This window comes from Pempheris klunzingeri, chromosome 9 (genome assembly GCF_042242105.1).
Source record: "Pempheris klunzingeri isolate RE-2024b chromosome 9, fPemKlu1.hap1, whole genome shotgun sequence".
In the NCBI taxonomy this organism is placed as follows: domain Eukaryota; kingdom Metazoa; phylum Chordata; class Actinopteri; order Acropomatiformes; family Pempheridae; genus Pempheris; species Pempheris klunzingeri.
The window spans coordinates 1,613,783-1,743,991 of record NC_092020.1 but is presented as its reverse complement, the minus strand read 5'-3'; the positions used below and the strand labels follow the sequence as shown (position 1 = coordinate 1,743,991).

The following is a 130,209-nucleotide window of genomic DNA, read 5'->3' as shown; positions in this document are numbered from 1 at the left end:
TAATTTATTTCACCACCACGGGAAACATTATGGGAAGCACATAAATAGTTTGTTACAGGAAAAAAAACATTGATTTTCTATTCCAACATCCATTTAACAAGACTAATTTAACAAGACATTTGTCTGGTTTTAAAGCCAAGGCTTCAGCTCTCCTTCGATATATCTGTCTGCCTTAACGCCCACTTTTTACTTTATTGTCCTCCTTCCTTTTGCCAGAGAGATGGATGGCCACAGATCAAGATGGAGACGGCTGCATGGGACAGCCTGATGGGGAGCGTGAGTGAGCCATCACTCTTGTAATGAGGTGGACAGAAACCAGGGTGAGTGGGAAGTGAGAAAGGGGGGTGGGCAGGATCAGCCCATGAGAGGTCAGCCTGGAGGTCAGAACGGAGAGGTGTGTGGGGACGAGGAAGAGCATAAAGGCTGTGGTATTAGTGGGGGACAGAAATAGATGCTACAGGGGGCTCGGTAACAGGTGGAGGTCAGGTTATGTGAGTGTGTGTCTGTGTGTGTTTAACACAAGGGGGAGCAACAGTTGAGGAAGGGACCCTTCCCAGGCGAGCAGTTAAGGGTGAAATCAGTTGGTGTTATTGTGTGGATATTTCAGAGTCTTTGGGGCCTGCTGCGATGGTAAGGGTAATGAGAGCAGTTCCACTGTGGAGATGTTTGTTTAGGGGGCACCAGGAAGTATCTAATTAATGCCATCCCAGAGGCCCTGGTGAGGCCTGACCTTCTGTTCAAAGCCCGAAGCTGCCTCCACCGCCTCGCCCTGCCTGGGCTGCCATCAGTGAGGCTTGAATTATTGATAAGACTGCTAGAGAAAACTGAGGGGACGGATCAGGATTTCTCCATTGTAAGTGCATATGTGTGTGTAGGTTTTCATGAGTGAGCTCACAGGAAGTTGAACAATCTATAAAGGGAGGGTTAGATGAGACAAACCCCAAGGGCAGGCGTCTCTTGGGCCTACTGGGAGAGGAGCATCCTAAATAACATGCAAGCCTGTGAGACTGGGTTAGAGGTGATAGAGGAGAGGAGGATTGGGGTGAAGGAGGGCAGCAGGAGCATGAAGAGGGAGGCCAGGGGATGAAACATACATCCGATGATAGGGAGAGACAAACAGAGAGGAAAAGATGAGTGAAAGAAAGAAAAAGAGGTGGAATTTGTCCATGTGTTTAGGAATGTGCCTACGTGAAATGCAGCACAGCGAGCATCAGCACGACAGAGGGTGGAAAGGGGGAAGGTGAAGGCTGTGCTGTGACTCTTAAATCAGGCTGATGCTTTTCCCAAATGCTCCGCAGTTATTTTGCCGCAGCTGGGGCTCGCTCACAGGAAACAGATGGAGGTAATAATGCCGGGAGCTGGGTGGACTCTGCGATCCCACTGGGCTGTCTGCGAGCAGGCACACTCCATCCCAGCCCTGACACACATAAAGCCTGCTGAGGATTGAGTAGGGCACGAATGGCTGGCAGGCTAGGTGACCGGCGGGCCAAGGATTCAATCTGGGGGAAACAGGCCGTGTTTAAGGCTTAAAGTTGAAGAATGATTCGCAAATGGACTCTAGAAATAACACAAGGCCTGGGACTTGAATATCAACTGAGAGCTGGGGCAGGAAACAGGGCTCAGAGCGGGTTTTGAGTTGCAATTATGTTGACAAATCAATACACACCACACAATAAGTCTTGATATGTAAAGGAATGTTTCAACATTTTTGGAAATGCATACATTGGCTCTCTTGTTAGGTTTTAGATGAATAATCGATACCACTCATGCACTGGAAAATATGTAGCTGAGGCCAGCAGGTGTTTAGCTTAGCTTAGAATGACGACTGAAGATTTTGTTGCTTTTGAATGGAGCAAGACTAGTTTTGTCTTTCTTTCTCTTTCTGGTCTTAAGCCCAATTTAACAAAATATTCCTCCCAACTTGACCTTGACTTCCAAAGGTCAAGTAATTAACATATCTTTTTTGTTTATTCTGTACAATAACAGAGGCCAGAAGTATTTGTCATGTTTATGCTTTAATCAAACCAGAAATATTATACTGATCAATTAACTTTAAAGGTTCTGGTAGATGGATTTTGTTGCTTTTGGAGAGAGCGACTCCACCTGTTTCCCTCTGTGTCCACTCTTTATGCTAAGCTAGGCTGACCTGCTGCTGGCCTTCAGCTTCATTCAGTATCTAAGGGACAGACATGAGAGTGGTATCGATATTCTCACATAACTCGATAAGAAAGCAAATGAGTTTATTCCCCCAAATTCCCCTAATTAATAAAAGCAGTGCTCAAAGCACTATTTTAAGCATAAAATTCATCATCTGGCCTCTAGATTTCAGGTGCAGCAATAATTTGACAGTTATAAACAACATTGTCGTTGCTTGATTTACCTTGAAATCGCACAGATTGCGTGAAATCTCTCCAGACTAAAAACCTAAAGACTTTTGCATAAATTTGAAAGACTAATTAGCCTTTGGTGATTAGCTCCTGCTCTTGCTTTTATTCCCCTCTCTTAATCCCAGCCCACCCTTACACCTACACTCTTTCTCAGCTAAGTCATTAACGGCAAACCTCCCGTGGGAACTGCAGCTACCTGCGTCGAACAAAAACAAATACTGGCTTGTCTCATGCATCAGCCGTCGGAGCCCCTGGGACCGGCAGAGTATGAAGTCAGGAGACGGCTGCGCCACTAATGTATTTTTAATCACTTGTGTACACTTTTTATTCTCCCGTCCAGACAGGAGACAGATGCAGTCAGTCCTCATGTCACCTTCCTATTATCTAACAATATTAAAAAGTATTTTTGGAAATGTTTTTGTCAGGAAATAAGCTGTGCTGACCCTTTTTCCTGGCATTGCTACGTTCTGTGTAAACATTTTATGCACAAACAGAGGAATATGTTTCCGTGGCTCTAAAAAAAATGGCACCCTTGGAGTAATTGAGCGTGGTGCCAGGAAACAAAAAGAGAAGGACAGTTGTCAGCTGTTCATCCACAGGCACTATCTACTCAATAGAGAGACATTAACTTGGCACGAAGGGAGAAACTCTGCCACCTCAGTGAGATCAGGAGCAATCAGATCCCATTAGTATTACACGCCTCTCACTCCTTGCACACACACACACACACACACACACAGATCACAGTGCAGCCAGACGTTGCCTTTCCTTTAATTCAATAAACAGAGCACTTGTGTTTACATATAGAAGCTTTTACTCCATCCAAAGCAATTCTTTTCTATCTCAAGCAACCTCTAGCCTTATTTTATTTAGCAAGGCGAAGGCAATTTCAGTATATATATATTCACATCCCTGAGTATGTAAACACTCAAAAACACGAGGCCCTGACATCCTGTTTTCAGCTCACCTTCTGTGTCCCTGCGGGGCGTACAAGCACTAATGTTCTCTGATCTCTGATTCAAGGTTCAACCTGTAGCTCCCAGTAAAAGAATGAAAGAGACGGGGAGCGAAGAGCAGCACAGAAGGGAAGCACATAAAGGAAATAATGTGATAACAGAGATAACAAAGATGTCAGAGCAGGTTTGAGCTTCTGCAGAAGCAACAGCAGCAGCAGCCAGCGAGCCAGATGTGACACTCTGCATTTTGTCTTCCCTGACAGAACTAGAGTGATGGCTGCTTTGATCCAGCACAGGATCTGACATATTCTCAGTTCCTTTCAGAGCACTCAACACATCCCCACTGGCACGCAAAAGCCCCCCCACCCCCCAAACATGTTCATAAGCAAAGATAGAACTGCACAGTGCTTGTAACAAAAGTCCCACAAAGCCACCTGTCATGTGCTGAAAGTGATGTGACGTGATTACAAATTGTTCCATTAATTCTCGTCTTCTCAGGGGATCTCTCGACTCAAGACAGAGCTGCACGAAGAAAAATTGTTTCCGTCCTTCTCTGTGGGAAATTTATTGCAGTGTGTTCACATCAAGTAACGTTATGCTAACACCCCACCTGCAGCAAAGTAAATGTTATCATTGGAGAAAATGGGCTGGCATATATGTTTGTATGGAGGAGATCTCCTGAGCGGAAATCCACAGTTAAACAGTGAAAAGGCCCTCTGAGTCTCTGTAAACAGTGGATAGGTGCTTCAGCCTCTGGTTAGATTTGGGAGCAGCTTTCACCTTCTGTTTGTCTCCTGGTCGACAGGCAGTGTAAACCCTTCCCGCCTGTAAGTAAAACAAGAATTAGCCTACTTTTTACAGCTAGGTTTGCCCAAAGAGTGACTCTGTGACTTCATGACAGACTCTCTAATCCTCAATCTATGATACAGAGTTAAGAAGGGTTGAACATGAGCTCTGAGGGGTTTACCCTCGGAGACTCTACTCTGTATCCCCATATAATGATATGCATGTCTATGCATACATAATAGCATTGCTGTGGGTGTTCTCAGCGGCCCACAGTTGCATGATCTTCATCGGCAGATCCAGTTTGTCCGATTGTCAACATGAAGGAGAGAAATATCATGTGATATGATTGAGAGATCCAGGACAGTGAGTAAATTGGTGAGCAGTACATTTAGTTAAGTACATGTCCGAATGCAGGATACTGTGCTATTGCCACTTTTGCTTAAATCAAAAATCTTAAAACTTCCTCCATCGCTGGTATGTTGTCATGCAATTCGTCTGTGGGTTGATGCTGCTGCACCATTAATCTGATTAATCTGATACTGAGTCTCTTTTTCTAGGAACTGAATGTTCTGCTCATGTAGGTGCACTTAATCATAACGACATCATTTTCACTTTAACAGTAGCCAAGAGACTCGTTTTTTATCACAAGAGTTAAATGTGTTTTGACACTAAAAGTCCCTCAGTTATAACAAACCAGCTCGTCTATTCAATTCTCTGTGTACTGGACTGTGACCCCGAGACATACAACATGTGGGCATCTTAAGTGCCTCTTATCAGCAGCATCTGCCTCATAAAGAATCAAATTGGGCTGCTGATGCACGCACAGCTGATCCCTTACCCCTGGGGCCTGAACCAAAGAAAATGTTGCAATTGTGAGCCATGGATTTAGTCTGGGTAGTGTTTATCCACCAATCTGTTTGGATTACTGAATAGCACAGAGGATATTGTTCAGATACGGTTCCCTGTTGAGTAGAGCAGTGCTCAGAATGAGATGTGTCTGTCAGTATGCTCAACCCATGTCTGGCATGGAGAGGGGGACAGGAATACAGATGTAATCCACCCACACAAGAAGGATTGGGGAGACAGTTTCATCATGGAGTCATCTCAGTCTTATCAACAATGGTGTTAGGCTTTTCAGAATCCATCCATCCATCCATCCATCCATCCATCCATCCATCCATCCATTTTGTTCCGCTTATCCGGGGTCAGGTTGTGGTGACAACAAGTTAAGTAGGGCACTTCAGATGTCCTACTCCCGAGCAATGCTTTTCACTCCTCCTGGGAGATCCTGAGGCGTTCCCAGGCCAGATGTGATACATGATCCCTCCAGAGGGTTCTGGGTCTGCCCTGGGGTCTTCTCCCAGTTGGACGTGCTTGGACGACCTCCAGAGGGAGGCGCCCATGAGGCATCCTGATAGATGCCTGAACCACCTCAGCTGGCTCCTTTTGATGTGAAGGAGCAGCGGCTATACTCCGAGCTTCCACTGGATGTCCAAACACCTCACCCTTTCTCTAAGGCTGAGGCCTGACACCTGCCTTTGCCGGTCTAAATGAGAGTCAGCACCTCTAAGTCTAAGGCCATGGTTCTCTTGCCCCCTCCAGGTTGGGAGCGAGTTGGTGCCCCAAGCGAGAGAGTTCAAGTAACTCAGGGCCTTTGTTCGTGAGTGAAGGTAAAATGGAAAGTGTTATTAGATCAAAGTTAGAATATTTTATAACTTTATTTAAGAAGCTGCTGATTGATATAACAAGACTAAAGCTCTGAATTACTTAAGAGTGAATATTTGCAGACTGAATTTCAAGCAATACAAACTTTTTGAATTGTGTTTTACTCACCAAATAGAAACAAAACATAACTGTTCAATCTCTCCAATGCAGTGGTTAAAGAGAGCCTCTTTTAATTTAGTAACGCGATTTGAAAACTGGACCGCAAGAACAAGATCTTACAAGATAACTTAAAAGACATCTATCGATCATATCATACCGTATGTATGATATGATCGATAGATGTCTTTTAAGTTATCTTGTAAGAAAAAATGACGCCCTTTTCATTTTTTTCTTGCTTTATTTTTAGAGGAATTAACAGCACGCACAGGAGAAGATACAGCATGTGTATTATCAGTGTTCCAGTTAGAAAATTCAAACATGGTTAGTGGATCATAAAGGTCTGGGGCTCATTCAGTATGCAGGAAATTTTAATCCTAAACCTCCACACTCTCTAAGATAATGTTTTCTGCAGAGCAGGGCAGACTCGCCACCGTTCTGGAACACAGTCACCATGACCAAAACTGGTTTTAAATCCACCTTGATATCTTGTGAACTACACTGAACAAAAATATAAACGCAACACTTGTTTTTGCTCCCATTTTTCATGAGCCAAAACATTTTCTATATACAAAAAAAAAAACATTTCTCTCAAATATTGTTCACAAATCAGTCTAAATCTGTGTTAGTGAGCACTTCTCCTTTGCCCAGATAATCCATTCCACCTCACAGGTGTGGCACATCAAGGTGCTGATTAGACAGCATGATTACTGCACAGGTGTGCCTCAGGCTGGCCACAATAAAAGGCCACTCTGAAATGTGCAGTTCAAACAGAAGTGTTGCGTTTATATTTTTGTTCAGTGTATTTACAAATGCAATCCTCACATACACTATGGTGTCAAAGTCAATAATAACATGGAATGTATCATCCTCATCTGAACATATAACTGCTTTTTATTTTGGTCTCAACATTATCAGGATTCATGAGTAACCCAGTTGAGATAATGTTGTGACGCCAGTAGAGGAAGCATCCTGTTCCCAGCTGTCTGTGCTGGTCCCAGCGTGCACAGCACAGCTCTCTGCACCTCCCCTCTTATTTTCCCCAGAATATATCCAGCCTGTCAGATAGGGAAACATACAGATCTTTTCCTGTTTTGACTTTTCCTGTCTCCGCTCTTTCCTGTTGAGTACTGCTCAACTGCTGTGCGTTTGTCTAAAATGTCTGGATGTGAGATGTTACGTTTTGCGGGAGTTTGCAGGTGTCGCCCTGAGATAGAAACAAGTGGGACTGCTATTGATTTTCTCCATGAGCTGGTACACATGTATAAAAGATTAAGAGAGAAAGTGAAAAAAGGAGAATGGCCAGATGTGTTCATTGCAGTTCATTGGAGCAGAAGCTCTCATCATGGAGTTAATCAGTTTCTCTGAGGCTGCTTCTCTAACCTCCAACCCCATCTAACTGCACAGAGGCCTTTTTTAAAAAAAAAAATTCTATCCATCTCACAAAGACTTTTGTCTTCTTGAATTTCAGACCAGTGCTGCTCTGCAGTATTTGTAGTATTTCATCCAGTGTTTTCAGCTAGTTTTCTTGTCTTTTTGAACACATTATTATGATTACAGAGTAATTTAGGTGGCATATATTTGCAGTCATAGAGATTCTGAATGTAGTGTGCAAAAAGAGAATAGTAGTTATCTCATGGATTGTAGATTTGATTCTTAGAAAGTTGGACAGCTGCTTCGCCAAGATGTTTTACTTCTGTTGGCAGGCTGCGTTTGCAGATCTGTAGATTTGCTGGTGTGAGATAGAAAACTTGTGAATACCTCCGTTCTTGCTGCTAATTTGTGAACTCCTGGCTAAAATCCTGAAATGTTTCCTTTTATAAGACAAAGCGTGAAGATATGTCAGAAACCTCCAGGATTCAGAGAGCTAGTTAGCAGCCGCCGTATTAGCAACAGCAACAGCAAGAGTGTGTGAGTGTGTACAGTCTGTGTGAATTGATTCAGCATTAGTAGGAATGCAGTGTGGTTCTGTGATGAATCACTGTAATTTGCACAGCCTGCAGAGGAGGCGATGCTACAGACTATTAAAGACAGCAGCCCTGCATTGATTACCATAGCAGGTAATTGCTTGATGAAGATAAAATCAGTGCTAATCCTGGGGTGTTGTCAGGTTTTGAAACAAGAAAAACTTTTGATCTTCCCAGCGGGTATGTAAAAGCCTGGCCATGCCAAAAGAGATAAGCTGAAGTGGACCAAATCAATTCCTGCAGTGGGTTAATTGCTTTTCTGTGCATGTCTAGCACATTTTAAGAGTGTGGGGGAGTGGTGGTGGAGGAATGTTTTTATATTGATTCACTGCACAAGGAAGATTTTAATTTCCCCAAACCTCTATGGCAGAGTAGACAGTCTGAGGTTAGAAAATCCAATTATCTGAGCTTGTCCCTAAACTAAACTAAAACCACAGGGGGACCATGATGATATTGAAATGACTGACATGATTCAATGGGCCTTCGGAAAATTTTGAATGAGTCGAGGTAAGGATCAATAGATCAAGGTTGCATTCACTGAGATAATAAACAGGTTCAGGAAGGCTGTACCCTTTGTAGAAGACTGTGTCGTGGGAAATATGTGGTGTGAAAATCCTGAGACATGCTGCAACTCACCGCACAGACGCTGAGGCATTCAGTGTTGCATGGCCCAAACCAGAATCTAATTCCAATGTATGTATGTTGATATATTACTCATAAATAATATTTTCTCTGTTTAAGAGAAACTATTTTCCTACAATGTAAAATAGATACTATACATAGGAGCCACTCAAGCTGGAGAACTAATATTGTACACAGCTGTGATGGCTCAGGCAACAGCTCAATATTTTGTCTCTGAAGCATCCTTACAATGATTAGCAAGTATTTTCCCATCGATTAACAGCCCCAAAAAGCAAAAAACAAACCAGGTCCTTTAAGAGCGCTTTATATTTGAAATTGTAATATTCCAGCATCACAGTCTGACTGAGGTCTGTTGGGGCATGCCTGTCAACACTAAGTATTTGTGGTATTATGGTGTGTATCTGGGACAACAGAGTGATGAATGAAGTAAAAAAAAAAGATATGATAAATGAAACTAGCATATTTACATACAGCAGAAATGACTTGTAATCACTGCAGTCAGGCCTCTGATTTTGGGGCCTCTCGGGGTTGCCCGCGTTCAGGCCTGTCTCCTTGAAATTACATTTATATACAACTAATTTGCAACAGCAAATATGTTTTGAGGGAAACATAATTCTAACTGAATGACGTTTTTTGTTACATGCATAATGAGAGACATTTCCTCATTATGTAAAAAGTAAACCTAACTAAGTGAATCAATGAACCTGTCAAATCACAAAAAATATTGATACAGAAAGTATCAGTAAAATGTTCACTGACCGCATTATTGTTCCACCAAAATAAGCAATCTTGCAATAAGCTATCCACTCATAGTGGCGATAGCATTATTCAGCTATGGTTATGTTTTGGCACTGACAGCTCTCAGTGCTGGTTAGGGAAAGGTCTTGGTCTCTATGAATACAGAAAAAGTCAACAGTGACTGGGGGCGTAAGATTTTTTTTTTATCATCATTCAGCCAAAAGTAATTATAAATTAACTACTTCCTCAACCAAAGTGCTTTTGTTGCCTAAACCTAACCAAAGGCAGGAGTTGAGACGTTGGATTCTGAAAATGTAGGGCAAGTGTTTCATTCACCCAAAAGAAACCTTGTCTCTGAACATAATCCAGGCAGAGATTACGTTTGTAACCACAATGTAATTATGAATTATGAATGAGTAATATACAAATGTAATTTCTAGGAGACAGGGCTTACTACTGCAGCGATAACTTGAAAGCCAGGTTTTGTACAACAACAACCAGGTAGTTTGCTTGTAACCATAATCTGGTATGAACCCACAAATGTGGATTGTCCTTGTGTTCATTATCTCAAGTAAACTCAGGATTTGTGTGTACTTAAATGTTGGCTAAAAGGCTAAATCTAAAATGCATTCCCATTTAGAAGTTTACAACAATACAAAAGCTCTAAATGCAGTTCAGAGAACATGTGGGGGGTAACAGACAGGAATTAGCATTTTGCTCTTTCAGCCCTCCATTAATCCATTAATTCTGCCTCCCATTAATTGGTTGCATTCAGCCAGAGTGTTTCAGTGCAACAGACTGATTATATCTCAGTAACTCCAACATGTTCTGTTATTGGTGTTTTTTAATTGAATTATGTCTGTACATTGTAATAGCCATGGCTGCAGGGCAGAGCGCTCTCTCTGCTCACCTTGATGTGTTGGAGACAGAGACACTGCCACAGGCCATAATAGAGACTTCACAAAACTCTGGGAGAAGAATACCTCAGTGTGATGATCACTTCAAAGCCGTCAGAGGGCCGATATATAATGGAAGACACAAGAGTAGTCGCTCTGAAGTGCATTGTTCATCTCTCCCAATTAATTTAGAGGTTATCATTCCTAAGGCACGTTAATAAGATGGGAGACCACAGACAGGCTGCTGCTGCTACTGCTGGAAGTAGAAAATACATTCACAAGCAAAACTGGGATCACATGCCAGTCACTCTGGCGTCGTCTGCAAGACTGTCAATCTAATTTTGTTATTGTAAATTGAGGGACCTTAAAGAAACAGATTAAAAATGGCCAGTGGCCAAAAGTGGCCAAAGCAGCAGAGGTTGAGATATCCTGACTTTTAGTCTCAATGGATCAAGCTCCATTCACACAGGATCCTACATTTCCCAGAATGCTACTAAATAGCAATTTTATTAGTCCCTGTCTGCCTGGTAAATACCACAAGTTCATATAACATCCTTTCCGCTAAAACCAGATAATCCAGATGACATCACAGTGACATCATCATACGCACTCCTTGTTGCTTTGGTTTTGGTCTCCACCAGTAACTGAGGGAAATATCTGGTTTGTTAGTTCCTAAATGCTGCGTTACATTCACCAAGTTGTTGGGAGATTTTTTTTTTTGCTCAAAACAACTGCTGCTGTGAATGGAAACCAAAACAATTAAGTAGCACCAGAAAGCTAAAACAATGAGCTAAAAAGCAAGAACTGCAGAGCTGGGTCATAATTCTCTGGGAATTTTCACATGCAATAAGTAATTTGACCCTGTGTTGATCTAAAACCATTTATTATACGAACTATAACATTTCAACAGAGCAATCCGTCTGTTTTTCTATGTTTCCATGACATGTTTTGGGGGGTGAAATTGTGGTGGAGTGTATGTGACTGGCAGTTTGCCAGCAAGCGAGCAGCATCACAAATGCGCATTTGGATGCAGAGAGAAAGGAAGCCGACGTGCTAGTGTTCCTGGTTTATTTGGGAACAGCAGGGGAATCGAGCGGGCTCTGTTGTTGCTGCAGTGTGTTTGTTGCTCAGGAGTTTGTGGGGCCTCATGAGAGATTCACACACACACACACAGTGCATAGGGACTGATGATGATGTACAGCCTCGGTGTGTTGAGGAGCCTCCTCAGCAGTACACGATGCCAGGAGAGTGCAGTGACTCAGGCTGACACAGCGGGAGTGTATGGCCAAGAAACTACTAGCTGCTCCCAGTGCACCATAACTGCTCCTCTGCCAGAAACTATGCCGCTTTGCAGATTTTGGAGCCCAGTTTCCAAAGACTCCGTGGCCCTGTTGTTAATGATAATGTTGTTTATTGTTTAATGTTGTCTATCTGCTGTTCCTGAATATTGAACATTTCCAATTCAGAGCCTTTATTTGATGTCCCTCTTGTTCCCCTATGAGGGTGATCGTCTTTATTTTTCCATGCTGTGCTAAATAAGTCAAAAAGCATATTTCGTCCTGCAGACCCTTCAAGCAACATAATTATTTTTTAAAAAAAGCATTATTAACAATGATAACAAAGGAGACAAAAACTGTGGAATTATCACCTCGGGCTGTAGTGGTGAAAAAAACGAAACGCGAACTTGAAGAAATTACAGCAGCGACAGTCCCTGTGGTGCGAGTCACAGAGCTTCAAAGTCTGACATTTTGATGTGAGATCCTTTAATATAGTTTTAATAATGTCAGTGTTGCACTCTGGAGATTTTCTTTAGACAATAAGCTCAGTATCCACTCCCACTACTGCAGCTACAAGCAATGTTTTCTGTCTCTCGCTTTTACAGTTGTTTGTCTCCAAAATATTTGGGACAAACTGTCCAAGGCCACATGAAAAATGCATGAATTCTGTTCTTGGTTTGACTTGATGTTCACTTTTAAACAATAACAAATGAACCATACAATATTTCCATATTTTAATGTTTCTCTCTCTGATCATGATTGTTTCACAGCTTAGGAACGAGTGGTTAATGAAGAAGAGAGTGATTGCAGTACATAAAGGTGATAGCACAGTGTTTGAGTTTTGTTACAGATGGATGTTTTTGGTGAAGATCAGAGGGAAACACTTCAAGAGACGTCGGTTTGATGCTGCAAATGAAAGCCTCTGATTAGAATGTAGCTTTGAAAATTAAAAACTTTTTCAAAACTTCCTTTTTCATCAATTTAGTGTTAAGAATTCTGCGAGAAGAGTCTTTTTTTTGCAGGCAAGTGAAACGGGAGGAGGAAAGTCTACTCGTCAAACAGGATTGTTTGTGTTGTACCTGAATGACAGTTAAGACTGCAGCTAACGAGGGACTTGCAGGTGAGGTTTAACGGTCTTAAAAATGTCATTAAAGGCGAAGTCATGTCAAATAGGATTAAGGCTTAATTGGCGTTTAAAAGGGAGCTCTCTCTCTGGATGTCAAGAGCCTTTTCCCCTGCTGGTAGCCTACTGTGTCTGTGTGAGGTGTTTTGAACACAATTAACAACTTTAAAGAGGTCAAGACTGAATGTTACATCACACCTTTGGACATTTAAGTGGGTTAGCAGTCGACATTTGGATTTTATTGCAAAGCACACTTTGGCTAGGACCGAAACATACTTTTTAGGGGTATTTTCTATAAATGTCTTGGTGCATCATGAACATCGGCAGAATTCCTGCTGTTTACAACAACATCAGTGACGCATGCTTCTGTCTCCTGCCGACAGATACACTTGTATATTTTTATTACTGCTTCATATGCACCTCAGAAAGACATCAAGAAGAGCTCCGGTAGCAGGATGCCTTGCCTCATTTGTGCACACACAGTGCAGTCGTATCTCTACAGCTCATGTTTTCCACGGTGAGTCCACTGAATTACCATCCCGTCGTTCTTAAAACACGGAGAAACAGGACCAGTCAGAGGACAGCGCAAACCAGACGGCTCTGATGCTGAAGATTAAACTCGTGTCATTCTGCATTCTCTGCCACACTCTTCTCCATGTTGACAGCAGATGGCCTGCAGGGTGTCATGTCAGCAAGGCTCCATTGCTATGCATAAAAATGCAAAAGGCAGAAAATAAAATGGGACACAGTAGAAGGATTTGAGGCAAGGAAAGTATTAATGAGCAACAAAGCATCTTTGGGGACGATTGTGGAAATGACATGGCGGAATTCTAATCAATTCAAATGATGTGCTGTGAGGGCTATTACATCTCGACTGCGTGGTTATACTATTATTTCAAGTTCTTATTAATGTATGACTCTCCTGCAGGAGGCTTAGCCTGTTTGATATTTGTTTCTATATTTGGTTCGTTATAATTCCCATGCAGAGAGAGAGGATGTTCCAATCACACAGCAGTCTATGCAAAACAGCAACTAGGCAATGTGCCTTGCATTCAGACAGGCCATGTCATATTTTCCACAGAGAAAAGGAGCGGGCCAGGCACTTGGCTCACGGATCGGACTATCAGGCCATCTGCCACACCATCCCACAAACTCACTCTTTTATGTGATGCTTGGTAATCAAGTCATCTAATGTTTCCATTTACTTCATGCCACTGCTCATCTCCACATGCCTGCCTCCCTACCATTATAGAGCACTTCCCATGATGCTGCTATGTATCCTCTTACATACCATTAATCATGCTCAGGGGTTGACAAGGATCACGGAGATGGCAGACATGAGCATGGGAAGCTCTCCATACACACTTATCACATGGAAGCATATTCATGCAAAGGATTTAAAAGCAAGTAAAGTGACCCTACTGAAACACTGAAAGTGTGTCTGTCTGTCTGTCTGTGTGTGTGTGTGTGTGTGTGTGTGGTGGACGTGCTCTGAAAGCTTTCTCTTTGAATCTATGGAAATGCATGATTTTAAATCAGCAAGGGTGGGAGAGAGTGAGAGAATGGAATAGGAGTGTGCTGTATGCAGAGAGAAAGGGGTGCAGAATTAGGAGATTAAAGTGGCTACAGGATTAGGCCCCAGGTTTTAATGATGGAAATGGAAAAGCTGTGAACAGAGTCTGACACATTCTCTCTGGCCCTCCTCTCCTCTTCACTGCCTCTCTCCAGAGCATGTGTCTCCTGCTGATTGCGTGCCCGGCCTCGGGGAAGCCCAGCTCGGCTCTCCATTAAGTAGCATATATTTGTTTAAGGAACATTTATGTGCACACATGTTTCCTAAAGCAACACAATCGCTCTGGTTAACAGATAATAGGTGAACTGGATTCCACATTTTGCATTTTGCACACATTTGGGGCCATACACACAAACTCAGACATTTCACTGTTGCATTCACAGGCATACCTCAGTGTAAATAACAGGATTAAGGTAACAGTTTGGTTGAAACGCTTTACGATTTACAGTAATCTAACGCCCACAATAACCTGAGTTTGCATAATCAGGCAAACTTATGGAGGGATGTGTGGTTGCTCAGTGGAAACATCTTTTTAATGCCACAGAATAACCAACAGAAAATGGAAGGCCTTTGGCGATGCTTTGATTTTCTTTTGATGAATTTACAGAGCACCTTAACAAATGTCAAGCTGTAAATTGAAAGCTGTCAAAGCATTGTTCTATATGCTATATCCTATGTGCTAAACACTTTATGCTATATCCTATATGCTAAATGCTATATGCTAAATGCCTTATGCTATACTATGCATTAATCGCATGTACTAAAATGATTAAAGTGTATGTAAATGTGCTTTTTTTTTTTAATTTAGGATATTTACTCCCAATAATCTACTCATAACAATTCAGTTGTGAATAATTGGAACAAATGACTGATCAGGGCCACGCCAAACCGCTTAATTCATTATGAGGAAATTGCAGTCTGCTAATTTTGGTACACCAGTATGAACCTGCGAGTGTGTTAGACAGCTTGACTGCCAGCTTTGCCTTCCCATTTCAGGCGTAATAATTAGACCTCAGTTCTCTTATCTCCCCTAAAGCCACATTTCATTAGCGCATACGTACTGCTTGCGCACAAAGTTTATCTTTAAGTGTGAAACTCCTCCTGACTGCTGAAACACTAAAATATCCCAAGACCCACGCTGGAGCACTGTATTTTACAAGGATCACTTTCAGCAGAGCGTTAATTGTCAGGAGGGCCCACTGTACTGGAGATAACTCATGCCCCGAAGAAATGAGATGCTAATGTATTGCTGGCCACTCGAAATAAATCTGCAAGGTGCTCTTTCATGCAAATGCAAGACACCCTGCATGTCAGCAAAAGCGGATACATTTGAGGAGAGAAGATGGAAGACTGTGCCCGGGATGTTCATGGCAAGTTTCCTCTGGCATATTCTTCTTGCTGAAGGCTACAGCTGTGGTCAACAGGGCATGACCAGAAAACAAGGGAGGAATTGCAGTCAATTGTCAGTCCTCCATTTTTTCTCAAAAACCCTGAAGTATCTCGCTACCTTATCCAGAATACCATTTATATAATGGATTTAATTAGATGCAGATTTAATGGGCGAAACTTGTGGACACCAAAACAATCCAGTAGTCTTGGCTTTGAACGCTGTCGTCGCAAATTCACAGGGGAAGGGCTTCATTTAGTTTTCATCCTCTGCGCCCAGGGTGCCAATCCAGCGAAAACTTTAGGAAGTGACTATAAAGACAGACTCTGTGGTTAGTTCTACCTCTGTCCAGTGATAATCACCACAGATACGATTCGCAGATCTGATCTCTCGTGCTTAGATATTCTGTCAAAGAGTGTTTTCTCTGTCAGTCCTGTTCCCACTAGACTGCTTTACCTCTTCATTTCAAAGGATAAGTATTCCCTTTGTTGGAGGGCTGAGCCTATCAACTTCAGAGATCAAATCCTCATGGTGCATCCATAATAAGTCAAAGGGCCAGCTTCAGAGGGTTATACCGAAAAAGACAAAGGGTGAAAGAGAATTGAGAAGTGAACAGATTCCTATGGAGAGGCTCAAATGCAAATCAAGGACTTTGGTTTTGGACAGGGATGTCTGTTTTGTCTAACAGGACTCCAACACAGCAGACTGTATAGCTTCTGCCACAGTAAACAGGAATTTTAAATCGGGAGGACTTGTTGTTTCAATCCTCTGCATGCATCCTGACTCAGGCGCGCTCTGGTGACACTCCTCCGAGCCCGGGAGCCACGCCAGCACGCTGTCGCTGTCCAAGCCAATGCTGAAAGATGAGAAATATGAGAAAAGGAGCTGATGAGGCAATACTCTCTAATGAGCTGCAAAGTACAATCTTTTCTATGGATTTCTCAGCAATCAGCAGCCAGTTGGAGATGGCCTGAGTGTTGATGTCGGTGCGAAATGTTTCAGGAAAGACTGAGTAGATGGTAAAATGTCACCATCGTGTAGCTTGGGAGAGGAAGAGCCTGCTGTGACAAACCCTAATCTGTTGTTAATCCTCTACTCAGAGCAAGAGGATATCTTTATAGCGGTTACCAGTATGCCTGATAAAACTATTCTATTTGTTGGATGCTTAACAAGATAAAAACTTCCCTCACAGCTAACACTTGAGGATTAATGTCTTAACCTCAATATTAACCCAGGGCAGCACAGAGCTGAACCACAATAGACTGGCATGCTGCTCATAGAAAGCTCTGGGATAAGACAACATTGTTGACGGCCACTGGGTTCACTATGATCAAAGGCAGAGCAGGACTTCTGCTCAGGAAAATAAAATGAGGCAATAAAACATCTTAAAGGCTCTGTTTATCTATTAATGTGGTTGAGTTTGCAATATTTGTTGCTCCTTGGATTCTTAATATGAAGCCAAAATGACACATGCATGCTGGTGGAAACACAAGCATGTCAATTCGTCACAAAAGAGGTCAGGAAAGAGTCACTGAAGCAAGTAACTTTTGAAGATAAGGTGAGGCAGCGTTTTCAGGGCTGAACATCCAAAAAGGCACAGTTGCTTCTTTAAACTGAGAGGTTAAATTTCAGATCTTTTTTCACCGGTTGGAAGCCTGTGCAGACTTACTGGTAAGCCGTGAGGAAGCCCTGAGAGTTGGATGGGAAAACTGATGGATCACATTTAAATCTCAGCTAGAAAAGGAGTATTTCCCAAAATGTCAAGCCCTTGCTTTCAGTGGGTCAATGCGAGTTTGTTCACATGGTGATTCAAGAGATAAATGACTTGTAATTTTTCATTTTATTCAGACTTATCCGATAATAAGGACTAGAACCAGGTACACACACACCTGGCAATTCATTAGTGAAGCTGGATGAACATTTTATGCAGAGCAGATAGGGGAACAAATGGCACTGTGCATTGGTTCATGTAGTCATTATTGTCATTATTATTCCACATTCTGGCCGCCTGTAATTACCCACCTCGCTTCCCGGTGCGTCACATTTTCTTTCTGAATTCTTTCCATTCCCAGCTTGAAGATAATGTAATCACAAAACGAACCAAACTGCAAAGCTTTCGAATCACAGGCAGAGAGGAGAAGAATGGCTTTGAAGTCAGACGGTTAATATTGATGAGGTGAGATATTTTAGATGATTAGCATCAGAGATTTCACTTCTTTCTTTTATTTTGCGTCAGCAAGATCAAATGCTTAAAATTTCACACTTAGCTTACATTTTCCAGTTGCTTGATCAGTGGACACAGTACAGAGAGCAGGGCAGAGATCTCTAATTAACAACATTACATATATTATGCTTTGACTGGGTGAAAAGAAAATGATTCAACATATTCTTTAATGCCTCCAAACAGCTGTGTGGAACAGTGAAGTGTCACTAACAATCTCTACAGGAGAGTTGTTTTCTATGATGGGAAATAATTTAATCGTGTATGTGTGAAGCTAGATGAGCTCAGCCTAAGCACTACAGCTAATCAAACTATTCAGTTCTGTTGACATGCAAAAGCCACAACTTCAGAGAAGTAAACTTGCTGGCAATCTTCACACAGTTTGAATCAGAGCAGTGTGTTTGAATACAGCCACTGCTCACGACAGGCTCTCACCATCGTTATAAAGTCTTTGTAATGTTCGTTCACTATGGTGTCACAGCAAAGCGCTCTATGCATTGTATTTCTTGAGCAAGTCATTTTGCCAGTGCCTCTTGCGATCTGGAAACACTGTGGGCAAGCGGATCTTTTTGAAGTCATCAATGCACTTCTTCAGATCCTCCTCCAGCAGCTTCCTTTCCTCCTCATCCTCATCCACCCCTGGTGGGGGGCCGCCATTCTCCTTGGCAGTGGGCCGTGGCAGCGTCTTTAGGTTGAGGGTGCACGGCCGCTGGGGACTCTCAGCGGGTGGCGGTGCTGGGGGAAGGGGAGGACTGGAGGTAGACAGAGGTAAAGATAATGGCAGAGGCGGAGGCAGGAGTGGAGGTGACAGAGGCGGCAGGTCAGGGCTGTCTGCAGCAGGAGGAGGTGGAGGAGGAAGAGGAGGTGTTAGAGGAGGAGGAGAGTCCTGGGTCACCAGGTTTCGTATGTCCAGCGCTTTGCTGCCGCCAGTCTCTGGAAGACTTTGGGTTCGGCCAGTGCTGCAGAGTTCCACTATGGTTGGGTGGGCAGCAGCAGGTTTAAAGATCTCCAATTCAGTGAGAGCGGGGAGGTCACTGCTCATTTCCTCTGGTGAATCACCTGTAGCAGAAGGAAATAATTACATATTTAGATGTGTGAAATTCAAAATATTTTATGCTAAGTTACAGTTACTTACAGGAGCTGTAAATATGCTTGTTCTTTCTGCTGCTGAGATTTAAATTAGAAGCTCAACACCCCCCCTCATGTCTGTACTTTAAAACTACAAGCCTCGCTCTGTCTAAAGTTCTTAAAACCGCTAGTCATTTTTACACTCATATTTATTTCTGATTGTGTGAATTTTTTGTGTACAGTAAAGATATAACATATTAATTAGATAATTAGAGGTGTTGGTGGGTATTTTAATTCAGATTAACAGTTTCCCCCTGTTTCCAGTCTTTGTGCTAAGCTAATATAATTTAAGTTGTGCAGTTATGATGAGTGGGTGGATTTATCATACAATTCATACTCAGGTGTGTGGTCTGTTTGAATAAAGGTCTTAGCTAACAGTGCAGCTTCATAGAGAGCAGAAATTCTATAACATTTAGCTTTTTTTTTTTGGTTTGCCTTATCAAAATGTGTCAGTAGTGTGTGGCTGGCACAGAAACACACACCTCAGCTTTGAGCTTTACAGCTTTTGTCTCCAAGAGTACAATAGCACACACATGCTGGCACAAGAGCGTGTAGGAGCATTACAGAAGCAGAAATTAGCAGAGAAAGGAGCTCAGAGGGAGAAGAAAGGAAATGAGAGATAAGGAGAATGGAGGACAGTTTCATTTAATTTCAGAATTTTACCCTTTTACCTTTGCTCATAAGTACATTATCCTGGTAGGAACACTGTGACTAACTGGGTGATGTGAGACCTCCTGACTGAAGCTTGACCAGCCATTTTTCACGGTATGTTGATTCTTCATCTCATCTCTGTGTGAGGACAGAGGAGGTTGCGAGGGTGCGACTTCTCAGAACAGTCGAACGGTGGCACCTGCACATTCTGCAGCTACCTCTTGGTATTTGAAAGCCCATCAACCATTTTGAATTGCTCCCTCTCTCTTTCCAAACAGCCTATTTTTCTAGAAACCAGTGTGCGGGCAATGAGCCTCTCTCTTTCTGTCTACATGATATTACGCAGCCTCAGACTGGCTAAGCAAGTCACAGAAAACTTGTGCCCATGTCCACACTAAAGCGGATAAATTTCCGAATGCATCTTTTTTTCTTGTTTTGGCCTTCCATTTCACACTAATCCAGGGTTTTTGACCACAGAGAACACATCGCGTCGGGTAAATTCAAAATTGACTCGTATGGAGGATTTTGTCATGCCCAGTTCTTCATGCCTGCTCTGTAGACAATAAACAGCATTTCAAAAAGTCTCTGGAGGAAATAGTAAAGCTGCAGCGTATGGCTGCAAAGGCCCAACAGAAAAGATTTGAGCCCTTTATTGTTGTTGTTGTGGTATTTCAATAAGAAAACGCTGTGGGAAAAACTTACACACAAAAAAAAGATCATAAATATTTTCAAATTTAGCCACGTGAGTTTGGACATGGCCTTAGACCAAGTGAAATGGTCATGACAGTCCTGCATGTACTGTTTATGCACTGCATCATCCAATAGAGTCACGCTCACACAGTTTTAAATCACACACACGCTCACTCTCGCGGTGAAGCAGTAGGCTACATGCTGCTACAGTGTTTGAAAATATATATGAACAGCTAATCTCTCTCACAGCCCATCATATGTGCTCATGCAGGTACAATATGTTACCCAGCAGCAGTCACACACCACCCAAACACACACGTGTGTGCAGACATACAGAGACACACAAGGCCCCGCTCTCTTTCCTTCAACTGGGCTCATCGTCACGGTAACCCATCTTATATAACAGGAAAAGCTGCTTGTGTTAAACGGAGGCGGCGCAGAATATTCTCCCACTGCCTTGGCTTTCTGAATACCTGAATACGAGCGTGTGTGTGTGTGTGTGTGTGTGTGTGTGTGTGTGTGTGTGTGTGTGTGTGTGTGTGAACATGTGAAAGAAAGTGCACGCACGTATGTGAGAGCAAGTGTGGTGTTTGCATGTGTGTGTCGTTATATTCTGGGAATGTACTGGCATTTGAAAGAAGGACAGATAAAGACAGGAAGAAGATGACAGGGAGGGAGGGGTTGGCAGAAATATGTTCACCACTGCTTGTGTTTGTGTGTTCGGTGCATTCAATGTCTTTCATAATGAATACATGTGTTTGAGAACTGCCTGGACGTGGGAGTATGGGGGTTTAGCAGTGTCAGAAGAATAATCCACTGGGGGATGGGCTCCATGCTTTCCTCCACCACTAAGCCTTGTGGAGGAGAACAGCGTAAGAGAGCACTCAACCCTTTCCCCCAGGCCACTTCTCCAGGGATATATGCAAAAGCCAAAGCACTTTCTCACACATCCTCTCTTCTCTCCCTGCCTCTCTCTCTCTCAGTCTTCCCATCTGTTCAGTGTGACACATCCCTCCATTGCCATCATTACTGCTATTAGCAACTCTAATGTGTCACCGTTGCCAGGGTTTAGCACCTCTCTGTCACAAAATGTCTCCTCTGCTGTGCGTAATGTTGTTTTTTCACCCCACCTGAATCCTCATATTTAACTCGAATGATAGCACCTCATGCATTCTTATTGTTACACTGACAAAACAAAAGCCTAACAAGGTACTGGAATGGATACTCTATTATTTGTGGAGAATTTTGATAGTGTTATGATACAAAGCTGGTGAAAAAAGCTAGCTGGACCCAAAACTGGGAGCCAACACAACAGTGAGCGTGCAGGAGCAGTCAGATAGCCTGGCTTGCTAGTTTCCGCTTTCAAATTAGAATACAAACTTAAAGGAATAGTTGGCCATTTTGGGAAATATGTTTATTGGCTTTTTTGCCAAAAGTTAAATGAGAAGACTGATACCACTCTCATGTCTGTGCCATAAATGTAAAGCTACTGCCAACAGCCAGCCATTTTGGCTCTGCATAAAGACAGCTAGCTTGGTTCTGGCCAAAGGTAAATAATATGACTACTCTAAAACTCACTAAGTAATGCATTGTATTGTTGTTTGTTAAACACTGTAATTTAGTTAAGTACCAGACTACTTCTTGGCCAATAGAAAGCCAGTAACTTCTCATAGTCACCACTGACTTCCTGGAGACTGTTACCATAGTGACAGATCCAGATTAGGTGTTTTCCTGTTTCCCATTATCTTGCTGAGTTAAGAGTGACAAACAGACATGACTGTGGCGTCAACCATCTCATCTAACTCTTGGAAGAGGGTAAATAATTGTATTTTGTAAGTGTTGTAAACATTCTTTTACACAAAGATTGATCCTCTCAGATGTTCAGTGTTTTAACACAACACATGTGTTAAATTGTTTGAGGTGATTACCAAAGCTATGTGGACTGTCAATGTCTGTAGGCTATACAGAACATTCAATGCTCCTCAAATATATCCCAAATTTGGTTGAATCGTCTTTTGAAAAATAGCTGCAGTATCATTACAAACAGTGTAAAGAAGACGGAGTAATTTCAGTTTGACTTTAATGCCTCACAATGAGTGAAAGTGGGATGGAGCTGTTTGAAAATGAATGTAATGGCTCCCTTTGAAATACCTTGAATATGACCAGGTCAGTCATCCCCTGGGTACTTTTTAAAATTCACCGAGCCCGCTGACAGGTGTTGTGACCCGAGAATGGGGAGACTGGCAAACAAGAGACAGCATCATCTCCATGGTAACACCATAATGATGTGCAGGGGCCAGAGCCACACAAATGCATAGTAATGTGTCTCAGGCTGAGTAAAGCTTTTTATCCAGAGTGTGAAGTTGTACATATGGCTCTACACTGCTGTTCTAGAGATAGCTCACGCTACATAGTTTTGGCAATTACAGCGTGTTATATATCTAATTACCTCACATTCAGCACAGATATCCAACATCTGCTTTGTAAAATGATCAGTGTGGTGCGTAATGACAGAGTGGGCCTCACCGCCCCTACAGTCTTCTCTTTCATTGTATTTCCTCTCTGATTGCTGTCGGAGCAAATACATACAGAGGCGTGATCAGACATGATAATACTGTGTTCTTCAGACTAACTTTGCATAAGCATAAACACGGTCGCCCATATGAGAAGCACTGGAGTGCGCTCACAAGTCTCTGAGCAATTACAAATCTGTCAATCTACATAATGTAGAGGAAAGGCGTGACGTGAGCAGCTGGAGACTGGGAGCTGCTGCCGAGTAAGAAAAGCAAACAGGAGGGTAGAGGTTAGAGGGAATAAAGGGGGAGAGAAGGGGATGTGTTTGAAATAAACCTGTTTTTCAATTCATTTGATTGTGAAAAGACTTCTATGATTCTTTTTTGTGTTTTTGCACATATCTCCGTCCAGTCCAAGTGTCCTGCTGATTCACCCGCTCCATGTGGCTGCGCTTTATCTTCCTGTGCTTTAAACACCCCAAGCTGCTGCTTGGCTACCGCAGCCCACAACCAGCCTGCCTAAGCAACCTAAAGCCCATCCTGGCACCCCCCCCCCCCAGAGCCTGCAGTCCCCCTGCCACCTGCTTCTCCTCTCCTGCCTGGTTTTAGCCAGGGTCCAACCCTCTCCAGGACAGCAGCACCAAGGACGAGCCTGAGTCCTCAGATTACTGATAATTAGGAGGGCAGATTAGAGCCCAAGTCTCCAGATGGCCAAGGTGAATCCCATCCTAACAACAACGCCGACACCTCACCGCTAAAAGCAAGACATATTAGGTCAGCAGAGACATGGTGACTCCTTTCACACTGTTTTCACAAAGATGGTGTACTGTGCACTTGTTACAACATTATTAGAAGTAAATACATAATAAAATACATTAAATGTACTACTAGACTTGTAATTATATTATATAATTATATTTATAAACTCTTTTTTTCCCACCCTACAATGATTGATAGCATGCAATTTGCCATCTTTAGAGGTTCATTTGCAAAGAAAGAAGCCTGTCACACAACAACATAAAAACAAAACCGGATTAGAAGTAAACAATCCTCCTTACAGTCACAATAATTTTGGGACTTTTTAATGGAGAAATGTTATGTTTGCTTGCAGTTCTATATGAAAATATAATATATATGAAAATAAATATTGCATCAGACTCCTCGACCTGTTGGGGTGATGGGCTCCAGGGTCTAGAGGTCCTTTAATCCATCCATGGCAACAGCATATAACTATAGTATAGTAACAAAATTAATATGTTGTATTTGTAATAGAACAATTTACAACTTTCTAATGCCAGTTGCAACTGAGTCAAATAGAGGAAGTTCAACAGTCTTCTAACTGTTTCCTTAGTCAGTTATTGCAACAACTTCCACCTCACTTTGCCCAATATGGCATTACTCTTTATTTCTCTTTATTTTCTTTTTTTTGCCCTCATTTCCTGTCAAAGTGCTTCCGCCCCGCTCGTCTGCTTCTTCACACGTACGATCTGGCAGTACGGCATTGTATATGCGAAACTTTGCCACTTGAATTATCCTTTTTGTTGCTCTCCTTATTAATCCTGCAACTTGCTTCAGAAGCACTTTGTGTCCCCACACATCCCTCATGCTTTCCTCTATCAGTTATTCTGTCTGTGTCTTGGAGCTCAAAAGAGAAACAAAAATATTGAAAGAGAATAATGAGGAGACCGCATGAGAGAGAGAGAGAGAGAGAGATGAGAAGATACAGTACCATACATCATTAGTTAACTAAATCTGCTCTTTCTCAGCTGCTCAACCTTGTCCCATATTCCCCTCTGTCACTGCTCTTGGGTATAAGTGCCCCCTGACCTTGCATGACGGAGTCCCCGCAGTGTTGTGGGAGCAATATGTTTTGCAATAGCTGCTCTCTGTAGGCCATGTGTGTGAGGAAGAGGAGGAGGAGGAGGAGGAGGGGCAGGGGAGCATGTGTGCCCATGCTGGAGGATTGTGAAGTGCAGTGGCGGCACACATCTGACTCAATGCCTGGCTCACTATAAATAACCCAACACACAATGAGATAAAGAGGCCTCGAGCCAGACCTACTGTACTCTGTGCATATGGGCTTACATGGCAGCGTGGGCGAAGCGCGTTGTCGTCAAGCGCAAACACAAACACAACGGGGCACGTATGCATGTGCAAATGAACAAAAGCATGCAAAGCTCTTAGGCTGACGTTCACACACAACGTGCAGGCTCTCGCACAGATATGTCACATATTGATGGAGAAAGCAGCAGTAGGCCTCAGGAGGCTGCATGCGCTCTCCAGTTTTCCACTCCGTCCTCCTATTGGCTGACACGTACCCACTCCCAGGTAATGAGCAGCAATGATGCTTTTCTATGTTACCATGAAATTCTCCTGTTATTGCTGCCACGGGGGGGACGAGGGAGGCACGTGGCTTGTTTGCCTGCTAATGCAGTTTAACTGATGACAGAGAAGAGTGAAAAGAAGGCAGCCAGTTAGATCTAAAACTTCACAGCTCTGAGTCGTTAGACCACACAGGAGGGGCTGTTGCGCAACCTCTCCTAGTAACTTCCGTCCCTCTGTGCATGTGTGTGTCTGCGTTTGTGTCGGTTTGCGCGTTTAGAGATGCCAAATGCCTGCTCAGCGTATTTGTGGGACAGGGAGTGCACCTAGATCATTGCCCCCATGTGGCCTCGCAGCCCTACCCAGCGCTGACCCACCCAAGGCAGACGCCCAAATATTCATCCATCCTGCCCTCCAAACTTCCACGTAAGCACAAGCAAAACAAAAGCAACACAGAGCCAAACTATGCTGGCATGCGGCCCCAAAGTGGGCAGGTTATTGAGGCCGATAAGGCAGAAGCAACCACCGAGCTGCAGATGGCTGCAGCTGAATGTTCAGAATGAACAGAAACAGCTTGTAGACAACATCTGATAGTTCACACAGTCTATGATGTTGAGAAAGTGACTCATTGTAGTGCTCTGTGTTGTCACTCTAAGGCAAGCCGTATAGCTATTCATAAAAGAGGATTCAGTCTAGGAAACTGGACTGGTTGTAGTCAATTCAAAGGCACAGGTCAAGATTCAGATAAAGATGAGACAGAATTTTTCACTCTGTTAGAAAATATACATTTTTCTCCCTTTCTTTTGATGCCATCATGCAGTGAATCAATATTAATCCCAGCCATACTGAGTAATCCTGTGGATCTATATCTGTCTGGTGTAACTGAATCTAACTGTGAGTGTTGACGGAGCAGACAGGCCACAGAGGAACACATTACAGCACGGCCCAGTGAAGGGCTTTGTTTGTCAGGACGATCCAGCACCTCTTCGAACAACAGGACACTTCATGCTGGAGTTGCTCAGGAAGAGAGATAAGATGGGAACGCCAAATCCTTCCCGCCTAAACACTCTCCCAGTCTTGTCTCGCTTCTGCTCGGTTATCTGTCTCCCCGTCTCTCTGCTTCCTTGCCCCATTTTTCAATCCCCTTTTCCCTTTGACATACATCCGTTCCTGTTCTTCTCTGCTCGCTTCCTTTCTTTTTCCAAATAGGGGAAGCGATGACCCAGCTGGCTACAAGACAAGGGGATCATTCTGAGAGAGGAAAGCAGACAGAGCCGTGGCACGTCGCCATGTTGAGCCGCCTACAGTTACAATAGCACACCAGGAATGCGACATGGGTCAAATCACCGCCTCAAGGTAGAGAGAACAGTCTTGTACTGTGCGGGCACAGTCATTTTTGCCTTGTACTTCCATGGCAAGAGATTAATAATGAATTGCACAAGCTCACAGAGAAATTGTATTAACCTCAAACCTCGTGGTAGGAACATAAGAATATAAATAAAATGCAAATTCACATTTACATTTAATGTGTGTTGTGTGATGAGCCAATAGTGCAAACTGCTGCTTGTTTGAAAAGACAGAGAAGCAAAATCTCATGGTAAAATATCTTTATTGTAACGCTCTGGGTAGAACAGGCATAGCACTAAACTAGAACCTGCTTCTTGTATGACACACGGTCAGCTGGGCTTCACTTTTCAGCCTTAAATTTCACAACAGAGCATTAAAAAAGAAAAAAAACCTCAACAGCATTCCACCAGATCGCTGCTGCTGCTGCTGCTGCTGCTGCTGCTGCTCAATGTCAAAGTGTCAATACTTCTAACAAATTCACTGTTGAATGTTGAGTCTCAAGGCAACTCATGGAGGTAAAGATCGAGAGCGGCTTGGGACACTGATGCCCGAAATTTCACACATGGGGCGTGTCTCTCCACGCTCGTGCTAATGACTGACCTTGGCGTTCCTGTGTTGCAGCAGTGTGCTGATGGACAGTGACAGAGGAATGCTGCCTGTGACTGTGTGTTTGTTTGGGCTGAAGAGACTGCAGGCGCGGTACTGTCCCGGTCTCTGAGGATTCGTCATGCGACAGAAATCATCTGTTTTTCAGGAGGGGAGCCACATAAATTTTTTAACAGTTTATGCGAAGCTCATCGACCATGCTTTTATCTAGGCCAGACGGAGATCAGGTTTAGAGGTATTAAACTAAGGTAATTAGCGTGTGATAATCTTTCAGTTAAAAAACTCATGAGTCAGAGTTTATATAGAGCAACACCTGAATGCCTCACCTGCGTAAACATAACCCTTGCTTGTTGTTCAAGTGTAAATTATGCACACTTTTCTATGTGGGTGTGTTCAGTAGAAATGTTTTGTGTTGGCCACAGACAAAAAGCATCTCTGATGGCGTGACGCGTATGCAAGTACATTATTCCACAGTGATGAATCTTAGGCCCAATCTGTATCAAGATTTTGTACTGCAATTAGTAATTAGGTCAAATATTGCCAACAAAATAACAGTCTGCTTTAACAGGCGAGTCTTTTATCTATGCATGTCCTCATTTCTATCTTGGCTGTGATTCCTGGTCAACAGCTCAATAAGGAAAAAAGAAGAAAAAATGTGGGGAAAAAGTAGAAAAGCAGATGGAGGAGTGCGATGGAGCCTGAGGGTAGAGTGTTGAACATTCAATATGTGGTAGAGTTTACGCTCAAGCACATCTCCTTTAATGGGAATTGGTGAGAGTAAAATTTGAATTGGTTTACTTCAGATTGAGTTGTATTGTCAGTGAAAATTAAAAAATTTCAGTTCCAGTAATATGAAGGCGTGTAACACTTTCCTCATCGTTTGTACCGAATGCCAATCAATACTGAGAAAACATTATGTCACGAATGGAAAATACAACCCAAATAGAAAGAAAACATCTTTTATTTGACAAATCAATTTGCTTTTTGCTGAACACTTTTAATTTCAGTGTTGTCTACACCTGCAGCGACACACTGCAGCAGGTCTAACATATTGACTCAGATGTCAACAGCACTTCATCACACTGAAACACAACATTGCGGTTTCCAGACATTTCAGAATACATTTATTGTCACTGTCAGACGTTTTGCCAGAACTACAACCTGACACCTTCTAGCTCAGGAGAAATCCTGCAGTGTGCTGCCTCGACGGCTGTTTCTCAACTCAAAAAAAATTCACGTCATATTCAACCTCTTAATGCAGCATCTACAATTTGGATAATTTCCTCACTGCGTCTGCATTTCCACGTGATCGGCTGGATGTTTTATTGGATGTCAGTGCCTTCAGTTTGTGTTTAAGTCTGAGGTATATGGTGTGCAGACCCGTCCTGAGGCTGTATCTGGAAACGACCCTCTTTCTTACATCGCGCCGTTATAACTTAAGTTATACCCGTCCACTTTAGATTGCCCTCACAGTGCCCTTGCTACAGTGGTGAGAAAACATTTGGCTGTGGCTGGCTACAGCATAATCCTACCCTTTCTTATGGGTACTCACTTACAGTAAGTGAGAGCTATCATCAAATATGCAACAGCTTCAACTAATACTGAACTGAGTATTCAGAATAACATTATACAGAACACTCAAAACGTGATCCGCTAAGGTGACTAACACATTATTATTATTTTTTTTTTATTTGAAACAACACGTAGTCATGGTGTAAGCCTAGCCCGAGGAGCGCTTCTATGTAAAATGCTCTTAAATATGTAATTGAGCAAGGAAATGTCAAAGAAGCACAATGAGCAAAAAGAAGTAGACTGGTGGGCGGCGAGTGATGTAACACCCTCCATCTACTCAGCTCTCCCAGTGTGGCTGATTAAAATACTCGAAGCTCCGTTGCACAATCAATACACACACTTCTTCTAAGTGACCTTTTTTCTTTCTGTCTACAAGATATTGGAATTTTGGGTTGTTTTTTTGTTTTTTTTAAATCAAAGCCTGTTGCTTGCTTTGCCACACAAACAGCGTTTTTTTCTGGAAAGGAAACTCTGCAAACCTACAATCTACTTTTCCCTTTCAAAATAAAATAGTTGAACACATTTTTTGTTTTTTCCTGTCCATGTGTGGGTGTGTTATCATAACCGTCATTCATTCATAACAACAGCTGAACAGATAAACTACTGTATGGCGCATTCCCAACCACATGGTACTGGACACATTTCACAAAAACTGAGGGAAATTAGATTTTTGTGTTACACTTCTTCCCTGCGCTGGGGCTGCTCACGTCCCTCAAGGCTGATAAGATGTCCAATTATTTGGTAATTTAGTTCAAAGGAGCAGGAGAGAGTCCGATCTGCAGGCAGAGTATAGCACTGTACATCACGGTCACTCTTTGAAGCCCTTTCCCTTGTGCCCTTATGACTGGTTCAGTTAGTCATATAGACACACCGGGCGCTTATTTAACAAAATTAGCTCTTGGATACAGTATTGTGCTTCACCAAGGCAGATGCAATATGTAGAGTACAAAGGGGAAATAGTACATAGAAGGTGTCGGTCTCTGCAGGAAAGGCTGTGGGGTTGCTGTGTTTGAGGACAGGGGACTACAACTAGGCATCGAGGGCAAAAGCTGAACCTGAGGATGATGGGAATGGATCTGGGGTTGAGGGCTGCAGGTTCCAGAAGAGTCAGAGCAGCTGCTGGGTACTGTTCACAGGATAAAAGCTGGAGGCTGCAGAGCGAGATGGAAGGGCACAACATCTACGGTACATCTACTGGTGCAGGAGCCGTCAGAGAGAGAAGGACAGGATGGCTGGAGGCTGGGGGGGGGGGCACTTGGAGACAGGGTAGGGGACCAGGGGGAACAAAGCCGATAGTCTCACTCACGGTAGAACACATATTCAGTGTAGCTGGTCCAGATCTTGTCGTCTGTCTGCTCATGGGCAAAGGCGCAGGTTCCTGTGGAATTACAGGCCACCATGTGGAAGCCCGCATCAGCCAGCTTGTCAAAAGCCTGCTCCAGGAAGGTGAACTTGAGATAGTAGCGGGAGGTGTAGCGCTCAGGGGGGCGGTCAGGGTCGCGGCTCTCGTTCAGCGTATCCCCGAAAACCTCTTTGGCCAGAGAGGTCTTCCCACACACCATGATCCGTGCCACCCGGCGGAATTTGGCGTCAGTGTGGCTGTCCCGACCCAGAGTGTATGAGCCTCGGTAGCCAATAGTGATGAACCCAGATCGTTTGCTATCCATGGCACTGGGCACCAGGCTGGCACAGGCGGCGGCGGCAGCACCCAGGGAGCTGAGGTTACGGGCCGTGTCAATCCCAGGTGAGGAGTCCTCTGGGTCGCTTTGACATCCCTCGTCGCCAAGGGAATTCTGCTTGCTGATTTTGGGTGCCAGCAGCTTGACGAGCTCGGGCAGGTTGAAGAACTCAGCCTCCCTCTGCAGACGTCCACGCTCAGGGAAGTGGTCTGGAAGAACCAGCTGCTGGTCCCGCATGTAGTCCAGGATGTAACGGAACAGGAAACCATCACGGTCCACAAAAAAGCGACCCTTAGTGTCCCTGGCCAGTCCTTTGGCTGACTTTCGACTGAACATCTCCCATAACAGGGATTCTGGCACACTTGTGAGGGTGGAATAGCGGGTTATGTACACCTGGCCGCCAACATTGAGCTCTATAATCTCTGGAAAGGGTACCTCCTCTGCAGATATGCTGCTGTCTGGTAAAGCCATGGCTCACTCCTTTTTAAAAAAAAAACTCTCTCAGCGTGAAAAACTCTCTTAGTTGGAGTGAAAGTCCAAGTTACAGGACTTGAGAGAGGATTTCCAGTGGAGCCTTTCACAGTGGTCGGTGAGGCCTGTTGCCTGTCAAAGACTGCAGGTCCTGCTGCGGTGGGTCGCCTGTGGAAACGGAGGGGCTCAACTGCAGCGCACAATTGGTATGCGCGCAATAAAAGCTGGCTGCCACTCTCGCATTAAAACCGCCAGAAACAGCCACACAAGCATAAGCACGCGCTCTATTCTAACTACAGCTTTCCCCCATAATGACTAAAACATTGCGGAGAGTATTTCAGTCAGCGTTCAATGGAACCGTTGCGTCCACGTCCTTTACGCACAGAGAGAAGTGATATCCTGAGGTGGTTTTGACATCAGTTCTCTGAGCAGGAAATGCACGATTTGCACAACTGTCCATAACGACTTCTCTTACTTTAGTGTTGGTCGGTTGTCCTGGCGCAAACAGGATCAGGTGACCCAACTTCACTGTGGCACTAGAAGAAGATACTCGCTGAGCTCCATGGGTCTCGCTCTGTCGAAAAGCCACGAGATGAAGAAGACGTTGAACATGTAGTGAGAGGCGATGAAGACGAATAAAAAGATCTCCAGCTTTTCCATCACCCGCGGTTCAAATTTGCGCGAGTGGGTCAGCTGTTCGGTGCCACCGCTCCTCTGTGGCGTCAGACTGTAACTCTGCTGCAACGTAACGGAGGATACGGCATTATTCACCCGCGTGGACACGCCCACCCGCGGTGACGCGCCTCTGCTGTGATCCAGGTCAGAATATCCTGCAAGAGTGGAAGTGGGCTGTGCTGTATCTGGGTGCATGGGTAATGAAGTCTGAGACATGTCATGGAAGTTTTTGCCCCAAATATATACATTTATTTATATATATATATATACATGCATTTATGCAGTGCCGTAGAATCATCCTCTATTTATGTTGTTCATACTTTTAATAAAATGACTGAAGATAACTGTACCCAAAGCTGTGCTCCTAACATTCATTCATGCATATTTTGGCAAAGCGCCTACTTGACTGAATAAACAGTGAACAAAGAAGAATATGAACATACTGCCAAATTCTTATTTTGCCAGAGTCTCATTAAAATTCAGCCACTGACTTAGAAATAATGATGTGCATTTAATTTGGATGCGTTTGTTTCTGGGGACCTTCTCAGTGAACAGTGCAGCCAGTGTTTCCTGGAAGGATGGGAGAACAGTGACATCTAGTGAATACTCAAGAGGACATGTTTCCCTCCATTGATTCTCTCAGATATGTAGTGTTAGTGTTTCATTTAAAGGCCCCCTCCACTCAAAACACGGCTTTCTAATTGTTACTTCACTTGGATGTTTGACCTTCAAAGGCGGATTAATAGATTTATTGATCTCGAGGGTAGTTTAGGCATCCAATTGCAACACAAATTAAAAAAAAAACCCTCAAATTCAGTCTTGGAGGTGTTCAGTAGCAGATGGTTTGTGCTGCACCATGCCTCAAAGTGAGGGGGTTGTGGGGGCGATAACTGGGGAGGGTGTAGCACAAGCACCAGGGCTGCCCCACCTTCCTTCTGTATGACTGCTTTGCCTCTCTCAGCCGGACCTTGAGTTCTCTCCTCTGTCCAGTCTCCATCTTTGAACGCCATCCTTCTTGTTGAGGAGGTCCGTGACATCACTGGTAATCCAGCGCTTGTTAGCTGGAGAGCAGCGAACAGCTCTGGTGGGAATGACAGCATCCGTGCAGGAGTTATTGTGCAGAGTTTGGCACTAAATGGCTGTTTTCTCATTCATCTGCTGAAGGGAAAAGTTTCTCTCTGCTCGCCTTTAAATCTGAGTTGAACACATGTACGTACTGTAAATTGAACAAGTGTTACATGGAAACATGAAGCCTCCAGTGCACATAGACTGAAAAAAGACCCTCAGTGAAGTTGGAGACATCTTGATTATTCAGAAATTCTGTATTTTTCAAGGAGGGAGAAGGAGTAGAGGTAATTTTAAGAAGTTTGTCAAGTTTTTTTTGTGGAAAAAACACATCAGATACCCAAATCACTTTTTTACAAGTCTTAAACGTTGTCTGAATCATTCTAATAGTGGTATCACTTCATAGCCAAAGCCTTAGCATTTAACAGCACTATAGAAACATAAAGAAAAAGGTTTATAACACACTATAATAGTAGTTGTATGTAGATATAGGCACATGTATTTGTCGACCACTTTAATTCCTCCTGTGGACTCTAATTAGTGAAGACTGGTGTACAAACACATAACGAATGACAATATATATCTATAAAACACAGTTGTAACAAAACACAAGATATATCTTAATCGGAGGAGTTCTGATTGTCTCTCGATGATTTTGACTCAGTTGTCATGGAGATTCATCCACAGCACTTAAACATAAATCATGAACATTGATTGTTAACCTCTGAAATAGCTCTTTGACAAAGCAAACCCAACTCAAGATCCACACTTTTGGAGACCTGCGTAGTCAACAGGCTCCAGGTCTCTTTTTCCCCCTCTTGTCATATGTAGTCTACCACACACTCCTTCCTCTGACTAATCAGCAGGCCAATTTCTCCCATCTCCAACCATTCTGGCACTGATTTCCCTCAGGGCGCCACAGTCTCCAGCTGGCTTGCGGCACTGCAGCCTTGTCGCCGACAGTCTGGATTGGACCACTCTGGTTATGTGGGCCACCACAGGATCTGGAGGTAATATGGCAGAGCTCCCTGCCAATGAGACAAGTTGATAACACAGTCCCAGCTCCATTTGCCGTTCCCTTCTCTGAAATATGCAAGAGCAATATGTTGCATAACACCAGCATCCTGTGGCCAAAACAGAATATCCACAATAACATTCTCTGACGCACACATCTAACCACATCTAAATATTTGGGATAATTGTAAACTATTAACTCACACCAGGGGTTGAAAATGATTGAATTACTGAAATATTTGTGTATGAATCATCACCTTTTCACTCACTGACTCTACAATCCCTGCACATCAGCATGTGACTCTGGGTTTTCACTGGCAGTTTCATCAGTCTAATCACATCCAGACCACAGCACATTGATCCTCAGAAATATGGACAAAATGACTACATCAAATAAATTAGTTTGACCTTCTGCAACGGCCGGATTATCTGCGCACGTCTGTCAATTCTCATCACGGTGATGGCCTTCGGAGTGCGTTCAAAATAGGCTGACAAGAGGCTTGCAACCCATGGGAGACAGACAGTGGTTTGGCGAAACAAGACAGGAAATGGGGAAAATGTACTCACTGCTGCTGCTGTTGTTGCTCAATCTGCACGTATTCAGAGAAAAACAACCAATCGTGCCACTCACACTGAATTCTTGGATCGCACAGTGAGGAAGAGCGGTTACTTAGGGAGGGCTTTGTGGATATGTCTGCATATTGATCTCTGTGTTCGCAGCGGTTTGTGCTGACAGCTGCACCAGTTAAGTGATTTATGGGATATTCTGTTGGATCAACAAAAACTAACAGGCTGTTGCATCTACTTTCTCAGGTGCCCACGCGAACCCATCTGCACAGCCTCATTTCCCTCAGCAGGAGGCATCATACATCTTTCACGACAGGTGACACACGTCCCGTTCAGAGAGTCAAATCCCCCAGTGTGTCTCGGTGGAGGGAACAAAGACGCAGTGGTTTATTTAATAATGAGACTGAGTCAGGGTTGAGAGCGGTCCCTCTGACAGATGCACAACACATTCATGAAATGAAAGTGGACACTCCAGCAGGAAGGCCGGCAGCCCCCCCCCACACACCCACATTATTCCTGCAAACTTTTTAATCGAATCACTTCATCCCACTTTCTTCCTGACTCAGTCGGTGATTTTCCTCTCCTTCTATAGTTACACCCAAATCGTTTAATCAACCTGTTTGTTTCCTCTCCGCGGCCACTCCCAAACCAATCATGTCCTCCCTGGAAAGCGCGTAATTTATACAACTTTGACAAATGTGGCTCCAGACTCATATCACTCTCTCATATCGATGCGTCTCGTTTTGGCCGCTCTTCATTCTTTAGGTTTGTGGTCTGAACTTGAAGTGAGTTCGTTACTGACATTTTTTGAATGTGGGAAAATAAATCCCACAGTATTTGAAATGTACGTTTAAAAAGAAAAGCAGTTTAAATTAAATTCAGTATCCAGATGGACAGCTGCTGTAAAACTGCCCCACAAGTGAATGAAGCTTTCAGTTCTTGGCAGCGTTTACGTATTCGCATCTACAAGTGTGGAACAGGCTTTTCTTTTTTCTGTGCAGAGGACATTTTGACATTTCACACCAGCACAGGTGTGAATAATCAGACTGATCCTTCGCTGCTGCTTACAGGACCTCCTGAATAAAACAGGAGCCATCGTTAATGTTATTAGTAAAACCTGTGTCTCTCCTGGTATTAAACGAACACACTTGGCACTAAACAGCGGTTGATTGCACGTATAATTAAACTGTCCTTCAACCTAACACTTTTTTTCCTTCAAATTTCTAATTCTGACTATATTGAAACTAAATCCTAAATCCTACATCAGGTGTGTCAAAGTAAAATTTTCAATTCCCTCTTACCAACTGATGTAATGGTTTGTTGGCTGCTGGAGCCGCAGTTGCTAAAGCTTGCTGCCATATTTCATCACTTTTCAACAGTTGGCGAAAGTTGTACAATCACAACAAATGTTGAAATGATGCTCCAAGGATCATTGTGTGGGCTGCTACAACTGAAACACAGATAAGAGGTTTTCCATAAATAAACAGACGAGTGTTTCCTATTTTTTCCGGACTTCAACAGTGTCACTGCTCTACAGATGTGGTATGGGGACACAAACTACAATCCTGCCTGATGTCACCCTTATATCAGTTTGGTCTATAAAGCTACTGCATGAAATAAGTGTATGTGTGGAACAGTTACATCTGTAATCTGTCTGTTCCTCTGTCTGTTCCTCAAGGGCTGATCTGTGATACAAATAAGAAACAGCTGACGTCTCATCAACAACATACAGGTGTGTCTTCAAGATGCCAAGGACAGAAGGGACCAAAAGTGTAAAAAGATAATTGTTTATTTTGGTTCTTCCCCACCAGTAGTTTATCCACAATCAGACTGAAAGAAAATATAGACTAAGGTACACGAAATGCAGGGATTTTTAATATATACCACAATTAATTTCATGGAGACAGCATATGTGCATACTTTAAAGACTAATGCCAATATGATGACCACTGACTTCGAGGGAATCGTCCCATGCTTGGGACTGGGTCGGGTTATTTGGGACTGTAGAACGAGGGTCTGGGAAACTTGTTAGTGAGCACAAACAAAACACAAAACCCAATCACTTATCCATAGAACAAAACAATACATGGTTTCACCCACCACTGTCAATGACAATTCAGTTTTGATGCAGTGATGGATCGTGCCCACTTGCCAGCGGCAACACTCAAAACAACTGTTACCATACCAACTCACAAAGCTCTGTAATTGGTTATCCAGGCTAGGTGTGTATATGTATTTACACACATACCCTGGATATATATATGCATGTGTGTGTGTGTGTGTGTGTGTGTGAGTGTGTGTGTACGCACGCATGTAATTAAAATACAAAAAAAAGAAAAAGAGACATTAAAGTGCTTTCTACTGACTCAAACACACAATCTCTGAGAGAATGGTATTGATACAGCATGTTTGAGAGTTAAAAATCACTTATTTTCTGATTAGCTGTGTTCATCAGTGCTTAAGGGATAAAGACCGACAGATGTAAGGCATGATTGCAATCAAATGGTTAGCTGAGAGAGCACATCTGTGTCATAGGTAACATCACACATACGCAACTTACAGTGGCAATCAGATATAACAACTTCAGGGGTTATCAGAAGAGAAGCCAACCATCTGTCAAGTTCATGTAATAATACACCTGTTAATTATCGGCACCATCATAACAGATATAATAGCAGATTTCTGTGTCAGAAATGTGTTGTGTACACTAAAGGGATATTTTACTAACATACCAACTGCACCTTTTCTCCTCCTTGTTAGACACGGCTGATCAGACCAGAAAATTTCTCACTCAACTTTTAAGACATATTTAACAGAATATAGCCTATATTATACATGATTCATTTAATGGAACTCCACATGTTCAGGCTTTGGAGTAAAATCCAAAATGATAGAAAGTTCGGCTGTTAGATTTATTGAGATATCTTTTTTTTTTTTTTTTTTTTTAAGGTGCATAATGTGTGCCAACATCATTCAGAAACATTTGTGAACTCGTGGATGGCCCTGCCCCTTAAAGACCAGATGGCATTGAAAACAAATGTCAGGGTAAAAGCTGGTTAGTAAGGAAAGGAGATTCTAGTTGGTACTGTGGAGGCAAATTTCTCCTGTATCATTCCACATCATCTGAAGAACTGGCATGACGTTCACAAAGCACCACTTTCTGTTTTACAGGACACAGTCATCATCTTGCAGCATTTCAGCTGAGTGGGTATAAAAATATAGACATTTGAGACCCTGAATATATGTTCATATGTGATTTTCTGCAACAAAACAAAAACACAATTTACAGCTGTCCCACTCAGTGTACACGCTGTCTTTTTTCAGACCTCACCCCCCCGTCTAAAATGTGTTCTTGCATTACCCCTGGGGGGAGGAGGCTTACACCCATTACAACACGGAACACAGAACGGCAATTATAATGTTGTCGTCTTCATCAAAGAGCCTACATCCGTCATTTCTCTGTTAATACACTAAAATTACCTCTGGGTGTGTGACACAGATTTACTCGGGAGAGAGAGGAGTGTGTTTGTGTGTGATTACATTAACATGTCTTTGTGATGCCTGGCTATGTGCTGGCTCTTCTCCGAAGGCCTCCTAAAGCCCTTGGTGCAGTAGTCGCAGCGGTGGGGGTAGTCCTTGGTGTGAATGGAGATGACGTGGCGTTTGAAGCCAGAAGCGTCTGTACTGTTGTACTCACAATACTGGCACTGATAAACCTTTCTACCACTGTGTGTCTTCATGTGCTTCTTCAGCTCTGCAGGCTGCCGGAAGCCTCGCCGGCAGCGCTTACACTTAAACGGGAGGTCCTTCGTATGCAAGGACAGGATATGGCGACTCAAGGTGAAGGTGTCGGGAGCGTTGAAGTTACAATGCCGGCACTGATGCACCTTGTTGCCCTTGTGTGTCTCTGCGTGTTTCTTCAACTCCGAGGGCCTGTGAAAGCCTTTCTCACACACGTCACACTGATGGGGGAAGTCCTTGGTGTGAACAGAGATAATATGTCGTTTCAGGTCACTGGAGTTGGTGCTCTTGTGCTCACAGTGTGGACACTGGTGGGTTTTGTGGCCTTGCACCATCTCTATATGACGCTGGAGTTCCCGTGCATCAGCGTAGGCTTGAGGACAGTGGCTGCATTTGAAAGGCAGATCTGCGCCGTGCTTGCTTTTGATGTGAGTCTTTAGGTTGGACTGATCTGCACAGCGGAACTCGCAGTGCGGGCAGTGGTAGGGCTTCTCGCCTGTGTGGGTCCGCATGTGTTTCTTCAACTCTGACGGGTGGCGGAAGCCTTTGGCGCACTCGACACACACATGTGCAAAGTTCTTACTGTGCACAGCCAGCAGGTGACGGTTGAGCAGGCCCTGTTCAGCTGTTTCATAGTCGCAGTACTTGCAGTGATGCAGTTTGGGCTCCCGGTCCTTGACGATGAGCTTGTCGGAGCCCAGGGGGCTGGACTCATGGTAGCGCCGCGTGTACTCAGTGTATTCTGGAGAGCGCTCGTTGTTGTGGCTCAGCAGCTTGTGACTCTCTAGGTGGTTGTGGAAACTGACCTTCTTGTTGGTGGTAAAGTCGCAGTCTGTACACTGGTACTTCTTCTTAAGTAGGTGGTCCGGATGGTTCTTCATGTGGCATTTTAGGAAGCCTCGTGAGCGAAACTTCTTTCCACACAAGTGGCAGGGGTAGACGGTCAAAGGCATGCCATCTGGTCCAATGATAACAGCTGGAACAGATGGTTGAAAAATACAACTTGAAATACAACCTTTCAAAATTTGAAATGCTTATTATTCAATGACATAAAATCTCAGCCAGTCTCATCTTACTGTTCATACCAGTCTGACACTGCCGTGTCTCTCCTTTCTTCTTCTTCTTAGTTTTGGGTTTGAGGACACGGTTAGCGCCCAGCCCCTCTCGGATTTGCAGAAATGGTGTCGATGCTCCGTTCTTCACCTGATCAATGGTATTACCTGCACAGATAGTTTAGATTTCATTATAAAAATGACATTGTCATTGTGAAACCTGCTAAAATGGATTATTTTAAGTCTGTTCTATGGAACTGTCATATCATCAACATGTTATAAACCCAGGCTGTGACATTTGTGACAAACCGCCCAAACACAGATAAAAGCATCTTTTAGATGAGTATGCCATCTAAAACATGCTGACATATCTGCACCTTCCTCTTACTGATCTGTTTTCAACAGTCAAAGACTGAAGGTTGACACCTTACAATTATTTAGTCACACACAATGTCTGGCAAAATGGATTAAAAAAAAAGCTGTTTCACAAAGAAACATACTGATATCATCATCGTCATCATCATCACTGTCATCCTCGTCATCCTCTTCTTCTTTTGGATGGTTCTTGACTGCCATGTAGACCATCTTGTCACGGCCAACTCCCAGCCTCCCTGATGATGCAGCTTCCAGGTCAGGATGGCCATTCTGGTAATCATCCTCTGTTATCACCTCTGTTCCGCCTGGATGGGGACAGAAATTACTATTTAATCAAACCCAAGATCTACATTCAGTTTAACAGGGAATAATCTACAAGTAATTTCTTGTATTTCTGAAAAGATTGAATCCTTAAAGTCACTTGCCTAAATCGTCATCTGCCTCAGCTTTGAAAATGTAGACTTTGATGACCTCAGAGCCATCCTCCTCTTTTGATTCCTTGTCTTCCATTACTTCAGTGCTTATCTCAAGGGGAGTGTCTCCTATGTCCAGCTTCTCTCCCACCTCATCCACTACAGTGACACAAACAGTCTTAGTTATTAAAAATAAGCAATAATGTAACATGGCAGTGCATTTGAACAGTGTTTATGAATATAAGTTATGTTATCATTCGGAAAGCCGTCTTACAGGAGATCATGAGGTAATCCTCAGAGCTGCTTCGTGCATCATCATCCTCATCGGTCTGCAGGGGAACAGCCTCAGTTGGCAGCTGTTCGTGGATTATGGTCTCCGAGTTGGCCTCTGTCACCATCAAGCCTTCTGACACAAGCTGGTGGTCCAGAGTGTTGTCCTGGTGCTCAGACAGTAGCTCTGCCACAAACACCTGGTCTGGCATGTCATCATGGTGGTGGTTTGAGTCCTGGATGAGGTCTGAAGTTAGGACGTGGTGATGGTGGGGGTCAAGTGCTTCCTCTATCGCAACCTCTGTGCCTAGAATATTTTCAGGCATGATCACACTGTGTTCTGAGGACACCATATCTTCGGTGGTTATTTCATGGGCCTCTACACCTTGAGATTGCAAACTTTCCACATCTACCTCCAGACCCTCAACAACCTCAGCCTCTAAACCCTCCACTTCCACCTCCTCCTCCAGGCCCTCAACAACATGAGCCTCCAGGTCCTCCACATCTACCTCGGTCTCCAGGCCCTCCACCACTTGCGCCTCAAGACCCTCCACTTCCACCTCCCCCTCTAGGCCCTCGACAACCTGAGCCTCCAGTTCTACCACGTGTGTCTGTAAGCCGTCTGCGTCCAAACCCTCTACATCTGCATGTAAGCTCTCCACCACTTCTGTCTCCAGTCCTTCAACCACCTCAGTCTCCAGGCCTTGAACCACCTGAGTCTCTAGGCCTTCCACCTCAAGCTCATGCTCCAGGAGGATGCCCTCGTCCGTCATCACATCAGAAAGAAGCATACCCTCGGGCACAGACACCACAATGTGTTCCCCATCAATGTGAGCCAGACCCCCCATGTTTGCAACTGTAAACACAAGACACAGAGACGGATTCATGAAAAACAGATCAAACAGCAAATTTACCATTATTATTATTATTATTATTATTATTATTAATGTACCATTTTGTGTACAGTCTAGCCACAGAAAAGATGTCTGAGTTTTGTGTCACCTTTGTGCAGGAGTATCACCTTGATGATGCTGGTATGTGGTGATGACTGATGTAATGTTACAGTGACTGTATTACTTAGCTAAGTGATGAAGCTGCACGGTCAATAAACCTTGTTTGAAAGTGTTTGAACAGGGTCTCTTATGATGGTGATTACATGATTTTAAGAAATAACAGGTTTCATCTGTAAAAGTTTTGCCACTTTGCTTTATTTTTTTACGCGTGGGGACTACATGTTGCATGCTGACATGAAGTACCATTTGTAATACAATAGCTGTCCTACTTGACCACCTACCAAAATCTTGCATGATCATTGCATGAGGCATCTTCAGCTCCTGAGTGTGTAGCTCCAACACCCCTCCTCCCTGATCCATGTCTTCACTCAGAAAAAAGACTGAAATTTACAGTGTACACTGTGTATGTTAGCTGTTTTCTTTCACTTTTTATGAATGTGCATTACTAAAATCCAAATCCAAGAACTGACAATGCCACACTGGCTAGCATTCAATACATACCTTCACATTTGATGACAAAGCCCTTAGAATAAAACCAATAAGATATTTGATGTGCTTCCTTCCATCAAGGTAGTCAATCCCTCTGACAGAGAAAAACAAACGGTGCTTATTAACATGATGTTGATAACAGAAGAGAACAGTAAAAAGGTGATGCGTTAGTTGATTGAAAGTGTAATTTTTGTGAAGATACTAATTTTCTAGATTGGTTCAAGTTTATAAGGGCTCGAGTGCCGCCACAACTAATAGCCTCTGCACGAGCAGACAAGGCAAGGCGGCTGCCACTGAGGAGGAGGAGGAGGAGGAGGACAGTTCTTGATCACTGGCTCCATCCATTGCCTATGAAGAGTACTACAGGCTGCTTCGACCTGAGGACATATAGCTTTACACCTGGAGCTGGTTGTGCCTGATGGCTGCAGCCCAGTTTGGACAAAGGGATGTCCCACACAGTGTGCAGGAGGACGAGCTCAGACAACGGATATAGTAGCTCTTGGAAAAGGTGTCCTGTTGGGAGGAAATGCATTGTCGTCACATGACAGTTTAAAATAAGCCAAACATGTCATGTCTGCAATGGTCTGAAGTGACGTTGTAGGTCCCCGATTTCCACGGATATATCATTTTGGAATTAAACCTGCGCTGCAGCAGTTATCATTAAAAACAAGTCTTGTACTTCGGACTCTGCACAAAACTACACATGCTCAGAGTTTATGGCCGCCAATGAAACTACCGCAGACGTTATGCAATGCATACTAGGGCGGCTACCGCCCTCCACCCACAGGAGCTAACTAGCAAGCAAGCTAGGGCTGTTCACCCGAGCGCCATTTTGTTTTAGCATAATGGCTAATTCAAGGAAAGCGAGAACCGATCTTTTTTAACCATTCAAGTATCAACTCCACACGTCGTCACATGATAAATAAAGCCATTTGCACAAGCAACACGCCAGTATGCTTCACGGGGTGATTTATTTCCATTTCGCTCAAGTCTGCGCGACGACGGCCGTCCGTTCGGCTAGCTAGCTTGCTAAGCTAGGTGAAGCAGCTTGTGCCGCATTATCTTCCATGTTGTTTTTCGAAAAGGCTGAAAGAGGCCCGCTACGGCCGACTGGGCCCTTGCGTCTTATTCCACATGCCTTTCTGACCGATTCAAAATAATTTTACCTGATAACGTCGTCTTCTGACTCTATCGGTGTTTCTCCCCCTTCTCAGTTTTGTCTGTTATTGTTTTGGTTTATTTTTGACGGTAAGCTAAGTGCGGCCTGCAGTTTTGGATCCCCGGGCACCCTTTGCTAGGCCTCGGCCAATCAGCTTGCTTCCTGACAAGCAGAGGGAGGGCGGGGGGCAGACAATGCGTGGCCTCGTTTACCGCTGATCCCTTACTATTTGCGTCATGCATAAGAGAGCAGAGTTACACTAACACAGACATTCACCTAATGGGAACATAGTTATACCCATAGTTATGAGACACAAAATTCAAACATTGTCACACCAAGAAATAAAAACACTAGATGTGGTTGCAGACGGTGCTCGCACACTTTGTATGCGCAGATGAGGCCTGTAGGCCATTTTGTCACATGGGGTGGGAGCGTCGAGCACTCATTTGTGAGGCGTTTGGTCATGCATCCAGGAAATATCCGGGAGAGGATGACAGTGTTGCTGCTGCTGCTGCTGCTGATGGCCTGCACATTGTGACTAATTGATTTGTGATGCACAGACCAACATTTGGATTAACATGCATGGATTAAAAAATAAACAGAAAATGCTTCAATTATTAGTTTCAGGGTAAACTTTATTATCTATTTTCAACACAGCTCCTAATTTTCAGAGGCACTCTGCATGAGGGTGCATAGCTGTCTAAGGCACGCGGCCTTCGTGCATAAACATTTTCTTTATTACAGTGGTATCCAAAAGCAAACACTCACACCGCCTCTAGATATGCAGTAGAAATGCCTGGAAAATGCAGTACCGTAACAGTACCTTCAGTGAATCAATTTTACTTCTGGTTCTGGTATAAGAAAGAGTGTTGCAGCTGAAATGCACCTTGGCACAAACCATATTTTTCCTTTTTTGTATTATTTATAAGGGCAGTGTGGTTTACAGGAGTTGCATTTCTGTGTAATCAGAGAGTTAAACACAAATACAACACAAATCTAATAATGATAATTTCACAATGAACCAATCAAACATTCATAAATTCACACAGATCATTGTGGGACACATGGAAGATTTGTCATATTGCAGTTACATAATGATGACAAGGCGGCAAGGGTAAGGAAAACCAACAAAAACAAGCATGCAACACTCAGCACCTTCATCTAGTAGGAATTCACAGAAAATGAACAAACCAGCAATATCTTCATTTAAACGGTCTTCATATCAATTACATCAATAGAACAGTAACACAACTGTTAATATTCCAGCAGTTTCTCACAAATACCATAGAAAAATAAGTAAAATTGACAAACAAATCTTCTGGAAGCTCTGAGTTGGTCCATATCACAAGTGGAGTGTGCATGTGTGCCTTCTTGTCTGCCTACACATCCTCTGTGTGTGGGTTGACAATGTTTCATGCGAGGGAACGAGATGAGTCTTAACTATGAATCCAGTGCAGCCCAGCTCTCTAGCCTGAAATAGGGGAACCGAGGGTTGTTCGACACAGTGGCTGTGTTCTTTGTACTATGGGGGAGAGGTGAGGGTTGCAGCAGTGAACATCCTTCCTCACCGGTCACACTCAGTAACAGCCGTCTTTCCAGGATTCATCTGACATTTTGGTTATGCCCAAAGACCTGCCGATAAAATAGGATGTTAGTCTTCATTCACTTATCCCCCAACATCTCAACACTCCTTGGTCGCTTTTCATTTAAGCACTCACCTCCTGGGGGGCTGTGAAAGTTTGCTCCTGGTGGATGCTGATGGCGTGGCCTGCCCTCGGCCCACGGCAGGTTTCCCCATCCCAGTGGAGCCTCTCCCGCTCATGTAGGCGCCACCATTGACAGAGCCTGGGGACTGGACCCTGCGGCCCCCTCCTGCAGACGGTGCTTGGACAACAGGCAGGCCTCTGGAGGGCTGACGGCCAGGGACCACGGAGCCGACAGGAGGGACAGCTTTAACTGGAGCCCGCAGGGAGAGAGGTGACTGGCCATTGCTACGCAGCCGACTACATGCCATACCTTGAGTGGAAGAAAGGCACAGTGGTATAAAAGGATCTCAACCAGCTACTTCAGACAAGTTGGGAAATAAATATAGTTAGGATATACAAAAAAAAACCAATCATGTCACAGTTGAAATCCAAACCCAACTTTTGGTATGCAGGAGTTGGAGGCAAGCCTGGAATGAGCATTATCAAGGATAACTTTGGAGCAAAGTAGTTGAATAACCATGTTGGAGGGGAGTGAAAAGGAGGATAACCTGTGCAATACTGGTGGTATGTCAGAGACGGAGTATGGCAAAATTTGGGATGGTTTGTGGATCTTCTATAAGTAGACCAGTACGGTAGGGTTAACATATCAAAAGGGATGCATCGATCTAAACTTGATTTTTTTTTGGGTTGTAGAATATCTGTGTGTCAACGTCCTTTAAAGGTTCTGTATATGAAATTTTGAACATTAATACTGAAGCAATCAACTATTTGCTATATAAAGACAGTGGAATAATGGCATTGGCGTTGTAGCTCTTTGTTTTGGTAGCTGGACCGGCTGTCTCGCTTGTTAGCAGCGTTAGCACGATACCTAGCACGCTAATAAAGATGTATAGATTTAAGTCACTCAGCAGATCAAAGAAGTGGCTCCTTACCATTGAAATAATAACCACAATGTACATCCTCTCGCTCGCCTAGAGTTCTTACCTTGTCACTTGGCTTTGTTCACAATACCTTGGTGGCTGACATATTTGGCACATTTGTTTAGAGAGATGCTGGTGTAATATCTAGTGGTTTTGAATGTCATGTATACCATTTCTAAAGACATGCAGTTGCATTTTTTCAACATTTGTTAATGTTCATGAATGAATGTACACGTGAAATAATTTTGTTTGCATATATTATATACATTTATATGATCAAATAATGTTTTTTTCTTTTGTTTGTTATCAGTAATGATAAAAGTAATAAATGCACATGGCATCTGTTGGTATATATTACTGTATTTTGTTGACACCAACCTGTAGTGCACTGTATTTTTCATCTTTAGATAAGCTATTCCTTTATTATACCAAAACAGGGAAATTTTCTCTGTACATTTACAGTTATGCTGCCAATATTCATTTAAAAATACATTACTTGTTTTAAGTGCTCTTATTGAAATTTACGGTGAGCAAAATAATGCCAGTATTGGCACCCAAACTGATTGTGTGTATCCTTAAGGTCTAACAAACATATTGAATAAATGTTTTTCTTAAATCATTTGCAAAGCCAGATCATTTGCAAAGATTTTTGAAACCTGCATTGCATCCATGTTTGTTTGCTAGCATTCTTCTTTTTTTCTTAGTTTCTTGTTGCATTGCTGCGTTTCTTGGCACGAAGCTGCCATCTGTAGATCAGTGGAACAGAGTGAAAGCATTGCCAAAAATGGTTATCATGTCACCCAGGTGTGCATGCATGTGCGTCCACAGGGTACCTTTAAGGAAAAATCGAACCTCACCTGCGGTCATGCAGAGGTTAAGAGGGGGTCAGGTGGTAGGATAAAAGTGACACTGAAAAGGACCATATGCAAGGCAAACGCAGGTGCCATCATGTTAAAGGAGTGGTGTGGAACAGGTGAAGAGGGTAAGGTTACCTGTGGAGGGGGAGTGAGTCAGGTGGGACATGCGGTTGCCTGAGCTCTGGAGGTTAGCCTCCATGCTGCGGCTGTTTCTGACTGCTTCCAGGGAACGTAGGCTGGTGCGGGGGGCCAGATTAGGCATGCTGTGTCTCAACTCCTCTGGAACCACACATACATGAGAAATTTAGCAACAACAGGATGTGTATCATCACAGCTTTGGTACAAGGTGAATCTCTGTGATAAGTCACTCTGATCTTCTTGGCCTGGGGTATAGATGCTGAATTATTACTGGCTATTGCCTACCCTCACTCTTGGCAAATTTTAGCAGCTCTGCACTGGGGCCCTGGAGAGATCGTCTGGGTGTTCTTGTGCGTGGGGCACCCAGTCGGCTGCTGTATTCCTGACCGTGGTTGGAAGTGGAGGGAGACAGGCACCGGGGTGAGCCTAAGGGCGAGGGGGTGAAGCGATGTCGCCGCTGGGGCATGGAGCAGAAGTCATCCTCTTCGTCCTCCAGGCTGTAACTGTCAAATTCCTGATCGCTGTAGGTGCCACCCCGACGCAGGGACTGCAGAGAGGCTGTGGAGCTGCGGCGTGATGCAGATGCTGAGCTGGAAGCATAATCCTGCCTCAGACCTGACACCAAATATAAAAAGTTAAAAAGGAAACTGCATATACAGATACACAAGCACGGAAAGCTTGTGTTTCAAAAAGAGTTTCAAAATGGAGTCACAATATCTATCTGTTCTACTGAGGTGTAAGAAAATGCTTAAGGCTAACTGTGGTAGTTCAGTCTCCTCCTCCATTAGGAAATCATGGTCTACACTTTGAATTTGGCATAATTACATAATAATTAATAATTACACCCAGCACACCGTGAGCACAACACTTCTACTCACTCTCTTCCTGCAGGCGAGCCATGATCTGGACATCAGTGAGATCCTGCAGCTTGTAGCCCATGGAGATGGAGTCATCGGATGTGCTGAGCTCACTGTCTATGGAGGACTGTGAGCTCAGGGCTGAGTGCATGCTTGTGACGCCTGAAAACACAGTGGGATACCTATTACAACAAGCTACATCTCACCCATAAATTATTACAACATTAACCAGTTTGTGCAATTTATTTCCACTTCTGTTGTGGAGAATTTGCCCAAATTCCCAAATAAAGGCCATGTGGTCTGTGTATTGTCAGCACTCTCCTGAAAGGAAGGAACAGGTACCCCACCCTCGTGGTAATTCGAGATCCATCTATTAGACTATAGTGCGGCCTTTAATTTGTCTTTTTTTTTGTTTCCTATGAATAACAATAGTGCCAGGTTTATACTTGACACTGAAGAGTCACAAGAGAACTGCTAACTAGCTTTCAAACCAAGATTGCCTGATAGAATAAGGACTTCAGCCTAAAAAAAAAAAAAAAAATTATGAATTGAACGTGGATATGAGGCCTACATTAAGTGCACCATTGATTAATGGGCACATTTCAAAACATAAAAGGACTATAACAAATGTTATATTATGCTTTGTGGTAACTGAATTAATCACAAAAGATTAGATGGCGGCGGATTGTGACTTAGCAGACTCTGCTAAATAGATGTCAGGGATTGATTGATCAGGCTCATATAACTGTATTATTGCTTCTAGGTAATTAAGCAGAGCTGCAAAAGATGGAGTGTTGATGGAGAAAAGTTAAATTTTTTATACTAATAATATATTGGAGAAAAGCTGCTCAGTCAGTCCTATCAGTTGGAGGTGTGTGTGGTGTAACTCCTTGTCAGCTCACACACACAAAACGCTGCCTGTATCAGGACAAATTTAGATTTACATTTGATATTCATCAAGTAGATATGAATTTTATGTAAATTATCAGATTTGCCCGCCCAGTATTTGAGAATTTAAGGTGTGAATGGAGACGAAGCTTTGTCTGATCATATTCGGTATGTTTAAATTAACACGTCCCTCCGCCCAGGCTTCACCACAGCCTTGTCCAGCAGCATTAGTCTAGAAACGACTGTCTGCTGATGATGCCCAGGAAGGCTGTGTGCAATGTTCGCCTGCCAGGCGTGTCTGTCTGACGGGCCCAGCTCTCAGACTGAGGCAAACAGGAAGTGACAACATCATCCGGGGGCATTTGGTTATGTAAAAAGTCTGGGATTAGACAGGGTGACCACCCACAAGCCAAGCATTTACAAGTTCATGCAAAGATATGTTATTTACAGAGTTCACAACATAAGCACTGTCTCTGCACCATCGAGTGTGCAGAGCAACTGTAACAATCACCACAAAGTCAAGATCTCCAGCATTATACATTCCACACAGGTTAGGAATGCCAAATACCTTCAAGACACCTTGTTTCTATCTCCCAAAGTATAAACCACATATACCTCATGTAACTGGTGACCATCTTCCAAAGAATACTACAGTTACATATGTGTTTTTCTACCCACCAGGCACACATTGTTTTCCACTCATTTCAACATAATGTGAAGAAATTCATCACAGAGAACGTTATGTCTGGTTTTTATTTTAGAATTATCGATGGTATTGCTGTGCATTGATGTAAGTGAACGCTCAGGAGGCATGACAAACAGCAACTGCTGTCATGTGTGAAGCTACCAAATACATATTATGTCTGTATTCACATGTTTTTGACAAAGTAAAAGCCCAAAAAGGAACTTCTGTTCAACAGGTGACAGTTTAGTCTGTGTGATATCAGACCTTTCTACAAAAATTAATCTTTACATAATGTTCACGGTAATGGACTCGCTTTCTCTAACAAGTTTGGCTGATTTTAACATAGTAATGAAACGAATGGTCAATGGCTGCCCGGTACAAGTAGAAAATCAATCTAGAAAACTTAAAATGATATGTTTGAAAAATGGTTAGTAGTAATGCACAGTATGTGTGTCATACAGTTGACTGGATAAAACATGCAACAATTTTAATATAGTCTTAAAAAAGAAAAACAGCGTTCAGATCCCCAAGAGGACACATTGTTGATGCATTAGTGCACACACATCAACTGACCTACATCCTTACAATAACTGACGTCAAGCCCACTGTTGTGTTTAGCAGAAAATGAAGAGCACGGTGTGTTAATGTCATGCCATACCTGAGCTGCCACAGGTTAGTAGGGATTTGTTAGTTGATTTGTGGTACCCAGGAGAGATCAGGCCTGAGCCTGCCGAGCCTGCCTCTGCTGATGGGCTACTGTACATGTTCCTCCACCGAGACGCTGCAGGGAACAGGAGAGGAGAGATCAGAATTTCTCAGAAAATCTAAACACTTTTAAGGGATGACATAAAGAAGGAAACATGAAGAATAGTTGAGTATGGTTGGGATCAATATAAATGATTTCAAAAAGGGCCTCATTTTAATTGCACAAGTGTGAAGTGGTACGTCTTGGGTACACAGACTGTATGGACTTGTCCGAGAGCATCTGCTGTTTTAGTTCATGTGGTGCAAAGAGGCTGAGAGAAGGCGAATACAGATAGGAGGGCATGGTGATTACTAATAGCTGGTCTCATTGCTCTGAAACAGGTGAGCCAATCACAGTGATGCATGACGCTCAACAAATAAAGAATCACCATCCCCGTCTGGAATGGGGCAGAGCGGCATGGTATGAATACACACCACCACATATCTGCAGCCAGGGGCAAATAATATGTTTGTTTTTTTTATTTAATAATTTAATTTAATATAAGCACATAAAAAAACAGTACATTTAATTAAATTCAGGTTAACACAGTGGACAGCTGTGTGTAACAGAGCTGCTCTCTCAGCGGCACATATTCAGTCAGACGCTTTAGATTTGTAACATAAGCGCCGCAGATGGCTGTAAGTGTAGTAAGTGTAGTAAGTATAGTAAGTGTAACAGCAGGTGTAGGTGTCAAGAATTTCACACAACAGCTTTGAGGAGAAACCGTCACAATATTTGCGTACATTTGGTCAACTGCGGTTAAATTAAGAAATGGCTCATTTAGAAAACAGGTTTCTTTACATTGTTTCTCACACCTTTCTAACCTCTTCTAACCCTAAAGTTTCTGCATTTTAGCTAAAACATGCTCTATGCCACCAGGCAGTTTCATGGCCCGTTGCTGCCATTTAAAAAGGAGAGCTGACCTGGGGGGAAGGTAATCCAACCCAGCCCACAACTTCATGTGGCCATTCAGCCCTGGTGTGAATAGCTTTGTTGTTCAGGTTCTGCAGTGTGCAGGAAGTATGAGCTGTGAGCAGCATAAATAATATATGAGCTCTGTTGGAGCAGACACAAACTTCTGTCCACACGCAGGCATGTACACATTACTTGGGCTTTGTCAAATGACTAAAACACGCACAGATCTGTGCGCAAACACAGTGGAGGTGAGCAGTAAATAAGAACGCAGCACATTCACAGAAGGAGGCAAGGCCGTCTCCCTCTGATGAATTAGGTGCCTTATTCTTGATTTAGGCCAGCCACCTCTAGGGCAGCGACATGTGACTCAAAGGCCTCCAGATTTAGCATTTGCGATGGACTGAAAGGTAGTTAATCTAAGGGCATAAACAGAAAAACAAAAAACTTTGGTTCAGGCATTTCAAGGAATGGAATTCAAGTCTATATGTATGTGTCTTTTAAATGCATACTCTGGTCCAAACGGCTGATCAGGGTCCGACAAGCCATTTCTGTCTCTGGGCTGCGGTGGTCAAGAGCCTGTCGACACCATTTCAGTGGAGAATCTGGGCCTGGATCTGCTACTTGCTTTTTTGGAGACACATACAACCTGTAGAGAGGAAGAAAACAAGTTATTACAGAGGGAAATGAGAGCGGTGAGCAGTAAAAGGGACTGGGAGAGTGACACAGTGACACAAACTGAGGTAGGGAACACACAGTTCAGGTCAGAAAAAGTAAACCTAATGTACTTTTTCATCAAACATGCTTGTCATAAGTGCCAGCAACTGCAGAGCAGAGCAGAGAACAAAAACAAGCTGGAGATTAGTGTGAACTACTGACTTGTAAGGTATGCACTTAATAGTCCTGAGCATGCCATACAGAGTAAGAATACTTTTCACAATGTGCAACACAGGCATGACTGAGTCAGCACAGGCAGAATTAATGCCCAATCTCCAAGTGGTTTTCTGGCAAAAGGACTGTGTGAGTGAGCAAATACTTTAAGTGTGCTGTGTGTCTTTGAACATCCTTATCACAGCCTCCACCTGGTTCTCTAAGATAACTGCTGAGATAAATAAACATTTTCCTCATTTACATTTGCCGAATTATCAAGCTCCTCCCTGTCTATGTCATGACTCGGACTGCATCCACACTGTGTGCGGAAAGGACTTCTGTCCTCGGACATGTACATTAAGTTTCACCCCCTGAATTCTCCAATCACATCTAAGAATGACCACAATATCAGCTACACAATATCACCATCTGAAATCAACTTTTGGCTTGGTGCTTCTGCTGACTCCTCCGAGATGCGTCCGGTGTTGCCCCAGTGAGAGCAAACAGCCGTTAGTTCACCACAAGCTTTGAACCGGCGGTCACATGGGCCGATCCTTTGAGATGGATACACAAAAGGCCCGGACCGACTGGTTCTGGACCAATCAACTGCAAATCATCTTCCCACTGGGTAAACACAAAAGGGCTCATTTCCCACAATGGAATGAGCAACAACACAGAGAGCAATTTTCAGGTCACACATCCTGCAAGAGAGCACAGCTTCTCAGTGTGTGGGGGGGGGAGCGGGAGCTACCTCTTTTATACACAAACCCTCTGTTTGATGTGGAATAATGACGTGCGCCGTGCTTGGCTTTGATCCGGAGTTTTGGTCACAGGTTACCACCTGGTTGCTGCCATTTGTGCAACTTTCATTAACAAGACTGCCACTTCAAAAATATGTATACCATGCTTTGTATAAAGCTATGTAACATAAGGGGTGGCTGAGTTTCTGTTGGTTAACAATGGTCTCTACAATGTTTGCACTTAAGTTGTACCAATTTGTCCATCTACAGTGTGTATTCTTACCTTTACAACAGTATTCAAGTATATCTGAAATGAGGCCAGTATTTATAGGTGAGGAGAGTGGAAGTCGACATCAATATCTGCATATATTTGTACTTCTACAGCAATTCTATAATAATTACATTATAGTGGTATAAAACAGGTGTTCTTCCTCTCAGTATAAAACCGAGCAGTGTCCCATCTGTGTTCAACCACAGCCAGGAGCAGCATCAGGGAGGCAGGTTGGATAACTTTCATCAACTCAATGAAACCAACTGCAAATGCAGATTTATTCTGCTCCACTGTGTTTAATGTGTGTGGAATGTAATAGGCTGGAAACATTATTTGGCTAAGCTGGCAAGTTTATGAGCTAATTTCGTCAGAAATAAACAAGCATCCCAGAGGAAAATTGCCAGAATTTAAGAACAAGATGTACATTCACATGGCAATTTTGACCTTGTAGGATTGAAACATTACCTGTGTGGTGTAATAAACTCTGGGAACTATAATTCAGAGTGTGAATAGTCTAGATTTTAGTAGTAGATGGTAGATTTTATCCACAACAAGAGATCTCAGCTCCAGTGTTTCTGTCCTTGTTGCAGTCTGGTCACACAGGGGGCCCTCTGATCACATGCTGTGCAATCCCACCCAAAGCAGTTTAGCCATGCGGCAGCATCCAGCCCAGAGCAGATCAGATTATGTTGCTATTAGGATTACTGGATGTTTTGGCTATGATAACCTCACAAAGCACATATGGTATGGCTAATGATGTGAAACTGAAAATACGTTGCAAACGGTCTGGTTGTTAAGCTGCTCAGCTGCTAAAGTGGCCATTAGGAGCACAATATGTTACCTGTTTTAGACAATGAAACATGAGCAGCATAAACAAACATGGTTAGACTGGGTTCTGGCATAAAATGAACATGGATTATCAGTAATTAACCTTCTATTACTGTTTCTATTGGGTAATTATATTCTGCCATTCAAAATGGAGGAAATAGCAAAGTTCATCTTGTTTCAAAACAAACTGGATTTTTATAAGCTCCAACCTGACCTGCATTCAGGAGCGAACCAACGCAGATATAGCTCTGTTGATCTTTAGAACATTGTGTAACAAGGCTTAGGGAATGCAGATCTATGTTGGGTCAAATCAGCAACAATAGTAATTTTTATAATAATTTTCTGAAACGGCTTGATGGAACACTTCAAGAGCCAAAACCATTTTCAGTCAGCCTTAGTTTAGTTTAGACGGGTTTGAAGGGGGGACAAAAAGCTTTGTGCGCATCATAACTGGCCAAACAGGTAGCAGATTGGTCATGCCTGTTGTTTCCCTAGGCCAGAGAGCTCAGAGTCAAGTCTAAGAGACAACCAACAGTGTCTCAAATGTCAACCTTTTCTGAAATTATTCACTGTGGCTGACTGCCCTTTCTTTTTCCACCTCCTAATCACACCAGTGTCGTTTTCCATCGCTATTAACGAATCATTTCCTCCTAAACACAGTTAACAGTCAGAATTAGTGATCTAAATGTTTTCCATACGTTACAAAGCTGTTGAAGTAGAAGAAAAGATCAAGAAAAAGATGAGAAAAACACGTCAGCTCCTGCCTGGGCCAAGAATTAAATCAAAATAACCTAATTCTATGGCACAGAACATAGTCACTGCCCTGTGGGGGAATAACACACTTTTAAATCAGAGATTAAAATGAAAATGCCAAAGTGACTCATCTGACTGAAGGGGCTCCTCTACCTATGCAGAGGCAAACATAACTTCAGATGTTAGCACCACTGTTGTCTGCATTACTAGAAACCAACTTCCCCTGAAGCTAACTCACATGCACTGCGACATGTTACAGATATTAGTTTTGATCTTGTGCTCACATCTGCAAATCTGATGTGCAGATGCCTAAAAATAATAGAAATATATGATCCAAACCTGCAGCAGTGCAGATAATATAACTTACCAACTGTCCTCGTCCTCTACTTCTGCACACTCATCCTCCAAATCTAGGACGTCCACCTCATCCAGAGCCGTTTGGTCCACCCCTGAGTCGCTCTCTGCAAGTGTCTCTGACTCATAACTTCCCTGAGAGGGGCTCTCTGGCGTCTGGCTTTGCCCCTGGGACTGCCCCCCTCCGTTGCTGCAGGTCAAGGTGAGAAAGCCCCCGCACGGACCCCGTTCCTCCTCTTCGACCCCGTCTTCTTCATCGTCCTCCTCCCCCAGCCTGTTGGCCACCGGCAGAGGGGACATCTCTTCGCCACTGCTGCTGTCTTGAGGGGGTGACAGCTCAAAGTCTGTGCTGCCCAACGTGCCACTGTGCTCCAATCTGAGATGGGAGTTGGTCACCCCTTCACAAGTCAGCCTCTCGTTAATATTGACGGCGGCGGTGAGGTTGCTGTTGCTGCTGGCTCCTCTGTGGATGCTGGTCTTGCTCCCCCTGTTGCGCAGGGTCTCATTCTGGACCTCCAACCTATGAACAAGCTCCTGCAGCTTCCGGACCTCCTCCAGCTCCACCCCTGCCAGGTCTTGACCCCCCTCTTCTTCCTCCTCACACCCGAGCTTGGAGCTCCCAGTGAGGCCAGTGGGACTGCCATGGTCGGGCTGGGGGACCACGCCGGCACTGTCCGGGACCACCATGCTCCTGCTCTACTGGGAGGAAGAGTAACATTAGCATGTTGATAGCTCACAGCAGGTCTACACATCAGCACATTAACATGGCAGGACCACAGGCTGTGTTGTTGAAGGCACCAGTAGTGAACGGGCACCATCTTTCCAGCAATACAACACCAACTAAACTGCTGGCAACTACAGCAAAATGTGTGTAAACAGTAAAATATCAGCCAAGTTCCTTCAAACAGATGCAGAGCTGTAGGTTGTAGTGTCAGCTGATTCATTAACTAGCCGAGTTCAGCTAACAATCACTAATCTTAGCTAGTATTTACATGACGCCGACCACTTTCCCCCCAGTTAACGTTGCTAACTGTGCGACTACGATCAACGCCAGCGGAGCAGGAAGCTAGCTAACTACCGGAGGATGCTGAGCACCGATAAATCCTCCTCTAAGCTGGGAGTCCGCAGCAGATATATCTCAGTATGTCGAGTCATACGTGTACATTTGAGCTCCCGGGTTCGCGTTAGCTCGGCTAGCATGCTAACCAGGAAAACAACCGTACCGGTGAGTGAGCCGTGATGTCCCAGTTGTCCCAGCGAGCTGATGACTGAGCTTCCCCGCCACTCAAGAGCTCAAACTCCTCCGCGCGCCAGCGGCTGCATGAATGGAGCGGCTAATTACGACCACCTGAACTGGCCCCCGGCTTGGTAGTGATTGTCAAAGGCGCCCTGGTAAGTCTCAGTGATCTAGTCCATGTTCTCCTGCTGCCGGAGCGCTCATCGTGCCGCTCGCTGCTAACTAGCTTGTTGATGGACTTTAGTTTAGACCCGCAGCAGCAGCGCTCACCCCTCCCCCTCCGGGTTTTCACGGCTACTGGCGCCCCCTGTGGCGACACATGGCACTGCAGCAGCATCAGGCTGTAATCTATATTGTGGCCATTGGGTGTCGCTGTTCACGTAATGTTACTGTATTACTACTGTACTACAAGTAAGAAACCTCATGAATATTATATGTTAGAAATAAAGAGAATTCCTGTTTCTTGGTTAAAGGCGTTGCTTGGTGAGTTTTTCCTTTGTGTGCCGCAATTGATGTTTGATTGTAGAGGCAGCATATATCTCAAAACGCTGGCAAATAAAACTGGAAATAGATCCTACATACTACTGGAGTTGAATGAGAATTTTTTTTATTTTATTTTGGGTAACCCCTGAGTTGAACATAAGTCAGTCATGCAGGCTTACTTACATATGTGTGACCTCACTTTGCAAACTAAAACAATCCTGCATTTTAGTTTAGTTAGTGAGATTTATAAATAAAAGAAAATGCCAAGCTGTGGAATGAATGAATGCAGCAAAACTAAAAATATACAACTTATATATAAGTTGTTGTTCACAGTAGTTTATGTAGTGGTCGTTTTGTGATGTAGATTAGTCAAATGTGTCTTCGTTGACTTAATGCTGCTCAGTAGGTGGACAGAGATTAACAACATATACAGCATAGTGGTAGTACCCTCTGCTTGAAGTTTCTTTCTGTTCATGCTTTGTTGGACAATGGGAGCTCAAGGAAGAACTGGCGTCACTAACACTACCTGTATAACATGTTTTGCGAGAGACAAAATTTGTGCAATCGTCACAATATTGACACAGAGACAACACGGCAGGTGGGACTGTTAATGTGCAGTATGCATGTGACAATGCAACACTATAGCATATAAACAAAAAAAACACTGAATAAGATCATAAGTCTGTGACCGACTTTTATCATTTAATCGTGTCCTCATGTGCTCTCTCTCTTCTTTTGCTGCACTCCTTAATCTGTTGTCATAGTGCACAGACAAGCCTGATCCTGACAGATCAATAGAAAAAAAACAACATGCGCACCATCACTTATTACAGATTTGTGAAAGATAAGCCTCCTTGAAATGTAATTTCTTGCTCACCATCTCTGACAGGCTTCCTTACACAGAATGTACATTGTAAATCTGCTCAACTCTTCATAATTCTCACTAAATTCCGACCAAAGACAATTAAATGATATGAAGCATCTCAGGTGCTTGCGTGCTGCTGTTTAAGCGTGTTTCAACAGGCGTGTTGTGGAAAAACACAGCCGGCACTATCTTAAGCAATCCACAAACGTAGTCTGAGGAGAAAAAATGCTCAGCCACTGATCCGTGATGCTTTCCTTCCCAAAGCACGTTCATACTGCAAACACACAAGATTCACGTGAATGTGTGTGCTATACATTAGAAGCATCAACAAAAGTGTAAGTGCAACATCCGTGCACGTGGAAACAAAATTAAATTATTATTATTCTCTAACAAATAGCATTTATCCTGTCTGCAGTGTGGAATGTGCAACACCTGCAGCCGATCAACATCGGCAGGCTTGGACCTGCTGTAACTCTAGATGAGGAGGTTCTCACTGGATTCAAGGCTGAAGTCTGATATATAACTCATGGGCAGCCGAGGCAAACTGAATGTGCATGCTCACCAACAGGGATCACAGTTTAATTATTCAAAAATGTAACTTGTGACATTGTAAAAGGCTCTGATTTAAGACCTTATTCTACTCACGCCAAACATTACGAAAGGACATTGGGTTCTTAGGTTCTTTCTTAAACGGCGCTGAGGACCGTATATGAGGAAAATGGGAATAATCGTGGCTTCTAATTTTTAGAATATAATAAATGAATGACAAATACTTCTTCATAAACCGTTTGTTTGCATCATTTAATCTGCATTTTCTCGTGTTTTTCAGTTTTATGTTGGAGTGCAGTTTCATATTTTGTCCCAAACACTGAAAACTGTACAAATCTCAGACCATGCAGTGGTCCGTAGTATTAAAACCACCCTAAGTCTCCTTTCTGATCACTTAAGTATCAATGCTACACCTCATCTGAGGTCTGGGCCGGAGAAAAGAGGAACATACTGCATTAATTGAAAATACATCTGAGCTTTAAATGTACATTTTTTTTATGTTTGTACAGTTGACATTTACTCAGATCATGTCCTGCTCACATTTGAAACCGTCTTGTTCTGATAGAATCTGTTCAAATATACTTTAAATAAACAAAGGCAACATTTTTGACACATCCATTTTTATTAAAGCAAAAATATCATCTTATGTGTTATTTTTCAGAACTCGTCTGGAATGGCACTGTTTACAGGCATACTTATGGTACTGGTAACAATATAATATCTTTTATGCATTTCCATTAATACAATTATTTATTTTCTCCTTTTTAAAAAAAAATCCTAGACACTGTCAAATTGTTATCTTGCTCCGTCCAATCCTTTTAAAACTGCATGGAAAAAGTACGATAAAATACATCCACTACATTCATTTATTTGGGATTACAGACAGATATTTCCCCGCAGCATCAGCCCAGATATAATATGTAATCAACCAGGAAACAGAGGCAGGGGCAGAGATGATGGGCAGGACTCCCAACAGGAGGAAGAGCAGATAACAGGGCAGGACTGAAGGACAGGAATCATGTCAGATGCGTTTCAGTTACTTCTGCTCTTGTGCACATTTCTTCTCTTCTTCAATTTCTGTGTGATCACAAGAGAGAGACACATGTGAGGTGATCAATATATAATTGCAAATTAAATAGTTGTCAGGACAAGAACACAAACTGATGTAGCACTGTGTTTAAACATCATAATCATATCTTAATCAATTTCTGAACCCCAACTTTGTAGGGAGATGTAAACGCCAGACAACAGTTAGAATCTAAAGCATCAGTCTCTAAATGGTGGGGAAGGTTTGACGGTGCGGCAGCTGTTGTCACAGATGGTTCCACTCATGAGTTTGGCTCCGTTACATATGTAAAATATGTCAAGGCGTGGCACAGGAAATCAACTTCAAGATGAATAAAGATACAAGTACGAACGTACTTCAGTACATGTACATGTGCCACTTTAGCTGAACAGTGTCCTTTACAGGACAATGGTGAATGCTACAACATGGTAGACTAATTATAAAGTCAAGTAAATTGACTCAGTCATGTAAATTATCCAGCAATATCTATGTTAAATTTGAACACATTACCCCCCCGTACGCTACAGGTCGTACCGGACTAAGCAAGGCTGTGGGTGAAACCCCTGCATTTAACTTCTCATTACTTTTTCTTCTGTCAAAAGTCACAAACTGGTAGTCTCTCCTTAATGCTTGTACACATAGTGCTAAAGCAGTGTTCAACACAGGCTTCTCCCTCCACTGAACCACTGCATAGCTCTCCTGATAAAATCCACATCTAAAGACTCATAAAAGGCCGACACGCACCAGCCTCTGTGCCAATACCCACAATGCTTCTGACTGACTGACACTCATCAGGGCTGTTGTCAGATAAGAGCCTCTCCCCTTCCTGCTGTCTCACACCCTGGCAGATCTTAAGTGTCTTTTTCTATTGTATAGTATTTTATCTGAGCATGTAATTCGTTGCTCGTTCAAGTACAACTATAATTTTTCCCACCAACAGTGCTGGATATTATTAAGGTTCATTTACTGCACATAGCAAGAGACGGAGATCTTCCAGTAGACAGACGGGGGTGGGGTCATGTGTTTCCTCTGGACAGGTTGGCATTAAGCAGAACAAGGATGAGCCCTCAGGTAGTTGGGTGTGTACTTGCAGTTAATCAGTAATGCAATGTTTGCAGTAGCGTTTCATATCACGGGCAGGGAGCAGTTGGACCACGCAGAACCAGGAGCCGAAGAAAAGGGCGGATGAGGCCGACTTTTATTGAGAGCCCACTTTTACTCTCTGAAACACCTACCCGCTTGAGTCGGAAGAGTGTTTTTTTCCTTCGTCTCGGTCTTCTTTAGACATTTCTTGTCAAATTTTTCCACCTCTGTAGTGACTGGATTGTCGCCCATTTTGGAGGATTTCTAATGTAGAAAAAGTCAGAGAGAAAAGAGGAGGAAGGTGATTCAAATCAAAAGCACAAAGTTGACAGGGCGTGAGACAATGTTGAAAGAATGCATGAGAAAGCATAAACATGTGATCCCACTATCTGCTTCATCAATCATCAAGATGTTGTCTGCAGCACAGGCACATACAGGTACACAAGTCGAGCCACACCTGAACTCTGGAGTTATGTAAGACAGTCACAAGAATCAACATGCACCTACTTTATAACCTGCCTGCTCACAGTGAACAAAGAGTGTCATGTTACACTGTGCTGTTATTTACAGGTATTCATGGATGAAATGACATGACATGGAAAATTAAATTCTTCAGTTCTGCGTGGGGGGAAGACAAGAAGTTTCATGAGGACTAAATATTGTTTTCATTAGACTACAGCAATGAGACTACGTTTTCAGCACAATCTCTGCTTGTTGCACCATCATAGGGTGTTGGAGAGATTCGTTGTGGAGCTGGCCTTAGGTGCAGAGCCTGCTGTGACAATATCATACAAATTACAGATCGGACTGCGTGCGTTTCTCAGGGCTGCACGGCACGACAGTAGGGGTGCGACAGGAGAAAATAATAAGGTTGGCTGGTGAAAAGCAAGTAATGATCAAGCCACAGACAGTGAAACAGCTTGGAGGAATGCCAGGTATCGATACACACCCCACAGTCTAACGGAGTAATCGGCACAGTCAGGCTGTAAACTGTATCGGAATGACGGCCTACGGCAAAGATGTTGCATAACACCTATAAACCTTGAATGCCTAGAAATAATCTCTAAATATTAATTATGGTGTTTGCATTACATTGCAATGATTAACAGACTTTCTTGAATGTGTGAGCAGAAGAAAAGAGACAATGCAGGATCATTCTACCTGGTGCAGGAGTGCGCAGTGAGGATGTCCTTTTTATTTTTTCCAGGTGAGACGCGTCTGCGTAATCTGTGCAAAGCCCACGGTTTAAATAGAGACAGCACGCCCTCCTGCACGCCAACATGGACACTGATGTTCAGGCTCCCATTGGCTCCCAAGGCTCAGAGGAAGGATCTAATTGGACAGGCTCGGTGCCCGACCTCCCCGAAATGTTACAGGCTGCTTCTCGGGCAGAGCTGCTCCATCCTGCCAAGAAGCGTCGCAGTCATTTGAACCATTTGTTGTTCCCTTTACCTGCGTGGAAGAATTCGCGGCCAATGAGAGGCCCATTGTGGTTGGTGTGGATGATTTCACGTTTTTACTTTTAACACAGTACCATCTAGTGGTCTGCTCAAGATATGGCAAATCCATTAGAATTAGTATGAGGACAGCAGGTAAATGATAGGAACCCATTTATTGATTAAGATGATTACTTACTATGTAAAATCTACATCAATCACTATTATAATGCTATCGTGTGTTATTTCACAGGTATATGCTCAGGTTACAGACACGCAAATTGAATTTTTTCACGGTCAAACACAATCTATTTAATGATTTGATGGGCTACACTGTGAATAACAAACGTATTTGTTGCATCCATTGGCTTGTTCTGACTGCAGGGGTCAGGAGCCTGTCCCTGTATGAAATACAGTCTAAGGGTGAGAGGCGGGGTACATCCTGCATGGGATGTATTAGATGCTGTATGGCAAGTTAGTGTTCAGTTAATGTAACCTGTGTGTCTATGGACACAATCCTGACCAAAGGCTGTGAGCCAACAGCGCTGATCACTGACCCACTATGTCCTTTTTTATTCATTCCAGCCCTTTAATTCATATGTAAAGTCTATATCATACAGAAGAAGAAAAAAACACCATGCATATGCATCTATCCCATTAATGCACTTAAAGGAGAACTTCACTGATTTGACATTGCACTTTCATGAAGTTAAGGGACTCCCAAGAGAGATAGGCTGAGATATCCTGACCTTTAATTCCTCATATGGGTCCAGTCCTAAAAAGGATGAATCCCACTTATCATATAATGAAACCAATTTTGTTTGACCCTACCTGCCTGTTAAATACTGTAACCATCTTTTAGAAAATGCACACCTCACTTTATAACTAAGGCTTTATGCTGGATGTTGTAGTCTCCAGTCTGAGGTAACCCTGACAGCATCATCAGAGTTTAGAGAACTACACAGGCATAGTAGCCAAAGTGTCTAAATTGCTGATGGTGTTATACTATTTCCCTGGTTCAAGCCCAGCTGGAGGTGTTTTTTTTGTTGTTGGATGTTATTTCTTCTTTCTACTGTTCATAAAAAGCAAAAATCTCCCAAAATAGTTGGAAAAAAAGAGCAAAACTCCTCCAGTGCCACAGAGGATGTGACTTTGATGAGTAAAATTGGTGAAGTTCCCCTTCAAGATAATGTCATACAAGGCACCTATGATTTAATCAGCACCATATTTGTATTTCCCATGCACAAACAGCTTTGGTTCATGTTCAAACTGGGGTACAATAAATGTGTTGAACTGTAATATAACACATAATAAAATAGATTTCTGGATGATAAATAACACAAAAAAGGTGTCTCTTCAGCCTGAGCGTTTCTGCTGCTTGTCATAGATAGCGGTGGTGATTCCCCATGTAATGCATGATCTCAAAATAACCAGACTGCCTCCTCGGTACAGCAGAGCCACACTCTGCTGCCGAGATGTCCATAGCATCCTCCAACAAGCCAGGACCCCCTTTACTTCCCCTCCCACCTGTGCCTGCATGTTTGCCACCAGCACAGACAGTGGGTAAAGAGCCAGGCTGATCGCCATGGAGGTCAGCGTCCCTGAGATGAAGGAGGAGACCAGTGGAGGGAGTCCCTGTCCAGCCACGACGGCACACATGGGCCCCTTCAGGCCGAAGTAGAGGGAGCTGCCTAGAGCGTTGCGGGCTGTGATGGGCAGGAAAGCTCTGTAGTACCCTAAGGCTGGCCTCTGTTCTTTCAACCTGACAAGGACGCTCTTCAGGGTTGGTAGACGGTTGTCGTTTTGGCCATTTTGCAACACATTCTGGACACGCTCAAAGGGGGTAAAGACCACAGCTTCTACCACACCTGCTCCGAACCCGGCCAGAGCGGGCAGGGCAGAGGTGGGGAGGACATTGTGGGATGACAGGGAAAGCTGGCGGAGGAGGGAGTCCTGGAGGCCAAAGAGCAGCGTGCCATTAAGAGTCCTCATCAGTAAAGGCGGGGCCACACCCCTGTAGAGCTTTACAGGCCCCTCTTTGCAGAGCTGTCCCACCGCCTGCTGAACTGGGGTGTTGTGGATTTGTTGTCGGAAAACAGTCTTGTAAACAGGAAAGACGACGAGGGTGGGGAGGGTAGATAGCAAGCTGGAGGTCCCTCCATGCAAGTAACTATGGAAATGAAACATTGGGTCCCTGAGGCTGTCTTCGTCTTGTTTACGACTTCCTGCCATCCTTGAGCTGAGCAGAAATAAAACCACAAATCTATCAATCATTAAGTGTCATCCTCCTCATAGAGGACACTCATACTGATACTGAAGGAAGAAAACATGCAAATAAATCATAAAACCACAGCAAAATTAATGACATTTAAATAACTCGAATTATAGTCTGTGATCAGAAACAATTAAGATTAATCAGAGACGGACTTCATTTACCTTGTCAGCTGTTAACCGGAGGCAAATTAAACAAAACAGAAAATGTGAAGCGTTACTTTAATTTTCCTCCGTTCATTGTTGGAACTTGAAGGCAACACGGCGTCTCGTCCTCCAGCACTGCACGTGGAGAGGTATAACCTCAGGTTATCCGTCCTGTTACGATGGCAACACGTTTCCACCCGTTTCTACCTGAATATGAACAAATAAACAAGGTAACGGGAGGCACTGAGCTGTAATCTGCCGGTGTGAACGGCCCGCCTGTCCCACAATAACTATTGGTCAAGACGGTCGACGTCACGTTTTCGGCGATTGGTTATTTCGCCTGTCAATCAAAGTCTTCGCCTACCTCAGAACAAGGGTGTGTTCAATGTGAAAACATCACCAGTGATTGACTGCAAATATGACTCTGAAGACATGCAATAACTTAATGTTAATAATGCCATTTCTAAACCTTCTCCACACTGAAAGGATGTTCGTTCTGGTGGGGAAGTTCTTAAAAATACTGGAATAAGCCCATAAAAGATAGATCAAGGGTTTTGTTTGTAGACCGTCAGCTCTGTTGTGGAAAAAAAAAAGACACTGTTTACAGAAAAAAAAGTTCGTAAACTTTTCAAGTAAAGGCGCGGACTGACCGTCCACCTCAAGGTGTATTTGTCTTTACAGCTTGAGCGCTTGGTGTGGAAGTTAGTGTGCACACAGGCTCTTCTCAGTGGACTTAACTCTTTTCAGTGCAGTACAGTGCATGTGTCAAACTGACAAACCAAGTATACCAGAAAAAGGAAGGAATGACGTCATTACACAAATACTTTGAATAAAAAGGGGAAGAGGACTAAGTGCTGTGAGTGTGCAGCTCTTGTCAATCGGATATAAATGTCTTTTTTCTATGAATAACACATCCGTCTCTGGTGTTTTTATGAGATCATCTGTCTAGTTCAGACCTTTTTCTTATGTATTAATAAAAATAAAGTCATGAAAATCACTTAAATAAATCATGTCTTACCACTTTCACTGTCTCCAAAGTCAGTCAATCAAAGCTTCTTCAGCACATGTCATACACTAAATGCAATGTGAAATGCTTAACATAGATAGTTGAAGAACAAGAACAGGTTTTTCATTTACCACATTCTACAGATAACCGCCTCTGACTGGCTGGAAGTTAGTTTAGGTAAAAATATCACGCCCTTTGTGGTCATGACCCCTTTATAGTCTTTATGCAGTTCCATCAGTCTAGAATAGTCTTTTCCACAATCTACTCTTCTGTGCTGCTTATGTAATTTATGCACAAGCTTATTCAAGCCTGGTTTGGGTTGGTGTTGAATAAACAGGGCCGAATAGTGTTAGTGGAACAGTTAGAGCCTTGAGTCAAAGTCAGTGTTAACTCAAGCTGGAATTTTTCAAGACAGCGCAGCTTTCATTAGCTGCAGTGATGGAGTACCTCCCAGAGGGTTATCCTATGAAGGAAGTTCAACAAAACCTGGCTTTCTTTCATGCGAGCTGGCTTGACAAATCCTAAACTCCCACTCAGAGATAATCAGTACCTCGACAGTGGACAAACAGTGTTTGTTAACTCAGGCTTTCAGCTTCAGGCTCTTCAGGCTGCAGCTCATCAGGACCAAGCATGCTGACACGTCTGACCTATGTGTTTGTGTGTAATATCACAGATTTTCTGCATCAGCAGCTGAATGCGTGTAGGTTCCCATGACAACGCCATGCACACAGTTTGTGATACTGCCACCGCATGGCTTTGTTCAGTGGCAGCACAAATGATTTGCATGTACAGTGTAAAAGTGTTCTCTCAGCAGAGTCTACATCACTCACAGCTGACAATTTTGGGCTTTTTTAGAGACAATTCAAGCCAAAACTCTGCACATAACCTCCACCGGTTACCATGGTGACTGGCCAGGTTGAAGGAGAGCCACCACTCCGACACTGAAAACTCTGGCTTTAGGCTCCACACACCTTGTAGTACACCCACTGCTATGGGAACCAGAAATAAGAAAAACAAGTGCAAGGTTTAAGATTTTGCGCATATTTAATTTTATTAAGAATGCATCCTCAGATAAGCGGTGCATTCACCCTACTGAAAAATTAAAACACAAAGGTTTGGAATATGCACATTAATGACATCCTTCCTCCAGACATACAAAAAAAAAGAAAAAAAAAAAAGAAAATTTAGCAGGTGAATATTTCTGAAGGAAGCTCCAGCCTGCAGAGACCCCAAACTAAAAACCCGACAACTTTTCTATAGAAAGACCTCCGACGTAGCGCCTGGAAGGGTGAACCCTGGACACTGGGCAGACCCCACTCAATGAGGGCACCTCAAGAGTTGAAAGAAACATCCCAAAACACATTGTTACTGCCTGGTAAGACACTTTCGAAGTTCTTCATCCAGTGAGAAAATAAGCACAGCTGAATGGAAGGGGAGGGGAGAGGAGGAGGAGGAGACTGGAGGAAAAAGTAATTTCATTTCAGACTGTTGAGGCACTCTTGGTTGAGTGGAGCTTCAGTGGCATTTGTAAACTAGTTCAATACACATTCACTTCATTAATTATAATCTTTCAAAACAGCAGAGGATACAAGGGCAACATGAAAAACTACACTCATCATTCATTGTAACAAAAAGCACTGTAACAGCTTCGTATGACAGATGCTTCTCCTGACCACTGGGACCTGCCAGGTTATATATTTATATAAGCTCTCCGACAACAGACTTGAAATGACTCCCGGGGAGGTGAAATGGTCAGGAGAAACTCTTAATCTAAACGTTATGATGGGGTGGGAAAAAAAGTTCACAGTGGATAAACACTAATTTATCCAAGTACAATAAATACGCTAGCCTGAATTGGTAGCTTGCGATTGCTTTGGTGCCCCAGACACGAAGGGACACTGCTCGAAGGGGGCAGGGACTCAGGTGAGAGGAGTCAGCATTAGTAACAGACATGACAGTTCATTCTTCTTTTTTTTTTTTTCTTTTTTTTTTTTTTCCACGGTTAGTTAGCAGAACATCTTTGCTAATGGTTGTGTTTTGAGTTGGGGAAATTCCCTCTTCTCTTATTTGGTGTAACAGCACACAGAAGATGGCAGACGCTATTTGTTACAAGGGGACATGGCTGAACAGGTACGACACAGACTCGCCGTTGTGAGTTCTACGGATGGCCTCTGCAAGGATCATGGAGATGTCAATAACCTGGAAGGGAGAGAAGACAGGATGTTGTGCATAAAACTAGACTGAAAGTAAGTAATTTATCAAGTAAAAATACCAACTTCCCAAAATAACTGGTTTCTGAAACTCTGGATTTGCATCTTTGTTTTTTTGGTGTTATTGTAAAAACAGCTACTTTTCATACAACCATATTTTCACAAATCACTTTAGGCTCTTTTTTTGTTTACATTACAAAATCACGCAAATGAAAATGATCATTTACAACCTTACGTATAACCAAAGTAAATGTATCCTGACCTGAATCTTGGGGCAATGCTTCATCTTCTCCTCCTGAGGGATTGTATTGGTGACCACCACGGCTTCAAAGCATGCGTTGTTGATGCGCGAGATGGCTGGGCCCGAGAAGATGCCATGGGTTAGGATGGCATACACCTTGGTGGCTCCAGCGGAGATCAGTCTAGGGGAGAGAGCCGGCATAATGCATTAACATGAATATGTCCTGGCACACAAGTCTTTAAAAAGGAATTGGGGGAGTTTATTGCTCAGCTGAGTCAGTAACAGCGTCAAATCAACACATCTGTGTGTAATAGGTGAACTGGCTCGACGGGATGCCACTAGACCCTGCCCTGTTACATGTCACGCCTGTTTTGCCTCCAGAAACCCGGCATGACCTCTAAAAAAATCACATACAGGGGCAGCAAACAGAGATATTGAGAAATCTCTTTGAAAAAAAAATGGCTCTAGCAGTCACAGTTGCCCCTACCGCTTGCCTGTGGTCAAGTCTTTTGTTATAGTGTAAAGTTCTGAATGTATGTTCCCACAAAAGGTAAATAAAGGGGCTTACTTGTCAGCAGCATGGCATATTGTGCCACACGTGTCAGCCATGTCATCCACTAGAATGGCGACCCGGTCCGTCACATCCCCGACGAGAACCATGCGGTCCACCTCGTTAGCCTTTTTCCGCTCCTTGTGGATCAGAGCAAAGTCCACATTCAGCCTGTCTGCTATTGAGGTGACCCTGGAAAGGGAAAAATAACATCCATGAGTTTGGGCTAGCCTGCATGCCAAGGTTAATAAGACGTCAAATTAGAGCATTGTTGGTGATAAGTAAAGCCAACAAAAGTCTAATCTAAAGTAAATACGGCAGGAGATATGGTGGATGTATGGAAAGCTATGGTCAGGGGCAGAACACCCATGGCAACGATGGTTATACCTCTTGGCTCCTCCTGCGTCCGGTGAGACAATGGTACAGTTTTTCCATTCAGGGATGTTCTCTTTGATCCACTTCAGCACAGCTGGCTCTGCATACAAGTTATCTACAGGGATGTCAAAGAAGCCCTGGAAAAGACAATAGGACGTATATGAACCAGGGTCACAGGAGCTGAACGCCTGCTACCTGCTGAAAACACCAACAGAAGGCTCATATCTCGGTCATATCTCTTTTGTTGGCAGCAACATGTAAGCACAAGGCTGTGAAGTCGGGTTTCTAATGTAGATTCTCACAAGTCAGGCGCAAATGAGTGTTTGAGTGCAGAGCAAAGATCTGATTAATGGCAGGTCTGCGCTGGTGGTGCTTACCTGTATCTGTGAGGCGTGCAAGTCCATAGTGATGATATGGTCAGCGCCCGACACAGACAGCATGTTGGCCACCAGCTTGGCAGAGATGGGAGCGCGGCTCTGCAATGAAAATAGATCTCTTAAAGTCACATGGAATAAATGAACTGGCAGGCATGGCTCGTCTCTAAAAATAACACTTAACTGGGAGCTTAGCCATTTGGTAAAAGTATACCAGTTAAACATAACAATCTTTTACACTCTACACCTCAGTAGATATAAAATAACAACATTTTAGGCTTCACAATAGACACTTTAAATACACATTATCATAGTAATCAATAAACACTTTGGCAGTTAAAGGTGTGTTCATGCAATGTGATTAAAATGTTGGAATGAGAGTGAATAGCTCCACGCAGGAACATAATATAAATAGCTGTACTCAAGAAGAAATGAAAAAGGGGAACTGATGCTGACTCAGCAGAGCACACAGAAGCGAGAGGAAAGGAAAAACAAACAAAAAAAGAAAGCAAATATGCCTCGTCGAGCGGTGGTTGATGGACATGGCTGCAGGCTTCTTGTCATGATGCTGCATGGCAAATGGCATGACAGAAGTAATTAGACAGATATCCCTCACCCCCACCTTGTCCTTCTTGTCTTGTCGGGCGTATGGGAAGCAGGGGATGACAGCGGTGACCCTGGAGGCGGACGCAATCTTGCAGGCATTGATCATGATGAGCAGCTCCATCAAATTGTCGTTAATCTCTCCGCAGCCACTTTGGACGATGTACACATCCTCCCCCCTGACGCTCTCCCCTATCTCCACGCTGCCGGGGGAGAGAGGTGACAAGACAAACAGCAGCAGGAGATAGATGAGGCAGAGTAAACAATGGCTTGTGTCTGCGTGTGATGTGATCTGAACAAGAGCTAAATTAGGGGATGGAGCCACAAAATGAGTCTCTATGCGAGGATGTGAGGCGAGTTTCTTATTTCATTTCATTGGGCTAAGTGTGGTGGCCTTGTTGCTCAGTGTTACCAGGCAGGTTGTTAGTTAGCACGAGTTCTCAGCCACGCGTGGACTACAAGTTCCCAACAACACTGCGCGGCAATTTCAGCGTGACACCACGTTTCTAATGAAACACACAGTAGTAAAGCACCAAGCTAGGAAACGACACTGGCGCAACTGGAACACGTCTCGACCATAAGCCTCTTTACTGTATCCACGACAGAAAACCACTCACCAGGTTTCCTGGTTGCTGAATTTCTTGGTAACAACCTTCCCCAGCTCCAGACCCAGGCGGTCTGCTATTTTCTGAGACAGGTCCGGATGAGAGCTACCGCTAAATATTTTAATATTCGGCATTTTGTTGCGGTCCAGGGCGTCGTTCAGTGCGAGCGAACTGCGGGCAGCTGTCGAGGTCTGAGGAAGCGAAGAGTCCGACACGACGACAGGAGGCTGTTCAACAGTCGAGGAGCTACTCTCACCGAGCTAAACTGTGATCCCTACCTATCCACCATTATGTCCCTCACATCACGCGTGCAGATCTTTCTCCCGGAGCGGCGGCGCGCACGCTTTCACTTACGCACAGCCGTGAAGACGTCATTCCGTGCGGCGGAGGAAACGTGAGCGAGCGAGAAACGTCACATCATGTAAACACTTCACTCCTCTGATGCTAATTACAGCGCAACAGCGCAAATTAGCGCAAAGTTAGTTAATACATTGCTTTTTTCAAGGACCTGTGCATCTTATTTCCTGAAATGAATAATTTATTTTCTGTTTTTTTGTCTAAAACACCATGGGCATTGGCATCCAGGTAACTTTAATGTTTGTAAACTCTGGAAATACGCCAGTGGCAATATGGGCTCCTACATTCACCTCCTTTCTTGACATGTGGAGGCACTACAGTGCATATGTAGACTAGTACACTGGCCATACTGGCTTAATAATGGTGTTGGGCGTGATTTATGTTGTCATTAAAGTTAAATCTGACCTTTTCATTTTGGCATTTTGCCCGACACTCCCTTCAGGACCCCAGAGACAACATGGCGGACTAAGGCATGATAACAGATGCGCTTCACCATAATACAGTCCATAAAAGAGTAAGTATAAGTGTTTTGTCACTGCAGACATTTTGACTTGTTATAGTAGGAGAAACACGGGTGTTAGTAATAACATTTTAACAATAATATCTTAAGTTAATATCTTAAGAGTGACAGTGAGCCAAGCATGCACAACACCAGGACCCTGAACTGATGCAGGTAAATTGAATTCAGCGAGCATTAGTTTTATTATTTACACCTGTGCTTTTTGTATTGTGACTTGTCAAACTGTCTAGTGTGAATACAGCCAGTTAAATGGTTGTCTATGCAGTGATACATAACTGTAGCCTTTATTTAGGTTTGACCGGTGTGTAAAATGGTGAGTGTGACATCTACATCTACAGTTTTACTGGATTATCTTTCTCAATACTTGTCAATCATCATGAATAACAGAAAGAAAAAAAAAACCCCGTTACAAGTAAATCTTAAAAGTCAACAATACAGAGCCAAAGGTGTTGTGTCCAGCCATTGAGGTCTGCACTGTTGAGTCAACATCAGTTTGAATGAATGAAGCAACCACAGCAGTAAGAACCTGCTGGCAGCAGCCAGACAGACGTTTCCAGGTAATTTGTTTTTCACATGACTTCATTTGTTTGAAGTCATTCCAGTGGACACCCTGTTACTACCACATGTTCACCGCATGCAATGTCACTTCCAAATTCTCTGACAGTTTATATAATATACTTTATTGCTCTTAAAACATGAGTTAACTTTGTACACAGACAGAAGACCACAGTGACGACAAGATCATTGACAGTAAATAAAGACAGGAATGAATAGGTACACATAAAGAAACAATGGATTAAGCCATGGCGGGCTCATTGTGTGAATGAAACACAGACAAATCCACACAGTTTAGCAAAGCAACTGAACAATGACAACCACAGAAAATGTTTATCATAATGTTAAAATGTTCAAGTGCTGATGAGAGAACAATATCTGATATTTTTGTTTATAAAAATAAACATGTCCCATGCTTTATACTCGTTATATACTCATTAAAATATATGTTTTGCTATTAGTCTCTATGTTACATTACTACTATAAATAATTACCTTACAGACATGTTTTATTCTTTCCTTTTTACAAAATAGCGAAGAGTTTGGATAAATCTTGATGTTACAAGTAATGTTTTAAAAGTGTTTTTTTTTTTAATTCTCTCAAATCTTACTATTTACATTTACAGTTTAGAATAATACATTTCCATACTGAATATCATTTGCAAAACATTATCATATTGCCACCAAGGCCTTTGATTTTTGCCTGTTTTTGTCATCTTTAGAACTGGAAAATTGTCTGTACAAACAGTATCATCCCCTTCAATGGTCAGTGTATCTGCCCCTGACAGTCTGATACGTAAGGGAAAGCATGCAGTACAGTGAAAGAGAACACACTGCATATGGTTATGGAAAATGCCACATCAACAGCGAAGGACACACCGTGAAAAGAGAGCGCTTATACACACTATAAATGTGTTCTGAAACCAATTAAAGAAGTTCAACAAAGCTGAATTCCTGATTTTCCCCTTTATATTGAAGGTCAATCCGTCAGTGTAAAATGAAGAGTATAATAGGTGGGCTATATCACTAAACTGATGAATAATTACACTGCTCTACAAAGACGCTGAAAATTGATAAAGCATAAAAAGCTCATATTCAGGGCAAGACAAAGACATTGGATTTAAATGAGCCTCCATGTTGATTTATAACATTTGACAAATATTGGTCATTTGTTTGTTTTAAATTACAGTATCCACTGTATGGCATTCAATATCCACTATTAACCACTCTTACATTCCTTAAATCAGGGACGATTCAGTTAAATACCTTAAATCAGGGTGGATATTTACATACAGTATTTTATAAACCTTTGAGTTGAGTTTCTTTTCGTAAGTATTGTGGCAGCCAGGTTGTTACTTTTAATTTGGTTCCGCAGCACTTTCTTTTAGCAGTATGTCCAGTATACATGTTAGGCCTGTACAACTATAAAGCCTCTTTGATCAGTTTCCTAGAATAACAAGAGGATGAGACAAAAAGAAGATTTCAGACAGGAAACAGATGTGTTAGTTTTATTAAAATACATACAAAACTACTTTGTGTGTTTCTTATATATTTGCTAGATTGCACAATGTACAACAGCACATAGAAAGCAAATTTGTCTATATTGTATCTGAAAACCTGAATAAAACAAAAGATCCTTTGAAACAGGTAAGCTTTAGCCTTGAGAAGACGAACGATGTAACACTGGTGGTGTGAACTCAAGTGGAATTTTTCAGCAGCAGAGTGAAAAAAAACATTTAATCAAACATTAAAAGATACATTTTAACTTCAGAGCTAATTTCAGAGTTTGTGCAAAATTCTAGTGATAAGCTTACTCACTTGCAAGTGGATTTAAAACTATAATTCACGAGAAGTGAGATGCAAGTGAACCATGGGCCAGTAATGGTGGAAAATACACTCTGTGCGTTAATAAGTACAGTGTGGGTATTCCTTCTCTACAGCTGAGTAAGGTTACTGTATAGTGGACATGACTATGACTTGGGTCACTGCTACATTGTCTGCCCTGAGCAGGTATGTCTCGTACCTGCACTGTTTTAGTGAGAGAATGGGCCTCGGTCATTAAGTATAGTTTAAAATGTCATACTCGTCTTTCAGCAGTTTTTTCATTTTCCAACACAGTCAGTTACATTTTCACTCTTCTATCATTGCACCAGACATTGTCAACATAGTAAACAGGGATCTCCATTTTGCATTACAACAGTTAGAAAGTTTAACAAACACATCACCATCTAACCAACCAATGCTTTGGACTACGCAATTAACAGAAGTCGCTACTTGACGAGATCTCTGCAATATTTTGCCAAGAGCATACATTTATTTCTGATGATTTATTATAATCTTTATAATTCTCTTGACTCAATACATTTCAAATATATTCTTCTTCTTTTTTCTTCACAAAACTTTATATTATTTGCTAAATAGACACAACTCAAATATACATTACATATAAAATAGTATACTATAATGTCTTATGTATATTATGAATATTGATATGAGGTGATTAGCCCTGTATCACCCAGTCTGTTATAGGGTTCTTATTCCATTGTGCATTAGTCTGGTGTATCTTTAGATTTCAAAACAAGATCCATGAGGCTACCTCAGGGCCTGTAAACATGGGATGGAACAGCTGCATTGCAATTTTTACTGAAGATGATTCATTGCATGACTTGTAAAAAATGTAAACAATAAACAAACAATGAATTTGGATAGAGTAGTCACCCACATTCTGGACTGTTTTGATTACATCCCTGCCAGGTTTGTTTTTACTGGGCAGGCAGAGTTTTGATGGGTCGAGTGAGTGAGCTCATGTTATTGGTATTGGAGGAAACTTGAGGGCTCACTGTCTTTGTTGGTAAGCTGCTCGAGTGTCCCATTGATTCTTCTGCAGCGCGCAGAAGCAAAGTGTAGTTGATAGCTACTTCCTCAACTTTTCTCAACAGCTGCAGCCTTTGGGTTTCTGAACGAACCCCTCTGACCAATTTGATGAAGGTCTGAGTTAGTTCACACAGTACTTGAAAGCTGGCTGTGACAACAGCAAGCATGCGTGTCGGGCTTTTTTCAACACTTGCCACCCGCCGACAAGATGCTCTAAATTCTTTGAAGCGCACTGCCAGCTCCTGTTTGTACTCTGCAATCTGTGAGGGCTGAAGACGAGCCTCACCCTCTGCTTGTGGGCTGTTAGCGCACTGACGCAGGATAGCTAGCAACTCATTAGCATCCAACTGGGCATTTAGGAAACCATCAGGCAAGCTGAAACTTTTCCCCTGTAGAGCCTGTACCCGTGCCAGGCTCCCCTCCAGTGTACCACAGGCTCTCAAGTCAATCTCCTGTGTCTGTGGCTCCTCCTCTTCCTCCTCCTCTTCTTCTCCACTGCAGTCCTCTGCATTAAGAACCTGAAGTGTTTTACTTACTACAGGGAAGGTACGTGAGTCCAGCTCCATGCCTGGCAGGACCTGAAGGGGTATGGAGTATGAGAGCTCATCCTTCTCACTGCTTTCATCTGCTGCCTCACACTTCCTGTAGCAGAAACAGAATGAGCAGCATTTGTCCTTGTCATCACTGTCCTCACTGGGCAGGGTCAGTAGCACCTCGCCAGTCGCATCTTTACTTTCACGCAGTAACTCTTCCCCCTGAATGAAAAACACTCCCTTTTTCCCCTTTCCCTCTGCCTGATGAGACTGAGTGTGGACTGGCTCTATTGGGGTTGGGAGCCTCAGCCCCGTGGCCCTCACTCTCTCCATCTCCTTCTCTAGGCTCTTGGCTTTAGGCTTCACCTCAGCATACACAGGTGTGCTAGTGCTGTTATCCAGCTCTCCAATGCTGTATCGCCTCTGGAGCTTCTTATATTGTGGAGCTCCCATGCAGTCTGTTTGAGAAGTACAAGTTGGCAAGCAGGAACTGTGCTCTCCCCTTGGCTCTCTTGACTCAAGGCTGGTAGAGCGTATTCGTGTGGTCTTGATCTCTAAGGTCTGAGGTCTCCTTGTAGCACCTTGGGTGTGAGGGGCTTTGGAGACTGCGGGGGGAGTCTTTGAGACAGTCCTCTCTCTGCCTCTGTGTTGCGCCTCTGTTGCTGAGCCAACTGGTGTGTCAGGGAGTCGCATGCCCCTACACATTCGCTTACAGTCACAGCTGCGCCGCTGCTCCCTGGAGATGCCTGGTGCCTTTAGGACAGGACTGGTGCGGAGCTGGCAGGCACAAGGAGTGCCTGAGGGCACAGGTGAGGATCCCTGGGGCAAAAATTCTCCCTGGGATGACTTGGGTTTCAGCAGCTCCTCTAAGAACTCTAGCTCATACTGACGGACTTTCTGTAATTGAGCCCTTCTCTCGTCTGTTTCTCTCCGCATTCTTGCTGGGAACGTAGCTGAAAGAAGGTTTCTAAAACTCAAGAAAGGGGCAGTTCGTTGGGACTTCCCTTTACCACTGCCTTGTTTCTTTGAGTCTCTGGCTGGGAGAGTAGAGACCTTATTTACACATGGGCTAGGCGTTGTTGGATCATCTAGAATAGGTAAGGGTTTTATGGGGCATTTCTGTGACTCAGGGTGTGATTTTCCCTGGGCCCCCTCAGTCTTGCTTTCAGTTGCTTCTTTTCTCTCTGCTTTTACAGGCAAACGAGGGGAGTACTTAATTTGTATTTGAGGGCTGGGTTTTCCCAAACTAGGATCTGCACCTACTTTCACTGCATTTTCTTTGCTATTTGCCAGCTGGAGGCCTTTGGCCCGAAGACGCTCGTCATCCGTGGGGGAGGAGGACTGAAACACCACTACCTTCTGAACCTGTGGGTCTTTGAGTCTTACTTGAGGCCCAGGCTCCTGTTGCACTGGGCATGTGCAGAAAAGGTCATCAACTGGCAGAAGTTCTGTAGAGCTTGAAGGCTTCATGGTCTCGCTAGAGGCAGTCTTGGCATCTTGGCACATAATAGTGGGAGAAATCTTGGCAGAGGCAGTTCTGTCCACCGGCAGGAGGATAGGTAAGGCTTTGTTGCGAGGGTCTGTATTAAGAGGTGCTGTTGTCTTCCCCTTTGAACCTTCAGAAATATTTTGGCTCCGTGTCTCACCAGAAGAATTTGATAACTTCTGATCTTTACTGACTTGAGCTGCCAATGAAGCATCAGATATCTTAAGTTCTTCAGGTGATGTAGAAAGGGGAACAGGGGTGTTTGCTTTGGTGGACTCAGAGTTTTCTTTCATTTCTGCTTTCTGTTCAGTATGAGTTGTGTCTTGATTACCCCCCTGCTCTGTCACAATGCTGAGCACTGTAGGCTCTTGACTGGGACTGACTTTAAAGGGAACAGTCTTGCTGAGGATTACTTGCTTGGGTGGACAGCCAGCACGAATCTGACCCACAGAAAAGGCCCCAGTCCCTATGGTCTTTGCAGTGCAGCCAGGGATAGCCAGGGGAAAGTCACGGCGGCAGAGGATACGGTCCTTGTTGATGTGGTGAGCCAGCAGGTAGGCCTGGTTCTGGTTCTGCTTCATCGCTGACACCATCTCGGAAACATCTGTCAATTCAGAGGAGTTGGTCTCATGGCCTGAGTCCAATGATGACTCAGGTGTAATGGCAGCTAAGACAATCAGCCCTGAGGAGGAAGATAACAAAACAGACCGTTAGGATAATCAAGAAACAACAAATATTAATAAGACAGAAAAATTTAATTAGATATCTGTTTTTTAGGTAGTTATCAAACAGACGTGCAGTTGAATGATTCATCTTCATCACAAAATATGGTAAAATACAAAATATTCCAAAAATAATTTTGGAATAGTTTTAATTTGATTCCAAAATCAGTCCCTCTGGATCAGATTTGTTTTACCTTTCCAGACTGAACTATGTACCAGTGGGCTTACCTCACCCAAGCTGAAAGAAATGCATCTCTTGCAGGAAATGTGTAAAGACTAATAAATTGTATGTTCGTGAAATCTTTTTTTTAATAATAGGATATGTCTTTTTTGTTGAAGGAGAGTTCTGTAGAAATCAGCTATTGCTGTTATAGTAATATTCTTAGTCATGATATTTTCAACTTGGTATTGGTGTGTTTGTTCAGTATCCTGCAAATAGTCTGTAAGAAGTCTTGAACCTTTTACCTCAAATATATATTGCAGTTATCATACATGCACTGCTAACATGAAATTAAGAGATTGCGGATTTTGTTGATATTTCACTAGGAAATTTAGAAATAATAAAAAGACAATATACTGCAAATGTGGTGTGTAATAGAAATGGATAAATAAGTAAACTTTTATTAGATCATTATAAATTGTGTGTAAGATACGGTTCTGGCATGACTGAGGCTGTTGACCTGCAGTCTGTGTTGGCTGTTGAGGGTGATGGGGGTAGTCCTCAGAGGCTGCCAAAGCCTCTAGTGCCTGCAAGGTGGACACCAGAGCGTCATCAAGCTCCTGGGCATGATCTCGGACTGTTCTCGTGGCCACATTATCAATCAGTGTCACAGGCACATCTTCCTTGGCTTGTGCCAGCTTCCCAGAAGTGACCCCTGGGCTGGCAGTGGTTCGAGCCCTCCTCCCTCTCTTTGTATCATCCTCATCTGAACTGTTGTCCCTGAAGCCAGGTGGTGGGGCAGCAATTGCAGGTGGTGGTGGTTGTAGCTTCTCTCCTCCACACTCTGCCTCGTCCTCTTCATTTCCTGGGGGCGGTAGGGCCATGAGGTCAACGGCACCTCCATCTCGGGAGGCACAAGCACTGGAGCAGTGTTTCCCTGAGCTCCCACTACTGTTTGCTGCTGTTGACAGACCCTCTGCCCTATGCCTAGCTTTACAGGAGTCACAGAAGTATTGTGAGGTTTTCTGGGACTGACCCATTGTTTGAGCTCGGATTCTGAATCCTGCACTCTCCACTGCTGGGCTCTCTAAAATCCCAGCTATTTCCTCTGTACTCTGCTGGGTTGGGTCTGATTTGGTGCGGGGCCGCCCAGGGGGCTCCTGAGAAATAAAGTTCTCATTGATGTCGAGTTCAGCTTCCACGTGTGTTTGGAGCTCTTGAAATTGTTGTTGTTCTCGAAGGTGAACATGACACAGGCCTAGATGCTGAGGCTCTGCCGGAACTAGGGCCCTAGCAGAGCCTGACTCCCTGTGTGAGCTTTCCCTCTCGTCCCCTCGCCGTCCTCCACTTGGCAAGCTGGTTGCCCCAGAACGTGGGTGGGCATGGTGGGAGCTTCTGTAATCTGAGGATAAAATTGTCAGAGCAGTGGAGAGTTTGAGGTATTAAGAACTAGTGGGGACAGAGAAGATCCAAATGGGAAAACAGAGGTGACAGCTGGTGGTCACATGGGGATTATTTGTTATTTCAGAGATGAATGTTGAAAGTTGAAGTTTGTTGGAAGTTGGAGAGTTAGATTCTGGTGGAATGTGATGGTATGATGATCCTTCTTTTATGTGGACTACAGGTTGAGACAGCAGATGGCAGAGAATCTGTTCATGTTTGAACAGTAAATGTTTATGATTACAGCAAAAAGTACAATTCACTGAAAATTTACATAAAGTTATTCTATCTTGGAAAAAACAAATATGGGTTATCTCATTCCAATGAGTCAAGGTTGAGGTGAGAAGAATGACAGTAGAGGGCGCCATGGGATGGTAGTTGCAGGAAATCCTGGTAAGTACAGGTGATGGTTTCAGCCAGTGAGGAAGTTGATCAATGTCCATGTAGACTGAACATATAATGAAGATTACCAAATATTGCCTGACATGCAGTATCTAATATGATGCTGAAAGAAAGACATTTTCACTTTCAACTCTAAATGTGTGACACAAATGTTGTAAGTTTTGAAGCAAACAATGTTGTTTTCTCTAAATTCTTTTTAATTTGATGTTTATAGCCAAATCAGAGCATGTGTTCAAAATTAACCCCTAGAAGTCAAGAAGATGTTTAACATACCTGCCTTGGTCAGCTGAGACTGACCAGCGGTCCGGAAATAGATGGTCCGTTTAGGGTCTACAAACAGTTTGTAGTAGCCAGAGATGAGACATGCAAAGTTACTGGCATCAGGCCATTCCATGAGTAGGACCAGGGGCTGCAGAAGGTGGTAGGGAGGGGAATTAGGAGACTATTTAGGGGACAGGCAATAAGCATTGCCTGCTCATTTTGTAATGACCTGGTGAAATCAAATATATAAAACTGTTGAATGGTTTTGTATTCAATAATTTGATAATTTATAAAGTTAAATTGGATATTGCATCACTAAAGAGATGACATGCAAAATGCAAATTTTCTCTGCTGCAAAATTGTTTGTCTGTTGTCATTATCAGATGTAACTGTAGTGTGCATCTTTAGAGACTGTGTTGTAATACCTTGGCCTCATGGATCGTCACCTCTACACGAGCCACTCCTTGGCTTTCTCGGTAAAGCTGGATCTTGGCAACCCTACTGAACTCGGCCAGAACTGTTGTGAGGTTGTTTTTCAGGTCAATAACATGACTGATGCCATGTCGCGGACCAATCAGTAGCGTTGTTGCTGATTGTTTCTCATCCTGTAGAAGAACCCAGAAGGTTTACAACTATTTGCCTAATTGGAATACATTACACATTATACCTTTCAAAATCAACTGTTCCACAGGCAATTCCTTTAAAATGTTAAATCAGCACGATGAAAAAGCACGATCCTTGTGCGACCACATGCACAGCTTCAAAGACACATAAGGAAATCTGATGGACAGAGCAATTAAGTAAGAGATACACATGTACCCAAAGATTAGAAAAATGTATTACCAGTCCAACAGTGTGGAACAGTATCCCACCAAAAGGAGGGAGGTCGTTGAGGACACGCATGTACTGCAGCTTTCCTTGGAGAGGAGGAACCTGTCATCAAAATGATAAACAAGAAATGCTCATCTTTAATAGTGGGATCATCCTCCAGCACTTCCCGCATCCTCCGGGGGGCACTGTTGAGCCACAGATGTTGATCATAAAGTCTTATGCAACAGTTACATCTAAAGAGATGAAGGGTTTGTCTGAAGATGAAGGCCTGCTTGTCAAGCAAACATAGTCATAGAATGCAATAAATTAAAGTCTCTTAAAGAAGCAGCAGAAGCAAGTGTCAAGATTTAGGAAGGCAGTTTGGAAAGAGGTCTCCTTGCATTTTCAATGCCTGTAAATGTATTATAACAGCACTATAACCAAAGACATGGACATGTTTACTATTAACAGTTAGTGTCAAAATGTGTCATATGGAGAAACCTTGTTGCCCGATGGTGGTGGATGCTGGTATGTCTTCAGCAACTGAGACAGGGACTTGCACACATTCTTCTCCTTGACTGTTGGGAGCAGAGTGAGGGGAAGGAAAGGCTCTAGTCCCCACTCTTTTCTATAATTGAGAGCAAAGGGAAAGAAGACAGAATTATGCACAGGGTGGTTAATCACAGTCCAAGGAAGGATCACAACTGAGAGGAAAAAGGAGGGTTTTTTTTTATCTACCAGGAAGACATAGTGAGCCTGGCTTACATCTTCTAAGACATGGCCACCCAAAGTCTTTTACAGGCAGAGCAGATCTATTCTGCTTCTGTGGTCGTGATAGCAGAAGCTAATTGCTTGCTAGGTTGAGTTTTTAAAGAATAAATGAGCAAATTGAGGGAGAGATGTAATTTCACAAAGCAATGGATTTCTTTGTCTCTTAACGACCCAGGGAAAATGATCCTTGAGTAATTTGAGTTTTTAATATTTTTGGGATTAATTATCAATCATTTAGACGTTATTGAATGAACAAACTTCACTGTGGGACCCACTGATACGGTACACAGAATTAGTAATGAGGTAAAATATGCAATACATCAATTTCTGTCTAATTTCTCATAAGTTAATTTGAAAGCTAATTTAGTTTGTGGACTTACTCGACATGCTTGAGAGAGATCTTCTGATTTGGCCGTGCAGAGGACACAGTGATGTAGATATGGAGCGCAGCCAGTCGTAACGTGATGTCAGATTTCCAGTCCATGCCAAAGCGCTCCTTGATGACGTCATTGCGACTCTGTAAAAGCAGGATCAAATGCGTTCTATACACGGCCGACTGCAAAAGCCATTATTAAAGACCGGAATCCTCTGTTAGTCATATCATCAGTTTTATTGCCAGGGACAGGTTCCAAATTCAAAAGGCTGTGAAAGTGTTTTTGGAGCGCTTGCAGCACAGCCATTGTCCCCAGAGCCTGACTCTGGAATATGCAACCTTTCTAACTCTGAAGCTCTAAAATCTTCTTTCAAGTTAAAGAAGACAAAGGTACGTAAACCTATAACCTCTAACCATTGGCTCCCTCTTGGCACCCCTTGCTTTTTGAGGAGACAGCCCTCCAGCGTCATGAGATTGACTGACATCCCTTTAAATCCCCCTTAAATCCAGTGCTTTACCTGTATGTATAGATACTCAAATGCAGCAGGGTCCCTTCTCAGCAGGTCCGCAGGGTCCTTGGGGAAGAAGCAGATGCGGAATAGACACTTCATCCCTTGGAAATAGGTTCTGTGCACCACCTGAGGGAATGCGACAGTATCAGCTGTATAACCAACTACAACTTTGGCATTAGTCACAGTCAAATATCATAGGATCTTTTTCCATTGGTGAACAGGGTAGTCTGCACTCTGGTTGACAATGTGACGATGCAGATGAAACTATAAGACAAGATGACTGCCACACAAGATCGTCATTCCTTAAACATTGATTTGTCCAAACCAAACCTAACCCAAACCAAATACTGCAAACTCTAAACTGTGAATTTGGATGCAAATCACTGTTCTTTAGAAATCTTACTTAAGGTTTTTATCTTATTTTGTGTTGTCAATAGGTTGGGATTTCATATTGCTAATCCTGCAAACATATCCATCATTTGAAACTGTGTTTTTACACACATCATTTAGTTGTTTTCAGTTTCTTACATGTGTCAGAGGCTGGTTATCCTGCAGCAGATGCAACCTCTGATTCTGGTCCAGACCACCTGCCTCCAGCACCAATGCAAAATGCTCAATGTAGCGCAGTGACAGGCGGTCCTGCAGGGAGGAGATCACATCCTGGAAGGAGATGGAAACAGATTAGAGACTGGAATACATTTCCACAGTAAGAATAAATTCTCTTGCCGTGAAAAATATATATTTGTTGTATGGAGAATATTTTCAACGTAATTTCACTCTGTTTTTGTATAGGGAAGTTTGTCAAATTGATATCCTTGTGATGTTTTTAGGAGCTTTACTTTGGCATCATATTTGTCATTGTGTGCTATGAAGAGCTTCCATAGATATTATGTGCAGTACGGTAAGTGCATCCTATTTAAAAATAATAACGTCTGCACGTCGGGATGTGCAGGGCAAACTTTTGGTTTTGTGCAGATCAGTATCTATGAATGATGTAGAGCTTTTCTCATATCACCTTTTTAAAATGTACAGAGAACACTATCTGAGCAGAAATTCACGGTTTCTTCCCATGGGCTATGCCTGAGGATAAGGTTCCATTATTTCTTTGCCCTCCTAATGTGTTAGGCATGGACATTAAAAGGGATTCTGTTGTAGTGATATGTTACTGTGGTTTGTAAGTCTTAGTACAAAGGATCATTAAGAGCTGTGAAGTATGTGCGCTAATGGTTTGCTCTCCATAAATAATTTAATTGGCACTCGTTGATGTAACCTAAGCAACAGCTGTCCTTGAAAAACTGGGATAAGCAGTTTTAACATATTGACCTATGCAGTTTGCATTTAATGGCGCCTGGAGACACCACACAATCAACTGACGGACCTACAGAATGCTATAGATTTTTAGTAGCTTAAAATACTGCAGGAAAGCTTCTTTAGTTGACAGACAGTCTAATGGGCATACAACTGGGGCATCCTATTGTGCCATTGATTTAATCTGTGGCATTGTTTTATTGATCTGGGCCCTCTTATTATGCTGAAATTCCATTTAATTAGGCTGACAGTAGAGAGCTTCCTCCATCTCTCCTTTAAAGTGCTGCTGTTTTTCTCCCCCCCCCCTCCCTTCCATGAGAAGAGAAGAGAAGAGATTTTGTAAAATCTAATAGAGACTCTAATGAGTCTGCTCTGAGATGTCAGACTCATCCTGAGAGTCTGACATAGAGACAGAAATGACCTCTGTCTGACTGAATTCATTTATTGCTTTATGGCCTTAATCGCATTACTGATACTTTAAACTCCACAAACTGGAAAGAAAACTAAAGCAGTTTTCTATCCATTTTCTCAAAATAATCACTTATTAGATATAATCTTATCTATAATATAGCAGTGACACTTGGCTTGAGCGATCAGTGATCTGTAGGAAATTGTTCTACAAAAAGCTTTGAAACCGATTATATCATTGAAAAGTACAAATCAACACTAGTATGGTTATCTTTAGTGTAGTTATAATTATCAGGCTAAATGTTAAACATATAGAAGTTGCTTTCTTTGTCTTTGTTAGCAAACGTTTGCTTAATTATGTATCCGGCATACATGCAGCAACACATTCATTCTTCTTAAATTTTTAGTTTTCTGGCCACCTGATGTCCTTCTAGCTGCATTTCAGTCTTTACTAGCTTCTGAGAAATATATTTGGCTCTTAAGCAGCTAAATGCTCCAGCACTTTTACACGCTAGGTGCTAACTGTATCTGTCTGCTATAAGATCAGCCAGGCTGGTACTGCAGAGCTAGTCTTTAACTAGAGATTTTTAGCTGAAAACAGTTGTCTGCTGGAAAAGACAGTGGTGCGAGATGTGAACAGCAGTAAAGTTGACACTGAATCTCCATAGAACAACAGCAGAGTTGGGTGATAATTATCTCTTGGTTTAACACCACAAGTGTTGTCGTTTGATCCACTCTATTGTTAATATGAAAATGGATTATTGTTCCTTTAAAGAAAAAATCAAAATAATGAAATTCAGTTGCCTTTCCCGTGTGCACAACTGTATGTACATACCCTAACAGTGGTACGGCTATCAAACGTAAAGGACTTAATCTGTCCATTCTCCAAGAACACCTTCAACACGTTTGGTATGAGTAGCAAGGAGTCGTCCTTGAGCATTGTCTGAAAGAGATTTAGAGAGAAAACAGCTTTGGGTTAATGACACAAAATGATGGTATGCATGTGATTGTGCCAAAGAGGCGATCAAGAATTATACATGATGATATATGATACAAACTGTCTGTGCTTTGCTTTTGTGGCCAAAAAAAATAGAGAAAAAAGAGGAGGAGTGTTCAGAAACACAGATGTCTCATGCCAACAATGGAGAGATACTGTAACTGAACTCAGGACAGTCTAAGAAGGAGCAAAAGTCTGGCTTTGGATGCCCACCCTAAGCATTGTATCAGGATCAAAGAGGGGCTCATTCAGTCTATCCATTCAATATGTATGCCATGCAAAGAAAATTGGATGGTGGGATTGAAAGTATTCACCACAGAGTTTTGTGAGTGGAGACATAAGAGCAGAGGCTTGTTTCAAGGTTACTGCTTTTACTCGTCACTCGTTAGAAGAAAAGTTATGATATGTGGTTCAGCTCATTCTTGCTAGGATGTGATGTGACTGGCGCTCTCCCCTCCCCACTGCTGTTTCCTTTTTCTTTTTAATCTTACTGAAGGCTTTTTAAGAAAATGTCTCACTTCTCATTAGGTAGTTTCAAAGGACCACGGTAGTCATCAGAGGAAAAGAAGGTGTCTTAATTCAAGAAAACATTCATAGGGGTTTAAATGTGACATGTGGAGGGAAACAGCATTGCAACCCAAATATGATCCTCCATAATTTTGGGCCAAAACCAAATCAAACCTTATCTTTTTTTCTTTTTTATCTGATGATGGGACTTGTGGTAACAGTAGACAGACATTACTCATTACCGTAAAGGGATGTGGATTTACTGCAACAATATATCTCACAGAATGCGTTTAGTTGAAATGAAGAGCTGTGTCCACAGCAGATGCCTGGCAGTCTGTTTCTGAAGAACTTAAGTATTCAAAAGGCTCAACAAGCTGTTCTGCTGTGCACATTGGAAGCGACAAAAGCCGGAGTTATGAGCCAGCAGATCTTTTTCCATAATGCAGCATTAAAGCGAGACTGAACCAAAGAAGAGATGCCACAAACAGGTCTATCACTTCCCATTACAAGTCACTACCTTTGTTCTCATTAGTGAGGGCGAGCTGGAGCTGCAGGGGAAGTGTTATGAGAGGCAAATCACAGCTTAACACCACAGCCTTGTCTCTTTGCCTCTCTCTTTCTCTCAGTCAACACCAGGCTATGTGGCCAACACTGATAAGCCCGCCAATGATCAATAGCAGCCTGTGGCTCCTGATGACTGGAGACAGAGATTAAGAAATGCCTTGCCATGGGTTGGTGGGTGGTGGCTGAAACACCAGTCTTAGCACCCGCACCTTTCTCTGTACCAACAGTGTCTTGTGGTTTGCACCTCAAGCTCTGATCAATTGGATTTGCAATTCTAAGAGAGAAATGAGAAGATTCAGAGCCTCAGCCACTGTTTTTTTCTAACCATTAATGGAGCTGATAGCTTTTGTTGGTTTGCGGGAAAATCTCTCTCTTTGATTTAAATCCTTATTAGGTTTGAGAAAGGACATCACATGTTGATGTTGACTGCTGGTTCTGCCAGGCTAGAGTGGATGGTAAAATCAGCTGTAATGAAAAGCGAGCTGGAGCTGTCTGCTTTATCTGAGACCTGGTGGTCCATGTGATAAACAATCCTGTTCTCTACCTTCCTCTGTTAAGTTTGGGAAAATAGAAAATAGAATTATGGAATACACTTTACTCTTTATTGATTGCCTGTTGCTCATCATCTTCATGCTTGCATTATATTCGCAGTGTCACTACCCTTTTCCTCTATTGATCCTTGACTGACCATCAGGCATTAGGGAATATACAAAAATGATTATTGCAATGAGCGGTGCTAAATTTCACCAAACATTTCAATGTAAGATATTTATGGCATCTATAACACAGTTATTGAATAGACAATGCCTTCTTTTTCTGAACTCCCCCACCCCCTAGTCATTATTAGTGTTTGATCTCTCGACTCTTGCATAAGCTGCACAGCATGTCTTCATCGGATTACATGAAATAGTGCAACTCAAGCCCCATAAGTGTTAATTGTAGCTTGTATATTGACAGGTTGATTAGTCAGGCAAGAAAAGTGGGAACATGAGAGCTCTACCATGTGCAACCAACGGCCACACACCTCAAACATTTCAAGTGATACTCTGGCTGTTTTCAAAACATTTCATTGCATGTGAAAAGAGGCTCAGGTTGTTCCTGTGAGAATTCAAATCAGTCCGGAAGGCAATTTATTCAAGGCCAATCCACTGGACCAAAGACTCACACATACACACACTGGAGAGAAGCTGAAATAAGAGGATGGAGGGAGGCCACTTGAAGCTTTTTTGCAATTACTGATCAAACAAAAGAAATGCAAAGCAGGAGATAGAGGGACGGGGTAACGCGTTTGAATGCACATGTCACCAAGAGACATGACGAGTCGAACTCACTGAGTCTGGGTCGCTGATGGACACTTGCTCTGAAAAGCGCACTTTAGGCGGGTTGGTTCTCAGGCGGGCCTTTTTGGCTGCACTTATGAAGGCAGACTTGGGTGACTGAGGATAAAAACAGAGAGAGGAACTTTTGAATCAGCTTGAAAGAAGAGACGTAAATGAGAGAAAAGCCCCTGTGACTGCCAGTGCTAAAGAGACATGTGTTGGAGAGCTGGCTAATGCTGCTGCAATGCGACAACTGTAAACCTTGCTTTCAACGTGAACTCACCTGCTAATCGTTTAAGTATTTCTAATTTGTTGTGCTTGTTGGTCTGTGCACAATAAAGATGTTACATGCTATTTAGAGCCAACACACAAGCACATTTCTGCAAAACTGCCACTTAAGTATGCCTATCCCGTATATGACTACAGGACTCTACAGGCTAAATAGATTGGGTATTTCTATTTCCTCTGTATGGATAAATACACACACACAATCTTAATCTAATTAGGTGTCATATAGGTGTTTATGTGCTTACATGGAGCTGCTCTGGAAGGGGGTTACCAGGAAAAGAAAATACTCTAATGTGTGGGCATGGCCATGAATACTAATGTATGTCTGCACTGTACGAGTGTGCACTGTTGGAACAGAATACTGTATGGTGTTTCTGTATGATTCAGACTGACAGAAAAAGTGCTACAGCTGAAATCCAGAGGGAGAGGAACATGAAAGAGAGTGAGTGTCCCATTATACTACCTGATGGGGCTGCAGCACAGTGAGAACTATAGTGTCTTTGCAGCGTCTATGGAGAGACAACAGAGATTGGAGTGGGTTAGATAACGCCACGGACTTCATGGTATTTCAAGAGCTTCTCCGGGTTTATATCTGCCATTTCCTTGCTGTCCTTCAGCTGCAAAAGGACTGACTCATCCACAGGTTTGTGTTGATGTAACGCATCACCAGCAATAAGAGGCAGTTTGTTCCTTTTGATCCACCCTCTTTCCCCATGTCCTCCTTAGTTCCACCTGCCCGTGTTGCTGGTCCCCCCCCCCCCTTCACTTCCCTCCCTCCTGGGACAGTAAAGGATGTTACCTTACAAGGTCTATGACTCTCTCTCGGGGCGCGTCGCTCACCGTCTCCTCGTTAATGGCCAAGATCTGGTCTCCAGGGAGAAGCTTGCCAAAGGAGGGGCCGTCTGCAGATAAGATGGGACACACAGCCCAGCATACAAAATCATATACATACAGATAAAAGGAAAGTTTAATTTGACTCATTATGGGATTACTTAAAGTGCCATCACTCTCCCTGCATTCTCTATTTGCGTGTCTCTCCCATACACACACATACACTAACCAGCAGAGACGGAGCGTACAATGACAGGCCTCTGGCTTCCTGCAATGAATCCGAAGCCTTGAGTTGGGTGGCGCTGGATGGTGACCTGTCGAGCTGAGGCAGGACTTAGGGTACCACTGTCCATACCATCCTGGCTCTCCTCTAACATTGCAGAGCTGCAGTGCACACACACACACACACACACACACATATTGAAAATGAAATAAATAAAGTGGATTTTTAAGGACAGGAATTTTCTTTGTGCTGAGAAAAACAAGCGTCAGGGTCATTTGTAGCACCGTGTACCTGTCACATGTGTTCGTGTGTCCATCCTGGACCTTGGCCATCCCCTGAGAGGAGGGAGCAGCATGGGACAAGGTTGCACTGCAAAGGCCGCTCTCTGTTTCGCAATCATTCACCTACACAAGACAAAGGAGGAAACATGGGTAAAGGTCCATGGTAAAAATATTCCTTTGTAGCATTTTCTGTGCTGACACCACAGCTTGTCTAAGCACATCTTGAAATGACTGATCTTGGAACAGATGTCGTGCACTGTTAACAAGTTGCATTTGTCTCCTCACTGGGTTCTGCAGCGTATTGAAATATGCACAGGATAGAAGTAAAAAGTGTAGGCATTTTGATTACAAACAGAAACTGCAGTTAGCAAGGACCTGTAACATAATGCACATACAGCAGAGTATGCAACACATTAAGGGCTCTGAAACTGCCAGCCTCTCGCAGTGTAGAAACAGCTACTGCTATGAACCACACATGCTCTTTTACAGATGCCTGTGTGGGAGGCAGTGAAAGCAAGATTACTGAAAGACTGCGTGTGTGTGAATGTGGCACGTGGGTTTCTGTGTTTGTGGCAGAAAAACGACTGAAAAAAAACGATGGCAATGATTGTGAGAGGGAGAGAGACGGATATTTATGCTCATATGTGCAATCTAAGACTCGGATGATTGCTGACTAAAGATGAGACACTGATTGTGTTGTTAATGGTGCAGATGGGCTTAAACAGCGAGAGACAGATACAGACTGTGGCATTACTGTTGGATTATTATGCAAGGATGCGCTGTTGAGAGCAAATACCTTTTTGAGTGCCACAGGCACAGAACAAACTGTCAGTAACAGGAGGCTGAGTCACATTAGTCAATAGTTCAGATTCATATTCTTGTCACTTGTTGTTTCTGATAACAGAGGCTTATGGGGGAGCATGGCTCATTTACAATTCCACCGATGCGTTACTGATCTCTACCTTGTGTCATGGTATCAGATGAGGGTTGATGTATTGTAGATAGGCTTCATTTTAAGCTCAGTCCATGACTAAAAATCCATTACACCATGTGTGCTTTGAATCTCAATTATACTAATCATTTAAAAAGATTAGATTTGATTAAAAATGTGTGTATTCAATATTCAGCCGATGCACAAAGGATCATCTGTCTGTATCAAAGGTGCACAGTGGTGACAAACGACGTTGCACCAGCTGGTTCTGCCACTAAAAAGGATTACATGTATTTGATTGAGAATGATTATTTTCTCTTTTGATTCTCCCAGTGGCTTCTGACAGTGTACTTCTCTCCCCATTTATTCTCCTTATTTCTGTCCCTCTGGTGTCTTCCCCTTCCCACCATCTGTCTCTCTCTCCAGTTGCTGGAAGGACACCCGTTCTGGTGGATCTTTAAGGAGGTGCCAGTGACTAGCCGTTCATCAGGTGTGTTTGATTGGTGTGTGTCGTTATGAAAGTCAGCTACTCCTCAGCACCTCTTCTCCACTGAGGAGCAGCCAAGATTTGTGAACTCAGCAAGGAGACAATATAAATATCCTTGTTGTGAATAGCCTGCTCTTGCACCTGGAACATTATTCACACTGCTCTTGTAATACTCCGACTCCCTCACTCTTTTTCTACATATCAAGATCAAATATAAAATCTGAAATACAGCTGACATTTTGCTGTGCCACCAACATGTTAATGCAAGCATACGAAACTGTTAGAAATAGAGGAATGCTTCCTACTCTGGTTTTGTCCCATGGCTTTTTCGAATTTACAGCTTTTAATTCTTCACCTAATTTAGACATGAGTTTTTGCATTCAAAACAAGTGGTGAGGAAGAACTGAACAGAAGGGAGGGTGATGAAGGTAGCCAGGGGACACTGAAGCTTACACGTCTGCAAAGATAAACAGCCATTCAGCAGAGGGGCCGACCTTTTACTGAGAGAGGACGCAGAGGAATTCTGTCAAGAAATGATCCCCAAGGGCATCGGCAGGCCTGCCCGTTGCTATGACTACAGATCTCGGTAACTTGTTGAAGCCCGGGTGGACGGAGGGATGGTGGGTGGATGAGAATAGTGATGTGGCCGCTACGAGGGAGGGAGGACTAGCCAGACGCTCTCCGATCGCTCTGCAGCCACTGTGGCCAGATGCCAACATTTCCTGCGGCACCAGAGGTCAAGGCATCACATACCTGCTCTGCTCCAGTGTCCCAGTCTGCAGAGGCTCCACAGGCCTCAGGGCCTGGAGAGAATGACCTTTTACTTATTATCTTCTCAGGTCTGCATTTTAACAGATTTATCATTAGCTTGGAGGAACAATGCTTTTCATACAGCAGTATAGCTGAATTGTTTCAGTTCCGGTTTGTGTTTCAGTCAATCAGTCAGTCTTTACACACCTTTATAACCAGCTTCCAGTTTATAGGCTACACCTAGCCACGTCGGATACAATCTCATAAAATCTTAATTAAGTTTATCATGTACTCAGAGAGGTATTGATGCAACTGCCATGTTGGAGGTTGTTTTATAAACCAATAAAAAGATAAAATGAAATCAATTCCAGCAGTGAAAAGTACTAATGTGCTCTTCTTCTGAAGTTTTATTCATTTATGACTTATGTTATCTTTGTTGGACCAGAGAGGATGGCGTTACAATAGCAGGGACAGATTGTCACATTCAATTGGGTATGAAAAGCAGATTTTCTATGGCTAAAAAACAAAAGTTCTTTGTTACATATAATTACATAAGTGAAGCCCATTCAAAATGTTCCAAATGTGTCTTTGGTAGTGAATTGCACTTTACTCAAGAGAGTAACAGCCCATCGCTGCTACAGGTACTGTGAAAGCTGGATGTGCTCTGCAGGAAATTTGCCATGAAAGAAGGAAAATTAGTTTAGTCTGAGAGCAAAGATGAAGGACATCTAAGCCATTGTGAATACAAATAGTAAAAGCTGAAAGCTGCAGTCCTGGTCTGGAAAATTAGACATACCTCTGTGAACCCTTGAAGGGGTAAAAAATGTGCCTCTCCTGCAGCTGTCCCATGTATTGTCATGCACTTACAGTGCCTGCTGCCTGCCAACACCTGCTCAGTTTACTCAGCTGTTTTTTAAATTCAATTTAATATCTGAGCAGCCCCTAAATTGTTTTAGGCTAGTTGTCTCTCCGAGTTGAAACAATTAGCGTGATCCTCTTCTAACTGATGGCGCTAAAGAGTGGATGTATTACCAGCCGTGACAGCATTGGTTACCATTGTTTTCACCTTGTGAGTCTGTGTGTGTATTTTATGTGTCTGTCTAAGCTTTTATCACTGTAATAGCGTTGCAACTGTGCGAGATGCAGTCACGATATCTTACAGGTATGTAGCTGAGATCAAAATGAAAGCTGAGTTCGGAGATAGGTGTGGTCCAAGCCAAGGGTACGGGAATTAGGGGGATTGGAAGTAGGCAAGGGGACTTTGCCGTTGAAATGACATCATAGTGATTGGGATTTTTAATTGCGCATTCATTCCACATATTTGTTAACTGTGTCCAAGCTGAGAGCGAGACAGAGGTGCATGCACACTCAAGGACACCGTACAAATACAAATACACACGTTGACAACACAGTAACAACACGTTAACCACATGCAAACAGCATGTAATTTTTCCCAACACGTTGACAATACATTGAGAGCACATTATCAATATGTTGTCAATATGTTGATATTGGTTGATGGAATAGGAAAATGACTTTTCAGTGTTTCAAAAACTATTTTGGCATATTGGATAAATCAGCAACAGTCGCCAAGCTTACTTTTCTCATGTCACGTGTTTAATTGCACCAAACCAGAATATATTTTAGATTTTAGATTCTTCAAAATAGCCACCTTTTGCTTCAGTGCACACTCTTGGCATTCTGTCAGTCAGCTTCATGAGGTAGTCACCTGGAATGGCTATTCTTAAAGGAGTTCCCAGAGGTGCTGAGCACCTGTTGACTTCTTTTCCTCCAGGCTGTGGTCCAACTCATCACAAAGCATCTCAACTGGGTTTAGTTCGGGTGACTGTGGAGACCAGGTCATCTGATGCAGCACTCCATCACTCTCCTTCTTGGTCAAATAGCCCTTACACAGCCTGGAGGTGTATTTAGGCTCATTGTCCTGTTGAAAAACAATTCTGGTCCCACTCAGCGCAAACCACATAGGACTGCATGTCGCTGCAGGATGCTGTGGTAGCCATGCTGGTCAAGTGTGCCTTGAATTTTAAATAAATCACCCACACCATCACACCTCCTCCTCCATGCTTCATGGTGGGAACCACACATGTCGAAACCATCCACTCACCTTTTCCACGTCTCACAAAGACATGACTGGTGGAACCAAGAATATCAACTTGGGACTCATCAGACCAAAGTACAGATTCTTCTTGTTGTTCGTCCTCACTAGTGGTTTCTTTGCAGCTATTCGACCGTGAAGGCCTGATTTCTACAGTCTCCTCTGAACAGCGGATGTTGAGATGTGTGTGCTACTTGAACTATGTGAAGCATTTATGTGGGCTCTAACCTGAGGTGCTGTTAATTTATGGTTTGTGAGGCTGGTAACTCTAATGAACTAATCCTCTGCAGCAGGAGTAACTCTTGGTCTTCCTCTCCTGGGGTAGTCCTCATGAGAGCCAGTTTCATCAGAGCGTTTGATGGTTTTCGGGGCTGCACTTGAGGATACATTCAAAGCTCTTCAAATTTTCTGGATTAACTGACCTTCGTCAGTGTGAAGTAATGATAGTCATTTCTCTTTTCTTAGTTAAGGGCGTCTTTCCATAATATGGATTACAACATAGAACTGTTTACCAAACATCAACCTCTGCACAACAGATGGTCTCAAACACATTAAGAGGGCAACGTGTTAAGTGAAAACCATTCCAGGTACCACATGATGCTGAAAATGCCAAACCAAAAGGTGGCTACATAGAAGAACATATTCAGGTTTGTTTAACACATTTTTGTTTACTACATAATTTATACGTGTTCCTTCATAGTTTTGATGTCTTCAACATAAATCCACAGCATACAAAATAATAGAAATAAAGAAAAACCATCAAATGAGAAGTTGTGTCCAAACTTTTGACTGGTACTGTAAATACTTTAATAAAAAAGCATCTACAAATCTTACTGAGACCTTCGAAACACATAATTAGAGAGGGTAGAGTTAGTTAACATTGTTGCTTAATTATTTACCACTTTTCACAACACGCAAACACAAAGCCTAATGTTTTGAACTTAATGTCTTGCTTGGTTAATTATGCATTTATATATTTGATTAAATGCATTCGTAGGGAATGTTGTAGGAGCATATAAAGAACTGATAATGATGTGGTAAATCTTCGTCAGCAGGCCTAGACTAAACTCTTAAATTAAGAGAGAGACCCAACAAACAAAAATTCAAAATGAAGGATTGAAGAATCCCCGCATGAGTGAGCATCAGGCATCAGGCTAAAGTGGCGAGGAAAAACTTCCCCTATGCATTTAGTGTAAATGAATGCAACATTATTTCTGCTTGTGCAACATTATTCAGCCTTAATTAGTTTAGCCTATTCCCACATGGAAGGGATGCGGCTTAGGCTTTTGGATGCTGCGTCTCAAATGTAGATTCATAATTATGGTTTAATAGGAATTAAATAGTCCATTCCAGTGACAATAGCATGGCACTTCCACATGGCACTCTGAATTATCTGCTTACTACTTACTCTGTTGATGCTTGAGGAATTTTCACTTTTTTTTTTTTACGGTTGCACTAATTGTTAATCTCTCTGATTAACTGCGTCTGGTAAATGCCTGAATTATAAATTATAATTTGAATCAGAGATGGAATCAATTGCAGAAACTTGGGAGTTGTGCAGCACTAATTGGAAATTGAGGAGAGCCATAAGTGACTGTATGTTATTGGATCATTGCCTTGAGAAGACACACAATAGGTGAGTACTATCTCAGTGATTATTTATGACTGACAGACAGATGAACGGGCCGAGCTTATATCTCCATCTGACTAAATAATTCATGAACGTAAGAATGCATCAGCACTGGCATTTTGTGAATTCAAAGTAATTTAGTTTTTTTCTAGTGATGTGGCACTACTGTAATTGTATACTGCTCTGTCGCTCAGTTTGTATTCATACCATATTAGAAAACTGCTCGTAATGGTCTTTTATTACTGTTGATTATGTGATCAAAGCATTAGGCATGAATCTCTACTGGCCAGTTATGATGAAAAGCCCACAAGGTTTAACCCTTGCTAGTGACCTGGCTGACATTGATGTCACTCTTTTGGGCAGTCAGTCAATGATGATGATACCACTGAAGTCTCTTGCAACCACTGAATGAGATTTTCAGTGCATAAGTAAAAGCACACAGAGCTGCTAGCGTAGCTGAAGACTCAAGCATACTCATTTTTATGTGTAAAGTATATTTCACAGAGGTTGCTGTTTCATACTGGATCAGTCTCGGAAAGTCAAGCATTGGCACAAATAGTGTATAGTGATAAATAATGCACCGCAGAAAAAAGGGTCACGCATAAAAATTTTAATTAGGAACTGCAATCAATCAAAGCAATAGTATTTTCTTTGATGTTTAAGCTGGGTCAGGGGCTTGGGCTGGAATATAGCCTGTATAGTCTGTAAATGAGGACAGGATCAACGGTGCCATGAAGAGACAAGCATGTGTGTTGACTTAGACAAACACTGACACTGAGCACTGTCACACAGGATCAGTTTATCGTAGGAGAGTGATCCTAGGGTGAGCATGTCCTCTCCCAGGAGATGTTTTTTTTTCAATTGTGGTTCAAATGACAAAAGAAAAATGTGCAACTGTAGTGGGCGTAGTTGTAATAACTCGCGTTTAGCAGACAAACAAATACACATAAGAAGACGATCAAGCTAACAGCAGTGTAGAATAGTGAATAGCATGTGCAAGTCTGTGATGTGTCTGAAACAGATCTATTTTCCACAGTTAAAAATGTTTTAGACAACCAACATTAAAAAAGATAATGCAGCATAAAGATGGTATATCTCACAGTTTCATACGGCTAATTTTAAGTCATGTTGCATACTCATACTTCCCATTCAATCACTGAGAAATCCTCTGTCAGCCTAAAGCACATGCTGCCAACATTTCATATCAAATGTAGCAAATCCTTGAATCTGCAAAAATCCTGTTAGAATTATGAAAGAGGCGACACAATAATCTCCCCACTGCACTGTGAAATGAGCCTTCCTGGACAAAGATACTCTGCCTGTCACATGTCTGGCCTCTAGGAAGCCGTGAACATGAAAGTCATTCATGGCAACATGGTTGCCACTTTCTTCAATCTGTTTTCACTTGCTGGCTGTGATAAAACTGCTGCTAAATATTCATGCTGTTTTTTGAAAGGATTTGTGATTTGTGACTCGCGGTGATAGACAGGCCTTTGCACTGAGAGAGCCAATCAAATGAAGCCATCGGCACAGGGCCTAATCCTTTCTGTCGCTGCAGGCGGCCCCGGGCCAGTCCTGCATAGATCCTGCAGGACAACACAACCAATTCACTCTGTGAAAGCCAGTCCTGGACTTCTTTACCAATAAACTTCTCATTTTGCGCTTTATTTACAGGATTGGAGCATTCAGACTTTAGGCAGCCCTTTGGCTAAAATTGAAAGCAGCTCGCATTGCTTTTCCATCTAACTGGCAAATCCTTCCGCCTCTGTCCTTCGCCATTACTACGCAGTTTCATTGAGTCTCTCAATCACATACCTGTGAACTGTACCCTGTGATTTCCATGCATACACACACAGGCACATTTTTAATATTTCCACCAACAATGACTCAAATCGTTCCTCACTGTATCTCACATCTAATCTGCTTTCCCCAATTTCTCTCACTCCTGTAGGTAGATTCTCCAACCAGCCCCTCGAATCCCTGCTGCCAGGTAAACAATAAAAACTCCATCCCCATAATCCTGTCTTCAGACACTGGCTGCTTACATTTTCTGTCATATGAAATAAAGATGCCGACAAAAAGATTTGAGCAGCTGGACAGAACCCATTCCTCTGTCTGTCTCCGGCTGTGTTCACCTGCTGGCTTTCCTGCCAGCGTGGCTACATCCTTTCCTCTCTTTACAGAAATAGCCTCCCTAGTTGGGCCAGATGGCATCAATTTAGTGAGCGCTGTTGACTGGCTTCTCACTTTTACTTTCTGAACTCGTTGCCCACCCGTACTCTTTCTCTGTTAATCTCTCTGTCGCTGCATCCCTCTGTCACTGTCTATTCGTCTGTCACCGCCTAGTCGCTCTCCTCTAATGACCAAGGCTGATTGCCTGTTTAGAAAATGGATTGTAGTTTTAGGTAAAAGCAACAGCTTGAGTGCCGACTGATGCAGCTCAGAGAGAGAGAGCATCGGCTCTTTGGGCTGTAATTTGCGTGGAAAATGTCCAATGAATGTTTACGGACAGTTGGCTGAGTTTATGAGATTTTTGCCCTGGTAGGCTTGTCAAACCCTGAACCACTTTATTTATTTGTACTGTCCAGTTTTGGGCCCCAAGCCTAAAGGGTTTGAATGTTTAATTAAGTTACGATTCAGTGGAGAAAGGTTGTTATGCCACCTGTTGTGCACCTGTTGTGGTTTAGTCATACAGAAATGTGTGTTTCCAGCTTCATAGGTGTGAAGTGCCTTCTTACAACGTGTGCTTATGTGTTTACACTTGCACGGTTGTGTCTGTGAGCAGATGAATAAATGTTATAATGATTTTCAACCAGAGGGAAATGTAGACAAAATGTGTTCTATTTTCTTATTATGAAAATGGAAATTATGATTTGGTGAACATCCCAAAAACATGTTTGTGTGTGGGAGAAAATAATAAATAAACTACCAACTACAAACAAGTAGTAGGACACTCCACCCACTAATGGGAGATATGTAACCATAATTCATACTGTGATCAAGAGTTCATAAAAACTAGTTAGCAAGAGATCAAAAAAAGGTCAAAATAGTATTGGATAAATGGTCACAATGTCCAGCTTTTGCTACTCCAAACTTTAGTATTATCAATTAAAACTTAATCTAACAAAGAAAACAAGGAAAAAAGAGACCAAACGTTGACTATGGACAAGTAAAGGATCTCTGTGTTTGTATTAATATTTACTTTTGTATAATGAATAATGTTAAAATATCCATAATAAATCATGTCAAAATGCACAGGTGGTTGATAAAGGTTTATTTCAGCTCATCTGGCAGGGTAATGGGGGTATTCTAAATTGGCAAGACGACACTGCTGTAGCAGCACAATTTGCTTGGTTGTGTTTCTCAGACCTCCCCCACACATCCATCTGGGCTGAAACCCCAATTAAGCCCTTTTGGGAGCAAGCAAGAAAGAGATGATCAACATCTTGGGAAAAGACTTGGATGAGAGCAAACTTGATGAAGAGAAATGCATTAAAAAAGGTGATGTATGCTTTTCCCTCACGTCTTCTGTTTATTGTGTGTCTGTATAAGGCTGCTACTGGCTTGGAGATACACATGAAGACAGGTTAGGACCGATATGACAGTGTGAATGGGGTTCAGAGTGGATGTGACTTCTTCACAATAGAGTTGACGACACTGAGGAGGATACCGTACATAATTTCACTTTCCTCTCCAAAATCTATTAAGAAACAAATACAAACATGGAAAATAAACCCTCCTCCAGAAATGGAAGCTGTAGCTTTGTAACACGCTGAAATCCAGCCATTCCTGAATGGACTGAACTCCCTCTACATCTCTCTCTCCTCCTTGCTGAGTCACTTTATTGTTGTTAGCACCTCGACCAAGACGAATGAAGATGAATGATAGTGGACAGGCTGTATCATGCTATGTCCAACGGTGTTATCTGAACAGTATAAACAGATGTATTTACTAATGTCACACAGCAGCAATTATTCACATGCACCAACAGTTCGTGCTGAAATCTTTAGTTATTCCTTTATTATGTCAAAAGTTTGAGATCCTATTGTTTTTATTAGCGCACAATTTTTATTTTTGATCTAAAGGATACCTTGTTATTCTCACTGAGGATCCCATGAGGGGGACAAATCTCCATCAGGCACATACTGGTATAAATATATGATGAAAAAGCAACATCTGCTTGGCCACATGTCTAAAGACTCCTTTGCTTCCATTTGACTGGTCCTGGCTGACCTGTTGGTCCTGGTCTTAAATACTCCTGTGACTCACTCCTACAATGTGATAATCGCACCACATGGCCTTCACCACGACATGGACATTAATATCCACCCTTCCAGTGAGCATAGTCTGCAGACCAGCTTAACCCCTCAACCTCTCTGCTGAATAGCAGCCACACGCTGGCGCCAGCCAAGAGGTTCATCCTGACAGGACGGAGGCTTATGGTGTATCACCGTGCTCCTACTGCTGTCTGTGGAAGATTTCAGACGATATGGGGGGATTTATTTCATAAACCTTTTATTATAATCATAGTAAACATAGGAAATGGACCACATTTGTGCAGCTCCTTTTTAGTCTCACAAACACTCATAGTTCTTTTACATTACATTCACACCTTTATACACTGATGGTTACCATCATCAGGAATCACATTCACACACACACACACACCAATTTAATGTTCAATATGTTGAGCATATTGGTATCTTTGACATGTGCGCTGGAGGAGCCAGGGGTCAAACTGCTGATCTTCCGATTAGAGGAAGCTTTTGAGCGACTGCCATCTCATATAGCACGCTCTGTGCTGTTTTGGGTCTCGTAGGGCTGATTAATCGATGCTAACTGCCTGGTAACTATTTAAAAAATCCTTTATTTATACATCCTCAGATTCCAGCTTCTTCTTTACCATACATGATAATAAACTCAACAACTATGACTTTTTGTCTGTTTAACGGTTAAAATGGGGAATTAGAAGATGCCACCTGGACTCTGAGAAATCATAATGTACTTTTATGGCTATTTTCTGACATTCAATACACAACAGCAGTAATTTGTTGAGAAAATAATCATCAGTTTAATTGCTGATAAAGATAATTGCTGATTGTGGCCTTGATTCCTGCTGACTTTTTGTCACTTTTTGGGGATTTTTGTTGGACCTTGAGTTTACATTCTGGACACAACTCAATTCTATCAAGCAGCACCATTAGCACTGACAGTCGGGCCCCCACAGCTCAGCACAGACCTTGTCACACTGTCACAAAACTGGTTTCTCCTTCAGCCAGTCAGTTAAAACATAGCCTTGATGTAAAGACCTTGAGCCTGCTTCATTGAGTTGAGATCAATAGTCCGGCCTTCTCTTTGGCATACAGATGGACAGACAGACAGACATGGAAAGGAGGGGCCGTGAGGTGTGATGGATCAGTATGGTAGTTAAGAGCTCTGATGTCACAGAGGAGAAATGGCTAGAGGAGGTTAACCAAACAGATGTTCAGCTCTGACAGACTCTGTGGGTCACTGAGCAGGATCTTGGTTGATAAAAGGCGAATGAGGTTAAGAAATGGAGCTCATCCATGTAATAGCTTCTTACGACTTTCCCTCACTTCCCAGGCCATAAAGAAGATTTTTATAGAGGGCATGGGGCAGACTTTAATGCTGTCCAGAGATTGCGGTAGCTCTGTAGAGGTCATAAATATTCAGGCAAACATGACGGTGCTGTTTGATGAAAGCTAAAGCAGTGTAGGCATTCTTCCTGTTTTTATTCCTCTGCATTGCACTTGTAACTATACAATGTTCAGAGTCACCTTCCCAGCTCCTGAACTCAGCATCTAAACCTGTGCCCCTATAAAATGAAATGATACTGTGAACTACAGACTTTGCACTTTATTTCTCCAAAATCATGTTTTTCAAAGGTCATTCACTTTTTACCAGTTCACCAGATAAATAGAAAATGTTTTGCATGCCTGTGTTACATTACATAATGCCTTAATCCCTGTCCACTATGAGCTGTATCTAAAGTCCAGCAGCAACACCAGGCCTTTGAACTGAAGCAGTGTAGCGCTGCATCTCTGCAGCACTAGAGTTTGGTGAATACCACAGAGGCAATATTCTTAACCTTTCATTTGGGTCCACTTTAGTCATTAATAAAACAGCATGCTTGTTAGCCTGCTAAAGGTAAAATACACTCATCTCCCAACCATCTCCCAATAACCCGGTGGGATGTACTGAGTCTAATGATGTTTGCTTGTTAGTCTAATGAACAAAAGTTTAATGAAAAGGAAAAATACAGACAAACAATGTTGAGTTATTGAAACACAATCTAATTAAATAACATGTTTAAACCTCCTCAATCTGCAACATATTTCAACATCTACACTTTTGTATGTGTGAGTATGTGTCTGTGCATAATTGAATGCATTTGCTTACTTGTGTTGTGTTGGTGGAAAGAAAAGTAGCAAGAGGGCCACAGGGCAGTAAAACTGGAATATGTAAAATGAAAAATGGAGCAGAGAAATAAGCAATGAGGAATATTTCCTAAGTGAAATAGTAGTGCTGAAAAAAAAAAAATCAGCCGTCATCCTTCAGTAAACTTCCTTAGATAGAAAGGAGATGCAGTTTCCCTGCTGGTTATTTTGAATCTATGTTCTCAGGCTGGGTAGGTTCCACATGACTACATTTGACTCATCAGTCAGGAGCTGAAAGGAGAAAGTCAGGCCTGCGTAGCATTATTCTCTCCCCAAAGTCTACCAATCAGCCTGTGCTCTGAATTGTGTCCCTACTTTAACTTTAATTCTTGATGTATTTCTTGTAATTCACCTTAACCTTTCAGGATGTGCAAGTCCTGTAAATAAGGCTGTAGTGCTGGCAGTGTGGCCAAATACCGCCAAAGGCCGATTCACCTGACCTTTACAAAATTAATTCCAGTCTCCTCCATGCAGGGTTCCGTAAATGAAAGCATCAGCTAACAGCTTTTAGCATAGCTTTAGTGAAAATTGCATGATTAGCCACTCCGGTCCAGCAGCCAGTTACACCAGCCCGCTGCCCACAGCTGAGAACTGAGAAGCGGAGTGGCTGTGACAGCAGCAGGGCGGCTCTGTCTCTTCGCTGTCACCCTTCGGTGAAGCACACAGCTCTCAGCAGCTTGCCTGACAGCGGAACGACACAGAGTGACACTCATTCTCTGCGAAATATAGCATGGCTGCTTCCCCTCCTCCTATCGCCGCCACCCATGAGATATCACCCGTACGCCCCGCCCCAACTCCGCCCTTTTGTGACTACCAATAAAGTGGTCTTCTCCTGCAGTGTGCAGCATGCAGCTCATTTTCCACAGCCTCCCAATTGGTGCTTCTGACTAATATCCAGTATGCACAGTGTAAACAAATTTTCTGACTCAGACACATTCCCTCAAACTCTCTCCTTGTAATATTAACTCATACATTGTGCTTAACTGCACAACAAGTGATGTTCCCAGCTTCATTTTTTTGAAGAGAGAATATTAAGAAGCTTTTCTGTAACAACAGCTAGAACAACAGCTCTGCCCATATCTTCCATTTACATGGAATATTGACAAGGAGTGGACGCACCAGTACAACGCCTCATTAAGCACAATATCCAGTCTGACCTCTCTGCTCTGCCCTAATATGACACGACTCACTGAGGTGCATCTTCTGTGTTTATCATTTCTGCCTTTTCTCAACAGCTTTCCGGCCATGAGAATGATTGCATTCATCGACATGACGCGGTGACTCCACTCATTCTAAACGTTATAAATCTCTGAGTAAAATGCAATATTTGGTCCTTTAGTATAGCATGTTGCTTTTGTATATCAGAAGATTCAGCTTCAGACCCCAGCAAGGGGTTGATTTGTAACCCTGCTGCCTGGCTCTGGCTGGGAGCTTCTGCAGCAGCCCTCCCTCCCTTTCTTTCCCTCTGCCTCCCTCTCTTACCACAGACTTATCTAGTGCTGGTATGTTTTAGAGCGTGTGCAGAGAATACCAAGTGGCTGCTCCATCAGGGTGTGTAATTATCTGCCCTGCTGGGCTGACATGCTCTCGCCGCCTGCCTGCTTGGGTTCAGCCAGGCCCCACTCGTCCCCTGCCTCAGTTTGGACCAAAGTCCACCACGGTGCAGCTTTTGTTCTTCATGAGGTTCTCTAATGTGTTGCCACAGTCAATTTCAAAAACAACACATACTTAAACAAAGTAACAAATTCCAACAAATGCCACTTTTTTTTTTTAGTAATTATTCTATCAAAAATTGCATTGATGTCTTTTGGGTGTGTCATTCAGCATCCACTGTGGCTGCTGGGCTTTTCTTGAATGAATTGAACAGTGGTGCTGCAATTTTGGCAAACAGTACACAGAACGTGTTGGTCGATGCTGCCAGCTGGTGTGGTCAAAGTGTGAAACCTTGTGTACGACAGGTTTAACTTAATGTCCATCTGCTTTTGGTTTTCTAGGAAACAAAATGTCATCCAGATTGTTTTTCTTACCAACCTAATGATGGATTCCATATAGAAAATGACAAACATTGTTATGGTTAGGTTTACTCAAATTGCTTGGTTCATGTCAGTGAAAAGATTGTGAACTTTTTAAACCAGTGCTGACTCAACACATGACAGGATTTATTACCTGTTTCAATATTTGACCAAGATCTTTCCCTGACCTTAAACTCTGCAAATACACTGAGCTCCACAACACTCACCCCCAATCGGACCGTGGCATTGACAGGTTACCTCTACTCTCTGATCACACCAGGATTTGAGTAAAAAGTCTCAAGCTTAGCAGAGTGCTTTCTATTAGAAGTAATTAGACATATTGTGCACTCTTATTTTCCTGTGTAGTCCGCAGCATCCTGGTTATTTGTGCGCAGACAACAGTAACGTTTTCCTCCATTACATATTTACCAATGCACATTAGTTGTATGATAATGGAACTTGTAGATAGGGATGTCCTGTGATCTCTAATGGCAGCTACAGTGTTGAGTGATTCGATCAAATCCTGTGATGTTAGACTTAGAAATAAAACACTTAGAAATAAAAACTATTATAGTGACTATATACAGTATTAAGATATTCCAACACACCTGTATTGTAGTGAAACACACACACACACACACACACTGAATATTGATAGCAAGATACTTAGTTTTGTAAATTTGTTCAATTGTGCAGAAAAATATTCAGTGTCTGGAAGCACAACACAGGCCTACTGTTTGTTTTTAACTCTGACTAAAATGCTTTCAGTATGTTTTCTTGGCCATTATATTTAAATTCGTTGTTGTCATTCTGTCTCATATCTTTCCTCCCATGTGAGAACTCAAAAAGCAAAAAGCAAACAAACACCACTGCACCAAAGCTGCTTAATGAAGAAGATTGTATCTACTCTAAAGATTTTAATCTTCCGACTTTGATTTGGTGAGATGGTCCAGGGACTTTGTGACACTCCATAATACGCTGTCTGCTGTCTGCTGTCTCCTGTCTGCTGCTCTCACCCTCAGTGTGGAGGAAATGAATATATGCTTGGCTGCTCTTAGTGCTTTAATCCATTTAATGCACCCTGGGCAAAGGAGAAGAGAGAGGAATATGTAGCCTGCTGTGGTGCACATATCTAAAGGAGCTTGACTATTGCATTGAAGCAGAACCACTGGCTGCATGCAATTCTTGTTGCGGTTGTCATTGTCATGTATAATTCGCTTGCTCGCATTAGTCAGGGTGTTCAATATTTGAACATGGTTGTTTGATATTTTGCAAATAGTAAATAAGTGCACCTTATCAATTTCTCTTAGCGCTATGCCATGGCTTTAATTGATGACTATGTCCCTCTGCAGCCATGATATATTAATCATTTCACCAACAAACACTTGCTGTTCCAGCTGGCTATACAAATTTGGCACAGCCTAGTAAAATGTACACTTTTATATGCATCTTTTTATAGGCATTCAACCGGCAAAATTAATGGAGAGAACATGGAGAGAAGAAATGAGAGAAGTGTAAAGACTCAGAAAATAGCTTTTCATATAATTTGCTTTTTGCCCTTTTATTTTGTGTTTTTGACAAATTGCACACCCCCTGTCATACTTCAGCTCAGCTTGGAAGGAATCCAGCAGCATTTACTCTCATGTTTGAATTCTTTTTATAGAAAGAGTCCATTGTACAGTGTGCCTGTGGACGGATGTTAATTTCAGTTGCGAGCGTAGGTAACCCACTGAGTGATGGCTGAGTCGTGATGATTCAGGCAGCATCTGTAGACTTTTATCCCTGTTAATGGGCTGCGATCAATAATGTAGCTCTGTATCAGCAACCACAGAGTGATAACTGAGTATGAGGGGGAGGGAACCACATGATAATCGATGTGAATGTGGAGATAATCAACAAGATTGCAGGTAATGCTCGGGGTGGTCTGTCATATCGAACCTTTTGCAGGACCATTTGAGGGATCAATCAGTAAAATCATCTCTGCTGTGTAAAGAGTGGCGCACTGCACCCACAGTGCACTGGAAAACATATGTGTCATGAAGGTGAAAACAGGAGAAATAAGAGTCTATTTCAGTCACATATAATAAGCACAGGTCTCCTTTGTGTAAGCTCGCCACTTTGGGGTAATTTCAGGTGTTCTTTGACCAAGAAATATGTTTTTTTTACCTCTTGGATGACCAACTAAACTGTATCCATCTTCTCAGCATTTGTAGTTGCATAGGCTGTCATAAAATGGTTGAAGATGACGCTAACGACTCATTTAACATTTAATGCTAAATTTCACAGCTTCGCTATAGTAAAGGACTTGCAGAGGACTTGTGTCCCTGTGGTGCTGAGGGGCTTAGAGGTGTTCATTGGCTGCTCATTTCCTGTCTCCTTGAGGCGCTGGCCCTGTCTCAGCTAATCGTCACTGCTCGCCTCCTCTCCTCTTCACCGGTGTGTGATCCCGTGTGCCCAGCCGTGTGTGTGAAGCTTGAGAAAGCAAAGTTGATGGCAAAGTGGTGGTGTTGTGACAGGGGCACTGAGAGCTTAGTGAAATACAGCTTTTGTTTACATGTATTTGGATGTGGGGAGAGGAGTTGAAGGAAGAGCACAGGAGGCAGTGACCAGGTGGGTAAATTAGATGACCCCGGTTCTGTGGTGGAGGAAGTTTTCAGATCATTTACTTCAGTAAAAGTGTGAAGTATAATCAGGACAATCGCCCTCAAATGTTAAAAAAGTATTCAGTGCATAAGAAAAAGATCATAATATATTATATAATTAGATTACTACTATGCATTTATTAAGGTAAAAACAGAAGTTTATTGTTGGAATTGGTTTAGAGGGAGCTGATTTTTAATGATTATTTTCATTATTGATTCAACTGTTGATTATTTTCTCGATTTGACAAATAGTTAGAAATGCAGTCACAATTACCCAAAGCTTGTTTTATCCAACCAGTACAGAATTAAAATTATTATAACTAAAATCACCACCGTTTTGAAACTGGAACCATGAAATGCTATTGCATGAAAAACTACTATCAAAATATTGGCCAGTAAACAAATTGATGGACTAATAATTGTATATAGATGTAATTGTATATACTGGTGGGCATTTGATTTATAGCTATATATATATATTAAGTAATCAAAGCAGCTACTAACCAAAGCTGTCAAGTAGAAAGTGGCATGAAAAGTACCTGAAAGCTGTATTCAAGAACACTACTTGAGTAAATGTACTTAGTTACCTTCTACCACTGCTGTGGTCATGGTGTGTGCGGGGAGAAATAGGAAGTTATGTGTGGAATACATCTTAAAGTTAATACAGGTGGTAGTATAAGAAGCAATGTTTAGTGTCAGAGATGTTTGCAGGCCTGCTGAAGCCTTTAACACTGAGCACAGGACAAACACATATGTGATGGCGTTAAGATAATTAACAGCTGTGCTCTGTGATACTGTGTGCTAAATGATGTTTATAGCCGTCTTTCTGCTGCTCCACTGAGCTGGAGACACAAACCAAAGCAAAAGGAGCACAAACAGTGGCTGGGATTACAGATTATGTGCTTATGAACCATTCAAGGTAATAAGGTCAGGTGCCACAGAAAAGACACAAGAGTGTCCCAATAAAAGGAGCTGTGAGATTGGGAACACATGATCAGAGCTGGCAGGGTGATTACAGCACAGAACTGTACTGACAGAAGCTCACCTGTTAGCAAAATTGCTGCACCTTTTTGTTACTCAGTGACAAATGTACTGAGGCTAGCAGGGTTCAGATAAATGTGCTTGTTTTGAGGCTTAGGAGCTGTTTCATCTTCAAAGCAACAACAGTACTACTCTCATCTTTTTCTTAGGATTGATTACATGTTGAAGGCAGAACAACAAATAATGAAAATTCTATTTCAACTAAAATTTGTTTGATGTGGTTAATTTTCGCGGCACGCAGGGAGAAAGTGCATTCACTGGAAAAACCGAGCCTTAAAGTCTGCACACTCACTTCATTTCCTCAATATAGTTTGGGATTTTTGCTGTGACAATGAGAGGGACTTGACATGCAATCGGCTTGTGTAGTTAGTCAGTCAGGAGGCAGGCAGGCAGGTGCTGAGCACCGATATGTTTCTTATCGTTGAGCTGCCTCCTCTCAGCTCATCACAGTCCGTAGCACATCATGCACATGCACACACGTACACACACACACACATCACACATCACACAAAAAAACACCTTAGGTGTGATATAGAGGCGGAAGAAGTAGAGGGGGGAGAGAAGGAGAGGAGGGTAAAGAAACTATTTACCTGTTTGGAAAAGAAACTCTTGGGAAAATGTTCTGTGTTTTGACAGTTGATACAGCGCATGAACATTTTTTTCACTGTGACAATTTTATTTGAGTTTATCTTTGGGATTACAAAATAATGAATGGCCCACTGCTATAGCTACAGAGCCATTCACTCAGAGTATTTTATTAAGAGTATGGCCAAGTGCCGCATTACTCAGACTGTCCCTAAACATTTTACCTAACCAGGAGGAAGGACTGAAACAGTAGCCAGAAGCTCTGAGGTGACATTTACAATTATAAAACGAGAGTTGTGTGTACTCAATTAAGAAATAGCTGGGGACGTCAGCCACTCTCTTCGTCACTGTTCCCTAGCAAAGCTTATTTCATGCTCCAGAAAGCCTTTATATCACACGTGCACAATCACGTGTGGGTGTGTGTCTATGTATCTGTGTGTGAGGAGCACACAGACAAACAGAGTAGTGAGTCCCGAAAAGTCTTAAAGCTTGCAGACGTTTGCAAATACCATCATGCTTTTGGGCATGCTCAGGATATGAAATTAGAAACTGCTGCATTATTTTTGCCCTCATTATTGTTCTTTTGTGTAAACACACAATATTTCGTACAATATCTTGGTAGCATACTAGCAACTAATGACTGTTTTCATCATCTGCAGATAGTTCTCCTGATTAATCATTTGTTTTTTAGATGAGCAAAATTGTTTGCATCTTCAAATTGCTTGTTTGATCCAGTCCAAAAGCAAAAAATACTCAGTTTACCATCATAGCTTTGTATGCAAATAGGAAATATTTACATTTAAGAAGCTCCAGTGATTTTTTGTCATATATTGATCTTCTGTTAATCAAATAACTGACTAATAATTGCAACTTTATCAAAGACGTAAAAACCTTTGATTATCAGAAATGCAATACACACTATCAGGGTTTTGTAGGACTATTAGGGTGTTTATGTGATCAATTCCATCATTATTTCATAAAACAATTTTTTTTCTGTGGACTCAGTTGTGACTTACATACTCCTCAGGTTAGTAATCACCATAGCAACCTGTGAAGCATGGAGCAAAGTATTGTCTTTACAGCGCAGCAGCTGTAAGCCTGAGGGCTGAGGTATGAAGAGAGGTTACGAGTAAGATGATACTCTGTTCAAACCCCAGAGACTACATTTACATGTAGCTCTACATCGACATCATCCTCTTAGTCTTGCTAGTCTCTTACAAAGTCTCTCTCTCTCTCTCTCTAAATTTTTTTTCAGTATCGAGATATGCCACCTCAGAGCTTACATTGGTTACTTCAATGGATGCCATTTAATTCAGTGTTTAACAGAACTGCTAATGCCATTTATTGTCGTGATTTAGGATTTGTGCAAAGCTTTGGTTTATTTGATTTATTTGATCTCAGCACACACATGCAAACACACCGTTGTGATGGTGCAAATGTTGCATGATGCAGACAGCGTGTGTCAGGCTATTGCTGCTCTACTTGTCTTATCACTCAAATGATATCATGATTGATTTGCGTGTGTGTGCATGTGCGTGTGTGTGGGGAAGCCTAAGCAAGAATCCGGCATGTATGCAACTCTATCTATGTAATCTTTAGCTCTTGTATTCTGCTGCAAACTGTCAGTCTGGGATTCATTTTCTGTTAGTGCCTCCACTCTCTTTGTTGATGTGCGTGCACATGCATATGAATGTGTTTATGTTTGTGTGGGTGTTCCTGCTTGCTGTCAAGCTGCTGATTTCAGAGGAGTTAAATAAAATGTAGCCATAAATAGCATTGGGCAGGTTTAAGAGCCTTGGGAACTGTGGATCAACTCAGCAGCGTAGTGGTTTGTATTGGCCAGTTTTAATGTTACAAAACTGAATTAAGAAAAGTATTAAAGAGCGATGAGTATTTGATTAGTAAAGTGGCAATTACATTGAAGAACTGTGAAATTTGGTCTGCTGAGGTAGGATTACTCAGTGACCAATCGTGCCAAGCTTTCTGAAGACTGAACTTTGCTTCCACAAGTTCGGCAGCTTAAACGGTCTTTTAATAACTTTAAGTCTTCAGTTTTCTCGAGACGCTGCACGCCAATTTCAGAGATTATCGGATCAACAATCTTTGTTAAAACAGAATTGCATTTCATTCTTTAATGTTTGTGCATTGAGCCTCTGATCTGCATCAGAGCCTCTTCAGTTAATTTATGTCTTGGAAACCGAGATTCAGTTGGACCAATTTAAGAAGCGGCTGTATTGGGAATACGTTTGGTTTTCATTTATCTTAGAAATTCCAGATAAAGAAACCGACAAACAAACAAGCTCTGACTGTTATCGTCCCATAGAGATCACTTATAGAGATTAAATATAATTGTGTTTTAATTACTGGTTTTAAGTAGGAAATATGTCGTATTTCTCGTTTCTTTGACAGAAATGTTCAATAAATCATGTTTTTAAACTGATCTGAACCAGATTTCTTTGTGCCTTGAGAAATTTGACAAAACATTTTGTCTATAGAGACAAGTTTCTGAACTTGCATCATCTCAGTATCATTATATTAGTGACATTATGTATGATAATTACTTACATGTAGTCACATGTAGTAGTCCAGTCCGATCTCTAATTAAATTGGTGGTTAAAGGGGAACTCCACCAATTTTACATAAAACACATCAAAGTCTGAGTCTCTTAAGACTGGACCCATATATTTGTTTGTTAAGTCAATCAATAAGTCAATTGATTACATTGTGCATTATGTGACCAGGCATTTTCAGTCCACTTAACAGGAGCAGCAACACGAGTGCTTTTCCCTGTGTGCATTAAGTTTCTGTCTCCGTCTCCAGCAGCTGTATTTAAATCATTTTGTGGCTCCAGAGGGAGTTTCGCAAAGTCAGATAAATTGCATTGAGTGATGTCACTTGAGTCAGTGCTGGTTGGGACTAATGTCTTCAAGTTTGAAAATAAAAACGTCTGGAGGTACGGAGCTAGAAAGGAGTGAGCTTGTGGCCTGCTCCTCATCTCTGCTCTACATTAGCTGCTCTCTCTTCATTACTCTCTACGTTAGCTGCTAGTAGAACAACAACCCAAAATCTCAGACCAAACAGTTGCATTGTGGGTAATTTAGGTGCCAGGTTTTTGACAAGAAGGCAGAATGATTTTGATTATTTTTTAAAAACCAACCGTTGCGAGTCTGACAGTGTTACAGGAGCACAATAGTAAATCAGTGAATTTAAAGTAAAAGCTCTCTTAGTTCAGTGTCTTAAAGGAAAAATTTGCTCCACTTCCTCCACTGTAACCCTCATATTTTTGAAAATGCTCAGCGTGGCCCACATGAGGGATCATGACATGAAATAACACCTACGGACTGGAGCCTCTATACAGGATATTTTAAATCTCCTGAGAGGGTTCTTTGGAAGGTATTGTGTTACAGGAGCTGGCAAGGCTCAGGCTTTCTTTAAACATTCAACGTGGCACAAAAAGAGAGAGAGAGCTCATTGAAGTTAACATAATATACTTAGGATGACCCAGAATTTATGGAAAATTAATTTATTCTGCACACAATTGTTCAAGAACTATAACTGTAAATGTGAAATGAGTTTGAAGGAGCACTTCCCTTGAGGCAAATTCTCACATAATGCTAAATGGCAGTACATACTGTAAAGTACATATAGCACATACTGTACATACCTACATATACTGCAGTCCCTGAGTATGAAATATTACAATACATTCTAAGCATCACAAATGTTTTTATTGATTTCAGGTTGCATTTTGTTTTGGATTGCATCACAGGTAGTGAGGTGCTACATTTAAGAGAAGTGTCCCTACACGGTCGCATTAAGGTGCTGCTGAAGAGGAAATGGCTACTGGCTGCCACTTCATAATGTTTTCCCATTTCTGAAAAGTACTTTATAAAGGACGTTTTAGTGGCTTTTGACTTCTGCCAAAGACAGAACATGCCAAATTTGAGTGATTTGTGAAACTGTTTAGGAGTTTGAAGACTTTTTCTGCTGTTCTGCTTCCAGTGGGACAAAGTTGTGCATGAATACAGTACAGTACGTACTGGTGTGGTGTTACGCAGCGCAGAGTACAGAGAATGTATTATTTCAGCCTTCAGTCTAGTTGTTTTTTAGGATGTACATGTCCTACATTAAAGCCAAACAACACTAAAACAAGTGTCAGCCACACAGAGCAACCTCCATTATTTGATTCTGACCATAATAATGAATACCTGACCGGAGCATCATAGGTTGCTTTAGTGGAAAGTTACGCTCCAGTATTTTGTTCATTGCATTGCAGACATGGACTAATACTTTGCTTCATCCATGTTCTATTTAGAGCTATATTTCACTTGTCAAACTCCATTTTTGCTAATCCATTACCACTATGCCTTTAAGCTTTTTACGTGTATTTCTGTATCAGTCATTTCTTAGTGGAGAAAGTGGATGTCAAGATGAAACTCTCAGAATACATAATGACTTCATTAGTGGCCCTTCTCTGTGATTAATTGGAGTGCTGTGTCACCCAGTGTGACAGAGCCACTCAATGCCAGACAGTGTTGTGACAGGAGACGAGCACCATGTTGATGAGTCTGGAGATGATCACACACACTGATGTACACTTGTAAGACACACACCCATGAGTAAGCAGCATCGTCACACACATCCTGCCTTATCTCAGCATGAAGATCCCACTGAGATCAAGAGAGGGATTGCAGAATGAGACCTGGCCTAAATTCAGTCAGCTTTTCAACGAAGCGCGATCTACCTGTAATCGACTGATTGCAATTTCACAGTTTTGCCAGAAGTAATTAGCAACCGAAATCTCTGCTTCAATATTTACAGTTCAAGATATCAACGCATTGGCATGAATTCAACTGTGCACCCCAAAGAGGCTGGCAGCTCTCTATCTGAACAGGAGAAGAAAGACAGTGGGGCCTCAGAGCATCTAGGCTCAAGGGGCCAGAGATAAGAAAATCCACTGCGTTTGATGGCTGCTGTAAGCGCACCACCACAGAACATTCATCTACAAAGAGCAGAAGAAAAAAACACAAGCTTTATCCGCTGTGTACAGAAAGCTGAAGGGGGGGGAAGTAGAGATGGAGGAGCTGAAGAAAGCATGAGTAAATGTTGAGGTGCACTGAGATGGCAGGAATGAAGGAAGACAAGGGTCATGGTGTCTAGATAAGAGGAAGCTACCAGAGGCTGAGGATCTGTCTGCTGGTTTTTAACTGGTAAATGGTCTCAGCTAGGATATCCAGCCTGGCCTTTGATGGTTTGGTTTGACTCTAGTGACTTTGAACAGTGTGTCTGGAGTCTGTACAACTCCAGACACACTGTTCTCACACAGATCTCTCACACTGAGCTCAGCTCATCACACAGAGAGATCCAACCACATAAAGTCAAATGGTAGACTGTTATTCAATCAATTTGATCAGTACAACCATTAAATCAGGTCAGCTTCCATATCACTAACAGAGCAAAAGAGTTAAAGCCACCTCTTATCTGGAGGGAATGTTAAACAGCAGCTTAACTGTATTAAAACACATCTATCTTTGATGAATCCCCGTAGAAAAGATGTGATATAGGTTTTGAGCAGGCCTCTAACCTGCCTCTGGGTGGTTCAAATGGGTCAGTGGCTCTATGGGGTCCTGGTTAGTATCTGTTTGCAGTTGAACACCACATTTTTCCCAGAATCGACATCAACCAATAAATCCGTGAAGAAGAAATGAGATGCAGAAAGTGTAAGGTAGGAGCTCCAGCTTAGCCACATTTACGTATTATTAGGTATTAGGTGAAGCGTTTCTGTTGATCTAACAGTAGCTTATCTGCACCACAGACTTTATCACCACTTGATCTGTCAGTCTGACCTGTTCTTTTTTTTACCAGTATGCATTCACATGCACTCAGAGATGATTAAGGCTGGGCAACAGATCGCATATATTATTTATCATATGAATTTTCTGGCAAAGCATTAATATGCGTAGCACACACATGAAGACACAGGTGAAAAACAAACACCTCTCTCCCTGCCTGTGATAGCAGCACCTTCCATATGCTTGAATAGCTGTTTATTTTCCCCCCGGCAGATCAGAGGATTTTTTTTTTTTTTTTGCTGCATCTATGTTGTCTATCCTCGATACACCAGGTCCTCTGTGGCCTTCTCCACTCAGCCTTGTTTGCTCAAATATCTGTAAAATGGTGAGGGATGCTGGCCTTTCTCCTTCAGCGCTGATACTGAGATATTTAGGACCTGCATTTTCTTTGTTGGCAGCAACAATATGCAACTGTGAAGCTAGAGGAAAAAGTCTGTCTCGTTTACTTCTCATTTAGTTTAAACTTTTTAGTCATGCAAGCGGCATGTCAGACAATCATAAATGGATTGCCATAATATTTCATACAGACATTTGTGGTTCCCAGTTGATGAACTCAGGATAAATTCTAATGACTTTGATGAACCTTTACTTTTCCTCTTATCGCCAACATTAGGTCAAAATTTCTGTTTGCCCAATATTTTGGTTTATCACCAAATACCTGCAAACATATTCCCATCAGCCTCTGTACTTTGTCTTTAGACAATCTGAACTTCTCCTTTAAGATGTTGCTGAAATTTGTTGAAAATCAAGGTTTTAAATTGTGCGGCTGTGATACAGTGAAGAACAAGCGTAAGTGGCCACCTCTCTGACACAATAAGTGGGCCCATGAGTTGATTATAATCCCAAAGCGCTGTGGGGATAAACAACATGTTTTTGATGTTTGTGAACAATGTGTTTCATATGCTAATTAAGGAGTTACCAATTGTTGACGAGCTTTTCTTTCTTACAGTTTATGTAATACAGTGTTTAGTACACTGTGTTACATTAATACAATGAAGGCATAAATCGCAAAATGTCAAATTCTAAAACTGAAAATAAAAAGTAGTAAGAACTATATTAGTATATTAATTGCATGTACATTACATTTCCACACAATTGCTTATGACAGCATGTTTGATTACTGTGTTGACTGCAGTCATTTACTCCGCAGCATTATTAAACTCCCTCACACACACACACACACACACACACACACACACACACACACACACCCTGTTATGGCAATAGCCACCGGCTGATGTACCTGGCTATAACAGAGAGCCCACCACACTGCATCAGCTTTCTGCTCACTGGCATGGAGTCAATGCAGAACTGCAGATGTGAGCAAAAGCTGCAGAGGACACACACACACACACACACACACACACACACACATACAGCTTTTGTGTGTGAGATCACACCTTCACTGCAATATCATGACAACACCAATACAGGGTTCGTAACCTTTAACAGGATAGAACTTGTGTTTTTTGTTTTTCTTTCCTTTTTTTTTTGAGAGAGACTGAGAGGGTTAGAGGGTAAAGCACTGGGAATAATTATGCATGACTCATTTTAAATGGACCATTAAAGGAGAAAGATCAGTCAGCAAGAAAGACGCTACGCATTTGAACAAAATTTAACTGTATAGCTTTTGCCCATGGCTCACATTGATAAAGGATTTAGCCTTTAATCCTAGTAAGATTAGGCTTTATATCCTTTTGTTGGATCTAACTAGAGTTTCTTCACATGACTCATGTTCTGTCTAATAGCCTCTTTAGCTTTGAATTGGGTTTAGCTTTTCTACTATGTAAACGATCTCACAGTTTGATGTTAACACAGGGATTCTTCTAGAACCTTGTACAGCTTTTGGTTCATAAAAGCAAAGAGAAATTTGAAGGTAGAACGTGTACTTACGATCTATGTATGCTGACTGGAGGACAGGAGGCTCTATTTTAAACAGGGATCTCCCACAAACACACACACACATGTGTCTGGTCAGTGGTGTGTGTTCCTGTCAAGAGACACAAAAACACAAATGACTTAATGCTCAGTTGGTACATTAAAATGCCCTGTGTGATAGATGGAAAATAGAAAATAATATACAGCAAGTGCCTTGAATAATAGATTTATATGTAAATAGAGTGATACATATTTAAATACTATTATGAACAGCTGTGTGTGAGTGGAATGAGCATGATTTGGCTGAGATTGTCCACGATGTTTCATTTCTAAATCCATCAGCTACAGTAGGCGTCAGTGTTTTTAGTGGATTTATTGTTCATTTCATCCATGTACTGTAGAGCTGAACATGATTTAATTTGTTTCTCTGCACAGCAGCAGCACAGCGTTCTGCTGGTGAGGTAGAAATACTTTAAATTGGCAAAATAAATCTGTAACTTGTAAAAATTTCAACTTCAGATCTTCATAAATCAGCTGTTTTGCTGAAATTCAGATTCACACATTGATCTATCTGCTGTTTCTGTTCATATTTTGGCAAATTTGATAATGTAATATCAGCATTTTAAATACCACCTTGTTTCATACTCTTTTAATTTGATTGCTAATTGCACAAAACCCATTGTTGCGGTTTATAGTTTAATAAACCAAGAGTGTAAATGGTGTTTGACTAGACATGAAATCTAGTCAAATGCTCTTGCTTCTCCACCAGCGAACATATAAGATTACCCTAATTATAAATGAGATCACATGCACAATTTCTAATGAGGGTGCTGACCCTCACTTGGTTAACTCACTTGCTGTTTATCAGGCTGTTTGCATACTTCCATGGTTCAAAGTGATTTATTCAAATGCTCCTCTGCTCTTTTACAGGACATGAAAAACCATAACCTGCGTGCTTGACCCCCTTAAATGTTCACACAGATTATTACACTCCAGGCACAAATTGGTGTCAGGACATCAGTGCATAACATTATTAGACAGGTGACTTTAAGTCAACAGAATATATCCAGTCTGTTGAATTAACAACCTCAATAACCAGACTTACAAGTCTGCCTATTAAAAGCCAAACAAAATCCAAGCTACATGTGCTCAATATGACACATGTATCTGCACAAGTCAAACATTATACATTCAGTCCATCAGTTCAATGGTAATGCACACATTTGTTGCACTAACACTTGACCATTATACTGTCCGTCCCCCAGTTTCCCTAAAGCTGGCGCTAACATACTTCATGTTCTATACAATGCTGGAGTGAAAATCCTGAGCAACACAAGAATATTTGACCAAATAATGCTCCTTTGTTCACCCAACAGTCATGTTTGTATTGTTTGTATCTTCTGTTCTACCAACACAAGCCAAAAACACAGGGGTGATGTTGTTCACATTTTTCGACATACAGGTAAAACATATCAGTATTTGTATATGGAATGTGTTGTAAAAGGAAGCAATACACTAAGGTTAAAACATTTGGACAACCTTATAGGTGCCCTGAGGAGTTTTCTTGAAAACAAAGTTTCTGTTTCAGAGTTACTCTGTATATCCTCACTTACTCATGAAACTTACTCATGAAAACATTGCTCTATAGCATTAGTGGTCAAAAACTCCACGGGGTGCTCAAATCCTGGAAGTGACTCATTCTCTTCTTATAGTGATATTTTACCTTCAGTTCAAGCTGCATTATAGTTGCTTCGCTGTTTATTCCACCAGGCTCCTAAGTGCCGGCCAAACCAGACACACTAATCACACAGTATCTGAGCTGTTGCCTTGGCAACAATGAATGCACCAGCATGCTGCAGTTGTCATTCTTGGGGACGTGAATAGGTACAAGTTTGAAAACATCTGCATCAGATACGACTGTAGTAAGTTGTGGCTGGTTCAGTGAGAAAAGTCTTACCAAGTCCTTCCATGTATGAGCCACTTGTGCATCAGGGCCCTATTGCCACCCCTGACCATCAAACCACCGTGTGGAAATAACCTCCAAGCCCATATGGTACATCACTTGCAGAAGCACACACCTGAGTCAATGAGGTCGCTCGGCCTTCTTACGAACACCACTTACTTTTCCCCTATTCATAAGTACTATACTGATGTTGAGTTTAAGGTTAGTGGCTTCACTTGGGGTCCATCCTTGGAAAAAGCTGTCCCACTCATAAGAGGCTCATTTACTAACAATGGCAACCCTGAATGACTATACAAAACAAAAATCTGATAAAAGAGAGCCAGCATGTGTTTTGTTCTGGCAAACAAAGCTAGTCTCCAAGCTAATCTACAATTAAGTATTGTCAAAAAATCAAGAGTGCCAAGCAGCAATACTACAAGAATAAGGAGGAGGAGCTGCAGTGCTGGTTCAGATTCTTCAGTGCTGGCATGAATCACTCAATAACAACATCAATATGGACATTCATGCTATTTTGAGGATTTGTCCTGTGCTTTTGACACAATGAAGCACTGTCAAAGGCTTCAGACACTGGCTGACATGTTTGTGAGAAGCTCCCTCTGTCTCATCGTGAGGAGCTGTCTGAGTGACAGAGAGCAAAAGTTGCAGTGCAGTTGTCCCCATTGCTTTTTGTCATTTACATCAACATTCTGGATTCATGTCTGCCTCCCTCTGTTAGCCGAATGAAATATACTGATGACCTTACAATCAAGGACCCCCTGATGGGGTCTTTACCTGGCCTAGCTCAGACGGCCTTGTGGTTGAATGGGGACAGGAGTCTTCAGTGGCAATGAATGGAGCTAAGACCATTATCAGTACCAAGAGAGAGGACAACATCACCTCCCCACCGCCTCGAACAAGTTCTGGACTAAACATCACCAGAGTTTCTCAAACACATGGCCACGGATCCCTTACCGCAGTGTTGCCAAAAGAGCCAGCCTCCCGTGTGACATTTTGAAACAAATATACTTTCATTATCTCAGTCCTTGGGTATGCCAGCCCAGTCTGAGGTGGGCTGACAAAAGGCCTCTAGGGGGATCTGGAGAGGGTACAAAAAAGATGCTGTAGTATTATTGGCTCTGCGTCTTTTGTCTCTTCCATCACCAAGTGAAAGGCGTGACGAGGCCACCCTGTGCGCCCGCACCAACATACTGAAGGATAGCTCATCCCCCCTACATGGTTTCCTGCCGGCAGCCTCAACACACATTTACCTTGTCAGCAGAGGCGATACGTAGTCCCCTCAAGTAGATTCAAAAGACATGCCGTGCTCATTATACCTCATGCTCTTACATTTCTTTGTATTTTAATTGCCTACTTATTTTAGGGTTCATGTTTTCAATTTCCTGTTCTGCTTACCGTGTTGATCGCTGCAATGTCTTACTCATTTCAGGATTTTCAGGAGTTTTAATGTTGCTGTTCCCCCCTCAAAGTTAAAGAGATGAAACTAAAACTGGAATGTTTAACTTGTGTGGTGATATTATTTCACAGCTTCCGATTCTTGTCAGTCCTATTTTAGCTGTGCCGTCCTGTTTTCCTCGTCTGTGTGACCTTGTCCATTTATGTTGCGGCAAGTCTGTTTGTGTGAGTGGGAGTAAGCCAATAAGTTAGTCTGCAGTGTGTGGGCTTTCTACCTATCTCCTATCATCCTATCAGGTTGGAGCTGAAGCTGGGCAGTACACTGTCCTTTGAGGTTGAAATGTCTTGTTTCTTTATGTCCAAGATGATAGCTGGTGTCCATAGTGATGGAAACATTATGTCTTTGCACTGCTGGTAACTCCTGGTGACTGATATCTACATCTGAGCTCCAGATATTCCAAGTGTTCTCATTGTGTGAATGTATTCTGGTTACACTGCCTCGTCTGTATTCTAATTTCTGTTTACCCACTCTCAGGGCTTGTTGAATGTTTGAGAAATCCCTCTCTGTGATGCCTTTTCCAAGACTGTTTCCATCACATATTTATTGTAATTATCACTTCAGGTCTTTATGTGCTGTGTTTGGGCACACAAGTGAAGTCAAACTGAACTGATTTTAAGTGTAGGTCTCATGACATGAATATTGAACTAACTAATGACTCTCCAATCACTGAGACACGCTCTAATTTAATATTTCATCACTCTTTTCTAAAGACAGGCAGACTGGAATACTCCAGTCTTGTCAAGCACAGTGTTCCAGTTTTAATGGGCTCAAGAACATCCACATTCATTTCATAATTGCACAAATGATACGTTTCAAAGACAGGCAGTCTGCAGCTTTGATTGCAGGACGCAGAAAGAGATCGAGACTCATTGGAACACTGAGAACTCATACATAACGGTCTGCTTCTTATCGCCTCTTACAACTGAACTAGGAAGATTTATGCATGTCGAAGTAGGATAATATAGTGGTGTAGAAGTGGATCCTGTGATTGTAAAGGTTAGCGTTTCATTAGTAGGGTGCAGCTGCTACTGCCATAGTTCCATATTATCTGATCGCTATGAAAAACCAAAGCTGATCTGTTTGTCTGTTTGTCCAGAACAGCAAGAGCTGGGACAGAATAGTGGAACAGTTCACTGTTCACCTCTCACCACACAAGTAATTACAGTGAGCCACATATATCATAATCCACAGATTGTGATTCAAGCAGACAACAGCAGATAGAGTAAGACAGAGAAAAAATTTCAGATGGTAAAGTACCATAAGCCTATTTATTACTATGCAAAGATACGATACAATCATTGGTGGTAGTGCAGCAAGAAGGTTCCAGGTCAGACTTCCTGTGTGGAGTTTGCATATTCTCCCCGATTTGCGTGTAAGGTATGAACAATGGAGGGACTTTAGAATACTTTTAAAGTTTTATGGCACAATATATTTACCCGAAAGTAATTCTGAGAGACAGAGCAAGAATCTTGATTGCATCATATGGAAATGATATAGTTTAGGTTTCAGCGCCAGTGACATGCCAATTTTTATACTTTCTTTTCTTTTTTTTTTCAGTTTGTCAGTCCTCATTATAATCGTCATGAGTTTTACCCCCCCGTCTCACATTCATGAGTCATTCCAGGCTACTACGACATTTCCATATTTGTTGACACTAGTCCATCTCTCAAGCATACAGCCACCAACTTTTATTAACAACTAATTACTACAAGAATCCAGTTTGCTGTGGGTTGGGACATTTTTGATTAGGAATAACAAAAGAAATGATTTTGGTCTTGTTATTTTTGAATTTAGGGTTAAGATCTGGGAGGGATGTCTGATTTCTGCCTACAATTACAGTGTGATAATAATAACACATCACTTTCTAAATGGAGTCAGGTTTTGTTAGTCAAATGAAATATCTTTGAATGAATCTCTTTCTATTTGGCCTCAGTGAGGATTAAGAAGTTGACAGACATCAGACAACCTGTGACAGGAGCGACACCGTTTGGCTGTAAATCAAACAACCTCTACAGACTGTTGACGTAAATGTTTCCTAATTATTAGCGTGTTTGCATTCACACACCCTCCAAAGCCGCAGATGTTTCCACTTCATTGTTTGGTCCTTTTCTTCAGCGGCCCTGACAGATCTCTTTGTTGGCGGGATGTTTTTTGTCTTCTCGGAAGACATTTGCATGAGTCAAGTGAGCTGTAATTTGTTTCAGATACTGCCAACTCATCGATGAATGTGTTACCAGGCTAGCTAATGCTTTGTTTAGTTCTGAAAGAGTCAGATAATCAGATCCTTTCACTACCTGGTGCCATGAATTAATCATTATCATGACATTTAGTAGGCTCCTTACCTTTCTGTCCACTCATCTCATCTTTCTGTCACCCCAAATTCTTCCAAATAAATGATGCTGTTCTTTACTCATTCATGCCCCCTTACTTTAAAGCCCATCTTCTACCCTCCAGCAGTCATCCTACTCGTATATTCAGTAAACAGAGCCTGACCCTTTGCTCATTTCATTCAGGCTGTTCTCTCTGCATTCTTTTCCCTCTCAGCTCCTCCCTCTCCCTGGACACACTTTGTAAGGCTTTTTATTTGTCCTGTGCAAACAGCGTCTGTCTGTACCCTCTCTTCTCTGCTGTCTCCTCCTTCACACCTCTCCACTGAGGTTATTTTTGTGGCCAGGGTAAACACAGCATGGACTCTGTGCTCTTTTCTAAGTTTGAGCATATCATACACACCTGATCCATACTGTATCTACAAGTACTCTGTTGTCTAGTTTAACCTTTACACTCAAACAAGGTCAAGTAAAGCATTGGCAGTTGGTAAAAAATGGTAAAACAAAATGAAAAATGAATGAAATGAAAAAAATTGAAATGAATGAATTATTACATCTGAAGCCAGAGGCATACTCTTGTGTTTTGAAAACTTGCAGCCTTGCCATATTTAATTAACGATTAGCATATTGTATACAACATCCACAGATCAACACTACACCCACAAGACTGGCACCCGCTGTGTTACTATGGTAACATCATGAGATGTCTCGTGTCAGGTACTGTTAGCCATCATCAGTAATTAGAGTTCATTAGCCCATGGGTCTAAACCTCAAAGTTGAACCAAAAAGAGTAAAATAAGGAGAAAATATAGAAAAATAAATTATGCTGAATGATAATGAGATTGTTGTGACCAAACCGGGAGACAATAGACTCAGTAGAGGAACAAATCCCATCATATCACTGCCACAAGATGCAAATTATCGCACCGTCAGCAGAGACAGTGAGAAGCTGGGAATTGTACTCGATCTCTGTTTGTTTTTTCAGCACACAGGGTCCTGGGTCCTGACGTACGTTGCCTATTGGCTTATAAGACATAAAGCACACATGCCAACTGCCTGACGGTATGTGAACATTCACTTACGTGCAGAAGACAGCAAGTGTGCATATTGGGAAAGACTCAAACACTTGCAGTGCAAGTGCCTGGTTCAGATGTTTCAGCACCATGGACAGCAACTGTCTGGTGGAGATATTTCAGCACCATGTGCACGTTTGAATGCATTCTCAATGGAGGCCATCCCAGAGAGTTATGGTGCACTTTTATCTCTAGGACACCCCAGATGGATGGGCGCCATGCCACAGGAGCAAGCCCTCTGCACACAAGCTTAAAATGATGGCGACATTTCTGAATTTTCCTTTATTGCAGGGTGACCTAGTGCTTAGGCTGCACTTATAAAGGCAAACAGTCGAAGTGCTACTTAATGACGCACAATCACCCATAAGGGGCGCTCTGAGGAGGACAAAAAGCACCGTTGCTCTTCTCATTTAAAATCGTTTCCCCCATTGAACCTAAACATACTGTTTTGAAGACAGTTTGAAGGCAGTTTGATAATTGTCCACCACTTCAATCTGCTGCAGAAACTGGCTCCAGTGGAATTTGCCTTGATATACTGTGCATGCCCTCACTAAGGCATAAATTAATACATCGATAACTAACCAAAACTATAATCTTTATTGCTGATCTCTTTTCATGCAGTTAAGCTGGAATGAGAACCCACTTTATTTCTAGTAATTGTCATATACTTGAAATAATTTCAAACCACCATGCACCCTGCTTTCCCTCAGAAGTTAGTGCATTACCTATTCTTCCTCCTCTGCACCCTCGAATGTCCTTTCTTCAATTGTCATTCACTGCATCTACTTGCTAATGGAAGCTTTAAAAGGACTATTAAGGACGGAAATTATGGTTAAACAATTCACATATATTTAACAAACCTCTTAGCTGTTTCATTTCCTGCATAAGCAGTGATGATTCAATGGGGAAGGCTGAGGTAAGGTGTCAGCTAAAAGCCCATAATGAAGCGGACTGTTTGTCAGGCAGGAAGATAAGGCCTGTAATTGCTCAGGGTCCTGTATTGTCAATATGCATCCTAATGCCTTCAAAGGCTCTGTGGTTATAAAAGCAGGTGCTTTGGCTTTTTCTTTAGATAACACATGGCTGTGGCTGATGGAACTGTTGGATGCATGTGAACGGAAAAAAGTGAAAGCTATTTGACTTTGGATATCCATAATAAAGCTGCTGAAGTGTCCAGACTTAGTGATATCTCAGTGGTCCAGCTGTTATTCATGCGTAAATGGTTTCAATTTAATACGAGCCTGTCAGTTTGTAGTGTGTGTGTGTCTGCCCGTGCACACCTACACACACATTTAGTATGTGTGTATTCACACATGTACAGTACACATTGATTTGTGTGTTCAGTCTCTGATCTCCCCGCTGTTAGATGTTCTTGCTAGCTCCTAACCTGGTTAAGCTTTTAATGGAAAGCTGCGGGTTGGCCTTTTCTCAGTATGCCCTCTGCTGTGGCATGCTTCACTTTAGAAAAAGGAATACTTGCTAATTAAGATAGTTAGTCCCCAGCGGGTTTGTTCTCTGCAGCCAGCTTTTGCTCACTGTGGGAGTAAGAGGTTGACAGGTCTGCAGGCACCACAAGTGTCTGTGAACATTGAAGTATGAGAGTAAAGTGTGGGCTTCATTTGTGAATATGCATGCAGTAGAATGGCACTCTATGGATCATGAGTATGAAACGTACTGTAAAATAATAAAGAGAACATACAGCATGCTCATATTGGTGAAATTCAATTTGTTATTTTAACGTGACAGCGTTGGAACAGCTTCTGACTGTTACGACCTGAAGCTCACACAGGAAGACGGACTCAAATGCTCTATGCCAAACGGGTGGTAAAAAAGGTGCAGTTTATTGTCGAACAAGATCAACAAAGACGAGGCACCTGACTAACAAATACTAACCTGACTAGACTCTTACGATAAGATATTCATTTATTAGTCCCACAACAGGGAAATTTAGACTCTCAACAAGATACTAACACTGAAACGCTCGACTCAAGGGTACAAGACGATCTGGCCCAGGACAGGGGACCACACACACAATATATAGACATCAGTGTTATAGGAATATAGATTTTGGGGGATTTGTGTATTTACAAATTGTAACAGTGGGTCAAATGATTCTGAATGTGAAAGGTGTTGCTCACAGAATTATAACACAACTCTACAGTCCAGCTTTACAAAGCGTTTTAGCATATCTTTTTAGTCTCTATTTAGAAATAGATGATGTAGGTTTGTCTTATCAGAAGGAATCAAAGATTCTTCGAGACTTTCTTTATTTGATCCCCCATAGGGGGAAATTTTCTTCACCTTATAGTTCAGGAATTATGAGCCAAAACATACAATGGTTTAAAAAAAAAAAAAAAAAGGACAATTGGTCGTGCTATTGATTTAGCTATGCACCAAATTTCTATTTGAAATGTTAAAATAGTTTTTAAAAACAGACAAACAGGATACATTCAAAACTACAATGCCCTCGGTGCCCTCCACCCTTCCACTATGCTTCCAACAATGTTAAAAAGAAAACCTTCTTTCTCTGGATGTAAATCCTGTTGACCACAGTTGGTATGATAGTATTTTATGTCCTTTTTTTTCTTCACCAGTACACATCAGATGATGCCACCAGCAGCCTCCTTTATAAGCCATTGTGACAATTACAGCCACTTTGGTATTATCTCTTCTTACCATGTGCTCCATTAGCCTTTTAAATACCTTGTACTTAGGAATGACTTAAATAAAGCTCACCAGTAACGTACAGAAGCTATACTGCTTCTTTTCCCCCGAGGGCCTCCACAGACCTTACTAGGCTCATTATGATGATTTACTTTGCAGCTTGATGTTTACACCTCAGGACAATCTTACATGATTACCTAATGAATACAGAGGGAAAAGGGCCTAGAGGAGAACAATGAATACGAAGGTGGGAAACTAATTAATGCCGTTTTTCCTCAGAATAATGATCCTGTCTTGTGTGTGAGAGAGTGTGTGGTGGTGCTGATGGGGGGTTGTTGGATGATTACCAGTTTCGAATTCTTTGCACATCTGAGCGATAAGGGAAAATTGGCTGCTGTCTAGGCACGCCTCATACTTCCTTGTCTTTGGGATTTTCAGCTCGGGCTGGGCCAGCAGTGCACCTACTTCACAGTAACATCATGTGATTATGATTTTTTGCTCAGTTAAGCTTTATTTTGCAGTTGCACAGAGAATCAAATAAACATGATTGCAATATGGACTCAGCAAAGAGTCGTTCTTGTCAAGTTAACAACGGATGGGGATCGAAATAAACAATTTTACACAGGAGAGTAAATGGCATGCTATAAATCTGCTTGTTTTTTACTGTCTAATCAGCAGGATGTTCTTTGCACACAGCCAACAGCAGATTAATGGATTTTTAACCTGCCACAAAATCTGATTTTAAGAAATAAATGTAAGCCTCAGTTGGAGAGCTAAAAACGTCCCCTGGAGGCATCAGAGTTTAGAGCTTGTGTTGTGCTTTATGTGTGTTAACACAACAAAGCAAATCAGCTGAAGGTTTTAGGTGTGACTATTCAATCTGTAGACCTGAAAGAAGAATATCGGACTCCACAACCACTTTAAGTATCCTGAGAAATGTTTTAGGCCATCTTAAATGACAATTTGTAATTCTGCCTGAAACATCTTCTGACCAAGGAAAAATCAGTACATTCACTCATTTTAACTACAGTTCTTCTTCTTCTTCTACTTTTGATTGGAATACTTCCACCACTACATACAACACACAGGAGCTATACTTGGTGTGTGTAATGTCATGTATAATATATAATCACTAGATTTAGATACATATCACATACATACGATTCGAGAATAATTTAGGCATTTTCTACCATTGTGAATGATCACAAACTATTTAGGTCATTATTCAATGGAAAAATCATTTGACAAACATGTATCAGTGAAAGAAGTCCAGGGATCTAAAGAAGAATAATATTGAGTTGTTGAATTATAAGATCTAGTGTATTTGGAGATCAACCCATACTACAAAGCCAGGATATCTCTGCCTCATCTGCTTTAACTCTGACCATTATTTTGAAATCTGTTTCTTGTGAGTGCCTCACCATTATGGAAGTAACTAGAGAAAAATCTTGAATCACTAACACTCTGCACACTAACAACCATGTGTTTCCCATGCGATTGTGGTCATGTGATTTTCATTGTGTTTCATTGTGTGTCTTTTTTTTTTGTAAGGAATTTTTCGTTAGTGAGTCTTTTTATAGGGTCCCCCCATGATACCTTTTTTTTGTTTTAAGAGACGTAGTATAGGGGAAAATAAAAGAAGAGTACTTCAATTTGCCATGTATTGTTGTACTTTAATATATTTTATCGGGTATATTATATCTGGTAAAATATACCCGACGTTAGTGATGGTGTTACTAGCTGTTAGGTTAGTGTTCTAGGATTAATCAAAGGTGCTTGGGTGCTTTAACCCTCGTCAGAGCAAATACTTGACAAAATGGAAATCTCACACTTACAGTCTAACCAAACAAATAAACCAACAAACCAGATACATAATCGAACTACCACAATGTTCCCCTCTGAAAACAAAGCACATTCTATCTCAGGTACCATTAATCCACACTGCAGATGATTGTATTCTTGCTTGTTCATATTGAGAGAATGTTAGCTAATTGTTTAGTACACTTAGAAAATCCAACATTGAATTGTTTTGTTTAGAATAGTGTATTATCAATCTTGGGCCAATACAAAATAAAAAACTATTGTAAGGGTATTGCTTTTATTGATTTTTGGAAACACCGTGGAAAAGAGACACTTTGCTCTTTAAGTTATTTTTTGTCCAGCTGGCTGAGTTTCAAGACACTCAATAGTTAAACATAGAGGAGAGGGAGAAAGTTACTATCTGTGTTAATGAACACCAGTGAGACTTTCTATGAAATATTTAATCTAAACATAAATGTTCATGTTTTATACCCGTTTTATTTGAGTTCACTATTACCTAAGTGCATATCTTTTATAGCCCACTCATCCCAGGAATCTGTCCTTTATTACATGAACGTACCCTGTGACCAGCATAAGGAGTTTACGTCAGCAGCCAGAACACCTGTGACTAATAATGTCTTTCACTGCACTCTCCCCTTTTCTCTTATAATGTCAAACAGTGCCCAAAATACACCTCCGCACCACCACCACTTAGATACTCTGCGGTGAGAAAATGACTATTATTCATGCCATAATTTGCTGTGGCGTACAACAAAGCGCCGCGGTACAGCAGCAACATCCGGCTTCTGATGATTTGCAATTATAATTCGGAGTGATCAAAAAACGCTTTTGATTACAAATAATCTGCTTAACCTTTGCCTGATTTTTTAAATACAATTACTCACTTCTTTGCTCACATTGATTGCTGCCAACAATAAAGTTTAGTTTAGCTTGACTGATGTTTTTTGTGGCACGTCTGCTCATTTTCCCTCTGAATTACTGTTTAGGTTATTCAGCCTATAAGTCTTACCATTTACTGTACCTGAATGCATTTATGAATTATGTTTTTGAAATCTAGAAACCTTTAGGTGGCCCACAGCACACTGGGAACACGAGTCCACTGACATACATCTCGAGTAGCCAATTATAACTCTGTAACATAAACTAGAACTTAATACTTTAGACTTCAAAGGCCACTGCCTTGAACTCTTTAAAAGTCAAGTCTCAAGGGAAAGTGGTAAAAGCATTGCATCATAACAGCTTTGGCCCACTGAAGAGCTTGAGGCCATCTAGACTACTAGTCATCCAGAGAAAGCTATTACACAGAGAGGGTCACAGCAACACAGTCTGAGGACCTTTTTAAATGTTGAACACACTGAAAATCTACAGAAAGAAAGGAATTCTGGTCAAATGCATTTTATGTTTTAAGCCAAGGAGCAATGTTGTGATAACATCTAGTAGTGGAAGGAACATGCTTTATGATCAAGCCTATCAATTAAAAGCTCAGAGTACATGTGAATGTCCTGCTGTCTGACAATGTGACAGCCATGACTATGATCTTCCCTCTACTGTGTTTCATTTCCTTACCATGCCTCAGATAATCTGCAAGGATTTGTAATTTTAGTTTGAGCTAAACAAAGGCTAGTCTGCTAATTTGAGTCTTTTATTTTTTTCTGACCGCAGACTTGTTGCATTGTAGTTCAACCTTCCTTAAGAGATTAATTGTTGTGATGGCTTTAATGGCTTTATTCTTTGAAATGGGTCTTAAAGTTATGATGCAGAGGATAACAGCCCCATCTCTGTTCAATATGAAGTAGTGTGTAATTAGACCAGTGTTTTTGAATTTGGAAATTGCTAATTCCATTTTTAAATGTGCACATTAGTGGCTATTGTGAAAAATAGAGTTCCATTAAAATATTAAAGGTTAATCATCTTTCCATTTTTTTATGCTTTGCTTCTTTTAGTTTTTAATGGTAAAATGAATTTTACCAACTCGTTACTGTGGGGGTTTAGAGTTTGAAATCATCCATCCATCTATTATCTATGCCGCTTATCCTTGAGTGTCAAGGGGGGGCCAATCCTAGCTGACTTTGGGGCGAGAGGTGGGGTACACCCTGGACTGATCGCCAGCCAATCACAGGGCAGACACATAGAGACAGTTTTTAAGTTTTTAAATCAAGCACAGGTAATCACAAAATACATGTTCATTTATGAGAACTTGTCTTGGGAGCCTAAATCTGATGGCAATAAAGGCAGTTCTTCCTCACGTATTTTTCATTCCTCACTATACCACGAAGCAGAAACAGGTTTCAATGAGCAGATTTGAAATCAAAGTTAGAGTCAGAATTTTAAAAAGTCAGCAAAAAGGTAACACCGTCTCTCTAGAAAACTGACAAATCCCTGCTCGTCTTTATGTTTGATGTGAATCAGCAGGGAGAGTTATGTAAATGAGGTGTGATACAGGACCTGTCACAGCGCCGTAATGTGCATGAGAAGCCTTTACTTTCCATTTCAGGAAATTGTTCTCAATTCAACAAGATGATGTATCCCTACCGATAACTCTGAAGAGATCTTCATATGCTGACGCACTCAGAGGATTTAATGGCTCAAAGAGTTCTGCTCTCCGTCTAAAATGAAATAGTTTGTACTGAGAGAGCTTAACCACAAGGGTAAGCGTAGACTGAAGCTTGTCTTAAAGCTATGGAAGAACTTCTAATCCTCGCTTTGCTGTGATTGTGTGGTGTAGGTTCAGAATCAGGCAACGCAACACTGGTTTAATTAGAAGATTAGTTTGTTTGTTTTTATTGGCCGGCTGTTACATTTCTCCTCAGCAGGTGATAATACACAGTGTCTCTATGTCCTTCACCAAACTAGTTTGTTAGAAGGCTGGATATAAGTTCTGGTCAGGCTAATCAGGCTTTGTGTACTGGCACAACATTAACAAACATATTTTTCAAAGTAGTAGTAATATCAAGGAACCCCAAATTTAATCCTTGATTACCAGTGAAGTTTAACTTTGAAACCCATTTACTCTTCACTACCAGTTTCCTGATTCCCAATGATTTATAGCAGGTTTAGGATTGAAGACAGTCTTGTCTCCTCGGTCATCCAGGCAGAGAAGTCTAAAAAGAAAAGCACGGATCTGCTCCATCGTCTCTTGTGTTTACCCATATAGTTCACCCAGTTACAAGCCACTGAACAAATCTGTGATCTATAGTTCCCGGGGGTAATATGCAAAACAGCTCAGCTTGCATTCAGTAGAAACCATAAATTTGCAGTAAAGAAATTGAAGGAGCTTATCAGGGCTGTGAGTAGGGTGGTGGTGGGTTAAAGCTGTGCACCAGCTCCTTTTGCCTCCTCAGCATTCTTGCCACGCGTCCCTAACGTCATGCTTTACGTAGCACCATAAAACCAAGATCATTAATAGCACCCTGCATTGGCCCACTACAGCTCACCTCTCATTTAAAGAGGAGAAAGAACTGACACAAATTTCTGAGCTCCTGACGAACACAAAAAGAGCAGAAAAGCAGTCAGATCGCATTGGCACACAGAGGATTTCTCTCTGCAGGAAATGTTGAAGGTTGAGGTGAACATTGATTACTGACAGCAGAACAGGTCATGCCCCCACTCTGTATCAATACGTCAAAGTTGCCCTTTTCCTCTGTACAGTCCCACTTGTGACTGCAAATCTCTGGCTGTCAAATCTGTTTTCTGGGCTGAAATACTTGACTTTAAGATATGGATCCACTACCTAAAATATAGACATCACTAAGTCTGCTGCAGTACAATCTGCTCACGAGATCCTGTATCCTGTATCACATCATCGTATGTGAAGTATTAGTATATACAGCACTGCAGGTTTATGTTTTGGTACAGTGAAATACACACAATGAAAATACTAAAATTACACATGAAAGAGAAATGTTAACATGATTTGAACAGCTTCAAAATGAGGTTGCATATATAAGAGAAACAATGCCAAATGTCATCGTATAGTAACTTCGTATGGAGCATTAACAGCATCACCAAAACCCCATGTGAAACCATACGTTACATATGCAGACTGTAACCAGTCAAAACAGCTATGATCCTCAAAAGATATGTGAAATAATATGCTGTCGCATGTGGACGGCATGTGAAACAAATAGAAAACAAACATCGTATGATGTGAACAGACAATTATGAGACAAAATCAGAGGTGATACTGAAAGTATCAGTACCACAGTGTAAAAATACCTGCATGATCGACATAGTGATGTGAAGTTTATCTTAAATTTACGATAAATTGAATTTTGTAAGATTTATTTCATGTGTGATTTTTTTGTCATCGATTTTAAGCCAGTTCGTCTGTGATGGTAAATTTTGAGCATGTTGGTTCATGGCCTTAGTAAACTGTTGTTGTTTTTTGTTGCCAGTGTGAAGGAAATCTCACACATGTAATTATAAATTCTTTTCTTCCCTAAATGCAGGTTTTAGAGAGGACTACTTGTTTGGTGGGGGTAGGGAGTAGAGGAATAGCATTTGTTCCCTTTTTGGTTTAATTTTCCTCATTTTGTTTTGCTTGAAATGTTAGTCTAGGAGCAGGTACTGTGGGTACTGTAAGTGTTAAGGCTATTGAGTTACAATAACCTGCTGGGGGATTGCCATTTTGTTGCAGACCCATTAATCCCCTGATAGGTTTAGATGGCTTTTTCCCAACAAGGGATTAGTCATGTAAATGTTTAGTGTGGCTGCAAATGTGAGTAGAGCAGTTGTCCCAAGGGCACTTCGCTGGCTGCAGGGATGCCTTTTTCACTCTGTTCTCTCCTCCTGTCAGGCCTCCACCGGCTGCTGTT

General features: G+C 42.2%; 8 protein-coding genes across 10 annotated transcripts; all 8 read right to left on the bottom strand.

Annotated features, from left to right (window-relative positions):
• Window positions 1-17,774: 17,774 nt before the first annotated feature.
• Window positions 17,775-24,031, bottom strand: LOC139207113 (uncharacterized). Its single transcript, XM_070836747.1, has 2 exons — window positions 23,923-24,031; window positions 17,775-18,833 (listed from the first exon to the last, which is right to left on the bottom strand). The coding sequence occupies exon 2, from the start codon at window positions 18,814-18,816 to the stop codon at window positions 18,265-18,267; it is 552 nt and encodes a 183-aa protein (XP_070692848.1). The 5' UTR covers window positions 18,817-18,833; window positions 23,923-24,031; the 3' UTR covers window positions 17,775-18,264.
• Window positions 24,032-27,974: 3,943 nt separating this feature from the next.
• kctd12b (potassium channel tetramerisation domain containing 12b) lies at window positions 27,975-31,466 on the bottom strand. Its single transcript, XM_070836746.1, has one exon. It carries the CDS (start codon window positions 30,751-30,753, stop codon window positions 29,902-29,904), a length of 852 nt encoding a protein of 283 aa, XP_070692847.1. The 5' UTR covers window positions 30,754-31,466; the 3' UTR covers window positions 27,975-29,901.
• A 4,379-nt stretch (window positions 31,467-35,845) lies between these two features.
• On the bottom strand, window positions 35,846-42,718 carry znf711 (zinc finger protein 711). The gene is made up of 8 exons (XM_070836685.1): window positions 42,594-42,718; window positions 41,440-41,521; window positions 41,220-41,318; window positions 39,930-40,781; window positions 39,668-39,814; window positions 39,368-39,547; window positions 38,901-39,035; window positions 35,846-38,791 (listed from the first exon to the last, which is right to left on the bottom strand). Exons 3-8 carry the CDS (start codon window positions 41,296-41,298, stop codon window positions 37,611-37,613), a joined length of 2,574 nt encoding a protein of 857 aa, XP_070692786.1. The 5' UTR covers window positions 41,299-41,318; window positions 41,440-41,521; window positions 42,594-42,718; the 3' UTR covers window positions 35,846-37,610.
• A 482-nt stretch (window positions 42,719-43,200) lies between these two features.
• On the bottom strand, window positions 43,201-55,574 carry LOC139207353 (SLAIN motif-containing protein-like). Of its 2 annotated transcripts, none has more exons than XM_070837049.1 (9): window positions 55,334-55,574; window positions 54,124-54,809; window positions 50,807-50,943; window positions 49,296-49,418; window positions 47,086-47,226; window positions 46,493-46,822; window positions 46,205-46,348; window positions 44,305-44,602; window positions 43,201-44,218 (listed from the first exon to the last, which is right to left on the bottom strand). In XM_070837049.1, exons 2-9 carry the CDS (start codon window positions 54,795-54,797, stop codon window positions 44,164-44,166), a joined length of 1,902 nt encoding a protein of 633 aa, XP_070693150.1. In that variant the 5' UTR covers window positions 54,798-54,809; window positions 55,334-55,574; the 3' UTR covers window positions 43,201-44,163. The 2 variants fall into 2 exon arrangements, with proteins under 2 accessions (XP_070693150.1, XP_070693152.1); XM_070837051.1 differs by having other exon boundaries at window positions 54,124-54,806.
• A 2,273-nt stretch (window positions 55,575-57,847) lies between these two features.
• Window positions 57,848-60,683, bottom strand: tmsb1 (thymosin beta 1). Its single transcript, XM_070836885.1, has 3 exons — window positions 60,555-60,683; window positions 59,546-59,657; window positions 57,848-58,321 (listed from the first exon to the last, which is right to left on the bottom strand). Exons 2-3 carry the CDS (start codon window positions 59,643-59,645, stop codon window positions 58,281-58,283), a joined length of 141 nt encoding a protein of 46 aa, XP_070692986.1. The 5' UTR covers window positions 59,646-59,657; window positions 60,555-60,683; the 3' UTR covers window positions 57,848-58,280.
• A 1,502-nt stretch (window positions 60,684-62,185) lies between these two features.
• LOC139207720 (solute carrier family 25 member 53-like) lies at window positions 62,186-63,061 on the bottom strand. The gene has a single exon (XM_070837469.1). It carries the CDS (start codon window positions 63,059-63,061, stop codon window positions 62,186-62,188), a length of 876 nt encoding a protein of 291 aa, XP_070693570.1.
• A 2,217-nt stretch (window positions 63,062-65,278) lies between these two features.
• Window positions 65,279-69,532, bottom strand: prps1b (phosphoribosyl pyrophosphate synthetase 1B). 2 transcript variants are annotated; one of them, XM_070836865.1, is made up of 7 exons: window positions 69,224-69,532; window positions 68,620-68,809; window positions 68,007-68,105; window positions 67,642-67,766; window positions 67,273-67,446; window positions 66,726-66,885; window positions 65,279-66,452 (listed from the first exon to the last, which is right to left on the bottom strand). In XM_070836865.1, the coding sequence occupies exons 1-7, from the start codon at window positions 69,343-69,345 to the stop codon at window positions 66,360-66,362; spliced, it is 963 nt and encodes a 320-aa protein (XP_070692966.1). In that variant the 5' UTR covers window positions 69,346-69,532; the 3' UTR covers window positions 65,279-66,359. The 2 variants fall into 2 exon arrangements, with proteins under 2 accessions (XP_070692966.1, XP_070692967.1); XM_070836866.1 differs by having other exon boundaries at window positions 68,626-68,809.
• A 3,872-nt stretch (window positions 69,533-73,404) lies between these two features.
• Window positions 73,405-87,829, bottom strand: frmpd3 (FERM and PDZ domain containing 3). Its single transcript, XM_070837094.1, has 15 exons — window positions 87,723-87,829; window positions 87,438-87,592; window positions 87,177-87,279; window positions 86,841-86,886; window positions 86,102-86,206; window positions 83,538-83,645; window positions 81,515-81,646; window positions 80,993-81,112; window positions 80,482-80,618; window positions 79,832-79,958; window positions 79,364-79,453; window positions 78,946-79,125; window positions 78,533-78,668; window positions 76,938-77,819; window positions 73,405-76,217 (listed from the first exon to the last, which is right to left on the bottom strand). Exons 1-15 carry the CDS (start codon window positions 87,761-87,763, stop codon window positions 73,405-73,407), a joined length of 5,175 nt encoding a protein of 1,724 aa, XP_070693195.1. The 5' UTR covers window positions 87,764-87,829.
• Between the last annotated feature and the right edge of the window lie 42,380 nt (window positions 87,830-130,209).

Bases quoted from the DNA above. Each gene is read 5' to 3' on its own strand.
- LOC139207113 (XM_070836747.1), bottom strand. From the start codon at position 18,816: ATGAGCAGTGACCTCCCCGCTCTCACTGAATTGGAGATCTTTAAACCT.
- kctd12b (XM_070836746.1), bottom strand. From the start codon at position 30,753: ATGGCTTTACCAGACAGCAGCATATCTGCAGAGGAGGTACCCTTTCCA.
- znf711 (XM_070836685.1), bottom strand. From the start codon at position 41,298: ATGGATCAGGGAGGAGGGGTGTTGGAGCTACACACTCAGGAGCTGAAG. The intron at 39,815-39,929 runs GTAAGACGGCTT...GTGTCACTGTAG, and splicing joins GGATTACCTCATGATCTCCT to TGGATGAGGTGGGAGAGAAG. The intron at 39,036-39,367 runs GTATGTTTCTTT...CTATCTGTGCAG, and splicing joins TGATGACGATGATGATATCA to GTAATACCATTGATCAGGTG.
- LOC139207353 (XM_070837049.1), bottom strand. From the start codon at position 54,797: ATGGTGGTCCCGGACAGTGCCGGCGTGGTCCCCCAGCCCGACCATGGC. The intron at 47,227-49,295 runs GTATGGCATGAC...CTGTGTTTTCAG, and splicing joins ACTAACCTGTGGCAGCTCAG to GCGTCACAAGCATGCACTCA. The intron at 46,823-47,085 runs GTGAGTAGAAGT...ATTTGGTGTCAG, and splicing joins GGCTCGCCTGCAGGAAGAGA to GTCTGAGGCAGGATTATGCT.
- tmsb1 (XM_070836885.1), bottom strand. From the start codon at position 59,645: ATGGGCGACAATCCAGTCACTACAGAGGTGGAAAAATTTGACAAGAAA. The intron at 58,322-59,545 runs GTAGGTGTTTCA...GTGATCACACAG, and splicing joins CACTCTTCCGACTCAAGCGG to AAATTGAAGAAGAGAAGAAA.
- LOC139207720 (XM_070837469.1), bottom strand. From the start codon at position 63,061: ATGGCAGGAAGTCGTAAACAAGACGAAGACAGCCTCAGGGACCCAATG.
- prps1b (XM_070836865.1), bottom strand. From the start codon at position 69,345: ATGCCGAATATTAAAATATTTAGCGGTAGCTCTCATCCGGACCTGTCT. The intron at 68,106-68,619 runs GTGAGGGATATC...TTTTCATTGCAG, and splicing joins ACAAGAAGGACAAGGTGGGG to AGCCGCGCTCCCATCTCTGC. The intron at 66,453-66,725 runs GTCAGGATACAT...TCTCCCTTCCAG, and splicing joins AGCATTGCCCCAAGATTCAG to GTTATTGACATCTCCATGAT.
- frmpd3 (XM_070837094.1), bottom strand. From the start codon at position 87,763: ATGGCCAAGGTCCAGGATGGACACACGAACACATGTGACAG. The intron at 86,207-86,840 runs GTAGTATAATGG...TTTTATCCTCAG, and splicing joins CTGTGCTGCAGCCCCATCAG to TCACCCAAGTCTGCCTTCAT. The intron at 76,218-76,937 runs GTCAACAGCCTC...CTTCCTCCTCAG, and splicing joins ACAGCCAACACAGACTGCAG to GGCTGATTGTCTTAGCTGCC.